This window comes from Apteryx mantelli, chromosome 1 (assembly GCF_036417845.1).
Source record: "Apteryx mantelli isolate bAptMan1 chromosome 1, bAptMan1.hap1, whole genome shotgun sequence".
In the NCBI taxonomy this organism is placed as follows: domain Eukaryota; kingdom Metazoa; phylum Chordata; class Aves; order Apterygiformes; family Apterygidae; genus Apteryx; species Apteryx mantelli.
Genome location: NC_089978.1, coordinates 176,078,811 through 176,222,989, shown reverse-complemented (window position 1 = coordinate 176,222,989; position 144,179 = coordinate 176,078,811). Strand labels below are relative to the sequence as shown.

General features: G+C 36.8%; 2 long non-coding RNA genes across 3 annotated transcripts; both read right to left on the bottom strand.

The window, feature by feature from the left end:
* Nucleotides 1–33,358: 33,358 nt before the first annotated feature.
* On the bottom strand, nt 33,359–35,887 carry LOC106488468 (uncharacterized). Its single transcript, XR_001293185.2, has 4 exons — nt 35,859–35,887; nt 34,671–34,798; nt 34,107–34,297; nt 33,359–33,688 (listed from the first exon to the last, which is right to left on the bottom strand). It is a non-coding gene; the product is annotated as an uncharacterized lncRNA (long non-coding RNA).
* Nucleotides 35,888–53,778: 17,891 nt separating this feature from the next.
* Nucleotides 53,779–121,288, bottom strand: LOC106488467 (uncharacterized). 2 transcript variants are annotated; one of them, XR_001293183.2, is made up of 4 exons: nt 121,180–121,288; nt 119,558–119,642; nt 54,932–55,060; nt 53,779–53,931 (listed from the first exon to the last, which is right to left on the bottom strand). It is a non-coding gene; the product is annotated as an uncharacterized lncRNA (long non-coding RNA). The 2 variants fall into 2 exon arrangements; XR_001293184.2 differs by lacking the exon at nt 119,558–119,642.
* Between the last annotated feature and the right edge of the window lie 22,891 nt (nt 121,289–144,179).

Below are 144,179 nucleotides of genomic sequence, written 5' to 3'. Positions count from 1 at the left end.
TCCAAACTGAGAATGTTCAAAAAGGAGTTCCAGGCACTAGGACTTTGCAGAGTCGTATACCATTTTATCATCATACCATATACCATTGGCTTCATCTTCCAAGATAATATTTCCAGAAGGTGTTGAAGATGTTTTACCTTCATAGTGAAATCAATAGGAGATAGCATACGGAAGACAGTATCTCAAATATATTTTAAGCATGAAAAGATGCATCTAGCTATTTTAAGAGAAGTTTGCTGCTTTTCTTCAAGTTTCAAGATCTTGTTTTGTTCATTGCTCTGAAAAGTCACAGGTGTGCCTAATTCTATGCACAGTTCATGCTGGAGCACTCCTGGGGGCTCTGGACCACTGCCCATAAAGATCTATGAATTAATTATTCAACATGATTTTGTGAAAACAAGCTAACATTGGAGTATTATGTCTCCAGGAAAAAATACTGAGGAAAGTCTGCAAGGAATGACATTGGATAGTTCACTGGGAAGTTAGAAGAGAGAAGGAAGTAGTCTTAGCTTCACACACTGACCTTTGAAACGCAGAAGCCAGAAACACCACATTTCAAGGCTGCTGATCTTAAACTGCGTGGAAGGCAATCTCAGTGTTGGCTAGGTATTGCCATCTACGTGTAGGATTAACAATACTGATTTCTGCTATCTTAAGACCACAGTTACCTCAATGGTTACCTTACAATGACTAGTGGTGTGAAAGCAGCAGTTCTAGAGAAGCCAATCACTGCCTCAACTGGCATCTCTCTGGAGCCCCTGTGAAAGCAGTGATTGCTCCTTTCTCCTTCAGCTGGTTCCAAACCCAAGTCTTAGAGCTGTTATATTATTCCTGGGCTAATGGGAAAACCTTAGCAAGCACCAAAGAGAAAGGAATATTGCTTTATTAGAGTAGGATTTCTTTTTGCACATATCATAGATCAAAACCTTTCTCATAACTAGACCATCTTCAGTCATGAAGGCTAGAAACAACCTTTCACATCTGAATTCAAATTTTTCTCAGGTCCCTAGGTACTTAGTGTAAAACCATAACTTTATAACCTGTGATTCTTAAATTATATATGGCTTCTAATCATGGGCTTCTAAATGGGACTCCTGTGCCAGGACTGTGGCATGTAATTGTCAGCTGGTCTATGTTTGTGCAAGGATCCCTTAGTATATGAGGGGGCTCTAAGGTTTCAGCATGGTTTTGAAGCAAATTTCCTGACCAACTCCATTTACTGTGCTTTGGTTTGCACTGTAAGTGCATGAACTAGATTTGTTTTGGAGACAAACTGGAAGATGTGATCCAATAAGCACAGTTAATGATCTGGCCATCTGCTCCATAGGACCTGACTAGAGCTACTCTAAAGTTAAAAAAAAAAAAAAAAAAACTGAAAAATAATAAACTCCCCTATATCGCTCTACAGATCTTCTGCAATTGTCCTGAATTGCTTGTTAATGTAGAGACAGCCTGAAAGAAGCAGGTGGAGTAAGGACTTCTGAGGTTACTGTCACCAAGCTTTCCCTGAACACTGATGGGGAATCATTCTCTTTTCTGTATTTCTCTTTCCGTTAGCTCTCTGAGATATGGATGTGTGTGTGTGTGTGTGTGTGTATATGCATTGCTGCTTGCAACCACAGATCAAGAAAGATAGCTACCTGCATCTTAGTAATGTATTTCTCATGGAAAAAATAAGCAACCCAGAATTGAATAAAATACCCCTGGGAAATGTATACAGGTGGGATACAGTTTTAAGCTTCTCTGCTCAGTTATAAATATTGATTTTTGCATCTCATGTGTTCTCCATTTCCCTGACATATACTGATATGACATGTACTAAAAGGGGAAATGTTCATTTTCTTTTATTTTTGAAATCATTTTGGTAAAAAATCAAAGCCAGAAATACTAAATGAATTGTGTGTGTGTGTGTGTGTGTGTGTGTGCGCACGCGCGCACGCATATGCACACATTTTTGTGCTTTCATAGATGTGTGTGGTTTATCTAGTATTATAAAATCCCTGCTGTGAAAACTTGATCTCACATAAACAACAAAAATTGTTGAAAACTATTGCATTTCAGGAAATAAAGACACAATAAACCTAAAGGGTTAGGTTATAATTCGTGTTTTAATACCCATTACTTAAACAGATATTTTCCAGTCAGTTCAATGCAAAGCAGACATTTTATGATTTAAAATAGAGGATAGCATCCTCAGAGCTAGTTAATAGATACAAGGTGAAAAAAAATCATTTGTGTGTTCCAATCCTCAGTCCATGGGGAGTGTTACTTATTTTAGACAAAATCTTTGTAATTTTTCCAACTTACAAAGAACTTAACACATTTCCAGTCAAAAAAACCCCCCTAGGAATAAAATATCTGTGAGTGACCAATCTGAGCAAAATCTCAGGTATTTATATTGTGCATCCAGAATATCCTCTGAGATAAATAAATACCTATTATTAAAAAAAAAATGCTTTAAGAAATGATGAAAAAATATATAAGTTAAAGAGCTTCAGTTGTTGACATGCCCAGGATGAAGGCTGAGATATGGTATCATGGCTTTTAATAAACATATCAGGAGGTTAAACAGTAATGGATACAAAGCAGGAAGAGAGCGGATACAAAGCTGTGTTTAAGCCGAGAGATTTTATACCCCTCCACCTCCCCCCAAAAAGACTATAAACTGGATAAATTTTCTAAGTATTGAAGGAACATGGTTCTGGAACTTTTCTGTAGAAATAATACTGTCTAACAATATAGCTAGCTTTGGGATGGTTTATAACAAATTCATAAAGAGAGTTCTGAGATACTACGTTTGCAGACAGCAGGGGATGGCATTCTCTCACCTACAAAGCTGAACCTATACCCGTTTATTCTCATTTAATTAATTCCTTGGATTAGTGATACCCTACAGATTCTATAGTGGCATTCTATACTGTGCTATGGTTTACCACAAGCAGGTCCAGCATATCAGTGTGCATTCAAGGGCATGAATGAACAGTTAAAACTGATAATATGTTATGAGGTAGAATGTTAACATATATGAGAAAGACTTTGGTGGAACCTCAAATAATTCTAGTCTATAATTCCTGCTGACTTTTCAGATTTAATCTTTTCTTGTTTGTGTTGACTGCAAGTGTATCCCGGGTAGGCAACCTGCACTCCATTTCAAAGATGGGTAATAATCTGTGCGGTGATAGATTCCTTGTTACTGATTCATCTTCGGTTGGACATTCCTCCATTGTCTTTGTTTCCTTTTTGCCGGTATTGTTTTCCTTACCTATAAGCCTTGTAAAATTTGTTCAGCTGAACTTAATGCCTGTTTCTGTCAACATGAACTGTTTTTGGATTTAGAGATATTTTCTACTCATTCAGCTTTATCACATTCAAAATGGTAGGGGAAAAAAAAAACACCAACCCTGGATTTCTGCTCATTGGTCCAATTAAAGCAACACAGGGAGGAGAAAAAAAAAAAGAAAAAAAAAAGAAACCCCTAAACTCAAAAAGTAGCAAGGATAAATTCTGTTTTGGGAGAAAAATGGCTGTTTCTCTATTCTTTCTGCATGCACTAGTGCCTTCAAAGTATGTTTTACAAGAGGACATTATGCTGCCATATATATCCCTGGTACTTAAATAAATAACATTGATTAACATAGAATTTTCCACTGAATGGGTGCCAAAGACTACTTGGCACTAAACATATTTGAACTGAATTGCAATAATTTCTTCTTTTCAAAATCCAAATCCTCTTAGCTCTAGGATGGATTCCATTTATACTGGCATCCAAATAAAAGTTAACAATTATGATTAAACTTTGGAAATGAATGAAACTGCAAATATATGGACTGCCTTAAAGCAAAACTGTAATGACACAGAATAAAAGCTACATTTCTGAGCAGTTGTTCATGGGAACCACCTGGAGTTGCACCAGATTTCAAGAACAGCCTTGGTAAATAGAACATAGCAAATCCTTTTTTTTTTTTTGTTTGCCATTTTTCAGTGCTTTAGAAAAAAAAATTTCTGCACAACAAGAAGAAAGTAACTCAGTAGGGAAATGTGAGCCATTGCAGTCACAGGTAAAGGAACTGAACCAAAACAAAGCAATTGAGGTAAGCAAGCAAAGTACTCCAGAGAAGACAGACATAGCAGGAAACCTGCCACAGAAATCACTTAATGCCTTCTTAGCAGGATTGCCAAATAATTACCGGCAAAATGTTGGGTAACAGCAAAAATGCTTGTTGTTTGTTTTGTTCATTTTAAATGGTAGTCTTTTCCAAAATACAAGGAAATACCAAAATCTTCAAGGGGAAGATAATGCAGTCCTAACACATCTTAAAAAGAATGAACTGAAACAGTTTTGGAGAAAATTTTCCCCAAACTGTGCAAGTCCAAGGAGAAGAATCATATATTTCAAATAGACCATGAAAAGGTATCCAAAAATTACCTGAATATTTTTTGAATTAATAGAGCCTTGCACAATGTTATACTAATAGCAATATATTCAGTGAATTAGAGGATACCTCACCTTTAACCTGACTAATCAAATTCCAGCTATTGATAAGGAAGTAGTAAGTAGTTCCTGCTGCTATGGTGGAAAAGACAAACTAGTTCAGCTAAGTGACCCAGCACAGAAATATCTAACGTTGATTTCTTTCTGACAGCAATGAAATGCAGCCTACACAAGTTTGGAAGGAGGCTTGGTGCTGTGAGGTGCTATACAAGGAGATGTTAAATTCTAAAACTATATTGGAAAAAATAGAAGATTTCCTCGCTTCCTAAGTTACTCAGGAAATTAATTGGCTGATTTCCAACTATTTTTTTCATGCATTTAAAACTGTGCTGTGATGGTGTGTTGTTTTGGTTCATTGGCTTAGCCTGCAAGCATTGATTCAGGATCAGGTGGTGGTGTTGATTTAGCTCCTTTCTCAGAATCACCTGTTTTGCAAATGTACAAGCATACAAGAATCATTTACTGACTATTAGGTGTCAAAGCAGGATGCCAGTTATTTAACCAGAGCTTAATATCTAATTTTTGGACACAGTAAACCTGAAACCAATAAATGTAGAATAATGTACATCAGTCTTTGGAGGACACCTTTTCCTTCGATATAGTGGAAAGGGACACTTTCTTGATCTTTCTTGACTAATTCTTGATTGTTTAAGGCATAAGTTGCAGCCATGGCAGTCATAATTAGTTAATTCTTCTTATGAAGTGGAAACTAGCATTATGGACATATTATTGTTATTACACAAAGGGGTAAATGTTTAGGTTTTTCTGTGTAATTTTTCTCCAGAATAAAATATCCTCTGCAGAGGGACTGAGAGAAATTTTCTAGGCAGTGAAGTTCTTGACATGTATATTTAACATTCTTCATGCTCTTTGCTATTCCATCTGAAATATTTTCATCACATATATTTGCTACTTAGACATTATCAATTTTCATGTGTTTTTGAATTTGAATTCTCCCCTTGAACCCATTTGAGTTCTCATCCCTTGACTTTTTTCCTCACCTCATGCAATCTGTGAAAAAATACAAATTGTGAAATTCATTCTTCTAAGCTCAAAGACTGATGACTTTCTGCATATTTCTTTTCTAATCTATTTTACACTTATGTAAAGTTCTTCTGCTCTTTTTATTGAAAAGAGCAGGGAGATTCCTGATGCAGGGTTGCTACTTTAAACAATAGGAGTTTGATCTGGATAGGGAATTTCAGACAGAACAATCTCCATCAGAAAATGCAGATTTGTCAGAACTGAAACTTGTCATACAAACCTAACAGTTTTGACAAGAACAGTTTCCCAGATCAAAATGACAAAATGACAGAGACAGGCAAATTGCATAACCTCCCAGGATAAGTTTAATAGACACAATCACAGAATCACGCAGAATCACAGAATGGTTGAGGTTGGAAGGGACCTCTGGAGATCATCTAGTCCAACCCCCCTGCTCAAGATGGGTCACCTAGAGCACGTTGCACAGGATCATGTCCAGGCGGGTTTTGAATAACTCCAGAGAAGGAGACTCCACCACCTCTCGGGGCAACCTGTTCCAGTGCTCTGTCATCCTCACAGTGAAGAAGTTTTTCCTCATGTTCAGATGGAACTGTCTGTGTTTCAGTCTGTGCCTGTTGCCTCTCGTCCTGTTGCTGGGCACCACTGCAAAGAGTCTGGTCCCATCCTCTTGACACCCTCCCTTCAGATACTTGTACACGTTAATAAGATCTCCTCTCAGCCTTCTCTTCTCCAAACTAAACAGGCCAAGCTCTCTCAGCCTTTCCTCATAAGAGAGATGCTCCAGTCCCCTAATCTTCTTTGTAGCCCTTCGCTGGACTTGCTCCAGTAGTGCCACATCCCTCTTGTACTGGGGAGCCCAGAACTGGACACAGTACTCCAGATGTGGCCTCAGCAGGGCTGAGTAGAGGGGCAGGATCACCTCCCTCGACCTGCTGGCAACACTCTTCCTGATGCACCCCAGGATACCATTGGCCTTCTTGGCCACAAGGGCACATTGCTGCCTCATGCTTAACTTGGTGTCCACCAGCACTCCCAGGTCCTTCTCCGCAGAGCTGCTTTCCAGCAGGTCAGCCCCCAACCTGTACCGGTGCATGGCGTTATTCCTCCCTAGGTGCAGGACCCTGCACTTGCCTTTGTTGAACTTCATGAGGTTCCTCTCCACCCACCTCTCCAGCCTGTCCAGGTCTCTCTGAATGGCAGCACAGCCCTCTGGTGTATCGGCCACTCCTCCCAGTTTTGTATCATCAGCAAACTTGCTGAGTGTGCACTCTGTGCCTTCATCCAGGTCATTGATGAAGAAGTTGAACAAGACTGGACCCAGGACTGACCCCTGGGGGACACCGCTAGCTACAGGCCTCCAACTAGACTCTGTGCCACTGATCACAACTCTCTGAGCTCTGCCATTCAGCCAGGTCTCAATCCACCTCACTGTCCACTCATCTAACCCACACTTCCTGAGCTTGTCTATGAGGATGCTATGGGAGACAGTGTCGAAAGCCTTGCTGAAGTCTAGGTAGACAACATCCACTGCTCTCCCCTCATCTACCCAGCCAGTCATTCCATCCTAGAAGGCTATCAGATTGGTTAGGCATGATTTCCCCTTGGTGAAGCCATGCTGACTACTCCTGATCACCTTCTTTTCCTCCACATGCGTGGAGATGGCTTCCAGGATGATCTGCTCCATCACCTTTCCAGGGATGGAGGTGAGGCTGACTGGCCTGTAGTTCCCTGGGTCCTCCTTCTTGTCTTTTTTGAAGACTGGAGTGACACTGGCTTTCTTCCAGTCTTCAGGCACCTCTCCTGTTCTCCATGAGCTTTCAAAGATGAATGCTCATAGGAGATAGAGGAGACTCAGATTCAAATTTGTGCCTTTTGTGCCTCTTTCAGACTGGGGGCTTAAATATAGTTTTCCTTCTGGACTATATTGCATTTCCTTTGATTTCCCCTGTTAAAATTCCAATTGACATTAAAACATATATATAAATGAAAACATGCATATGCCGTAAACTAAAGATATGTGACACAATCTCTGTGCTATCAAGTCATGCTTTCTTGTTGGATCAATGAATACTAAAGAGCTAGTAAGAATTTTATGCCTGCAATGAAGTAAAGATGATTTAAGATTATAATTTTAACTTCACTGATACAAGTAGAGATGAGTACCTGATGTACGATTTTTACGATGTTTGATGTTCATGTGTTTGACATCCAAATGAGCAGAAACAGCCACTGAGGTTAACAACATAAGCATTTAGGAACAAGTTAATTTTTACTGATGATCCTATGTGATGCTTAGTTTGGTCTATAGAATCATTTTGATTGACATTGGTATACTTTTGGATCAGTTCCATTCTCAGTTTTACCTCTCACAGCTTGAGATTTAAGAAAGGAATAAGTCAGAAATAGGTGTGAGGATGAGAAGGGCTTTGGAAATATCAGGTGACCTGTTAGATTTTAGAAAACGAACTCTCTAAAGTTTCTTGGGAAGGGTGAGGCAAAATCCAAGGAATTTGCCCTTGGTGCAGGGGCAGTCTAAACAAATGAGACAAATCCTGCGACTGCTAGATTAACTCCAGCTACTCTGCAGCATAGTCATATAGTGAGCGATTAATTAGCATAAGCTATTCATTCATTTTCATTCAATCATTTTACCTTTCCATAATCAGGTGCAGCATAAGAGACATTCTTTTATTTTTTTTGTGGATGGAACACACATACTGCACCTGCAGTATGGCAAAGACTGGCAATCCCAGTTTGTAGACAAGGCTGCTTGCGCTCCCCTGCTGTTCACACAGCCCAGATTCCTCACTTGTAAGGAAGGGCTTGATGCAAAGCTGGTGGAAGTCAACAGAATCAATTTGTGTTGGATCGTGCCCTGAGTGATAAGGCCACTTAATGTTCATCTGGCACTGGCATTGCCTCTATGAATTTTGATAATCCTCTTTCCATTTTGTGTCTTATGGAAGAGAGAGGAAGCAAATTGCATCAAGGAGCAGGTGAGGGAATGAAATTTGACAGACTAATATAATCTTGTTACTTTATGGAAAACACTAAAATAGCAAAACAGAGCCTAACCACAGCTGCTTTAATAAGTCATTTCTGATTGCATCCACAGGAAGCCAAACAGCAAGCAACCACACTGCCAGTCTCCAGTTTCAAATTTTCTTTATTACTGTACTTAGAAATTTACAGTAACAGCCAAAAATTGCCAAAACCTCTGGAAGCACTCCCATACCAGCTGTTTCTATGGGAAAGAAACTTCAGGCTTCAGACTAGTCATCAGGATTTGATTTTCTATTTGCGTTATTTGCCATTTTGCCAGAAACATATATTAGAAAGGTATCCAAAATAATACTTACTGAATGGTGTGTGTGGATTGGAAAGAAGGAAAATGGAGGGGTTTATTTACTGCACTCTAGTTCTACACAATGCATAGAAAGTCTTATAAACCTTACTGCACCTTTTGTGATGGGCTGCTATCCAAAAAAGTGGATGTCAGCTGAAGTTAGTAAAGGGAGCTTTTGGCAAACAGAAGTGTAGTGGCATGCCAGAAGCCTCTTTGCCTAGCCTTTGCGTGGGCCAGTGATGATGTCTGTTCCTACGAGCACAGGCTCGCTCCAAGAAACAAATTATCTGAAATGGAGCAGGCAGAAGCAAGGGCAATTGCATCTACTACCTCTACCAATCTTTCAGAATGGAGCAAACTTTCTGTCTGCAGATAGGGAACAATTTTTTTTCTTTTTTTTTAATGACTATTACACAGTTTGGGGAAGATCTGATGCCCTCAGACTACTTCAGGCTTCCTTTAAATTACAGGATCCAGCCCTTAAGAAAAAGAACAGACTATTCCTTCATATGTTTCACTACTTGGGGCAAAATTTGACTTCCATTGCAATACATTTGCATGCATTACTCCATACACTCCTACATGGTAAAGCAATATGTTCTTTCAGTGCTTTTGATTCTCAGACAAAAAAAAAGTTATAGCATAATGAGCTAAAAGTTATTGGGTAATACAAATCTTGCAACTTCCTTTTTATTAAGCACTTGATGAGGTAGAAGATTTATATGTTCCCTCATCTAATATCTCATTTTTTCTTTTCTTTTAAGATTTTGGGACATCCCAGGGTATTGTTGCTACTTTTCTTGTAAAGCTTCATATTATATTAGGTTCATTGTATGAACAGTGTACATAAATTACATCACCTACATTTCATTAAAAATAAACAATCAAAACCACCTTAAATAAGTATATTATTTCCTTGTCTGTTTACTGAAGCGTGAAGTTCACTGCTCTGCCAGCATAAGATCTAACATACTATATTAGACTCACAGGAATACTGTTCTGGATTTTACAAAACATGAGTCAGGCTCCCAAAACACAGGAGAATATCTGAAATATCAAAAACTTTTTAGGTGGGCTTCTTTCTATTTCTTCTCTATTTTTTTTCTTGGGGGTTCTCCACTGACTTTTCTTTTTCCTTCTTTTTTTTAATGAGAGCTGGGATTCTTTTATGATCAATAACTCTTCTGATTTCTTGAGACCTTGAGATTTATAGCCTTAACAAAATTATAAAATTTGGTAAGACTTCAAAAAAAAAATAGAGATTTGGCAACTGATCATCCAGTCCAACCTCCAATCCACTTGAAGTGGGACTATTGTCAACACCAGATCAGGTCAGCAATGCCTGTTTCTAGCCCAGCTTTGAAAGCCTTCAAGGACAGAGGTTCCCTGACCTCCCTGGGCAAAATGTTCCAGCGTTGTGTTACCTTGCTAACAGCACTACCCTCTTAATATATATTCATATTCTTCCCCAACCTAAAACTCCCAAGACATAATTTATGGCCACTTCATCTTGTTATGTTGTTTGGCACAAAAGTAGAGTTCTGTGCTATTCTCTTTGTGGCAGTTCTTCAAACAGCTGTAAACATTTGTTAGATTCCCCCTTGGCCTCCTTTTCTCCAGTTTTGACAAACCCAGCTCCCCCAAACTCTTTTCATAGCACATGTGCTCTGGGCCCCTGGCCGTTTTGGTAACCTTCTGCTGCACTTCCCCAGTTTCTCCACATCCTTCTTGAATTGGGGGGCTCAAAACTGTATGAAATGTTCTGGGTGTAACCTCATCAGTGCCAAACAGAGCGTGATAGTAACCTCTCACTATCTTTTAACCATGTTCCTCTTAACATATTATGTGGTTTGGCTATTTACAATGACAGTGCACTTTTCAACCTGCAGTCCACCAAATACTTCAAACTCTTCAGCAGTGTTACTACTCAGCTGTCAGTAACCAGCCTGAGCAGGGTTTTACATCCTAGGTACGGACCTTTGAACTTTCTCTTACACAATTTCAAAAGGTTTCTGCTGGCCCTGTCCTCAAGTTTTTCAAAGTCCCTCTGGTCTGAAATGCTGCCATTCATTGCTTCAACTGTTCTTCTTAGTTTAGAGTCATCTACAAATTTGCCTGTGGGTACACTCTGTGTCATCACCCAAGTGGTTGATAAGGCTATTGAACACTTATGGGCCAAAGGATTGGCCTCTGGGGTACTCTGCTGATTGACAGCAATGCCAAGCCAATGATTACTGCTGTTTATGCCTGGTGGTCAAGCCAATTTTCAAACCACCTAGCAGTACGTTCTTCCAGTTCGAAGTCTGTCACTTCTAAACTTCCAAATGAAAATGCTGTCAAAGACAGTGTCAAAAGCTTTACTAAAAAAAAAAGGTAAATTATGCTCACCCCTCCCCCCACATAATAAGTCACTTTCTTCAGAAGGTCATCAGGTTGGTCCAAGCCCTTTGTAAATCTTTGCTGACTATTTTAGATTAACTACTTGTCCTTCACATGCTTAGAATAAATCCCAAGAGGACATGGTTCTTGATCTTTCTGGGGACTGAGGTGATGCTAATTAGTTTGTAATTCCCCAAATCCACATGGGCTACCTTGCCTTTTTTTACAGGCAAGATGACCATAATGTTACGTTTTTGCAGTCATCAGGCACATCCCCTCATCACCATAATTTTTTGCAGATGTGTCAATTGAATTCAAATTCACTTCAGCCAGCTCCTTCAGCTGTCTGGAGTGAATCCCATCTGGTTCCAGGGATGTGAATGCCTCCAGCTTGCCTAAGTAGTTCCTAGCCTGTTGTACCCCTGCTGTTTATTGCCATGCTCCTTCCCATCCCTTCTGAGGTCATTATTCTATGAAAGCAGATTTTTGAATAGCTACAATTTTGCAATTTCCCTCTGTGAATCCCTCATGGTACTGGAGACTATTGGATCAAGAAATGTCAGGAAAATGTCTCTAAAAAGGGTGATAAATTGGAACAAAATACCTCAAACACACCACCTCTTGCTACTGGCATATTTACTGCTAGTCTCAGTCAGGAAGGGAAAGTGTAGATCTGCAATGTGGTGTAAGCAAGAGACAGTGGCAAGGGAAGGTGCCAAAATACCTTTCCTTAAAATAACAGTGGCTTTTCACCCAAGGATTTTGCTAATAGTGAAGAGGGGAATGTTATATCTGAGTGCGTGAAAAAAGTAGGTGAACAGTTGTTTTGACAAGAGAAGGACTTTGTTTATCTTCAAAGAGTATGTAAATTTTGAATATATATTTTTTAAATTAGTATATTTATTTTAAACTTGGTACCTATAAAATTTGGCAGACGGCCAAAATAAAACCTGCACAGACTTAATGCTACATTAGTGATAGAAGGACATGGGTGGTAGAGAGAAACAGAGCTAGCCTTTTGCAAAGATGTGATTGTTGCCTTTAGAGAAATATCTGACAGTCATGGCACACTTAAAATACATGACAGATATTTGCTACAAGTGTACAGCAAGCAAGTGGTCTGTTTTTCTACTATAGTTATGTATGTTGGCATATGGAAGGCACTTTCTGTTATAAATTTCAAGCACGAATAATATTTGCTAAATGAATGCGCTGGATTGTATGGAAGGGTGTGCATTATTGGCTTTAGCAATGGTTTTGAATAAACACTGAAAATCATAAGATAACAGTACTGTTGCTCATTATATTTAAAATTAACATTACACCTGTTCATTTTAATTAAGAAAATACATCAGCCAGGGTTTTCAGTAATCAATAAAAATTGATTGTAATTTTTGATTATAAAAAGGATTTTCACTGTATTTACTAGTTGATTGTAAACTTTGTGTATAATATTTAAAATTTAGTAGTTCAGTTCCAGACCAGTCAGCAAATAATTGCTAAGGACACAAGGCACTTTACATAACCAAACTGTTCAAGTCTTGTGAACAAAAAATCCCCCGAATAATAAGATTTGCTAAAATGTAGACAGATGCAGAAATACAAACAATTTTTTTTTATTGTTACTCACCTTCTATTTTGTGATTTCAAATTTCTCATTGCAGTCATAATGTCTATGAATAACCCTATTAAGATGTAAATGAAATATAGATTCTTACAAAATGACAGAACTCCAGGAGCCAGATCTTAAACAAAGACTTGCAAATTTTGTAAGTGTAGTCCTGCAGAAGTCAAAGACAAATCTTCCACTGTCTTGAACAAGGCCATGATTTTACCACATATAGCATAATGTTTGCAGTAACGTAAAATAGACTTGCAGATGTTGCTTTGTTATTGATTCCTGACCAGCTGATAATATCTCTAGCAGAAGACCTTGAAGCAGCTATTATGGCACTGAATATTTTACAGAGTGAAGAACATCGAAGAGAGGTATCAGGTAAACAGAATTAGAAAATTTTATAAACTGCTACAGCTTTTCCTTTCTAGGTCACATAGGCCTTGCCTGAGGCAATGTTCATGTAAAAAAAAATAGGCTTCTGTAAGATTTATTGGCTGGGTACAGAGTTTAAATGTAATGTGTCAGAGTGCTGTGAGGTAATTGTGTGTGCATGCCTGGTTCTATTTGAGAAGGATGCAGTCAGACTCTTGTCTGGCTCGTTTAATTGCCTCTGTGTCAAGAGTCTGAGGGATCTGGAATTCTTACTACCCCAAACATTATCTCATTCCACATAAATTATAACTCTTCTGGTATAAACCATCAAGTGTGCAAGCTTAACATTCACTTTCTGGGAGTAGTTGTGCAACTGCTTACCCAACTCGAGAAATTACTCAGCTCAGAATTTAGTGGTATGGGTTGGGAGTTGCGGGAAGAAAATGCTTTTCAGTTTCTTGGAAAACCAGGGTATTTTGGTTCAAGGATGAATGCTAATACAATAATTTCATTACTGTGCTTCCTACTTTAAATAGTAATTTGTTAGAGGATTAAAAAGGATTTAGCATATTGCATGCCATGTAGCTGTACAAATGTAATGCCAAGAACTGAATCACAGGGTTGTGCAAAGTAAACCTTGTGTGTTAGCAATGAAGTGAGACTAGTTTAAATATAATGATTCATACTGAGGACATATCTGTTTTATAACACATTCATATCCATTGAAAGCAGTAGTTCAGAGGCTTATTTGTCACAAAGGTATTTTATTATTAGTGATCTAGAAGGGCAGGCTATACATGAATCAGGTTTGGTTTAGCTCAAATCAGTGCTTCCACATGCTTCCAAAGTGCTTTTAAAATGTCCCTGTCAGAGGTTCTGATCATACTGGAAAAGTTATGCACTTTGGACTGGGCTAGAGGAATGCTGATGAAATGATAAATTAGCGAGCATGACTTTGCAGTGACTATAGACCAAGAAGAGTTTATGTTGACACAAAGCTTATAAGAACACAGCCATGTTAGGCTATGTTAAATAGTCATCTAGTCCAATATCCCGTTTTGGATAATAACTGATAATAGAAACCTTCAGTGTAATCCTCTAGTGATACTTCCCCGGATAAACCCTTCCAGCTTTCAGCAATCTGCAGTCTTGGTATTTCCTGAGCTACAGGACATATTCCTGTGTTAACTGCACTTGATGGAATTTTCTTCTAAGAATATGCCTAATCCTTTTTTTACATCCATCTGTGGTTTTGGAATTCACAACATCCTATGGCAAAGACTTCTATAGTTTAATCATGTATTGCACTTCCTTTGGTTATTTTAAATCTGGAATTCAGTAATATTTTTGGAACAATTTACATTCACAGAAGATTATGATGAGCATCAAGTCATCTAATCCAAATTACTTCAATCATACTCAAGAACAATGAGTAGAGCTTATATATGTGTGTGTAAATATATATATATGCAAACATACATATTTTTTTTCTGCAGTAACATATCTTGCATGGTAAGTGCCAACTTCCAACAAGATTAATTATCCTGTGTGTTACTGAAAATTGCTATTCATGTAGCTGCCATTTTTGAACATTCAGTTGTAACTCTTGGAAAAGTAAGGGACAAAAATGACAATACCAAAGCACTTTACAATATGGATTTAGAGAATGTTATTATTAAAAATAATAGATATTTTTTCTTTTTTTAATCAAAATATTTTTCTTTGGTTGTTTTGAGAGTTTAATAGATAGATAAAGTGCTTTGGTATTGTCATTGACATTGGAAAAACCTGTTTAGAGCAAGGGAATATGTGGAGGAATGGTTAAGCGAGAGAGGGCATGATCTGATTGGGATGAGCAGTCCCGTCTTCATGGGAAGAGAGGAAAACGAGGCCAAGGCGAGCGCTCCTTGAAGCGGCCTTGAGCACTACAAAAGAAGGTATTCACGAAACTGGTAAACAAGTCTAGACAGAACTAGGTTCCATAAATGTCGACGGACCCCTACGCGTGGACAGCAACCTTGCACCAATCATATATCCGCTTTATGCGCGTGGACAGAAACTGTAAGCCAATCATATAGCTATCGCTAGCACATGCTTATTGCCTGTCTATCTATACTCTGTAAAAGCTTGAATAAAGGGGGAACGATCATACTCATATTGAGACTCCGTCATTACTCCGGGCCCGCCTCCCACTCCGACATCCCTACTCCGACAGGAATATATCATGCCTCTTTGAAATCATTAGGAGTTTGAGGAACACACTAACAGGACTATGTGCAGACTGCTGTAAAGTAAGAATTTAGGTGGGCTACAGGCTTCATTCTCAGACAGCAGTTAACACTACCTACTGCCAAGCATTATTTAATGTTTAAAAACCCATCAAAAGCCCCTCATTTTGAGTTCAATTCAAGATAACGTAGTGCTACCCACTCTTTGGACCACAACTTAGTAACTAGGTATTGAATCATTCATCAGAAAACCTAGACTTCAGGTCGTTTCCAGTCTAAGAGTGACTGAACACTGAGTTTTCATATCCTTCTTTAGAGTCCTGAACACTATGAAGTCTATGGCACAACTATGGTAAGGTATACTCTTCAAAAGGAGAGATATCCTGCCATAGCAGAATTGCTGTGGCAAAACAAAGACAGATTTACAAGACTGGAACATGGTAAATAAAAGGGAACCAAACTTTATAGTCTAGGAGAGAGATTCTCTGAGAAAGAAGTCCTGACGTTTCATGTCTGCTACTCATTCTAATTTATATGTGTTATCCTAAGACTTTTAAATGGAAAACACATAAGCAGTACTTGGAGATAGGTCCTGATTTTTTGGGGGGAGGCAGCTCAGAATTCTTTCTCACTGGGTTACAGTGGGATCTTCCTTCTTGCTTGCTATTTATCTGCCACAAAGTAGAGGTTTTCTATTTAAGGAATCATGGAGCCTAAGTTAATTATGAAAAAAACAGTCTACATTAGGCTTGTAGAAGAGCATGTGAATAGGGCATGTAAATCAGCACTCAGAAGCTGGTACAGAGTGGGACAGAGTGGAGGGGTCCGAGAGGCACTGCACAAGCATGTCTGGGACTGCTGGAGACAGTGCAAAGATGGCAAAGAAATACCAGAGAGCATAGTTCCCAACACAACCTGGAGTGATGACTTCTGGCGTGTTGAGGGCCTTGACCCAGACACAACTCCAAGGAAGCACAAGGTTGCACAGATTCTAGATTGCCAGGAGCACCTGCAGCTTCTCCTGGGTCCAGGGCTGACACCTCTGGGATATGTGCTCTAGCAGAGGCACTGGACTGTTAGGTAGAGGAGCTTTGGGACAAGATGTGCAGATAGTGAAATAGCACAAAGGATGGAAAGGACATTGACGAGAGCTTCACAGATATCCTGCAGGGGCAAAAGCCTCAAATCCACAGAAGGACAAATGGCCTGAGGTTGTGTTTGAATGACTGAATGTAGACTCCCAAGATGATGGAGGTGGGATTTAAGTTGAGGTTCATAGTGAGAGAGTGATTAAAGACCAAAGGAAAGTGGAAGACTAAGGTGGAAAGTAGGAGCCTCCCAGGGCACAGCATGATGGAGGAGGCTGTCACAGTTCCCCAAAGCTGTGCATCTGGGTGCCCATCTCAAGTGCCTTGCATGAGCACATTCAACTTGGGAAACAAACAGGAGGAAGTGGAAGTCCTTGTACAGTCACAGAGCTATAACCTCATTGGGATCACAGAAACATGGTGGCATAGTTCATATGACTGGAGTGTTACAAAGGGTAGGTACAGGCCCTTTGGGAAGGGCAGGCCAGGAAGACAAGATGAGGATTTGCACTTTGCGCAGAATGGCAGCTTGACTGTGTGGAGTTTTGCTCTGGGATGAGAGACAAGCCATCCAAGAACTGCCTGGTCAAATCAGAATGGAAACCAACAAGGTTGGTTTCCCAAGGACACCCTCTGTGGTGGGTGTCCCCCACAGACCACCTTTTCAAGAAAAGGAAACAGATAAAGTCTTCTTTATAGACTACAGAGGAAGAAACCTTATAGTTGCAGGAAATTTGATCTTGGTATCTGCTTGACATGACAGGGCACAAGCAATCCAGATTTACAGAGTCCTTTGGAGACAATATTTTGACACAAGAGTTTGACAAACCGACTAGGGGAGGTATTCTGCAGGATCTGTTATGCATAAATAAGGAAGAACTAGTCAGGGAAGAACTAGTCAGGGATGTGAAGACTGATGACAGCCTCCATTACTGTGACCATGCAACAGTAGAGTTTAAGATCCTGAGAGAAGGGAGGAAGGTACATAGCAGAATTGCAGTCCTGGTCTTCAGGAGAGCTGATTCAGGATTCTCCATGAAAATACTTGGCAAGGTCTCCTGGAAGATAGCCCTGAAGAGCAAAATGGCTCAGCAGAACTGGTTGATCCTCAGGGACCATCTCCTCAGAGCACAAGAATGGTCCATCCTGATGTGCAGGCAGGCCAGAAGTCATGGCAGAAGGCCTGACTGGAGAAATATAGAAATATTGTTTACTTATTCACAGTCAGCAGCACTGGATGGGATACATCCAGTTTTTTGATGACACCAGATTGGGAGCAGTGCATGATACACTGGAGGGCAAGGTAGCCATTCAAAGGGATTGCAAAGGGTGGAAAAAATGGCCTAACAGAGACCTCAAGAAGGTCAACAAAGGAAAATTCAAAGTCCTGCAGCATGGATGAAATACCCCCTTGCAACTGGATGGACTAGGCCCTAACTGGCTGGAAAAAAGTTTTGCAGAAAAGGACCTGGAAGTTCTTTGGTGGACAGCAAGCTGAACACAAGTCAGCAGTGCGCTCTTGCGGTGGTGAATGCTAACTACATATTGAGTAGCATTAGCAAGAGCATAGCCAGTTGGATGACAGAAGTGATTATTCCCATTTATTTGAGACCTGAAAACACACTTGGAGTGCTGTGTCCAATTTTGGGCTCCCCAGCAAAGGAAAGACTTTGGCAAACTGGAGCCAGTCCAGTGCAGGTCAACCAAGGGAACAGGAGTGCAAGCTTTATGAGAAGAGTCTGAAAAAAAAGGGTTTGTTCAGCCTGAAAAAAATAAGAGTAAATGAAGTCTTACTGCTGTCTTTAGATATCTAATGGGTTGTTATAGAGAAGACAGAGCCACACACTTCTCAGAAGTACACAGAGAAAATACAAGAGGCAACAGATACAAGTTGCAGCAACCTGACTGGGCAAGGTCCTGAGCAATCTGATTGAATGTCAAACTTTAGTCCTGCTTTGAGCAGGACATTGGATCAGATGACCTCCAGGGATGTCTTCCAAACTACATTATTCTATGATTCTAAGCTATAGAAAATAATACCTATTGAATAGACACAAAGTTTCAATGATTCCGGATATGATAGTAAGGAGAGAAAAATAATTTTTAAGAACATAAAATACTATAAGAACCTGTTTTTCATCTATTTTTTTTTTCTTCTAGACCTTTCCAACTGGGATTTTATGTGCTGATCTAGAGGTTTCAGTTTTCTTAAAGCATACTATACATAAAATTATGAGACTTAAATTCTTCTTCATGAAGGAAATTTTGTCCCCTGGAGAGTCAGTTCTACTGAATATCACTGAACTCACATAAAATACATTTCTTTTCTGCAAGACAAGGGGAGTTTTATAGCTTCGGGTCTGTACGCATTGTCTAGCTACACTGGGCACAGTTTTCACCTCATTAAGCCATAACACACAACCTTGTTATTTCATTTTTTCCTATACTGTGTGTGTGAACGTGTTCTACTTCTCGGTAAAATTTTATTTTTCCATTCTGCTCCATGGGACATGACTCTGGAACAAATATTAGTTTAAATCTATGATGTAAAGGAGAAAATGATAAAACTAGGCCAGCAATAAGCTATAATAATTGCTGTAAGGTGTTTTATGTTTTCACTCTGCTTCTGGTTTATCAACCGGTGCAGTTATGGATAGATTAATATTGGCCTCTAACTGAGGGTGCTGCCCAGATGAAGAACGTACACTGAAAAACAGACAGGATTAGCAGAATGAGGAGCCACACATAAGAGTATTTCCTGATAACAATAACCAGTTAACTATTCCCAATTAAACAAATAACCATTAACCAATTAACAAATACTCCGAATATCAAGTTAAAATCAATGGTAACCTGAACTCTTCCTTTTTCCACTGAATGAACAGTTAGGCATTTAACAAAGTAGAACTGAGAACATGCAGTAAATATTGTCTGTGAGAGCAGCATATATAATCATGCCAATCAAGAATTCAATTCTCAGGCATGTAATTACCCAAAGACTTCCTTTGAGCAATCTGAACTTGAGAAAGGCACATATGGCTAAGGAGAAGTCTTCGTATCTTTCACATTGTGCTACTATCTCTGTATGCTGCTTCCACACACAGCCCTAGAACTTCAAGGTAACTGGAAGTTCATGGTTTTACATGCTCAACATGAATGGAAGGGTGTTTGTTTGACTTCCTTCACATTTCTCTTCCCTTACACCTGTCCCTTTCCTTTCCTTTTCCTTCCTTCCCTTTTTTCCTGGTAGTGGACTATCTGGCTCAACATTTTTTTTTAGAGGAAAGCATACAGTACAACACATTTTAATTCCATTCATCTCTGTTTGAGTAATGGTGAGAAAAAAACAGTGGTAGATGTGTTAACATTCATTTAGTATCCAGGTCATTACCACTAAATGAGTTTTAATCAGACACAACTCAAGAGACCTATTTAATCATTTAGGAATTAAAATGAAGAAAAAATGCATAATAATATATACAGTTTTCATCTAAACATTTTCTAAATTAAAATGGGTTAGATAGTGTCCTTACTAAAGTGGAACGAGGATTTTACACTACTTTTGCAAACCTAACATATGCAAATGTTAATATATTTGGATCTTGCCAAAAGATAATAGCTATGATTATATAATATAAATTTCACCTTGATTCAGAAAACACTGTAATGAGATACATTTTGCATGGTGCATAGTAACTGTATTCTAAAATCTAAATAGCATCACTGAGCAGTAAAAATGATGTTGGTGCTTAGCAGACGGGAACACAATACTCATTAGGGATTCTGCCAGATGTGTCTGTGATCACTTCATTGTGTATTGTTTGGAATAGAAATCTTCTTATAAGACTATCTGAATTTATTCATCCAGGAAGTTTGATTTCAGGGTTTTTGTTAGGGTTGTTGTAATTATTGGAATGGACCCATGCCAATAGTTCCACAGCCTGGATGTGCTGTAGTTTTTATTATAGCAAACTTTATAAGATTGTGTTGACCAAAACTGTATTTATAAGATTGTGTTGACCAAAACTGTATTTTGCATCTATATCTCCAGCATTAGTGACAGAGTCTTTCTACTTGTTGTAACCTTCTATATAAAGAAAAACAAAGATAGAGACTTTTGCTGGAGATGAGAAAAATGAAATGAAAGAGATAGGACAGAGAAGTACAAAACATCAAAAAAGAGGAAAGGTCAGTGAAAACAAAACAAAACACAACCAATAAAACAGCATTCAGCCAAACTGAAAAGCGACATAATTCTTTATAATGCATAATTAACTTCTGGAATTCATTCCTACAGTGAGGCTGAGAATGTAGCTGGCTTCAAATGAATCAGACATTTATGTGAACCATGGGACCATCTGCAAAATTAACCATAAGCTGTTTTATTCTTTTTATTGTTATTGTGGCAATGACAGTGTTTCATTGATTCTGAGCACAAGCCAGTCACTCAAGAATGAGAGTTTAGAAATGTATTTCTTTAGAGGATAAGTTATTCTTTTTCTTGAATTGTTTTAGACTTCCCCCTAAAGCATCTGGTAGAGGCCACTTGCAGAGAGAGAATATTGGAACTGATGAACTTGCTGGATTGTTCTGTTTTGATAGTTCTTCTAGTTATATGGCATGTTTTCCATAAATCACACAAGAATGAATTGTCTTTGCAACACTGTTCACCTCAGTTACTGTATTTGCAAAATCAGTCTAGCTAAAACGAGTTCTGCACAGCTAATAGCTCACACATCAATACTTTGGGGATATGCTTAGACTTTAGGCTAAAAGTCATATTGTGCAGATAGAAAGGGTAAGTTAGGACTAGAAATGACTGTTTGAATTACTTCATGAGGAGTTTCCTAGCAGGAGAAAAAGGGAGATTCAACAACTTCCCAAAATAAATATGAAACCAATATGAATAATAGCCTACAACTGGAACCGAATGCTGACAGGTGCATATTTTGTTAGAGACTGTCTTGGCTAACAGCTTTTATACAGCACAGTAGTAACAGGAAAAGAAAAGAAAATGCTTTAAAGATTTAAACATACAGTTTTTAAATCCTGCCACTGGAATTTTTTATTTATTAGCCTGGAAAGTGCCCAGTGATGGAGAGAGTTGGAAGCTGAATAGGAGTCTGAAGAGAAGAAATTTAGAATAAAAGTGTGTCAGAACGTCATTATTAGGTCAAAACTCACTTACTGGTCGTGGAAGTGGTCCAGCTAGCTCCTGTTCCCTGCTCTGTCACAGCCAGCGCTGTATGCAGCACATCTGTAGCAGTACGCAACGTCTCCCCAGCCCACCGAACGGGAGTGAGCAGGTCATGAAACAGTGAATGCAAATCCTTCTGTGTGAACCGCCTTTCGGGCTCCAAGGGATGCTTCCATATAGCACTCTGCACAACTTCTGACCCACTGTTTGACACAATGCAGCGGTCCTCTCCCTCCTGTCCCTTCCTCCCACTTTTCTCTGCAACATTTGATCCAATATCGGTGGAGGAAATCTGAGACACAGAGACATCTGTGTAATCAGGTGCAGTGTCTAGCAACAGATTATGAGCAAGGCTTCTGAAATGAAGGTGCTGTGCTAGACGGTCAATGACAGACCTTGACTCTGGGAAACACTTTAGCAGTATACTAACCTGGGTTTTATTTTGGCAAATGAAGCAAATATCCTGAGCCATCGCTCTGCCTGGGCAAATGACACTTGATTGAGGTTTCAGATAACAATATAATAAAATTCTCGTAGTTTCCTACTCTCAGGATTGGCAAGAGGTTGTTAAAAACCTGGTGAACCTGTCAGTGCTGGCATGTTAGTTAAAGCTTTGGCTTGAAAATCCTACACAGGAGAAACGTCTTATTGCTCATGTAGGCTGGGTGAGAGGAAGTTGCCATTGTAGCTTTCAGCATATCCAATGGAAAATGTACCTGAAGCCTTTTTTTTTTTTCTTCTTTCATAGTATGGTGCAATAGGATATTTTAGAGGAATAAAGAAAAAGAAGGTAAGGAAATAGGTGAATCCATATTTAGAGAAATAAAGAAAAAAAGGGTAAGGAAGTAGGTGAATCCATTGCCTGCCATCATCTGATCACCCACTAGCAGGAGGAAAACTGACAGAAAACAAACAGTACCTCCTTCACTCTATAGCATGAGTCTGAATCTCACTTACTGTGATTGATTTATATATATATATATATATAATATATATATATATGTCATGCAGCACTATGTTTATTGCAGTAAGATAGCGACTTAACAGAGTTCAATCGTAAATAAGAATGATTTAACGAGGTTCGATTGGCAAGGTTCACTCAGTTATTTACTGCATGAAGGACAGGGTCAGATGCACGCACAACAGACACCCTTCTGTTGAGTCACGAGGTTCAGAATGGATCCCCTTGCTTTCCAAACTCCTTCTGCGAGGAGTCTGGGTGTGGCTGGATCCAATCTTAGTCCCAGGCTTGGTCAACGGTTCATGTCTAAAGGAGTGTGTGCGAAGGAGACCCTTCTGTGCGAAGGAGACCCTTCTGAGGTTCAGAATGGACCCCCTTGCTTTCCAAACTCCTCCTCAGAGGAACCTAGGTGCAGCTGGATCTGATCCTCATCCCAGACTTGGTCAACGGTTTATGTCTAAGGGATTACGTGCACAATTAATCAGAGACACAACTTAGCAAAGTTTTGCAAACTTTGCAAAGTTTCAGCATGCTATTAATCACTTACCGAGGATCTGTCGTGGGGAAGGAATCTCTCAACCTCGAGGAGTAACCTTGAGAGGCGTCCCTGCTCAAGGGGAGGTTCTGCAGTGCAGCCCGCTGCCATGCAGGAGAGCTCAAGGGGCTCTGGGCTGCCCCCTCTTTACAAGGGGGGGGGGGGGGGATGATTGACTCACAGTCATATTTGCATGCTAGATGGGCCTTAGTTGGTGCATGCTCAATTAGCCCCTGCCTATGTGTGCTGTTTTCAGGGAGGTCAGGTTGAGGGGGAGAGAGCACATCGGGAGGGAAAGCAGCACACTGTCACTATATATTCATACATATACATATACATACATACATACATACATGTGAGTGTGTGTGTGTGTGTGTGTGTGTGTGTATATATGGTAAGTACTCCTTATATAAGAAATATATATGTAATGAGCGAATGGTACCCTGAATACACGACTAAAAATCAGTATCAGATAAATCATTTGAATAATAGAATTTGAATATATCCGGTGCCACAGTGGTTTGTTAAAGTCACTCTGATCCATATTTTTGAGCTACATATTTTCATCTGAGTTAGCCATTTATTCTTTTGTTACGAGTGGAAAGAAATAGTTACTTTTAGAGTGCTATTATTTCAGCCTAATACATAAATCTAAAATAGATCAGATGATTCACAGTCTAGAAATGCCTATTGCTCTCCACTGACTATAAAAGGATTCTAGATGGCTAACTCAGATACAGACTTTCAAAGTGAGTTGAAATCAACCTGCCTTGTATCCATATTTAACTGTATAGTCACATATATATCTGTACAGGTTTTTACAAGTTTGCTTTGCTAGTGCAATCCAGTGCTGACCAACACTTCATGCCTCCACAGTCTGAACATTATATTTCTACATGATATTTATGCAGTGAAAAGTAAATCAATTTTTGGCATATGTCTTTGCCAGTTCTATTGTCAAGAAATTGTCATGTCATTTATGATTTTAAAAGAATTGTTAGGGAAAATAAGAAATGTCATCAAATATCTCTTGTAAATAAATTACAAGAAATTCAGCAGCTGCCAAATTTAAACTCACAGCATGTGTGGAAGTTGGAGGTGACTAAGACAGGAGTCAGGTAAGAAATTGCACTGGACAATGATGAGGAATGATGTTTCTTCTTGTTGAGGATGTAAGCTGCAAGATGCTAGACTGATTACAGTTTGGGTATATTCTTCCTTTAGAGAATAAGTCTTCATGTATATAATGAACCTAAAGTTATTGGCGTCAGAGTTCTACTAATGAGTGACCCAGTGAGACCAGCTCCTTCCATCTGTTGTGTCAGAACGTTTATTCTGAAAGATCTTGTAATATGAAATGGTTTATTTTCTCTAACTAATCTATTAGAAATGATTTCTTTACAAGTTCTATACTAAAGCCTTGTTTTCCTCATAAATAAAAGAGGAATAACACTACATCCTTTCTTAAAACACTTGGATAGCTATTGTGCTATATAGGGAGAGATAGGACCTAATAACATAATTTAGGGATATTCAGCTCAGTGTTTCAAAGAATCAGCAGTATAATCCATCCGTCTCAGGCTCAGTGCTTCACAAGATGTAGTACTTTGTGGATTGAGAACAATTAGTACAAAATCCCAAATCATTATGTCTAGCTCTTGATTACACATTTATTGTAAGTGCTTTAACTAAGCTAATTAAGAACAGGAAAAATCTCTAAAAAAGCTTGAAGGTCCAGCTTGAGGTAATGTACCAATCAGTGCTAGCTCTCTGACAGACACTTAAAGAACAGCACGCTCATCATATAGTTACTTTTCTTACACAAAATTAGTTGATATGCAAATGAATCCAACAATGACAGTAACAGTAGGAACAATGAAACTGGAAAACTCTGTTCTTCCCATCATTCTGGTATTGTCTCCTTATGTTAGCCACCAAGAATCTTTTTGATAACATCCATGAGATATGATCACAGCCACTGTGGAAAAATATAAGAGACTCACCTTACCATTAGCTCATTAGCAAAAGACTATCTTGGACTACATCACCTATTGTCTTCTTCATGGATGCTGACACATTGTTGGAAACAGAATAGCAATGAGCTATTCCACTTTAGAAACTCCATCATCATCATATTCCTTAATAAAAGGAGTGTTTTTCTTTTTAAGGAACGTGATAAAACCTCATAAAAGCCTCATATGGACTCAAAAAAGACATCCTGATTCTTAGCTGATATCTTATGAGTGCTTCAAGCTAACCCGATTCAGATGTGGGGAGGTGAGACTGAGGCCAACAATTTTGGGGGGAATTAAAACACAGCTCCCTGCAACCACATGAAGCTAAGGATGTTGTCTACTTGTTGAATCATCTCATCCTAGTCCTGCTAGGTGAACTTCTTAATTTCCATGCTATGCTGACCCCTTCCAGCTTGAGCAGCTGAAACATGTTCAGAATGGGGCTTCTTGATTTCCCATATCAGCAAAAAGGCAAGGAATAAACTGTTCTCCGTAAGATAAGATTGCTTTTTTGTAGCAAAAGATCTTTTAAACATAAGAATGGCGATGCACTGGAAGAGGTTCTTGAGAACTTGTGAAGTTTCCATCACCAGAAGTATTTGAAAGCAGTTTAGAAAACTATTTGACAGGACTAACACAGATAAAATCGATTTTGTCTTCAGATAAGGGTGGTTACTTCATAGTCTCTTCTAAGAGTATTTTCTGTCATTCTGTGACTGGGGAGTAGCCAGACTGATATCTGGAAAGGTCTCAGTATGAAATATTTTATAACATGGGATCACAGTATCTTACACCTTATTGTATTTTGTGTAAATGTTTGGACCTATGTAAACTCCTGTATCTCCTTTAGAAGAATTTGTCCATATACCTACACTGGCATTGCAGCATATAATCTTTTTTAGTTTGTCAGTTCCAGAGATATCATCTCCATAAATGAGTGAAATTAAACCTTGTATTTTTTCATCACTGAAGAGATAGTATGGTCATTAGAACTGTGATTTACAAACAAAGCCTCTTGGATTTATATTTTATAAAACACTGAGGATTTATGTGTATGTTGGCATGATATATGTGGATTTGAAAAAAAAAATCATTAATGTCCATGGGCACCGATCGATTTAAAACTCATCCCGACCTAATGAAATATGTGACTTCTATGACCTAATATACTGCGTGACTGGAACAACAGCTGTGTGACCCTTAGGCTGTTGTCACATCAGCCATATCATAGACAAAAGCTTCTTCACTCGTATTTGGCTGTGCAGCTAATTTAATGTATCTCTCCACACTTGCTGTTGTTCTGCATTCTCCAAACTTTGATATAATATTAATAATCTCATTTATAAAGTTACTTTCTTCCTCTGTCCTTTCAAAACACTGAAGACAGGACTGGCATGATAAATAGTAACAAAATCAAGATGCTCAGACTTCAGGAGGAAGGAGAAATCTGAGATCGTGTGAGATAAACAGAATGACAATGATAGCCCAGAAGATAGTAGGAGGAAAGATGGAGAGATGAAAAATCATGTAAACTGAAACAGAAACAAAGTAAATTAGAATCTTTATCTTAATTAAGGCAGTGCGAATAACAGAGCAAAAGATCTTGCTCTTCCATTATAGTGTTCATAATGTTGAGCTTATTCATTTATTTTTATAATGAAATTTTAATATACATTATTGAAATGCTTCCATGAAGAAATGCAGGAATATATAGTCAATGAATCAGCATTCTCATTAGTTTTATGTATGTTTGTTGAGATATCAAGAGAAGTCTCTTTCTGTAACACCTTTTGCAGTTTGGAAAATAGGAATAAGTATGTTTTCAGATCTGTTCAGTGTAAGTAACTGTCCAAGAGACCAAGCTGACTGTAATCACAAGCTGTCACTGTTTCTCATACATAAGTATTAGGTAGTGTGGATCAAGATAAGTATTAGGCGGTGTGGATCAAGATGATTTCCCACAGGGACTGTGAAGACTGCCATCATTCCTGTAATCTGTTTGAAGAATTTTTAACAGTTCTAGTGACAACACTGACAGGTAAATGCTTTCACAGATTTTTAATCCTTGAAATTTTGACTGACAGAATTTTTTTTTTTAAGTTTCCTCACTAATGTAAGGGAAAACAAGCAATTTGTTCTTACATGACTGGCTTCCTTCTCACAGTTTCTTGATTGTTATTATTATTATTATTATTTCTACTGCAGTGCCATCTAGAAACACAGACACATTCAAGACACTGTTTTTCAAGGGTCTGTACAATCTCAGGGTGAGGAATTGTCTTTTGCTCTAGAGAGTTAATTGTATAAAGGCTTATCTTTTCATCCATTGTAATGCTTTAATTTAAATGGTTTTAGGTTCTGTGTCTGGACTCTGTCACACTGCTATAAAACTGAGTTATTTTGGTTTAGTTTATGCCTGAAAATTTGTTTCTAAGAATTACACTGTTATATTGTTACAACTTTCTGTGTAAAAAAAGGCCTAAATAATGCCGGATGGTGAAAGAGAGAAGAGTGAGGCAGGAGAGATTGCCTAATTTGCTAGAGATCACTTTTGTGCTATTTAATCTAGCAGGAAAGTGTGGGCTGGGACACGTGAGCACGCGGGAAAGCTGGGCAGTCCTGCGGCTGTTGGTGCTGGGGCCAGCAGCTCACATTGCTCTTTGATGTCTGCTGCTACAGGTTCAAAGGAGCATGAGACCCCGAGATGAAGGTTGTGTTTCAGTGTGGAGACCTTGCTTCTGGCAAAGGCATCTACTGCCCTCTGGCATTTTCATGAAAGAAGTTGCCATCACTTTTGCCTTCTGCTTTCATAGTTGCTCAGTGATTAAGGAGTCAGCCCTGCACCACTCCTGAGTCTACCGTGAACCAATAAGCATTATTTTAAAAATAAATGTGAAGATATGGGAATTTTTAGAATGAATTTTCATATGATTTCTTTTGTCAGTGTATGTCTTAAAGGTTGGTGGTTAATTGGCTGTATTCCCAGTCCTCATAAATATATCACAAGTCTCATGATATTTCATAAAGCCACTGCAGCTGAAATTAAGAGATTGCAGGAGATCTTTATTTTAAAAGATAAGTTTGAAGTTCTAATACTTGTTTGTAAAACCTTGATAAGATGAAACAAGTAATCTGCAATATATCAGTAAGCAAAAGGCTAGTAAAAAGAAACCCAAACTATCTTTTTTTACAGTTCTATTTTTAAGCCAATCCCATGATTATCGGGGGCTTGATTTTTGATTTTGGATGGCTGAAATTGGCAGAGAAGTCACAACAGAAATATTTCCAGTTTCAAAAGTAATGCTCTGGTTTCCAAAGTGTTTTCTCCAAACAACCTGTTTTGATCTTTACTCAAAAAGCTTATTTGTTCATACTTCACTGTAAAGTATAAACAGTAGTGAAAAATGTGACAGATGTTTTCTCATTCCTTTATTTTTGTGTGTGGTCAGATTACTGGATTTTGGTTAAGTGTAATATTACCTATGTCCCTTAACAAACTGTCATTACTGGTATGTGAGAATGGCAGAATTTCAAAAAATCTAGATATTCTGTTGATATGAATGCATTTAACATCTGCACTTTTGGTTATTTAAAAGCTGTTAGAACTTTTCAAAACTTTTCTTTGCTCTAGTTATCCATCCAATAGCTCCTAATTTAACCAAAACTGTCACATTACTTTGGGCCACATTCACATCTATGACACCTAAATGTAAGCGAGCAACAAGATATCTTTCTCTTCCTTTTCCCTCTGCTGTTTCCAAGATCTCAAAAGAGTTGAGGGAGAGGTAAATGTGATATGTAGGTGGAGGGAGGAGCAGCATTCAGCTGAAAGTGATGATTGTCACAGCTGAGATAACATAAGTGTCTCAAGGAGGTAGAAATTTTACAGCAAAATAAAACAGACAAATTCAAATCACTTTCAGGAATGGTCTAGACATCAGGATATTCAGAACATGCATGGAATTAGTTGCATAGACTTAGCTTGTTAGTGGCCATATGCAAAAAATCATATTTTAAGTCAGTCTGAGACAGTTAATAGCCGGCCCAAGCACAGAACTTTGGTCCTGCATTGTGCTTTTCTTTTAGCTTATCCCTTTGTTATTCTGTAACTACAGCAAACAGATTGTCAATTAACCTGCACAGCATAGTTATACCGTGCCTGGGAACAAATGTTTGTTTCTAAATGCCTGTGAAGTGTCTACACTGTTAATTAGAGTCAATTGACAATCAATTTGTTCCTTTTATACCATCATGAAAACTTCTAATGTAGATAAACTTTTCCACTCAGGGATGTGCAGAAAGATATATCTATTCATGGAATATTAAGTCTCCTCAGATGGAAAAACACCATTTAAGATTTTTAATGCTTCATAAAATCTAATTAATATAAATCTTGCTTCGTTCAACAAAAATAGTGAAAATTGCTTTAAAATAAAATTTAAAAAAATTCTAGAAAGTGTGTATACATGAGCAAATAACAAATGATTCAGCTCATTAACTGACTTCTCATGTATTTCCTGTAGTTAATCATTGTCAGCAGATGTTTTGTGCCAGCAGATAGATTAAAGTTAGAAAGCAGAGTTTACATTTAAACAGAACACTGTTCACAGCTATATCTACATTTAGCTTATTACAGAAAATGGGAGTGGGAAGGTGGAAGTGAAGTACAGGAACACTAAGCTGTTTAATCTCACTTGGCTTTCTGGAGCAAGAGATTGCATCAGTTGAAAAGAACATCTCTGTTTATATTTAATTTAATTGAACTATATATAACATTAAGTAGTTTGCACTATATGAAACTTCATGCTTAATGATGTCACTTTCAAAAAATGACCCTTAATCTGCATTCTTGAAAAAAATATCTAGTAAATTTGTAGTCTCTAACAGTTTTACAAAGTCATAGGATCTTGGTTTGGAAATCTGTGATTATCAGTAAATTATAAATAATAACGATGCTATTTAATCTGCTATGAGGTCAACAATAAAATGTCAAATCTAATTCTAATGAACATTGTTAGTTTTAGGTTAAAGTGGTAATATTTTAAAAGGGCATGTCTTGTATCTTCAGTATCATTCTTAAGCTAACAACCTAAAGCGCCTTACGGACATGGTCATAAATGGTGAAGAATTTTCATCTACTTTGTCTAGATTTTACTTCCATATTTTATTGTAAAACAAAAATGCTTTTTAAAAATATAATGCAAGTAAGTTTTGCTGGTGGTAGGCGACCAGGTTGAGATAAAAACAGGCATAGTATTATCAAAAAAAATTACAAGATTTTCACATATTGTGTTATAGTTTGTCACAGAGAGTAGCTTCTATTGCTTGAGCAGAACTAAGCAGCTGGTATACAAAACCTGTCCTCATTAGTATATGGGTGTGTTGTTTTTTTTTTCTTTCCGATTTTACTGGCAATATTCCAGATCTTTTTACAAATATTTTTCTGAAATATGTTTTCTTTTCACACACAAGTTCAAGAAAAGAACACTTTGCAATATATGAATATTCTTTCTGTTAATAACACACTGGTGGTTATCTTTGCATACGATTTTGCTGTTGTAAATGCACTGAATTAGATCCTGATGTTCTGTACAAATACAATTTCTGTGACAATTTCAGTAATCAAAAACTGGTCGATAAAGGCACTGAGTACAATACAATGAAGGTATAATAAAATAAAGAGATAAAACTTAAGAGATTATTTATTAAAAAAGAACTAGGAAGCAACTTCAAGATATGAAAATTCTGTTTAAATGTTCATTCACAGAAAACCAATTTTTCTGGAGACTGTATGTGTCCCTAGTAATTTCTAATAGACAAGGGACTGCCATACAAGATAATACCCATTCTAGAGCAAAGAATGGAAACTTTCCTTCTTTGGAAAGAAGCAATCTGAGCAAGTATCTCAGGGTAAACAAATACACAGTACTACCTAAGAACACAGATGTCAGGGCCCTGATTGCACAAATATGCCTTAGTGGCCCTGACCAGATTCACCTGGGGCCTCCACCCACACCCCTGCCCATGGGTCCAGGGGATCTGTTTAAGCTCAGACCAATGCCAGTAGCCCTTGCCTGAGCCATGGTGTAGATGTAACTGTTTTCAGTCCAGTCTTGGTCCTGAATTATTATTTTGGATTTCCTGTATTGAATTCAGATCTGTCTCATTACCCCAACCTTGCCTGATGGTCACTGGCCTGTCAATGGGACTTGTTGTTATCACTGCCCTGGTCTGCTCACTCTGCTCAGGTGCTGCAGGACTGTGCCTGGTTGGTGAGTCACTGCCTGGTCTGTGCTAGGGTCAGCCTTGGCTCCCAGCTCACCTCATTCTTGCAGCTCCCTGACAAAAGTCTTGGATGTATGGGAGAAATTATGCATTGCAAAAAATCATGCAGAAACTTGCATAGCCTCAGAATACAATAAGAGAGAGACATATAGTTTGAGTATATAAATATGAAAATATCTTAACCTTGTATATTAGCACATCTGTCTTGGCAGAATCCTACATCTTCCTCTGCAGAAACACGTAAGGAAACAGCCATTTCCTATATGATCAAACATTGGGACAGATTTTTACCTTGTGTCAGCCCTTGGAAATGGACCCCAAAGTAAAAACAAAACTATGATTAACCAGCTTGCAATATGGTTCAAAATACAGAATAGTTGAGGTTGAAGATTGTCTAGTCCAACTCTCTGCTCAAAGCAGGGTCAACTAATGCAGTTTGCCCAAGATTATGTTCAGCTGGATTTTGTATACCTCCAAAGACAGAGAAGTCACAACCTCTCTGGACAACCTGCTCCAGTGCTTGAGCACTCTCACCATACATATTTTTTTATGTTTAAATGAAAATTTCTGTGTTGCAATTTGTGCTCATTGCCTCTTGTCACGTCACTGGCCAGCACTGAGAAATGTCTGGATCTGTCTTCTTTATTTCCCGTCATCAGATATTTATGCACATTAATAAGTTCCCCTGAGCCTTTTCTTCTCCACACAAAACAGTCACAGCTCTCTCAGCCTCTCCTTGTATGACAGATGCTTCAGTTCCTTCATCATCTTTGTGGCCCTTTGCTGGACTTGCTCCAGTAAATCCATGTCTGTCTTGTACTGGGAAGCCCAGCACTGGACCCAGCATTCTAGATGTGGCCTCACCAGTGGTGAGTAGAGGGGGAGGATCCCCTCCCTTGACCTGCTGGCAATGCTCTTCCTAATGCAGCCCAGGATAATATTGGCTTTCGCTGTAAGGGTGCATTGCTGGCTCACGGTCAACTTGTTGTCCACCAGAATCCCCAGGGCCTTCTCTGCCAAGCTGCTTTCCAGCTGGTCACAGCTGTTGAGTATTGCTTCTTTTCTGATTACACCTACTGCTACTGACGCTGGATTAATGTGGTGTGCTGAACATGGAGATAGCTCCTGTGGGGAACTGTGGAGTTTTGGTAATGTTCTTTAAAGCATTTATGGCAATTCTTGCAATGTCTTGCTGCACATGTCTCTTTTCCTGCTCTAGGAGAATATTAACTACAGTAGTCAAGTTTGAAGATGCTTCTGATTGTAGCCACACTAAATTGTTTCAGAGAATACATCTTTCTTAGATCCAGGAAGCTGAGATAAAAGTGCATGGAGTGAAAGGGAGTAGTTGCATCATTTTCAAATTTATCATGTCAAGTGTGTCTCATTCACCTGCATATACATGTCTATAGTCTGAGTTAGTTTCCTACGTTCTCTTAATAGCCGACAGAGTTCTAGACACTACGGTCAGTAGAGCCCAATGCATGATTCACCTTGTCCTGAAAAAGATATCTATATGGGGTCAGTTTGCATTCTAGTGCCTATTTCACTTCATTGAGTATAAAGGGAGCCTAGCTTGACTTGATGAAGTAGCTACATGATAGAAAAATAAAACTAGATGAAATGATTCCCATCTGCTTAGTCTCCCTCAAGAACTACTAACAACCTGTGCTCATTTATGCAGTGTTTGACTGTACGTACAGAGCTAAACATATGTGTCAATTCAACAAAATAAGCCCTCCTACAAGACAACAGGGAAAAAAAAAAAGCAAAAAAGAACTTATTTCCATCGTCTGAATGAATTTATTGTTATAAAAACCAATCTTTATTCTGGCCACAGTATCTGAAGGAGTTGCATTCTTAAATGTTCTTGTACATAAAAATAAAACACCTGTTATTATATGCAGGCTAGTTACTTTGCTATTTGGTTGGCTGAGTTATTGAATTTGACAGCCATAAGAATTTCCGTGGGATACTTTCACATTCTTAAGTGGAACACAGGGGAAAAGCTGTCCCATGTCACATTTGCTTTCAACCAGCCTTGGAGGATGTGGCCTGTCTGATGCAAGCACTGACAAGTGTGCTAATCATTCTATATGTAGCTTTACTTCACCTTGTTTGCACTGTACTTCAGAAGTGGAAGAGTAGCCCCTGCAGTAATCACATTCTGAGAAAACAAAGAAAAGTTTTTATTTTTCTGTTTTGTTTCTGTTTATTTCATGTGATGAAATAAGAGTCAGAAATTCAGGAAATTTCAAATAACTGTCTTCTTTCAAAGAGCCAGGTGTTGGTCTTTACAAGGAACTAGCACAATAAGAAAGACTTTGAGAGAGGCTAATTAGCACCAAAAAGAAATAATAAGAGTCAGTTAAACCGGTAAATCTATACAACATTTTAGCACCTAAAACTGCAAAGAAGGAGACCAGAAAATAGCAGTATGTCAGGAATTTAAGAAACAACTCATGGCAAAAAATTTTTGACTTATGGCAAGTGGTCAGTTGAGATGAGTTTTGGGACAGTAATTAACTAAAGCAACCATGCAGAAGGTGGGAAACCAAAATACCGAATGCAGACTGAAAGCTTACCTGAAATGCTTCTTATCAGACAAAACCATTATGACAGGGTTATTATAATTCAGGGTTCAACAGATTGTTCGAACTCTTTGAAACTGCCCAAGTACAGGATAAGGGCAGTTCAAATACAGGAGGAAGCATTCGGTTATCATACGATCATCAGGCAACTACAGGGATGTTTATTCAACCTCAGTTTCAATGCCCTAAGATGAATAAAAAATAATTAAAAAAAAAGAAAACAAAGCAACTTGTCATCGTTTTCTTGAACAGAAAGTTAATTCATTGTTAGATTTCCTCTATTGTTTTCTTCTTTCAGAGGATTTAGGAAATATTCTTGCTGTTTTCTCTCTTAAGAGGTGAAGTAATTTCCTGACTTTTAGAACTACTGTTCTTTCTAACTTGCCACAAGAATACTCCAAAGACGTTTACCTTAGAGCAAAATTTATGCTGTTGTGTGGCCATCAGAAATCTAACCATATGTGTTTAATCACAATTTCCAAGTGATAATGTCTTTGCTGCTTGTGAATTATTTGCTTTCAAATGGTTCCAGAAATATGGCAGAAAATATGTTCATACCTGCATGGAACTGAGTTATCCAGTGGTAAGTCATCTTATGATTTACCACACAATGCTTCTGCAGAAACCCACAACATAACTCTAGTTCTGGAGCTGTTGGAAATATTTTATAGGTGATGTCTGTAACCCTGAATGCAAAAAGAAAATGTATTACTATTCATGACTGTTATGGACTTTGGTGATATTTGATTTTTTTTCATCTTTGAGTACATGATAGCTCATGCTTAAAGTGCCGTGTGAGAAATGAAGTGAATTAATTCATGGAAGAATTAACAGAAAATCAAATAAGAGCAAACTGAAAAACTAAGTCAAAGACTAGACTTTGCTTTAGAATCTTACAGATTAAACATGAAATCCGCTCACTCATAATCAGTTTTACTTTTCCCCTGGTGTATATAGGCTGTGTGTTTGGGTTTATAATGGCAAAGAGTTATCTGTTGAAGAGCATCTATTTTCTCTACTGTCTTAAGATACTACTTATCGCATCTCTAAAGAATTAAAACTCCTGTGTTCCAGGCATGACTGTAAAAGAGAAGTGGCAATAATGAAAAAGAGGGCTAACAAGCCCTTTTACAACCTTCTAACAAGTCTTTCAAATTCTAACAATATCTATATAATTTAACCTGGCTTTTTCTCCTTAGTATAGCAGTCTCTTTCTGTAGACTGAGACTTTATATGTGCATGTAAAATTCACAGCTACTTAGATATGGATTCATATGAATTCATATGGATTCAGGAAAATATCATAAAACTTCAGAAACTGCTAGTCAAAATACTTTTGCAGTGAAGTATAACCAGGAATTATTAATAAATTTTGTTTCTTTAATCACTGGAAGTACAACAAGGGTCCATCCTTTATGATAGATCTAATGATTATGAAAATGACCCTGAGGTATGTAGATATCAAGTTATGTTCTATAAAAAGCTCATAATTCCCAGTAGCAATTCAAAGCCATCCGCAAACCCAGAACTGGAAACTAAATATATGCTATGCAAGGTCAGTCACTAAGATGTTGACTAACATTTGACAGTTTTAAGCAATCAGCAAAGCTAATTTCTTTAAAAGTATCTAATAAAAATGTTCTCTAACCCTAATATTTTCCCTAGGTTTTTAAATATATGTCATAGTAAGGAAATGAAGGCAAAATAGAAGTTTCTTTAAAAATATTTTTGGTCAAGGAAACTTACTTCACATTTAGTCAAATGAAGTAAAAATGGAAAAATGTCGGACAGTCATCACAGTAAGTTGTTCTATAGCATCCAACACTCTAAATGAATCAGAAAATGACAGCATTTTTTAGAGGCATGGATGTAAGAAACACAATAACATCTTCCAGCTGCATATCAGTATTTTAGCAAGAGTTTAGAAGTTATAATGTGCTGGATTCAGCCAAACTCCCTTTACCTAGCAGGAGAGATATGAAAGCAAAACTGAGTCCCTATGTCAAAGTAAAAGAAATGCTGAGACAGAGCACTGCATAAAATCTATAACAGGCTCCCAAGCACATCTGAGAAACTTCAGACTAGCACTTATTTATCAGAATCTGAGCCTCTTAGCTGATTGGAAGAGCAAAATGTAATAGTATTAAATCAACAGTTAAATGCCTTGAATGTTAAATTGCTTCCTTAGTGATGCTTAGTAGTGTTGCTGCAAAACATTAGGATTCTTTGTATTCTAGTGAAACTGATTCTAGGTGTTAAGTTTTGCTTGGACCTGATTTAAATTCCTCTACATCTTAGTCCGAAATATAAACCCAATCTGATCTAAAAATCCTGAGGACAGGAAATTCTATGTCCATTTTTCCACTTCTTTCTTCTCTGTTTATGAACATCATTGTTTCTTGTATCCACTAGATTAAAAAAAAAAAAAAAAGTTACACTGAAAAATTTACATTATTTCATAATGTAAAAAATTACATTATAACTTCATAACATGCTTTGTTACATTATGCAAAGTCATGAAACACTTTTGATTTGATCTGAACAAGAAATATCACAAGGCTGACTTCAGGATTACTATAGATTTTTTTAGATTATATATACTAATATATATATATACACACTATATAATATATATATAATATATATATACTATAGATGTTTTAAGATTGTTTATCTCAGTCGAAGCTCAGAGCTTTTTTACACCTAAACCCCACTTTTACAGAGGTTTTTACACCTATTCATAAAATTCCATTAATCTGGCAATTGATCATTGGTGAGTGTAGAATTCAAGATTTCTATTGTTTCCATTAATCAAGTACAAGGCATGTGGGTCTCATGCTTAAAACTCTCATACTGCTTATATTATCACATACATCCAAAGATCTACCTTTATCTTTCTACAACACTACAGTGTTCTTCAGTCTGTGGCTTCAATTAAAGCCATCCTTAAAATTAGCAATAACAAAGAACATTTCATTAAAATGAAGACCCACAGAGTCCCTATATACGTGTTGTAAGTTCACACACTGATTTGACTGCTAATGTGAAAGATGTATTTCTATAAGAAGGACAATCACATCAACAATCAATAAGTGTTAACTGGTCATCTTGATTAATGAATGTATGAGACCATGCATACTCTAACAATTTCCATACTGTTGGGTTATTCAGTGTTAACATTAAAGTTGGAGAAGCCTGGTCAAAATTGCTTCCACCTGTATCTGAAAATTCATTTAATTTCACTGACTATTACATATTAGTTCTGGTTTTGGACATATCTCAGGTTTTACAGAACCAGTTTCCTTCAAATCTACTAACATTAGGTTCAATGGACCACAGGGGAAAAACTCTGCCTTTCCACTATATTAAAAAAACAAAAACAAAAACAAAAAAAAACACAGCAGAGCCAGAATGAAGGTATTAAAAGCTCTTACAGCCCAGAAGCTGGGCTTTACTGTAATAGGTGAGGAAATGAAGGTTACACCAACGCAAACAGCATAGACCAAAAGGAATAGATGTATAGAGCTAAATGATTGATGCTGAGGGCCTGACCTCCATACTACATGTTTTTGGCAGGGAGTGGGGGAGGTTGTACTAGCTCAGCAGATCCTGTAGACTGAATGCCCATTAGACACTGGAATGCATCTTTTCTTTTAACTTAATCCTAAAGGATTAAGTTTAAGCACCCTGGGACCACTCTGGAGTGTGAGCCAAAGAGTGGCTAAAGGGCTTGTTTCAAACTAAAACACTAATGTGGATGTACCTGATGCGGTTACACAGAAGCAAATAGCTAAGGAAGGACAAACCCATACAGAGCTTTGAAAGCAGTGACAAACATTTTCCATTTAATGCATGGGAAAGACAATAGAAGAATTCAGAGATGAAATGATGTGTTTAGGTCTGTGGCCAGGGAGAAATGGAGTGTCATGAATAAAACAGCTGTTAGCAGGACTTGCGATGACCTGACAAAGGTTACAGGGGTCAAGCCACATGATGAAATCCAGCAAAAAAGCAGGCTTGTCCAAGAGCACCAAGGAAAGCACTGACACAACATCATCTGAAATACCCTATTCCAGACTTTTATTCTGGTCCCTACAATTTAAGGAAAATACCAACAGACATCACAAAAATTACTGCAAGACCTTGCCTGGTTTAGAATAACAGGTAACTGCTAAGAAGATGATTACTCCCTATGCTAATTACATACCCTGGAAGGGTGAAGAACAATTAAAGCTGAAGAGTAAAAGCACATCAGAGTAAGCCCTAATAACAATATTAAAATACTTGTAAATTTGACTTTATTTCTGGTTCGAATTTTTGCTACTGTTTGTTTCAGAAACTAAACTAATCCTTAAACTGAGACTGAGAGGATAGTTCTCCTGAGCTGAAAATAATAACTGAATACCAATGTTGAAGACATTCAGTGAAGTGACAAATGTAAGGGTGTTATAATTAGTAGAGGATCAGAGAATGATAATTTAACATATGATAGGAAACCTTGCAGAAGGTCTCTTGACTATAATTTGCAAAAGCATCTTTGTTCTAAGGATTTTTTTCTTGAAAATGTTTAAAATATCCACTTCTATTCTGCTTCTTCTTCTAGAAGTCCTAATCTTGTGATTATGACAAATCAGATGGCGAGAAGATACTTAAGACACTACAGATTTAGGATCATTTCAGGTACAGAATAAGTAGCAAGTGCATATGAACTCCTAACAAACATCTTGATGGCATCTAAATAGGCTTCAAAAAGACTAAAACATTAAACATATGTAGATTTCTTTCTAGATAAAACTTTTTCCTCTTTTTTTTCTCACAAGAAACCTTCGTGGCCTTTAGAAATATCTAAAGACTTTTATAATAATATAGCTTTATTATAATAAATAGTTTTATTTCATACACTTCCTATCATTCAAGTAAATTATATTCAATAAAGACAGAATTCTGATAAGATAACAAAGTAATTGGAATATGGGGCTAAACACAGTTTACCTGGGCATATACAATACAACTTTTACTATCACGATATGCAAGAGACTAATTTGCAACTACAAATACCAGGGGTGAGCTATGTCAGAGGATTAATAGCTGTCTGGTGCATTATACTGGCATCAGGAAGTACTATAGTACTTGAGAATGGAATCAATTTGGGACTGAGGGAAAGAACTAATGGAATACTGAAAAAAAAGGCTTCTACTAGATAAGGGTAGGCAAACTCATTTTGTTTAATTTTTAACCCACTTGAAAATTGTGGGCTTGAAATGTCAACTCAGGCTTGAGTGATCAGATTTGTGCTCCTCCAAGGGAGGATTGATAAAAGGAGGAATGGCAGATAAAAAGCAAGGGTAAAATATCCAGTGAGAGATGGAAAAAAATAGTAGGCACAATAAAATAATGACGACAAGGGTGATGTTTAGACATTTGTAAAAGTTAGGTAAAAAAAACGTGCAGAAAATAGTATTCATAATGAAAGGATTAGGCTCCTCTCTAACTGAGATTGAAGATAGTTCATTTACATGCTCACCTTTTTCTAACCTTTCCTCCAACTAAATCAAGCCACCTTTCTAGGCATTTCAGAAGGAAAAGAGTGTATTTAATATATAGGACACATATATAGGATATATGGTTAACTGAACTTGCCAGTTATTTTTACCAAGCTTTTTTTAAATTCTGCTTTCCTATGGAAACAATGCTTATCCAGTCATGTTATTGCTATGTGTGTGCATCCAGCAAATTGTAAACCCATTTGCCATTTTCAGTTCACATGCGGCAGAGTTTTGAACCTCAAACATAAAGAAACCCTTGCAAGTTTGGGGAAAATGGATAAGTATATTCAATAAAGAAACCTTATTAAGGCCCTGACAGTGGGAAAAGCTGTAGCATGAGCTGAAGCTGAGGAGCTCAGACAAAATGCAGTGGAAAGACACTTATGTGGGAAAAGTTTCAGCTGAAGTTTATGCTTTATTAAATCTCACAAAGTTAAATAACCCCATGATACAGATCCATAGGAAATTAGTCTTCATTCATTCTAGTGCTGATAGAATGAGCTGTATAAGCAGGATTTAGACTCAAGAAGCATTACTTTGATTTGTTTTACTGATGCCTTGTAACAGTTTATTATTTAAAGATATCTATAATTTTTAATGTTCAAAGATTTTTTTTGTTTCCTTTCATTATTCTCCATTCCTATCACATGTCTTGTGGATATTGCTGAGACAGCTTTATTTGCCCTAGGTATGCAAAATTCCCTTCCCATACTACAAGGAGTTTTCCTTTTCAGGTTCAGTGACTATTCTAACATACCTGAAGCTGCCCTGGCCTCTTCAGTGCCTTTCTGTGGAGAGTCAAAGGACAGGAGGGACGGGAGGAAGCAGGGCAGGAAAAATGACTTATCAAGTTTTTGTTAGGTTACACAAGGTCATCCACATAGGAAGCCTTTTCAGAAGGGCTTAACTTTCCTTTTCTGTCTAGTACAGTGCCCCAGGTATTCCCCCCAACCCTGATGAAATACACACTTGAAAAAATAACATTGTTGAGGTACTTCACACAGGGGTTCAAAGACACGAGATCTATTTCTTATTTCAGTGTATTAGAAGGTCCCTAAGGGCACCAACAGGCCTTACTTGCCTTGACCAGCCTCATCAGGGACCTGCCCACGGGTCTAGAGTCCCATTTAAGCTCAGGCCTGTAAGTACACCTCTGCCTCCTCCTGTCACATACTGTTCTGACCTACTGATTGGATTTGTTGGATGGACCTTGAACAGATATTATTTGTGGCCTTATCGCTAGTCCTGCCTCTGGCTCTGTTTCCTGCTGTTTCTGACTGAACTTCCTGGCTGGACCATGGACCTTACTCATTGCCTTGGACCTGTTGGTATCACCACCTCTGCCCAGGATTGCATCCTGCTGGTGGGTCACTGATCAGTCTGGAGTGCTGAGGTCACCTCTGGCCCCTGGAGCAGTCCTACTCCTGCTGCTCCCTGACAAATAAACTCTGCAAAAGCTATTTTAAAATTAAGCATATATAAATGAAATACATAAATATGCCTTTTTATCTGTTAATACTAGTAGCAGTTTCACTTGAAGTGCTTAACATAAGAAGAGCTTACTTATTAAAAGAACTAATTAGTGGGTATGTGTTGTGAGATTTCGGTTTCTTATTCTATTGAAATATTCTAATTGATGGCAATGGAGAAAAAAACAGCTGTTCTATCTATGAACTTTCTCTGTATTTCTAATGAATCTTTGAAGCAACCAGCCAGATTGCTTGTGTAAGCAATCAAGCGTTTTGAGCAAAATCATCAGTACCTGCTAGGAGAAGCCTTAGGTTAAGTTTCTCATAACATCTGGCCAAGAAACACAGTATAAAATCATTTAGAAAGAAAGCACTAATCTAGTGCAGTGTTTACTTTTATAGGGCATCTGATGCATAGTTCTGTCATCAAGACAAATGGATATTAAAATACAGGAATTTAGATACGACTAAGTTTGGTTTATTTAAACTTCCAGTTGATTAACATGGGGATGTAGAAAGGCGATATCCAAAGTGACTGATAAAGTCAGTTCCATCAAAAGCTCAACAGCCATTCACTCAGCAGCCACAGTATTTTCCTATAGCTAGAATAATGTGATCCTTCATAAGCAAAGTCATTAACATTTCACCATTCTTCTCCTCTTGTACCAGGGACACTGAGGTAGAACTGAGACAGGGTCACATTTCTGTCATGGTTCTGGCATGTTATGGATTACTGAATCGGGCATCCTGTTGTCTGTATCAGAATACAGTGTTTTAATGGGATCTAAAATATGCCACGTGGGTTAGAAATGAATATTATACAACTGCTGTAAGTGAGAAAAGAAAGAAAGTGTGTCGGAGTGGGGGGAACGGGCCCGGAGTAACGATGAGTCTCAATATGAGTATGGTCGTTCTCCTTTACTAGAGTTTACACAAAGTATATATATCGATAAGCAATATGCATGCGCTAGCAATAGTTACATGATTGGTTACAGTTTCTGTCCACGCGCATAAAGCGGATACATGATTGGTGCAAGGTTGCTGTCTACGTTCCGTCGACATTTGTGGAACCTAGTTCCGTCCAGACTTGTTTATCAGTTTTGTGAATACCTTCTTTTGTAGTGCTCAAGGCCGCTATACGGCCACTTTCAGCAGGCTTCAGCAGGCTCACTTGCCTTGGCCTAGATAAGGCTGCCTTCAGCAGGCTCACTTGCCTTGGCCTAGATTCCTTCCTCTACCCCGAAGACGGGATTGCTCATCCCAATCAGAGCATGCCCTCTCTCACTTAACCATTCCCATAACCATTCCTCCATCAAAAGTGTTTTATGATCTGGGGCCAGAGTCCCTGGGATATCCACTTTCAGAACAGATTTTACCAGAATTCCAAATTAACAGTTAAATATTTGAAAATCTAGTTTATATTTAATGTTTGCTATGGTCTTGTTTTCATCTCCCCTCCTCTTTTCAAATTTAAATACCCCTCTTGGCTTGGATGGGAAGCAGAAGTGCTGAAATATCTAATCTTGTAAGACTTCCAGCCCAGCTGTGGAGAATCAAGTGGCCTTAGACAGTTGGAATACAGTTCAAAAGAGCATCCACAGTTTTTGGTGTTTGTCCAAACGTTTAGACTCTTTATGGTTTATCCATCACTCTTTGTAATGTATCAGAAAGTAAACATACTCTGTCAATGAGTAAAAAAGATATGAAAGTAAATCTGTTTCTGACCCTCCTGTCCACTTGCAGACATGAGTCTGACTGAATTCAATGGGAGTTTCACTCAGGGAATGGCTTCATGATTAGACATCTGTACTGCAAACAAGATAATATGTATTATTATATGTATGCTGTCTCTCCAGAATCAATTACAAGTGAGAAAAGAAAACTGTGAATATAATAACTTTCCCATGGACAGAGACTGTATGATTTCTACTGTTTATCTATACAATATGGTTGTAGAATTTAGCATAGAAGAAGGAAAGCAAAAAATAAAAAGTATGGGCAAAGGGAGAAAGTCCATTTTCATATGGCATTTGAAACTAGAGGAAGGAGCAAGCAGTAGAAAAACCTTCTTTTCCTTTGAGTCAGAGAACCTGGTAAAGGGGCTGAGAACAATACTCTACGATTGCCCTAGAAACAGACCATAGAAAATCTATTCAGTTTTTGAAAAGCAGTGAGATAGGCTTTTCTTGACTGGCAGAGTGAAGGATAAATGAATTCTTTCATCCTTGCCCCTTGCATAGAATGAAAACTTGGCACTAGGAAAAGTCATTTGGTATGAACGTTATGGCTCTGTCTATAAAACTGTACTAAAGTGGCCCCAGGACTATCTTAACTTATTTCACAGGAAGTATCTGGAGTGGCCAACTAGTTGGCCACAAATAGGCCAAAGAAGAAACTCTTGATTTGTTGCAGACTTTACAGGTCACTAATTGGCACAGTTCCCTGTAGTGTGTTTCCCCTGTACTCTGTGCAGTCTCTCTCTGTGCCTCAGTGGTTCCCAACATGCTGGAGGTGCCTGCAGAGGTACGTTAAGGATGTGTGCTGGAGGGGGCTGAAAATCGGGGTGGTGACTCCACTGCACCCAGTGCTGTCTTCTCCTTAAAACTCCAGCAATCCTGCTGGCTCCAGTGCAGCAGGGAGAACTGCGGTGGGGACTGGCGGAGATTTTCCCTTGTCTTACCTCTCCCTTTGTAATCTTGGGTTGAACTGAAACCTTTGAGCAGTGGGAGACAGTGAAAGTGGCTAATCAGTCTGTGAAGAGAGGAGAAGTGTGTTGTTCATGATGCTTCAGGTTGCTCCTAGGGCTAACAGGCTTCATCAGGTACAAGATAAAAACTGTCTGTTTTTTCAGCAGTGAATTCCTCATCTAAAGAGGACAACTATGAATAGTAACAGTGAGGTACTCACAAGAGATATAGCCATTTTAACTCATTTAGTATGTTTGAGAAGTCCTGATTTACTCCCTGCTACCCAATAGGGAGTAAAATCCTCATTTTCCATAAATATAGCTAATTCTTTATTTCCAAAATTTCTAAATGTCAGATGTTTCTACAAGCTCTTCTAGAAGAAAAATGATGCAGATATAGGTCTGGAGGTGAGCCAAAAAGCTGAGTTGGATAGCAGAGTCAATAAGACAGTCTAGGTGATGATAACCATTTACACATAGTAGGTGGGAGATGCCCATTTAGAATGAAACATTTTGGTATACACTGGAAATACTGTTATTATACAGAACTAGAAAAAGTGCATTGTAGAAAGGTGAGTTTAAACTCAAGAAGGACAGAAAGGTACTTCAGTTTCTCATGAATATCATCATAAAGTAGGCGTGTGCTGCTATTTCATATCCTTGATAAAAAACTATCCATGTTCCCAGTAAGGAACTTTGTAGAGATACATTTGTGGAGACACCTGTGTAGAGAGGAACACATAGAGATACCTTTTGGAACTGGTCGTCTGAAAGTATTGTGGGAAATCCTGGAGATCTTTCAAAATATATTAAATCTGCCAAGAATGAGATAGGCATAGTCAATCCATTGTTAGGATTTTTTGAATGTTTTTTAAAATTTTCTGTACTCCTTAAACTCCTCCCAGTTCTCATCTTCATGGATTCAGGAAGCTTGTGACCAGTCATAGGCCCTACGCCAGGACAGGTAGTTCATGTGTGGTGGCTTCATGTGATACACATAATATACCTGTCCATACACGTGCATGTCTACTAGTATATAGTAGCTATGAACATTTTTAGAAAGGCATGTGACTGTGTGTGGGGCGGTGGCAGTAGTGGCAGAGGATAGTATTTGGAAGAGCAAGTGGCAAGCGTCTCCTCACGAAGCTGCTGGTGAACACCTGTGGCCTTCAGTGTGTGTGCTTCAGGGAGCTGGAGCTGTGTGGCCACTGCAGTAGTCATACAAAGATCTTCTTCCCTCCTCACACACACAGAGGCACAGTTGCATGCATTCCCTTTACCTTCACATGGACTTTCTCCTGTTAATCATGTCAGCTTGCCCAGGCTAGTATTATGAAAGCAGTAGAACATGGGGGATAAGACTGGATCATCACTATACACCATGATTTACCTGTACGTGGGAACTGAAGAGGGAATTATAAGAAGGTTGTAATGATTCAGAGGTTCTATTCTTTACTGCTTCTCTGCAGAGCTAATTCAAGATTTAATCATCTATATCTTAATGCATATAAAAGTTTGTCAAGTCATAGCAATGAAATTTTAAACAACTTAATAGGTTTTAGTATCAAAAGTAATTAAAATATACCAGTCTAAAAATAAGTTAATCTGCTTGATAAGATATAGCCCAATTCACAGCTGGAAATCGTTTTTCTTTGAAGCACCACTAGCTACACTGCTGGAGAAGGCAAAAGAAAAAATCTGAAGATCTTTTTTTGTTATTAAATTTATTTTTCTTTCTATTCAAGATATTTTCCTAATTAGTAGTTTTCTCATCCCTGAGGAGATTGAAAGAACTTTTCCTTTAATATAACTAAAATGTGATTGAGGTCAGAATTTAAATTCAGATAATATAGCTCTTTGCAGTAGTTTATATTGAAACCAAACTCCAGTGCAGTAACAAAGAACACTTACTTTCACTTTAGAATGAAATCATATGTACACACTAGATCACTGATACTTGGATCAAAGGACAGAAAAATGTTTAATACTGTTCATGAAGTTATTTCAGTTTTATGAATCCAAAGTTAGATGTTATTTCAATTTTTTTTATCCTCAACTTTTTAAATTACAGCTTACTGTTCAAGACATACCAGTAGGTCAAAAATAATAATAATGTTTTACAAAGAGGCTTGGATTGTCAGACTTTCATAATGTATTATTACCGAATTGAAACAAAATCAATAAATGAATCGGGGAACTAAGCCTGGGGGAAGGAAGGCAGGTTGGCAGAGAAAGTTATTCTGCGGGAGTACCTTATAGGATGCAAAAGTCACATTTACAAACAATGACAAATTTACTGACTGAAGGTCTTCTTTTTGAATGTACTGATTATCTTTCATGTGAATATATATGAAGTATTTACAATTCGTACATAATCTGTTAACCTGGAGCATTGGTTGAAATGATGAGACACATCAAAGTGACCCATCTTATTTACACAGTTGAAAGGTTTACAGAAAATTAAGATGTAGTCACAGCTTGAGCAGTCTGTAGCTACTGCTCTGATATAGTTAACCAGCTGTCTGAAGGAGTAAATTACAATATTGTTCTGTGATGACAATTATGATGACCCCTCTTTTTGGCTGTTACAAATTTTATTGTTGTTGTTATTCTATTTCTCATATAAATCATCCTAACATTTCTGCCTTTCATAACCCAAAGCATGTTTGAATCAGAAAGTGTAGTATATTTTCATATTCCATTTTTCATGTGGTGTTCCTTTGATGTGTTATCAGAAAGACAACATTGTAAATGCTGCTTTTTTTCTGCTCTGTTCCCTGTGTGTACTTCTGTGGATGTAATTACTTACCATAGGTTCACTGAAGGAAAAACATCTGAATAGAAGAACTAAATGTATGTCTTGCACATACATCAACAGAATTGTTAACTCAGCTTCAGCCATGGGTTTGTAACCCTCAATTAGATATACTACAGTGATTTGTCAGGAGGAATGGAGAGTCTAGCCTGCATTACCAAACCAGAAGAGAGCTGTATATTGTTCATTTTTTATTTTCCTATTTTCATGTCATGTATCATTTCATAATTTATGTTTATTTCAGGTTTATAATTTCTCTCTCTTTCTCTGTGTGTAAGAATAAGCAAGGTGTGATAGATATTTGTAAACTAATTTCGAAAGAGATCTGGAAACCAAAAAGAGATCTTGGAATCCCATTGTGCTATTTTAAAGATGTTTGTCAGGTCTGAATTGAACTTTTAGGTCCAAACGTATTTAGGTGAAAACTTATATTGCACAGATTAACGGTCACTGCAGAAGCTAAGCAAAAAATCTAATAAAAATTGAGAATATGTTTTTTTTTTAAAAAAATCAGTTTTGCAAAGTACATCATCCATTTTAGTGACTAAAACTGGGTTTTAAAAAGTGTGTGCAATGCATACCAAGAAATACCTGAGAAAGACAGTCTATGAACCTCTCATTAATGTAAGGCCTAACAGCCTTAGAACTTTTATCTCATAATAGCCTATGAAATAGGGTATTATTATTCTTTTTGCATAGAACATGATTAAAGTACATAGATTATGATCTGGCATGAAGTTATAAGAATTCCTCTGATGACAGACTGGAACTTGCACTTGTGTGCTAAGGCCATGCCTTGACAACTGAATCTTCCTTCAGCTAAAATCAAAAGAACATCAAATACCTCTCTATTTGAGTATGATATAGAAATGTCTGAACAGTTCTTCAGAATACCCCTTATGGATTTGGGAGTTAACTCATCGAGGAGCAGAAAAGTTACCAGTCATATATTTTTGAAGAACAAATTGCAAATATGGAACCATGCAAATAGCAGTGGAAGTGGCGAATAGCTTGCAAGTCATTTCCCAAAGGAAATAAATATCACTAATTTAGACTATGAAAAATTCCAGTCCATCAACACTGAATCATTACAAGGAAATACACATCCAAGGTCTTAGGGGAGCAGAAAAACTACAAAATAAAACTAACATAGCTTTTGGTATCATTGGCAATGTCTGCTAGGACAATGCCAGGAACGATTATATTACGAGACTGAGTCAACTGTTCACCACAGGAAAGGCCTAAAGTTTATTGGTATTGCACTATTAGGGAGACACAGCTATAAACTATAGCATCATATCATACTTAGACAAGGAATGAAGTAAAGACTCTTTTAATTGTATCAGTCCATCTTCTTTCATGTGCTTTCATTTAAAGCAAATGTTATTCATTAAAGTTAAATTAATAAATTAAATGGTGGGTTACTGTATGCATACTTTACAGTTCCTAGCTATTTTATAAGAAACAAAAAAAAATCCCAACAATTAGATATGACATTTAAACTCGATAGACACAAGCAAATACTTTCAATTCAAAGCATGACAGGCACCCCTACCTTACTTCTTATCTTTTATATATAGTTTAGTAAAGCTGGTTCTGTATTCCCTCCCAACCAGAGAAGACTCGCTCTCCAGCTTTTTAGAGCCTAATTTTCTTAGAATCACAAATAAATGTAAGAAAGGTCTCTAACTGAGGAAACGCCTGAAAAGATCCATGTATTTTTCTCTGAATTCTATAAAATAGACTGAATAAGCCTTTAAAAGGCCAAAACCAACAATATGATAGTATCATGTCTCTGTAGCACAGGATCTTGACATATCCATTTCACTGTTGATAGTAAGCAACCCACCAGGATCCTGCTTTTCAGTAGTAAATGCTGAGTATTCTCTGATGTGGAGCTAAAACACAGAACTGTTCATGATTTAAAATTTGAAACCATTTCCCTTTGGAAACCTGGGAAATGAGAGGCATATTTTGTCTTTTGTTCCAATCAGAAGCTTCAAAATTCCAGTCTGTGTTAGTGATATTTCTCATTCTTGTATGCAGTAGAATGAGTCGTCTCATAGAACTTTGCCATCATACACACAAATATAATTTTAACCCTGTTTTCTTTTCCTTACTTCATTTCAAGAACTCTGGTTTTTAATGAAATTTATCTATGGAAAAGTTAGAAATATAAAAGAGGGAAAAAAAGGGACAATGACATCATATATTTTGTTACAGTTCCTGACAAGAAAAGTGGCTTTGTAGACGCCAATTCTCTATGACCACAGAATAATATCTGAAGGTCCAGAAATGTTTTGCCCAAATTCAGGAGCCTGGATTTAGACAAATTTACAAATAATTTTGAAAGTTTATTCCTAAATCACTTTCAGAGTTCTTTGCTACTAACTAGCTATCAAGACTAAGAGCAGCAACACAAAAATGCAATTGTGTTTTTGTGATGACAGGAGCCATACACAATAGGTAGTTAGGCAAAACAAACAAAAATAATTCAGCTGAGTAACCAATGAATCAGTCTAATTTAAGGCTTCCCAATTCAGGTAAGTGACACTTTTATGCCTTAAAAAGGCCAGACTTTGAGAAATTAAGGAAACTTTTTTATTAACTCAGCTGAATCAATTGGGCTGAGAAGATTACAGAATTAAATTATGGTGAGAATTTCTTTGAAATTAGTGATAAAAGAATAATTGGAGTTTGTATCTCAAAAAAAAGGGGACAAGTTGTAGGACAGGACTCCAGACTCGGCTCGATAAACAGCCACTTCAGAAAGGATATTAAGAGTCAGCAGAGAAAGCTATGTCTTAGAGGTCAGGAAGTTTAGAGGAAATGAGAACTGCCAGAAGTCAAGCTGAGTCAGACCTTGCAAAGGAAATTAAAACAAAAAGCAAAATTTCTTTAGCCTTAGAAATTAAAAAAGAACAAGGAAAACAAAGTGAACTGTCACAACATTGCAGGAGAGGGTGGATATTGATGATAACCTGTCAATGCCCCAAAACTCAATGAATACTTTGCTTCATTTTTGAATGGATGTGTCAATCATTAATAAGCACAAGAGAGAAGAAATGAAAGCACTACATCTAAGCAGAGGCAAAACTCAAAGACAGTAAGGAACACACATTAGTAAAATCAAGTAACCTCCATCACAAAATTCTTAAGAACTGTGACAGAAAGCTGCAAATATAGATATCCGGAAATAGACCTCTAGTAGATTTAATAAGACCTAAAGCAGATTTAATAAACCTCTCAAAATCAGCGTTGTGTCATCTGACTATAAAAGAGCTAATATAGTACCTCTTCAAGAAAGGAAGAGCAAATAATAGATTTGCCTGATCTCCGTATGATATAATATACCTTAATAATGAAAAAAACAGAAAGTAAATGAATTGAAACAAAATTCAATTTCTATTTACAAAAGCAAATTATTCCAGAAAAAATATTGTTCTTTGAAGATATAGCTAATGTAGTTGATGCTGCTGTTGATGTTGTTATTTTTAAAGAACAGCAAATAAAGTAAATCATATCTAACATCATCTCCCATTTCATCACACTTATTACATTTGATGATGGAAAAAGGACCATAGTAGTAGAATTATGACCAAAGACTTTGCTAATGGGATAACAGGATACAAAAGCAGATTATGTTAAAGAAAGAGGCTACTGTAGTAAATACTTAAGAATCAGTACTGCATTTGACTTTATTTTAGATTTTGTTAATCAAAAAGGTATGCACCTGAAGAGCTGGTTTTGGTAATAACCTTGCACTAGTGAATTTCACTGGTAACACACAGTTGGAAGGCATCATCAGTAACAAAGAGAATCAGAATATTATGTAGGAAAAAATAAATGACATTAAGGCCTAGAGGAAGAGAAATGGGATGAAAAGTAATAGAAACAAAATGGAGAGGCATGTACCTGGAGACTAATCATCTGGTCACTCAGCTTTTTTTTTAATTGTTGAAGAGGACAAGGATCCTTTTAAAACTTAAATGTGATCTTATGACACCATGGTAGAAGGAATTGGTGAGACCTCATAAACAGAAATTAGGAGATCTCCAAACCAGTTAAAGAGTTAATTTACAAATGACATTATTTGAGACAGTTGCTTGTGAGAAAAGAGGTCAGCCCTCTGGTTCTTATATCCCTTTCCAAGCATTTGTGTTGAACAATGTAGCCTTCTGGGGGATGTTTAACATGCAGGTCTGATCAGCTCATGGACTGTCCCATACGAACAGGACTCCATGGCTTATAGACCAGAACTGGATCATGCTTGGCTAACCTGTCACAGGAGCAGAAGATCTTGAGTGTCTCTGCACCCATGTGTACAGATATCTAACTATCCACTGTCTATAGCAATCAAGGTGGTCCTATTTCTTCCCTGTGCCCACAAGATTTCTTTATAGCAATATGCTTGTTAGCTGTAATAACGTGCTTGCAGGTTGTTCTACTTTTCATGAAAATCTTTTGTTAATTTGAGGCAGTGAGCACAGAGGAATTGCAGATAGTAGCACAGTTGGACATATTTTTTAAAACAGCAGCTTCTTTAAAATGATTGCTGGCCATGCATTTGTTTGAGTTATAATAATGAGAGCCAAAATTGATGACATAATGGTTTCATGTTGTCCTTGCCAACAACTTGCACAGCTTTAGTTGCTGAAAAGTTATTCCCCTCAAGGCTTCAGGGATTCCTTTTAAAAATCAGTCTGTTACAATTTCACATATAAAACAAAACTTGGTAACTCTTGACTTCTGCTTTGTATTATCAATGGGATGAAGAAGAAAACTTGTTTCCCACTAATGCATTTTTGATTGTTATAACCTTAGCTGAAAATGCTCTGCTTGGCTATCAAAATCTATTGTTTACTGAAAATAGCACCCACATTGTAACCGAGGTGACAGTATATTTGTAGCAACTGGGGTTTATGTGGAATCTTTTACCCATTTTTCCATATCTCTGAAGTGTACAGAATGTTAGAATTGGCATGTAGCTTTAGTTTGGGGTTTGATTTTTTTCAGCTTGAGCTGGAAACTATTAACCATTATATGTTCCACACTTCTGAACAAGCAATGGTGAAGTAACTCAGAAATGATAAGAATCATTGATCCAACCTGGCAATATCAATATGATGTGTTTTATTTTTTCTTTATTCTTATTTCAGTTGTAGCCTCCTGGCCTTCATTCTGTCTTGTTCTTGTATGTCTGATATTCATATTTCTCACTTATATGTCATCAGGGTTCATTTTGCTGGATTTGGGAAGACTTGTGTCTTTATGAGCCAACAAGATGATTCTATTTTTATATTAGTATCTTTTAGGCAGCTGTTGTAACTTGTCTGGTATGACACCAATGCTGTGATGCTACTACACTGGGTTTTGGGGAGTCGGCATATCAGTTTGTGATTCTCAGAACTGGGGCCTATGAGGACTCATTACAGCAGCTTTGGTCACAGGGGTAGTGGCCCTGGAGGAAAGGCAGTACATGCTTGCTCAGAGCATAAGAAAGTTGAGCTGAGATTGCCCTGCACCTCAAGAATCAGAATCAGTTTTCTATCCAAATTTCCTCTACTGATGTTTTCTGACAGATGCTTTCTTTTGCCAAGATATCCAGGAAGAGTAAGAGAACTTTTCCTTTTCCCTAAATCTAGCTGCAAGTCCCTGTATGAATTTGAAAGAAACAATGGCCTAGAGACAGGGATGCTAGTCTACAGCTTTGAAGACTGAATCTCTCATCCTTTTCTCCATGGCAGGGATCTTAGCCCCTCTGTGACTTACTTCCCTGCTCATGAAACTGGCACCAAAGCATCATTATCCTTCATGGGTACTGTGAGTTGCCATATAGTAATGACAGGACATTCAGCTATTGTAGCAAGAGAGGCTGAATAAGGCCCATGGAAAGGTAAAATAGAATCTATCTTGGATTATGCTATTTTTTTATTATTATTATTATTACTTATTGGCATTTTTAGAGACACAACATCTCAAGAATAGCCCCTGTATTTTATACATTGCATAGTTACATGGACAGGTCAAGACAAGGAAATAAAATCTAGTCCAGTGTTTTGTTGAAGCTAAAGAAAAATGATCTGTGGCACTAACAGAAGCGGGAGTGAAGAACAAAACCTGATTTTGGAATAAAGAGAATTTACTACATTCACCCACTAAAAATGAATGTTTCCTTTGTGTTTTTTTTTTCTTTTTTTGCTATCTATTTCTTTCTTTTTCACTTAAGACATTTCTTTCACTTACAACTCCATATTGCCAAGTTCTCTTCAAATAAATTGCACTGTATTATCCAAGATACTACTGCTTTTCATAGAGATGGTTAGCTCCAGGCATTTCTAAATGCAGCTGACTTGGGGTCCAACTTAGCACTGTAAGATTTGCTGCTTCCTTATTTCACGATTTGACTTCTTCCATCATATCAGAGTCATTCCTCATTAAGCATCCATTTTCTCCTCATGAGTCTGCTTGTCCTAGTTTATAAAAATTCTAGGCATTTTTACAAAACTTTATTAGATACCTCAGTGGGAAGAGTTGAATGGGGGAGCCACAGCTAGATAGTGTTCTCTCAGACATGCTGGATCCAATCTTATCTAAACTACTATATAGCTGATACATGGACTAAAGTGTTTTAAGTTACCTAATCAGTGGCCTGAAAATTTAGAGCTGATATTGAAATTTCATCCTCTATTCCACTGTGGTAAACAGGTATTAATTAACAAGCTTTTCAAGCAGTCCATTTTTTAGTATTGCCATGTCTAAAATACAGTTGTCATAAGGCTGAAGTTCCAGGTCTAAGCAGAAGGTTGATGGAGTTTGGCAGCTGAGGCTTCTGAATTTACTTTATAAAAACCTATGGGATTAGGCTATTTTTGTCTGAGAAGGAACCTTTTTTTGAAGAAAGAATATCATGCCACTTTAAGTTGCACTGGACAAAATACATCTTCTCAACTAATTCATTACTAATTCATTGCAGTTTTCACATGCTTCAGCGGTTGGGACTTGGTATGTACAAAAGAACATGTATGATGCAAAGAAGCATAGTTTATATGTATATGGGAACTATCACTACAAATATTTCTGACTAATTTGTCCATCATGAAGTGAAAAGTTTTATTAACTATAAGACATATAATTGCAATCAATTTTACTACAGAAAACTACAAGTGCTAACTTTTGCAGAGAAAGTTTAATTATTTATTTTCCTTATGTAATACTGAGTGAGGCCTCATCCTGAATCTTCTATGAAGTCCTAGGAAGGTGCATGAGTTATTTTCATGCTCACTTGGCTGCAAACAGAAGTCTGCAAAACAGAAGAGTTTTATATAAAAGCATGCAAGCAATAACTGTCTGTAGCTGGCAGCTTATAACACCACTGTCTTACAAATCATAGCAAAAGTACAAGGTTTAGAAAAATTACTTCTACCAGTATGTGTACTAGACACAAGTCCATCAGTAAATATTTATGAATGTTAATCAGTTAGCATTTAAATGGCATTTTGCAACAAAGTTTGAGCAAGCAAAGATTAAGCATTATATGAGATGAATCGGAAAATATGGAAGAGTAGTACAATGACTTAACTTGGATAGATTTGGTGTCCAGAGCTTTTCCTGCTGCAAGGTAAGAGGTTTTTGGCATACACCTTTGGTTAATTGGCCAACAGAGTACTCTTATCCAGATGTCTGGGGGTTCTTGGGGATATATGAAGCTATTTTAACTTTACATTGAGTTTTAGTAGGATTAGTATAGCAGAAACCTTTAACTTTCTGCCTAATAAACTTTATGAAGTCACCCAGGTAGAAGACACATAACTACTAAAATTCAGTTGGCATTTTGATTAATTCTGTGGCTTTTGCTGATTTTTATGCAATACTGATTTTGCAATTAGCATTTTTAAAGTCAGAATACTCTAAGCAGATATATTTCCTTTACTGCATTTCTGGGATAATTATGTTTGTTGAAATTCACCAGAATATATAAGCCACAATGTGTATATCAAGAGTATTTTGAAGTTATTTTTTCATCTTTTCACTGACTAGAGAAACTGCAGATATGTTTATACTGCTATGCCACAGACTCAGGTGCAAATATAACATATTGTACCGAATAACTACAGAACAGACCTGGTTATAAGTATCACACAAAATCTGGTTTTGACTGAAAGTGCCAGTCTGTCAAAACAAGCACAATTTGAACTGAACTCTTGTCCAGAAACGTTTCTTGTGTGCGTGTTATAATACACAGACAGAGAAGGAGAGATACCTTGCAATGACAAGTCTGTGACTGCATGGCTGAGACTCACCTTAGAGCTGGGAGACTTGCATTGCTGATTCTGAAGCCTCAGAGTCCAACAAAACACAGATCTGGAGATGGATATCATATCTTGATTTTCTTGCCTGCCGGCTATTTTTTTGTGAACAGTTGTCTCCATCTACAATATAAAGAAGAAAAAATAATAAGTAATTATGCAGAAGTCCTGGTCGTAAGTGCTTGAGCTTCTAAAAAGCTTTCATAGAGAGGAAGGTTCTCCCTAGCTCTCCTCCTGAAAATGAGGATCCATTATTATAATGCTGCCTTCCACACCTCTCCTTTCTCTTAGCTCGTATAAGTTTTCTCTCCGAAGACAGAGAAACTCTACCGAAGTGAATGCTCCAAAAGTAATAATCCTAACCTGAAGCTTAGGACTTCACTTTGCTCACAGAAGTTACTGGAACTGATGAGAAAATACTTTGCTGAGTCAGGATCCTATTGTACAATCTGGCCCTTTTAGCAAAGTATCAAAAAGTAAGCAAACAGTTTTCACACAGCAAAAGCTAATAAGCATCATTTTTCACACAGCAAAAGCTGATAAGCATTTGTTATAAATCAAATAGCAGTGGAAGATCAAATGAAGGTGGGAAGCAACCAGTACTTTGAAACTAATGCATACTTTTTGCTGGGTATGGATGTCAGAGATAGTACTCTAGTTCAAAATAAAAAAAAAATAGATGTCCATATGGTGCCTACAAGTGTGACTAACCATACTCCATGAGTGATACCTCACCTTTGGTAAATGGGATCATTTTTCTGAATATCTTTACTGAGTCTGGTACTGTTACAACAGAATTAGAAATGATTATTAAGCTTATGTAATAGATTGACTACAGTTATCTGAATAAACTTATAAGTTAGAAGAATACAGCTAGAATGCTTTATCTACATAGTATCTAACACAAAGACACCTTAAATCTCATTTGGAGTCAGGGCAGTAAAAACAAAAAATCATAATACATACACCTCAAATGCATTGGATGGTCTATCCCCATGCTTCACACTTCAGTGAGGTCTAATACATCTCTGTCTAGGTAAGTTATATCCCAACTAACTGTAACCGGTTACAGGATAGACATGAAGTCCAAATGACCTGCACAATCAATAGAAACCAAAGAGGGAGGAAATCCAGACTGTCAATCATCACATGTGAGCATGGAAAATATTGCTCTCTGGTGCCTCAAGGAAAAGTTACATGAGATTGATTCCACTCTTAATGACCATGATTACTTCCTTCACATATTGTAATAGGTTAAAAGAAAGCAAGGGCAGGACCATTAGTGTATCTGGTTATGATTTTTTTGACATTTTTTTTAAATTGGAAAATGTCAGTTCCAAGAAAGAAAGTCTTCTTATGGAAATGTACTGGGGTGTTTTTTTCCTGAAACTTTCTTTAATCTATGGTGGATTTTTCTGAAAAAAAAAAAAAAAAAGAACAAAACCACAACATATGCCTTAGAAGGTAAATGTTTTAAGTTACTCTACATCTTGATTTGAACTTGGGTTCTTTTACATATCAGGTAAGTGTCCCAACCATGAGGCTGTTGGCTATTGAAGATAATTATGTAGCTCACTCTATGCATAGATATGGGAATTTGGGTGCAAGGAGAAGTCATATAAAAATTAGAAAGCCTTAATGTTGTCCCTGGGCAGAGCAGGAAAGTTTCATCAAGACTGGATTATCAGCCAGCTCTGACTATGACCTTTTCTATTTATCATTTGGTCTCATTAAAGACCATAGTATGGCTCATTTTCCACATTCCCCTTTCAGTGTAAGCTTTCATCCTTCCTGAAGGGTACAATATGGTCTTTAGTTTTCAATTCATACAACATATTTTGAGCAGTACGTCTAATAAAGACATACACTTTCCCAGTCATCTGGTCTATTTAGATAGTGGTAGTTCATTAAATTGATGCTTAGAAAATCTGTGCCATTGGGACTCTCTTCTATTTCTGAACACAGATTTAGTACCTGCTGACAATTTTTCTGTTAATTAAGATACATATCTAAACCTGAATGTATTGTTAACAGAGAATTGCTAACTTAGTATGAGGAGGGAAAAAGGAAGGAAGAGAAAGAAAATGAAAAGACTGTTGCTGCATCAAAGTGAACTGTAAATATAAGAAAAGAAAGATTTAAAACAGTTTTGTCATTGGACGTCCTCATCTAGACTAGAACTGCAATTTTATTTTATTTAAAGTATGAAAAAGGAGATAAGCAAATCAGCTTGTATTAAACATATTCTGACAGAAATATTTGCCTTTCAGCACCCAATTAGGCAACTCTGAATGCTTAAAAACTGACCTCTTTTTCTATGTCTCTTTTATTAGAAATTTGGGACACATAGACCAAAAAATAATGAAAGGACATATATTTATTAACATTTCAGTAGGATGACATGAAACTGACCTATTTGGACCTTTCAATTGTATCAGTGTAAGAATTCTGATACTATCTTCTTTTGAATATCTCTGTGATTAATTTAGATGTGAATAAGTCTAAAACAATACACTGTTGGGCTTTTCAATGGGATTTTAGAAAGTGCCAGGTTTCTTAACTCCTGTTGGAACAAACAGAATCATTTCTGTCTAATGACTTCTAAAAACAGACACTACTAGCAGCGGAAGAATAGTGGGAGCCATCTGACAAAATTTTTTGGTTAGGCCTACACTGTGATACAGCTGTCTTCAAGTTCTGGATCAAGTTTTGGCTCTGTCTGCTACTATCTGTAGTCTCGTGCTTGAGTGTTATAGCTTTGAGATCCAGTTGGCCATCTTGCAGACCAGAGGCAGAGTATGAAGCAACATGTAAACAGGGAGTTTGCATTCAAATACAGGCTTGATCCTCCCAATCCAATGGTACAAATACAGCCAATCTGGCTCCAATCTTTCAGGTATTCTCTCTTGCAAAAAAGGTGAGAGACAAAAAAAGTAATGAAGAAAAGCAAAGAATACAGCCAGTAATTGTTTAGAAAAGGAGAAAAATTATCTCAAACTAGTGAATAATGTTTAATTAGCTAATAAGAAAATGCAGGAGAATTTATTTTTCTCCATGTCCTCAGTGAACAATTTCTCTTTTAAAATATTTCTACTGATATTATTTAGAGACTTTTATTCTTCTTATTTTCATCTTTTAATGACCTTACAGTATTATTTAAGGATCTCATTACAATGAATATCACATTTTGTTTCTCTAGTGCCTGCTCTGATTATTTGTCTGGATATCCCTGCTGTGCATAAAATTCTCAGATTACCTCAGTTCTACACATTGTAATTTTTAAATTGGCTGATGGAAGAATTTCACTGACTACACATGAACTGTTCAGTTTTGGATTTGGTGATTTACTTTTAGCGTAGTCTCATGCTGGACATTTAGAAAATACATTTTCTCATCTGGAGTAAAGCTAATGTGATTATTAACATCTGTACTGGCTCAGGTGAGTACCATGCTTTATTTGATTGTATTATGAAGATGGATCTCTTTTCCAAATATCACAGCAGCCCGAGTCATGTCTTTGGGATCTTTTAAGCAGCTGTTAAGGTACTAATAATGAAAACCTGCTTTCTGTACTGCAAGCTCTGTGCAGATGCTATGGACAACTACTTTGGGAGTAGAAAAAAAAATCCTTCAAACTGTTGAAAATCAAATCTACAGTGTAGTGAGGAGTTAAAGCTTCATGGGATAACTGCTGAAATAGCATATGTAAGCAGTTCATGAAACACAGACAAGTACACTATTATATTACTCGTTTCTATTGACTTCTAAAATCTTTCTTCTGATCCTCTCTCTCTCAAGTATCCCACTGACTAGCAAAATAATCAGATATCTTTAGTAGACAGCAGGCTAAATTCCAAGCTGCAAATCCATGCAAACTCTACATGTACTTGTTTAATTATTCTTTTTTTTTACTCCCAAGTCCATGACCTATTGTACTAAAGAACTATGAATTCAAAATGTAGTCACTGATGTGTACATCTGTCTGCCTCAAAACTTCATTCCGCTCAACTCATTGCTGCTTAAACAAGGGCATTCCCCTCTAGCAGTTAGTTAACCCCTTTGCAGTCAAGAATGACCTACTAGTGTATCACAGTCAAATGTCCAATAGTTGAAGAGAGCAAAGAAACATGAACCACAGAATTGGTTTGAAGCTCGGTGTAACCAGACTTCAATAAATTGCTGAGTGCAATACAAAATTATTCTGTCCTAGCATTCTGCATAGATAGTCCCTTGAAGTTCTGTGGTTTGGTACAGTCTTAACAGAGAAGGAATGAATCTTTGAAGTGAAAAAACTGATTTACTGTGTGAAACAGATCAAGAATTCCGCATAAATGAGGAAGCTATGCAAGGGTTACACTTTCAAAAGAAACAAGACTCTAAAACCTGTTTCATTCCAGTATTATTTTTTATAGAAAAGATTTACTGAAAGTGTGCCTTGCGTATAGATGTGCAATAATCACATAAGCATTTTACTATGCATCACTGGTACTGATATATTATGCCTTTCATAAACTAAAACATAAAACATACATATTGGAAGTGCTTTGGCTAATAAAGTACAAAGTAAAGAAGAATTTCTAAAGAAAGCAGGGAAATTATGTATAAAAAGAAGGAAAAAGGAAAAAGGTGAACTAAAGAAGAGGGAAAAAGAGGCCAGCCCAACTTTTGAAGAATTCAGATTGAATTTCATAAATATCTCTAAATTATTTTTAGAGAAGAAAACAGATGAAAAAGGATTTAAGCTTCTCACTAATACATTAGCAATTTTTTGAGCTCATTACACAAGGATACTAGAAATGCACATTTTATAAACCAGATGTTTATAAAAAAACTGTCAACAGTGACAGTTGACATTTATTACAGATTGTAAGTTATTAAGCTATATTATTCTTTGACTAGTTTTTTTGAGGTGTTAAGGTTTATTTTCTTGAAAAGTAAGTAATGAATTTATATCTTCTGGCAAAAATGAGCTAGAAATAAAAGAAAACAGATTAACCAGCTGAACTGGTCTTCCTGTGAGATGATAGGTGTCAATAATAAAGTTATGCTACTAAGCTTAGAAGAAAGTTACTGGGACTTAATCACCACAAACCAAACAGGTTAATTACCATCATGTTTAGTCTCAGTCAAGACCAGCAATGAGCCAGCCATATTCCAGCTATCTGATATAGAAGATATAGATAGCTATAGATATACTGTATTTAGAAGGGTTCTTCAAAATGCCTATTTGTTTTAACTGAAATGGTAGAACATCAGTACAGCTCTAATGAAACATGTCAAAAGACAGGAAGGAGAGTTTTACCTTTGACTCCCTTGAGGAGTTGTTATTAGCCGCTCAGTTACAAAAGGAAGCACCATTTAGCAGAGACATTTATTCTTTCAAGGTAGTGACAAAAAAATTAAGAGGCCTGGTCAGCCTAACTCCTGCAAAAGGATATTTTACAAGAACTGTCCTTGGGGAGACAGACAATTTGTCTTAAACTCTACAAAGACTTGAAAGGGTATTTTGGCTCTAAGAATTTATGTTATTTGTTGAGAGAGCAGCTGCTCTGTTGCAAGGTCTCCGTGGGAATGGATGCAGCCTCTGATGCAAGGTGTGGATGGGCAGAGAGTTTCTAAAGATGACAGATTTACCTCAACCTAGGTTTGCCTCACTTGAATTAACTGTGACGGAAAAGAACTGTCCAGGGGTGGAATGAATCCATAAGTTGGGGTAAGTGAGCTTTTGAAGAACGGATCATATCTCTATTTCAGCTGTATTGGCTCAAACCTGATATCGCATATGTCTCTCCGATATCAGGGAGGACACATTAAGCAGAGATCAGTGGTAATCTGCAAGGCTCCCTGTCGTATGCTGAGGTGTTGGAAACATGCTTGAACTACAAGGTTCGAAGAGAACATGTTATATTTATTTTTCAGTTTGAATATAAAGCACACTATACATCTTCATTGTTCATAAAAACAAAGAACAGCTTTTAGAAATTCAATAAAAATCCAAGTTGTTTCATCAAGTCAGAATTATGGCATTCTTATGCCAATATTTCAGTTTTATATATCAGTCTTCCTGGTCCCCAGTAGCAAAAATTATGGGCTGAAACATTCAAAAAATGGTGACACTGCAGACTTTAGACTCTATTGCACAATTAAGCCACTGAGCCACAGCCAGATCAATTACCAGGTTCATGGCACTCATGTCTCCTATTAACTGAAAACTGCCATGGGAAAAAGGCAGAAAAAGGGAGGTCAGGACTGATGGTTCTTAAAAAAGTCAGTGATGCCTGTGGTCACACAAAATATTGCTTTACATAACTGTTCAAACAGATTTAACTCGGGTAGATGGAACACCGTTATTCCAAAATAGAGTCCCTTAGCATATTTCTGGTAGCCATCAATGATGGATAGGTTCATCACCTGACAGAAGAAGTTTCAAATTTTCTTTATATTGTTAAAAATTTGTTTAAAGTTTTCAGCTGTTGGTATAATTTCCTGTGAGCACTTCCTGCAGTGCTCTCTGGTATAAGCAGTGCTCTCTGGTATAAGGCTTTTCATGACTGACAGCTGCTTTTGGATTCAAAGATCTATAGCCCAATCCAGAGGGGATATAGCCCTTATGACAGTACCCAATTAGTGGCTGCAGTTCTTCCATATATTGAGTCTGCAACAGGCTTGTGGGCGCTGCCCTGGAGTGGTGTGTATGCCAGGTGTGCACTGGGCTGGAACAGTTTTGTGCATTTGGCCCCTGAGATTGTGCACTTCTTAGTGCAGGAAAAATGTTATGCATAATGGTCCCCCCCTATTACTGATTAGAAAATACTCTATACATCAATATTGTAACCAAGAAGTATTCTTGCTTTTACTGCAAAGATAAAGCAGATGCATCTCATGTATGATATCCTCTACTCAGGACATCTCTCTTGAAACCTCATTAGGAAGAATGTAGGGTACTTGAATGTATTATATGCGGAGCTAGATCAACCTAAGAGTGTGGTAAAGAACACATAATGCAAGTCTAGATAGCCACTGGAGATAACGAATTCCACATTTGAGAGTTTTGTTATGTTTTTAAAGGTAAAGTTTTCAGATCAAGAATGAGAAAAAAACCTAGGAATTTTTGTCCAACTTGAAGCAATCTTATAGGCTTGATTTTCAGAAAAATACCAACTTGAAATACCAACTGAAAATACCAACTCTCAGTATATATTCCATAAAAATGAACACCTAAGATCACTTCAGAAAACTTTAGCATTAGTTCTTACTTTGTAAACTTCTGTTGAACTCAGATGATTCAGTGAAAACAAATATAAGCTCTCAGACTCTAATGACTATCTTAAAATCACAGAATCACAGAATGGCTGAGGTTGGAAGGGACCTCTGGAGATCATCTAGTCCAGCCTCCCTGCTCAAGCAGAGTCACCTAGAGCACATTTCCAAGGATTGTGTCCAGATGGCTTTTGAACATCTCCAAGGATTCCACAGCCTCTCTGGGCAACCTGTTCCAGTGCTCTGTTACCTTCACAGTAAAGGAGTTTTTTCTCATGTTCAGATGGAAGTGTCTGTGTTTCAGTTTGTGCCTGTTGCCTCTTGTCCTGTCTCTGGGCACCACTGAAAAGAGTCTGGTTCCATCCTCTTGACACCCTCCTTTTACATATTTGTATACATTGATAAGATCCCCCCTCAGCATTCTCTTCTCCAGGCTAAATAGCCCCAGCTCTCTCAGTCTTTCTTCATAAGAAAGATGTTCCAGTCCCTTCCTTAATCATCTTATAGCCCTTTGCTGGACTTGCTCCAGTAGCTCTTGTATTGAGGAGCCCAGAACTGGACACAGTACTCCAGATGTGGCCTCAGCAGGGCTGAGTAGAGGGGCAGGATCACCTCCCTCGACCTGCTGGCAACGCTCTTCCTAATGCAACCCGGGATACCATTGGCTTTCTTGGCCACAAGGGCACATTGCTGGCTCATGGTCAGCCTGCAGTCCACCAGGAGCCCGAGGTCCTTCTCTGCAGTGCTGCTTTCCACTGGATCAGCCCCCAACCTGTACTGGTGCATGGGGTTATTCCTCCCCAGGTGAAGGACTCTGCAGTTCTTTTTGTTGAACTTCATGAGGTTCTTGAGGTTGATGATTGTTAGTGGAAAAATATAAATGGTTGTCAGAACAGAACCTTGCAGTACATAACACTGCAGTCATATAACACACAGTACATACTGAAAAGCTGGCAGAATGTAGATTGGCATTTAATAATGTCACACATTCCTGATAATTTAATTTTCATTTTGTTAATTTGAAGAACATTAAAGAATCAGTGTATCCAGCTAATGGAATACATGCACATGGTCACAGTGATTTTTTAGGACCTGCGGGTGACAAAAGTGGCTACAAGGCTAAGACTAGTGTCTCCCAAAAATTCCAAAGAATATGATGATACACTTAGAATGTGATTTATGAGCCTGTGGCACATGAATTGTAAGGACAGTAGATTCATCTGTTGTCCGGAAAGATTTGTTCCCACAGAAGAACAGGTGGCGTCTGAACTCTCATCCTTTAGCAGCCTGTGCCTGAAGAAGGTATTTTTTAAGTGCACCTACATATGGACCCTGATTTAAAAGACATGCTGAGTTGCTGTATTCCTTGATAAACACTGGTCACATTCCCTTCTTTAGTCCTTTTGACGTAACAGCAGTTTGGCACTGCAGGTATTTGCACATGGTTTTTTTCTGGCTATTTTCTTTCCACTTTCAAGTGGAAGTGTCTTTTTTCAATGATCAGGCACTAAGCATGTAATTTCTACTTTGAGCACTGCAGCCTAACTTTATAGTATAAGAATAGGTAATACACACAGGGGAAATAAATGAAGTGATTGCATATTTTATTGAAACTGCAGGAAAAGGAGACTTCCCATTATAACCAATCAGCACTTATACACGAAAAAGAAGCCAAACGTAATGAAGTCCAACTAGTTCCCAAAAAGCTGGGTGGAAAAAGCCCTTCTACTAACCCCAGAGACAATTGACTCAGGAGAGTATTCCAATACATGTGGCCACGGGAAGCAAGCAGTATCACCACGCTGTGTTCCTTCGTGAACAATTTCATTCATAAAAGCTGTAGGACTCATTTGTAACTGCATGAGAGAGATATGTAAAAATGACACTTGGATAAGATGCAAACTACTTTTCTAGTAGGAAAGCACACTGACCATCATGACTATAATGCTAAGGAAGAAAACAGAAGGCAAAAGAAGAATAGGGGAGATTTAAACAAATCTATAAGACAAGATGTTCTACTTAATGTGCTCTCTAATGAATTCTCTTTTCATTTACAGATTAGCTGGGATTACTGTATGATGAACTAGATGCAAAATGCCTTTTGTTATAAATGCAGATTTGGTGTCCAATTCCTTGCCTGTTATGCAGAATTCACAATAAACAGTCTTGTCTTTTTAAAACCATTTATTTTAATGTAAATGGTATTTTGGTGACAGGGAGAAAAAGGTGAATTAATATCCCCCTTTTTCCTTTTTAAAACCAACAAAGAAATCTGGAGATGACCTGACAGTTTTTAAAAACTGTGGGCTTTCCTTGTTGGCCAGTGAAAATCCACAGAGGCCTTGGAATGGGAGCCATACTTTTTGACAGAAAAATGAGTCAATCATCTTGAAAGACAGTGTCTTTGACTCATTTCCTAAAAAAATAGTTGCACACAGTCAGATCGTACATTACGAGTCTTGTAAACCTGTGACAGTCTGAATATACATAACAGGACCAAGTTCTTGTCCACATTTCCTGGTATTTAGATTCTTTCCATGCTTTTTCCTTGATAATTTTATAGCTTTAATAATTAAGGTGTATTTAATTTTATTTTGTAAATACTGTAGTTGCTGTTTACAGAGGTGAAAAAAAGATTCTTTGAAAGAGAGAGAAGGCTCAGTATGTTTACCAAGATGATACACTGTGAAGAGGACGCAGAATGCAATGGTTAAAAATGAAATCCTTCTATTTGATCCAATCTGTTGCACGTAATAGGTGAACAACAGCTTTTAACCAATGAAGACACATCCTGTACACCACTGAGAACAGATGAAAGTGTCTAAAAGGAATGTCACTTTGGACATGAGCCCATGCCTGTACTAAAAGACACCAGGTGAGCCCCGGAATGTCTCTGGCACTAAAGCCAGCTGTCCTGGAATAGCCTGTGGAGATATGAGCAAATTATCTTGGCCTTTAAAACATGGTGAGTGGCCTCAGACAGCCTGCTGGGAATGACCCCTGATATGTTTTCACTGCTGAATTGTATCTGGAAATTGTTGTGAAAATACTAGCTGACATGGGCCAGAAGTCTGCTAAGGACCATTCTATCAATTTAGATTTATAAATGATCAGATTCTAGTGCTGGGCGACATTCCTCATCACTATTTAATTTATTAGTATAAATGTAGCCTCAACTGTGTAACCCAAAATCCATTACCCTTAATAATATAGAAATCTTCCATAAAGCTCACCATGCAAAGGAGACTCTAGCTTCATAAGGCTATTTCTATAAAACAGTGTATTTGTCCTGGAAATGCACAAGAACATGCAGCTGTCAACCATTCAGAACCTAATTTCTGGAAAGAATATATTTGGACACTCCACTATGTCTGAAAAGGTTACTATGTCTTTGTCTTCCCAGTTTCTACTTCTCTTCTTATAATCCAAAATATCTTTTTTTCCAAATATTATTTCAGTACTGAAAAGCAAGTATCTCCATAAAACAGACATACATATAGATATAGATATATGAAAAATCAAAGGCAATCATGCATAAACACTTTCTCTAAGAGAAAAGTACCTCCTATTATTGGCAATAATATATGCAGGTTTTGTTTTGTTTGGTTTTGTTTTTTCTTTTAATTGGAACTCGGACAAAACATTTGTTCCATGGTTCCTTTCTACTCCATGCTTACATACAGCTACAGTCTCAGGAGTTTACTGTGCATTTCAGGAGAACCTTTTCAACAATACTTAAATTTTTTATGCCGAACAACTACTTATAAATATATTGTGCTTTCAGGATCACATAAGTCCAACTGACTCTCAGTATCATGTAGGCACTTTTAAAAATTGTATTCTATTTATTTCTTTAATTGCAAATTTACCTAGGGTAAAAATGACTCCTTCCTTTTAGATTCAACACATTCAACAGTGATTATAGGAAAACTCAAGTAACACACTAGAAATAAAATTATAAACAAAATCTAAAAATTAATTAAATTTTATCAGAAAAATAGGAAGCCATGGATCTATATATATTCTTTTTAGTTAATTATTTTATTTAAAGGTATTACAATAACTTACTCTGTTCATTTAAAAAAAATATTTAGATGCTTAATTACTATCAAAAGTGGTGTTGGCATACCTGGAATGCAAAACCTTAATTTGCATGATATTACTGTAGTTCATGTGAATAGCTGAATGCTTATGTTTCTGTTTGTGTCATGGATTTAATGACAACAAAATTAATCAAGTTACAACAACATAAAATTGTAACAATGCTGTAGATCTTATTTTCTTGTATCTTTCAATAATGTGACAACAGGATTTTGAATGATTAGTACAGCTTTCTGGTTTTCACCTACACAAAAAACGTAATCCAGTGTTTGGTCTACATTAGTATCTGGAATGCTTTCTTAGCAATAAAATGTATCAGACAATTTTGACTCTGTGATGTGCGTTGCATTGGCTAATCAAATAATTCAGAATTCAAGAAATGTTGTACAGAGATTTCAACAGTCTTAAATTAGGTTGTGTGAGAAAAGTAATTATTTTCCAAATTTTAACATATGTTGTTCCTGCAAAATGTCCTAACATGCAAGCTGAAGTGTAGCTGTATCATCCATACAAATTATACAGTACAGTGTAACACTACTAAAAAGTATTAGTATGTGAATGATACATTGCTGTGGATGTACCTAAAATAGTAGTGTGCGGTTCTGACATAAAGCTACTCAAAGTGGGTAGATAATTGTCATAGTGGCGTTTTCAAACATTTTCACGCTTTAGTACTTTAACCTAAAATTAATTACACAACAGGAAGTAATTTACTTCATATTCTTCAAACAATTAAAATACTTTAAAGCAGAAAAAAACAGTATAACTGCTTTAGTGATTATTTACTCTTTTACTCTGTTTGTCATAATTCTATTGTTGGAATTTTACACAACGGAAATATATCAGAATAAGGGAACAGAGGATCAGAGCACACACTGCAATGTAAAATAAGAAACAGAACAAGCTCCAAGCTAAACACCTCTTGATAGTTAATGTAGAAGTTCTTAACCTTCGGAGTCTGAAATTATGACAGTTAACATTTTGGGGGGCTTCTCAGCATATATTTGGCATCAGAAAGGTCTATTTTCATAAAATCCCTTGTGCAAAATTTATGCCTGTATTGTTTTTGGACCAGATCCAGACTTCAGATTTCATGACTCAACTTTCAACACCTCTCACAGTAATAAATCATAAAAGGCAACTAGGAGTTTACTTATAATTCACAAAACCAAGACATGGAGTCATGGAGACACCACAGAAATCTGGAGTTTCCATATCTGAGGAACAAAACAAATGCTTTTGAGATTGCAAATTCATGTTAGCAAATGGTCGGACAGTAACATTAAGACAAAACAGCTCTGTTGTACAATGAGGTCCATTGAGCTCTTTTCATCATGGCTAAATTTGGCAGGTTAATTTGAAACAGTGAAGAGTCAGTATGAAAAATGTCAGGGGACAATGACTACAAATATTCACCACAGGACTGTTTTTGAAACTTAAAAATAACTTTTAAATGTCAGGTTTCCTGGAATATATAAAGTGAAAGAAGAGTTGATTTTAACATACAAGGATTACATGTTGTAAAGGATGTCTTATCCTCATACAGCTGCAATGGGCTTTGAGACACTGCCACATCTTTTGATTTGAAGGTAGATTTGATGACTGAATACAAGATGTCAGAACCATCAAAAAGTGTAATTAAGCTGGAAAATATGCTAGCCTCATAATCTTTATTCAGTTTAATTTATATTTGCCACAGATTTTATATATATAAATATATATATATTTCTTCAGGGGCAGAAAGGCAGGGAAAAGAGCAAATGGAAAAAAAAAAAGGAGACAAAGCAAAATAAAAATCAAAGAAATAACACACTTCCTAAAACAACAGAGGAGAAGGAATAGCATTTTTGTTTGGATTAGATGAAAAGTCTCAAAAGTTAAAATGAAACATCCTTTTTTTGCCTCCAAATCTGCAGGGTGTTTTTTTTTTTCCAAAAAAAAAAAATCATCCAAAGGAGAAAAAAACTAAGGAAGAAATCTATATTTTGCTACAGAAGTTGAGAATCCAGGTAAAGGAAGCAATCAATCAGTAGTATCTTCCTATCCCAACTCACTGGAGTGCTGAAAGTCAGTGAAGGGGGAAGTTATTTTTGCAAAAGTACCTTACAGTGTTTTGACTGCACAAATCATTTGTGTGACTGAGCAGGAACAAGCTGCACCAAAATCTGTCCTCTCCCCATTAAAGATTTACTCTTCAGAGGATATTTTCAGTAGTTGTATAGGGGAAGGAAACTGGTAAGTATAAAATTCCAGGAGAAGGAAGACAGGCAGAATTTTCTTAGCATTAGGAAAATATACTATTCCCACAATATTAGGGCCTTGGAAGTGTGAAAAACACGAGAGAGTTGTAGACATACTGGAGCACATCCAGTGAAGCACCACAAAGATGAAGCGACTTGAGCATCTTCAATACAAGGAGAGGCTGAGAGAGCTGGGACTGCTCAGCCTGGAGAAGAGAAGGCTCTGGGGGATCTTGTCAACGCGTATAAACATCTGATGAGGGGAGTAAAGAAGATGGATCCAGACTCTTCTGAGTGGTATGCACTGACAGGAGTCGTGGCCACAAATTAAAACACAGGAAATTCTGTTTAAACACAAAAAATATTTTTTATGGTGAGGGTGGTCAAGCACTGGAACAGGTTGCCCAGAGAGACTGTGGAGGCTCCATCCTTGGAGATATTTAAAACCTGACCAGACACGGTCCTGGTCAACCCACTGTAGCTGACCTGGTTTGAGTAGAGGGTTGGACTAGATGATTTCCAGGGGTTCCTGCCAACCTCACCTATTCTGTGAGAAATATTTTCCTTTACTAAAAAACAAACAAAAAAACCCAAAAGCTGAAAGCAAAAATATTTCACTTCTGGACTACTTCCTTTGAAATTCTAAGCTTTCATAAAAATCTGGAAAATCAATAGTTTTGGTTTCAAAACCAAAACGTTTTAAAAAAAGGTTTTTTACAGATTTTTTTTTTTACTGAAAGCAAATTTTCTTCAAACCTAGCAGACAAGCAAGCAAAAGACTCTGTAAATATTTTTACCAGATGTATAACTGCATTTCTTCTGCCTTACATCTCTTTTATTGTCAAAGTAATAAAAAGAATCTTTATCATAAACAAGATGTTAGGTCAGAGACTCCTTCCTTTATATTTCCTCTTGAAACCTCTTTAGCTAAATCTTCATTGCTAGGTTAGCGGAGTTCATGACACAAATGCAAGCTATTAAATATTTTAGTAAGAAGATCTTTTTTTTGTGCAAGGTCTGGAAGATACAGTTGAATCAGGAACCTGTAACTTACTATTCTGTATTTGTAGGCAAACTTTTTTTTTTTTTTTTTAAGCCTTAAAGATGTAGTTTACTGGTGCTCTAATGTTAATCTAATCAGATGGAGAATTAGCTGTAAATATTTTTATTTTTATTGCTTTTTGACTCAGTAATACTTAAGCTACAGAAAACACAATTATGCCTTGAAAATAATTATCAAAAGGAGAAAGCTGAATTAAATAAATAAACAACAATATACATTAAGTAGGAAGAGAAAACAAGGGCATATTTGCTATTCTAACAATAAAAGCAAAAACAAAAAGTACAATATTTGGCAAACAGACCTCTCCATTTAATTATTATTTTAAAAAGACCTATGAAAAACTTTTTTACAGGTAGCAACATAGTGTTAATTGTTACTCATAATAATATTTTTCATTTACTTAAGAAACAGTAGGCATACAACATCAGACTGACAAGAGGAAATAAATCCATTTTTAACTGAAAGTTGACCTCCAGAGAGGGACATTTTCCTAAGGGACATCCTTTGAGAAAGAAAACAAGGAGGCACATTTAATTCTACTATATCTGTTGGAGATACTCTGAGGATGATAAGAGAATATACATTCATTTTAAGACACAAGCACGTGCCCTGTTTAACCTTACCCTAGAGTCTGTTTTCTGATGCTGAAGAAGTAGAAATTAGAAAAAGGGGGAAAAGTATTATTAAAGATTTAGTGATAGCACATGGTGAACTCTAAGAGGAAAAAATATATATACTTATCCAGTCAAGGCACTGAACAACCTAATCTAAATTCAAAGGTGGATCTAACTTTTAAGTTTGACCTGCTTTGAGCAGAGGGGCTGGATGAGGTGACCCCAAAGGACCTTTGATTCCACCTATATAACTGGGAGAAAAAAACAAGAAAGAAAACTGAGCATTTGTGTATTCATAGCAAGGGTGCTATTCCTAGAATTTTTATTGTTGCTTTTGTAGTTTGGAAATAGTTGAGACTACTTTTTTTCATTTTACGTGTTCTCTTTTTTATGATTTTCATGAAACTATCATTTCAGTTTAATAAACAACATGGAATGCTGGTCGAATTGAATTTCCTGGCAGCTTTTGATGTGGATATAAGAAGTTATAGACTGTTATTTTTATAGTTCCATAGAAAACAGCTATTTTCTTTATACAAACAAAATGACTGCCATCTTAATAAAAACAAGTAAGATTTTTATATACATTTCCTACAAATTATACAGAGAATTGACAAAAGAGAGGTGAAAGTATAAGAGAGGGCACACATGCCTCTGACATCCTTTATTATCCTTATTATCTTTGGTATATTTATTTCTTAACTACACTTCTGTATTCATGTGGCTTTCCACGGAGTATATTTTTGTTCTTCTAGAAAGTATTGTATTTTCTGACTCGTGTTTGGAAGAAAGAATATCTATTTCTTCAAATGTATATAGAGATATATTTGTAATATGTTAAACTAATATTGCTTCATAGCTCGTAGTTTATATATTTGAACACAAGATGAGGAAAGAAAAAATAATCCACTAGAATAATTGTCAAAATAAATTAAACCCACAAAATCTTACATTTATTTGGGACTTTGATTATCTGTCTTTGATTATTTGATCATGAGTCCATAATAAAATGCAACTATAACAGGAACACGAATCCCAAGCTATTGTGAAAATTCTGTGACTTTGAGGGAAAAGGATGTCTCTATAACAAAGACTGAAGACAAGGCTGAGAGTGGAAAAGGGTATGTTTGAAGAATCATGACCATCCAAATTAAATTTTGTTAAAAAGTTGATCTGGTTGTTTTCCAAAGTAGTGTCAAAGATTAGTATTGCCCAAAGCCAACTTTATAGAAGTACGTTTGCCAAGGAAGACTCCTTTCATGCTTATATGACTCAAGCAAATAAAAATAATGTGGAAAACAATGGAGCTATAGTCAAGCTACTGCAATATAACATGAAGAGAAATCTGCCTGGGTAACTGGAAACTGACTGCAATTTCTGATCTACATGCAGCTGTGAAAGATGGAGATCTAAGACTGACTCTGCCAATATACCCAGACTCTACAGGGTTCAGGAAATTACTCAGCAACTGTAAGCCAGTCCTATTCTAGCATCATCATTACACTCCGGATCTCATTATGGACAAAAAAGAACACAGGTTTTTGCTGGGAGCTCATGGTGGGCATTTCTCCAAGTCTCCAAGACCGAGATGGAAGAAAGCATGAAGAAGCAGGGTGTTGATGTTTTCTTCCACCTCAGACTTGGGGTATGCTTGGGTTTCTTCCACACACAGACTGCTTCCTTCTCATCGGTTCCTACCTGAAGGCTGGAATAGTCTCCCCCAGCTTCAGCTGCTGTGACAAGGTTGGCCCTGGGACACAGCCAGAGGAGAAGGTTTTACAGCAGCGTGTCCATGCTCCAGCTGTTCTTGACTGCTAGAATGGACCACTGCAGTTGAACATGAGTTACCAAAGGGTTTTGCCTGCTCTAAGTTATACTGGGGACTGGCCAGCTTTTGAAGCATCTGGACTTATATTTTACAGCCATGTCTCCTCACTGTTGTGGCATTATATTTCACAGAAAAATAATAGTACAACACAACAGGAGATGAAAAGCAGAAGGTTTATTTAAACTAAGTACAAACATTTAGGATGAACAACTTGCTGATGTAGTGCATTTCTCCAACTTGTCATTGTTAAGTTTCAGCTTCCCAAGAATATACACTTCTGATTTACCGTAAGCTCAAGTATTTGATCTGGCACACAATGGAAATTTAAATGGACAAACACAATAGTATAATATTTAGTCTAATATAAAACACATTTCTCCTCTGCTGTCACAGAAAATTGCGATGCATTTTAGGGAGGGTGGAGTGAGTCAGAGCATTTGGCAGCGAAAAAAGGGGTTCAGCTCGGGCAACTCTAACAAGCAGATTAATTAAATTGTAACAGGGACCCCTATGCACCAGCCAGTGTAAATAAATGTATTTAGAACTTATGGAACATTTTAACCTTTTGATCAAAAGTGCAAAGATAACTATTGTGTAAATTAGGTCCCCTTACGCTCCTCCTTTTTTCTTTCTAATCATGCTATTCAGTACTTGCATATGGATGGCCACTTCCAGATGCTTCTCAGATCTGCCCAAGGTTAGGTAACTTTCTTATTTTCTCACTTAAATATTAAGAACTTGAAATATCCGTGGGAAAAAAAAAATCTCCCTCTCTAAGCAATATTCTCTCATGTTCTTCTGCGGCTTGACTCAGACTTGCACAGTCCAGTCCTTTTGCATCTGTGTGCCTACCTTCTCTCACTTTGGACCTAGAACTCCAAAACTGAAAAGCAAAATGGGGGGTAACGGGGTGTGACTGAGTGTGGCAATGAGCCTTTAGTTATGTTGCTCATGGCTAGACAACTCTGATCAGTGCTTAGAAGAGAACTTCAGAAGGTAGTGGAAACTCTAGCATTAAAAATTAAGGAGTCTAGAGACTTCTGAACTCAAGGGAGAAGACTCCAGGATGTGAATCTAAGTGGAGAAACTTAATTCCATACAGCACAGAGGAAAGCATTTAATTCTAGACAAGAATACAGCAAGACTCAGCACTCTGTTTTGTCCTTTGTGCTATTTCAGGCAATTCCCTGCTGAGAAAGCTGGTTGTAAATCCCTTTCTAAGATCCGAAATGTTTTCATGTATGGAATCTAGGGAAGCAAAATTCAGATACCTAAGCACAGGTTTCTACTGCCATTTTAGATGCCTTGTGGTCTTCAGCTGTTGCTGTAAAAAAAGATTTTTTTTTTTCCCCTGTAGTGCAGCCTCATGCAGAAAACTGAGATACTCTAAGACACCTAATGGCACTAGTGGCATTAGTGACTGCATTCAACTATATGATTTGCTTCCTATGTGTTGCCACAGCTCAGACAGTGAATAAGTCAAATATAACATTCTCTAAAAATATGAGTTTGTTTCCACTGGCTGTAAAAATATCCTAGGGTTGCTAGCTTGGATATAGATGTGCACACTGACTCCTACCTTTATCAGTGATGTCCTTAGGAGATTAAGAACTTAAGTTTTATTTTTTAATATGCAATTTTTAGTGACCATTCGAGAACTCAGGTAGGGTATTGCTGCATATATCTTGTCAGGATGTTGTATTTCTTGGGCTATGAAAAAATCATTGTTCTTTTTGAACCTGTGAAAGCAGAAGAAATTTTTTACCTTCTAATGCTCAAAAATACCTTAGCATTATCACATATCTTCAGTGCTGGCAAAGATGGCTGAAAGAGAGTCTTAGGGGGGGAAAAAAAAGAATAATAGACAGAATGTATGCAAATTTGACTCACTATTTGTGTAAGATCATGGCAACCCACTTTTATAATCAAAATGTAGTTGGCTCAGACTAAATGAAATCTAAAAATTTTGGAAGATCTCACAGGCTAGCAGAACCCTTGTAACAAAGAACATGAAAGGTTACTGCATCTTTTTCTATGTAATTCTGTTGTTAGTGTATCTGAATCAGGGATAGCTTACATCCATAATTTATTAGAAGCTAATTAGTTAAGTCTTTGAAGTATTCAGAGCAAATTTAGAATAGCATTGTGTAAGTCAGTAGCTGGTATAGCAGTGTATAAGTCAGTAGCTGATATACTGTTCGGCATTTAATGTAATAATTAGTTTGTTCTTAGTTGAACTGACAACCAAGAAGCATGTAACAATGGGTTTTCCGTAAAAATGAGGTCTTGAGGTCTTATTATTACAACAAGAATAAACCACTTTATAATCTACACTTAGTACAGAACATACTTGAGGCTTTTTTTTTAGAAATCTTTTCTTTCTTTCTGTAAAACTTTTTTTTTTTTTAACTCAGACTGAGTCAAAGTTAAACAGGATGCAAGTAGCCTTGTCAGTCTGTAGAACAGCTACTGCTGAAACAGCACAAGCAGACAGAATAAGAGAGGCAAGCTTTCAGCAAGCTACCAAGATAATTAGGGAAGGAACTTGCCCAAACAATTATCTGGGGAATTTGCAGTAATATTTGCAACTGTAGCTGGGTGTAAAACATTTTCCAGAGTGTTTGAATGTAGACTCTGAGAGCAGCCAAGAATATTCTTTTATACCAGCTGCTTGAATAACAAGTAGAGAAAAGAGATTTGCAGGAGAAAAACTGTTCTAGCCATGGAGGCAGATATTTGTCCGGGTGCACTAATGTACATGAGTGCACTAATAGGCCATAATTGCCCTGACGAGCCATACCTGGGGCCTCCACCCACCCCCTTTGCCCAAGGGGCCCAGGGACTCCGTTTCATTTCAGGCCTGGGTAATCAAACCTCGCAGGAGGTTTGCCTGTCAGAGGTGTGCCTGTCTTCTGCCCTGTCTCCAGCCCTGTCTGTGGGACGGACCTTGGATCAGTGTTGAGTTTTCTCTATGGCCCCAGCTCCTCCTTCTCCTGATGGGGGTCCCCGGATGGACCCTGAAGGGATCCTGGACTTGATTCATCTCCTCACCTTGTCTGGGGCTGTTGATGGACCCTGTTCTGCCCACCATGCCCAGACCCCGTGGGACTGTGCCCGATTGGTGAGGGCACTGCGTGCTCTGGTCTCACCCTTGGTTGCCAATTCATCCCCTGTCATGAAGCAGACCTGTTCTTCCTGTTTCCTGACAATGTTCAGCTGGGAGAAAACTACAGAAGTAGACTGAGTATCCTAAACTCTTCTTCTTTATTGCCAACACTTTGTATATTTTGTTGTTGTGACAAATTGCCAATAATTATACATTTCCAATAAAATCAAGGGTGTCAGAAGATCTTTGAAAAACCCTTAGCACATTTTGTCCCTTTTCTGCCATGACTCCCAAGAATTTTGTTATGATCTGTGTAAGGAGCAGAAGAGTGACTCTTTCAAGTAATACAACCAGAACCTTAAATGTAAATGTGGTATCACACCAGCTGAAGCATGATGTGTGGACATCTCCCTTTCCCATTTGTGCATAGGATTCATGATCACCAGATCAAGAAAGCTTAAACAATCACCATATTTAGCTTAGCCAATGTAACTGATGGGTTTTTCTTAGATCTGAAGAAAACTTGCCCGCTTGAGTTCTTTCACGGAGGTTTTAGTTAACAAGGAACTGTGGTGAGTTAGATGTATGCCCACTGAACTAATGGAGAGTAAATTGTTAAAATGACATAAATTAGTGATACGGACACAGACTTAGTTTCTGCAAATAAAAATGTACATGAACAATTTAACATTGGCCAGTGAAAATCTATTCACTTTTATCTTGCTTGTTAAGACCTGCTTCACGCATTCTGGTCATATCCAGTTTTCTAAGCTATAAAAAAGTACTAAAGCTCTTATAAAACTTGGTTGTTTTGCTTATGTTTTTTTGATCAGAATAAAGTCCAAATGTACAACAGTGCAATCAGTTGTAGGCATTTAGGAATTAATTAAGAATTAGATCTAGCTGACAACTATTCATTTTTTATGATAAAAGATTCAATTTTAATTATAAAATTTGACAAATCTTATGAGTTGAAGTTAAGATAAGGAGGGCCTCTCCAGGATATCTTACCTGACATAGTAAGAAAGATGCTATTGTGCACATCTCTGCTTACCTTTGTGTGTCACTCCTGTCACAGAGGAATAAAATTAATAGGGTTAAAAACTGCGCTTCCAAATGCCCATTGATCAATCCTATATAGATCATAGAATCATAGGACACTTTAGGCTAAAAGGGATCTCTGGAGGTCATCAGGCCTGAACTCCTCTCCCTCAGCCTTTAAATCTTTAGTCTTCTTTCTGACTTGTCATTCAAAGACAACTTTCACTAATGAGAAGCATCTGCCACAGGATTTGCATCAAAACAGCCTGTTATGAATACAAGTTTGGGGTCCTCTACCCTAGATAAGTTCTATACCTGTTATAAGACTAGTCCAAGCTACATCTGGAGAGGTGCTGAGCTCTGAGGATTCAGCTAAAGCTGTTATCTTTGGAAAATTTTGACTCTAAAACTTGGGACAAAAGAAAAATGTTTGAAGGGGTTTTGGCCCATCTTTGACTTGGATGATTTATACATTACTCCTATTTTGGCAAGTGTTCTGAGTAATAATGGAAAGATTGGGAATAACATGTAAATTTCAAATATCAAGGGACAGGCCTGGGAGATGTTTTGCTTATGATTCCTTAACAATTCCCAAAGATAATATGTTATGGGTTTCTCAAGCCAAAATGAAAAAGGACAGTGGGAAGTGACATGTCCAGAGGAAATTAGCGTGAGAGATGATTTTGCCTGAGTGTTAATTTCAGGACACTGAACTGACTCCCTGAACCTTGGGCACAGCATGAACATGTACAGAAGTGAAACTGTTAAAAAACATTTTAGCAGAATCATTGAACTTTTAAGTATTATACACTGTTTTTATTTAAACTGTGAGTGAATTTAATGTTCTTGAAAATGAGAGACAAAGCCAGCTAGAGCCAGGCATTCTACAGGCGAGCTCTCTATCAATTCCCTTGACAGCTCTGTCAAATGCTAATATGCTTCATCCCTGCCCTGGAGCACCTGGCTCTGGTCTCCCTTGAGCAGCACTTGCCAGTTAGGCGAGATCATGCCAAATTGCTTAGTGATTTTGTAATATGGAAGAACAGGGACAAATGAACAACTGAATAGCCTGGCCTCTCTCACTGGGGTGAATTTAGGCTGCGCTTCAATCCAGGGGTAAGGAGGTGAAAGTTAGCAGGCTATCCAGCTACAAAACTTAACATTTAATGATTTATGACTTCTATATTCCTTTCTCAAAATGGAGATAATGTGAGTTATCTGCGTGGAGGCTCTGTGAACATAATTTCCAGCTCAACAAAAAGCACAGAGTAAAGCAAATGAGCTACCATGGACAAAACCCACCTGGTTACAAAGAAAAAAGATCTCACAGTTTAACTGTTGGGCATCTTGCCTCCCAGTACACACAATATACTAAGCAGGATGCTATTACAGGAGAGAAGCTGACATGTACTTTGTTCTTATCTTAGTGAAAAACAAACAAATGGAAAAAAGCAACAAAAAACCCCCCAAACAACAGGAACATTTCTAGCCTCATATATGTGCAACTAACTGCTTTTGTTTAGACATCTGTCTAAAGTAAAATGATATTTTACACTTTAGCTGTATGTGAGAAATTGTGGCCAATTCTCCATGTTGCTTTCCTGTATGCATGAAAAAAAAGCAGTGTTAGAGCAGGCTGATGATCCAGAAACCTCAAGAGTGGCAACATCCATGAATTGTTTAGGAATTTCTATCCACAGACATCTATATTAACTCTCATTAATGGTGTGCTTACCTATATTGAAGGGCAAATCAGTTTTGGATTGAAAGAACTATGGTAAATATTTATGTAGTCCTGGCAGTAGAAAAGCAGATCAGAACACTGTGTGCTGATTCCACTGTGCATGTCTTTCAATTATGCTGTTTTTATTTCAGGAAGTTTGCAGTATTCATAATAAAACAACGAACAGTTACTTTATTTTTTAATGAGAGCAGATTTTTTTCTCATTTGAAAGTATAAATAATTCTGTTCCAAGGAAGTTTTCATTTACTTTTATGTAGGGGAGTGATTTGGGAGTCTAATCCAAAATTTAGTGTTGTCAGTGAAAGTCTCCCCACCGATATTAATAGTCTTTGGAGCAGATCCCTGTCCTCTTAATCCATACTCTGCAAAATAACTCTTTGAAATGAGTGTAAGAATATTTCTTTTAGTAGAAAATGGACCAAAAAAATAGTTTTTTGAACCATGTTTTAAGTTTTGTTGTTGTTGTTTTTGTTGTTTTTGTTTTTGTTTTCTTCCAGAATTAGGCTGAACCAAAAGTTGGAGCTTCTGGCAACCCTAGATCTTGCAGTTCTTCATTGAAATACCTCCTCCTGGCTGCTTTAGTAGCAAAGGAACCACCAAGAAATGTATTTCAGTGAGCAGATTTGGACAGGGAGGCAGATGCACACCTGGCTTCTGGTCTTTGAGAAGACCTGCTGAAAACTCAGGCATGCTTATGATTCTTTGAATGTGGTGGAAGCTTCCCCTCCCCGCACCCCTGCACTGCCAAAACCAAACAACATCCCCTCCCCCAAAATACCCCAAATGATTCAGAAAACAGACATTTGGGCCCCAAACCAAATGCTGTGCGTGAAAGTTCTTTTGCTACAACATTTCCAAACAGCTCTACTCTGAATCAATTAAATTCTAGCATAAAGGAAATTGTCAGCAAGTGAGAAGTATATCCATGGGTAAATTTAGCTATTCTTTCCCAAAAGACATTAATAACACATAAGATTTTATGTGACTTTTTCTTTATACTTAATTTTAAAAGTCTTTAGAGGCCATTTTTTCAAAACAACAATATAACTGTAATTGTACTAGTAAAGATCACAGAATTAGAACAATCATTATTTTTATCTTGCATTTGCTTTTTAAGACAAAATAATTGGAGACTCTTGGCATCAAGACATCCTAGTCAAAGCATAAGAATACATTATGTAAATACTACATATTACTGATATTTCAAGATCCTTTATTAACCAACAAAAATTGAATTATGTTTCTTATAAAGCTATTAAAGTAAAACAAAGTAAAACTTTCCATTATTTTATTTTTCTAAATCAGAATTTCTGTACCGGAATTCTAACTTCTTTTGTTTTCACTGAAATTGCCTTACTACTTGTTGCTCCATGAGGACTACCTTTCTCATGGTGCTCAGTCCCATGTGATGAAGAATGAAGAACGAAAGACAAATGTTTCCTGGTATTCCATGAGAGATACAGCAAAGCCAGAAAATATAACTAATGTGGAAATTAGGACATTGCATTCCTGACGTCCTGATGCATTGCTGCATCATAGGTGATGTAGTTCCACAATGAACTGATTTCAGTTACTTGAAAACAGAAGTGATTTAGTTTTGGAAAGTTTTGGAATTTCTATTTCCATTTTGAAATATCATAGTATGTTCTTATTTTCAATTTTAAATTTGCTGGGGTTGTTGGTTTTCAAAAAAATATTCCTTTCTTTTAATGCAGAGCAAAAGCAAATGTTGGAACATTTTCAAATTTTGCTTGGGACTAAGGAATTTCACTAGTTTAGAGTGACTAATAACTGAAATTCATTTCTGTCCTCTTGCTTTTACCCCTCTTGCCTGTCTCTCTCACAGCTGAGGCTATGAAGAGGGTCCTGCAATTGAAAGAATTATACATGTGCTTTAAATTAAACTTGAATAAATGCATCCTTCCTCTCATTTATTTTTAATATATTGTGCATGTACTGTGTCTAATTATTGAGCCAACATTTTGCAAAATGATTTTAAAGACATAGAACATTCTGTAATCATTTTAACAAAACAAACTCTCAAAGTAGTAAAAGGCATGAGTATCTGAAGTCCACAAGTACCATTTTATTCTATTTTATCAGTTTATCTTTTACATTGTCTTTAAAGGCTACTTCATTTAAAGTTTTAGTAATAGTAATCTGTTAAAATAGTGACCCTATCAAAAATAATTGTTTTTTTTCTTTCCTTTGTGGGGTAGTGTGTTATAGTGAGCTCCCATTATTACCTGTAGTGCCTAAATTTGACCCTGATGCGAAACTGTAGTTTGAAAAGTTTAGATTTTTATTCAGCCAAAATCTTGACTGAGTTATTAGTAGTGCAAAATGATGAAGAACTGGATTTCTGTTCCAATAATTTAGTTGCATCTACAGATACAGCCAAAAGTGAACACTCAGTGGAATTAACATATCTGTTCTTATATTAGTTGGTGTTTGGGGCTGGACATCTGCTCATTAGACTTTTAATCTGAAGACAGAAAGTACTGAAAATATTTTAAGTGCTCAATCTATTAACTGATTAGTAAAATATGGGAAGCACTTTACAAAATTGGTATATTTCCTCTCTGGAGTGCAGTGCCATAGTAGCTATATCATACCAAATATCTTTATAAAAGATGATGTAAAAAGTATATATCAATATTAATTAGATTGCAGCATACTGACTAGCGGAAGCTTCCAGTTGTTTTTTTTAAACTAGTCCTGATCTCAAATTCAGCAAAACATAGTTCATCTATGGTAATAGCTCTGCAGCATAAACTATTTGTTTTAAACAATCTTTTTTCTTTTAACTTTCATATGACAGATGCTAGCAAGCAGCATGTCACTATCACAGGAGTAATTTACTGTAAGTAAAAAAAAAAAGTCATGGCAAGATAGTGCCCAAGAGCATAGAAGCTGAACAGCTTCATATTTACATGATCACTTTAAAAGCCCTCATATAGGTGAATATCAACATATTTGTTAAACATCTCTGCTTAGGTGAAGAATATAGATAAAACGGTCCTCTTCACTAGTCTTGATTTATTGAGCTGTCCTTCATTTCTAGGAGAACTGCCTTTTACTTTTCCTGTTTTTAGGCAAATCCAGTGGGATATTTTTAAAATTGGCAGTGCAGAACAATAAAGATTTAGGAAAGGAACCCTGCCTGAAGGCAAGTTTCTATATCTGTATGTATCTGATAAGTTGTCATATGTTGCTTGACAGGGGAAGAGAATGGACGCTGAGCACTTCTGGAGGCCATATGAGGCTATATATTTGGTCTCTGTGTGTGTGTATTGCTGGACAAAGACACCTGAGCTGGATCCTACTGCTGAGAACCAGCTAATCAGTACTGCTGTGAGATGGAGCTAATTAACCTGGCCACAAATTACCATGCTAAGACAGTTTTACTACTTCTGGGACCCAAAGTAATACCTATATCCTAGACTTCCCTGGATAAATACACTAGCTCACTAGGGAATTTTTAACATAGTGCTATATTGTGCAGTATAGACATGTCCAGAAGTGTGACTTTAAGAAACAAACCCTATAAACTATGGTTTATAGCTAGAAGTCAATTAAGGAGCCAGTTGAAGATCCTGGGATTAGGGAGCACAAACACTTCCTTTTCAGGGAAGAATTACTAGCATGAGATATCTCATGCCAACAAAGTCTCAAGAGCTGAGTGAGCTCAGGAGAGTGAATTTCTTTAGAAGCTCTAAAGCACTAGTTACGATAACAAACGCTTTGTTTTGTTAAAAAGGAAGTGATAGAACTCAGCTGTGTTTCAGATAGAGTAAATCTGTGCTGAATTCACACTAAAAGTCCCTCCAATGTTCACATAAGATAAGAGAACCAGACACATAATTGAACAGAAAAGGATGACTTTTTAATAATAAAAAGTAGGAATTAGTAGTTTTAGGAACTCTTTATGAGTAACAATCAACTCCTTTGGTATAAGTTCCAGATCTGGCTACATTGACTAATGGAGAATGGCAAAGAAGTGCCCAAACAAGCCTTATATAGTCCTGACCACCCAGACCTGGATTGAGACAACTGCTTATGTCTGAATATTGTGTAACATCAGAAAAATGTCAGGCCTGAGTTAGTAAATCCTTCCTTGCCCCATTACCCAGGAAAAAGGATTTATTATTCAAATTCTACTGATTAGATAGCATTCCCCAAACCTGTCCTCAGGTCTGTACAAAATAAACAGTTTAGCTTAATACAATAGTGCAAAATGACTGACAGTCATTGTAAAGTCTCTTCAAGAGTCACATCTTTGCTGTTTTCTCTGATATGTAAAGTACTATGTTTTCACTGATGTATCCTCCTTCCATGTTAGGGCAATGTTAACATGCCTTCTTTCTGCTTTTTTTTTTTCCTTAGCTGATAATTGTGTATTCATCATGATCTAAATAAATAAATAAATCCTCCAAATCATTACCAAATCCAATTTTTCCAGTTCCTCTAAGTGTCTTAGTTAAAGAGAATTTTTTATCTTGTTTACATGGTGTATATTCTGTGTTTGCATCTGTCTGTAGAGGATAAAGTTCTTTATTTATTTTTCTGTCATTGTAAAACTCATTATGCTAATTTCCAGCTCTTTGAAATGTTTCTGTAAAGTTTCTGATCTCTTTTGTATTAGCAGAGTTTAAAATTTTATGGTTAACACTGTTTTCTTAGATTTCTTAAGGAGCTTTCAGGTAAAACTTAATGCCAGTATATATTTGCAAAAACAGAAGACAAGAATTCCTTGCAGACTATACCCATAAACCGTAACTAACTATTTAGAATATATGTCAACATATGTTATGTGACCAGTTATATTTTAAGCTGAAATCCTATAAGCAATCTTTATGGATCAGTGTTTCTTTTGACAGTGACAACAGTCCTACTCCATCTCCTGGTGCTTCTCAGGATGCTTCTTATGCGGTGCTGCTGTGATCTGTAGCAATCAGCAAAGCACTGGTAGACTGCTCTGCTCTACTGTGGGCTGCTACATTATGAGTTGCAGCCTTTTTTCTGACAATGCAATAATAATTTGCTCTCAACATCTTTAAAGAAAATGATTTACTTCAAATCAGATCTTGTGTTCCTTCCTACTCTTCCACCTGATTCTGAAAATATTTTTTTACTCCTCCCGACCCACCAATTAGCCGACTCATCGTGCAGATCATCTGATACCCTACTTTCTGTTTCAAGTAGTTATGGATTTTTTTTTTTTTAAACTCTTGTCTTCTTCAACAGGTCTAAAATCTCTGATCCCACCTCATGGAAAGCTGCCAAGAAGAGAAAGACCAGAACAAAAAAAAATTCAAAACTTTTCACTAACTGGAAATTCTCATTTCAAACTTGTTTCAGATATAGCAAATTATGAAGTTTCTAAAGTGCAATAAGCTTCTAGCACTATTTCTTACACGTGCCCAGAGTGATGTACTTGACAATTTCAATGAGCAGTTTTGTGTCTAAGAGAAGAGGGGAGAGAAGGGAAAAAGAGCACTACCAGTACATGTACATTGTGGCTCTCAGCCATAATCTGTCCAATCTTCACACAATTTCTGCAACCATAGCAGAGCATAAGGCTGTCTGACAGCTATGAAGCTCAAAATCTCTAAGGCCAGCTCAAAAGCCAAAGCCAGAATCCACAGGTCCAGTCATCAAATGGACCACCTTGACACTTCAGAGTCTGTAGGATTTAACAGACAAGAGAAAAAAAAAAAAAGATCATTCAAGAATCCTGTCTTAGAATCAGTGAGACTTTGTCCAGCTAGGAAAACTGCTGAAGGTACATTTCAGGCTCACCTTTTCAATAGCTTTTACTTTTTGCTTCTCACTTGACTGTCCCTAGGCTGACTAGTTCGCCTGGGGCAAAGCGTGTTTGCAAAGATCCCACTAGTAAGTACTCTGTTAATGGAGGTGCTGTAGTACAATTTACACTGGTTCTAATAAATAAAAATAAGAAAAATGCATGTTTTGGCTCACTTACAAATGCAAAAACATGGTGATGTTGACAAGCTTGACTCCTGTCATAATTATTCTGTAAGAAGATAACCTTCACTCATCCTGTTAGGTAGCAGTGACAATTTAAATATGAGTAGCTCTTTAAAGATTTTGCCATTGTTCAAGCCTAATTTTACTATTTTGTAACTCTCAGTAATAAAATTCTTCCAGGATTTGGCTCAATAAGAACTGAACGCCTCTTGGATAGCTCTAACGTTGCTTTACAGGAGGAGAAACTGAGCTGCAGAAAGACTGATTTGCTCAGGACTTTAGAAGAACTGAAATGAAACTGTGACTTCTTTATTCCTATACCCTCTCTAATTTAACCATGTTTTTCCTACCATCTGTAACCAAAGAGATTCTTTCATTTACTGTGCAATACACTGCAAATATCTCTCATACTATCATCTCAGCTTTGCTCTCAAGCTGATCACTCTGTACTTCCATCTGTTGGGAGGATGTAAATACTACATTACTGTATTTGCTAAAAAAGAACTAAAAAGTGTTCTTCCACAGACACTAAAAGTTTAAAAAATGTGTATTGTTCTGTTTAATTAAATCCTGTCATTCCCCTCGATTCTCCATGGAGTTCTGTGGAGGCAGATCTCAGCTGAAGATGAGGACAAGGTTTCTGGATATTGTAAGTTTTCATTACTGAGGGAATTTAACACTGGATAAATGTTAGGTGTTACTACTCAAAACATTGAAAAATCACCTCAGTGGGCAAAAGTGTCTTTTCTACAGGAAATTGAGAACAGCCGTTAAGCATGTAAAATATAGACAATAGTATCTACTCAGCTGTTAATGTGGAATCTGTTAAATAATGTCTGTCTCAAGCTTTGCTTACAGTAAATATTGCACACAGCTGCAAAGACAATGACAGTCTCTGTGAGAGTAACAGATATTTTTTAAAAAGCAAAGTAGCTACTACTTGTATAATATATTTCAGACTCCTTCTCTGCTTAACTTGGGTTGCACCATAATAAAAGTGTGCATACAGAAGTGTTAGTGAGAAAACTATCTTTACACCTTAGTTCCAGAAATGTACTATGTGTCCAGCTCTTCTGGCTATTGTGACTACTAATATACTTGCCAACATTGATCAAAGCACTTACTCTGCTTCTTTATCAATCAGATTAATAATTAGCATTTTCTGTACCTAAAACCATATAAAACTTCTGAATTCAATGAAACTGAAACATATTGTTCCACATGTTCATGGGTTTATGAAGGAGTTTACCTACTACATAGAAGCTCTGGCCAATTGTATGTACTTCAAATAAATTAAGCGAAATGTGTGGACATAACTAACAACAAAAATAAAAAAAAAAAGTTATATAATTGTTTTGTACAGGCCTTTTCAAAAATAGACATAAACTGTTAATTGCTAATCTATGATGCTCAGTTATATAGTTAGTTTACAGTGAACTGTTGTTTTTTTAAGCACTGATACTTTAATTAGGTCTGTGTGCTGTGCCTAATTATATAGGGACATTAATGATATATATATATGTGTGTGTGTGTGTGTGTGTGTGTGCACGTGCATGAGCGTGTGTGTGCATATGCATGTGCATGAGCATGCATATGTATATACACAAATATATACATATATATAAAATATTTGACCACAGTTTAAAATAACAATTCAGTTCTATTTCATCTTACGAAATCTTTAAAAATTGTATTATAATTCTAAAATAATGCTTGTTTACATGTTTACATGATAATACTGTGTAAAAATATGGAATAACATAAAATACAGTTTCTATACAACCATGATCAGGTCTTACCTTGTCTCATCTCCATTCTCACTCTTACTTTCTCTGTCTTCAATATCAATAGCAATCAATCATTTAAAATACAGTTCTCAATGTTCATTCTATCAGGTCAAAAATGGCCAAAACAAGCCAAATAGAGTTGAACTGAACAGATTCAGGAAAGCATTTAAAGCAAGCTCATTAAACAACAAGTTGTGGGGGATGCCTGATTTATTACTTTTCTGCTTAATTGGCTTCTGCATTATTTTTCAAAGGGAGAGGAGAGGAGAGGAGAGGAGAAAGGAAAAAAGAAAAAAAGGAAAATACATGAAAAATGGGGGAAAAGGAAAAAAGGGGAAAAAAGGGGAAAAAGCTGTGAAGCTGTGTTGGAATTGTGCTACCAAATTCAAGGCAGGGCTCTGCAGTGCAGTCTGTGACCTTGCAAAATCTGCATGCTGTCCCGCTGGGTCTCACCAAGTGCAGTGGAGGCTCATCAGGAACGAATTTGAACTAGTGAATTCTTGAAGGACTAGAAAAATGAATGGTCCCAGTGAGGGATGCAGTTATCCTTCAGGTATAGAAGAGGTGTTTCTACCCCTACTATTCTCTCACTTTCTTCCAAGAATAAAACTTTGTCACCATTCTTGGAGCTTAAGCATTACAGTCTAAACCAACTGTTATTATTTTGTCATTTAAGTCCTTTGTATCACAGGGAGAACTGTACAGCAATCAACTGGTAATCAATAGAATAGATTTTGTCCTTGTGTTTGGTATATTAAGAAAAAGTCTTATTGTGTACCTCCACCTTATCATCCTCCACTGATACATTTCCTGTACTCAGCTAAGAACAGTTTTTCTGCACACAAGAGTAATTGGCAAGCTCAAATTTCTCTTTTGTGTTGGCCGCTGACATACAACAATCTGGGATAAATAAGGAAAAGAAGAAAAGGAACACCCAAGCAGATCTCAGCCACTAAGAAGTTTGTTCAGTTTTTATAGCAGCTTTGTAGAAGCGAGTGATACACAGGATAGCTGTTATGCTCATTTCGATATACTGTGAGAGTTTGATATGTGATTCCTCACTCCATGGATAGTGGTGTCATTGTGTTTTGTATGCTTTTCCCAGTGTGAAAATCTATGTGCAGGGTGGTTTTTTTTCTTTCCTTTTTTTCTTACCATGAAAAGGAGTTCACAGAATGCTTCACGGTGCTCATGTTCTTCCATGTGTTTTACTAATAATGCCACAGTCTGTGAGTTTTTATTTTACTGATTTGTATTAAAAAAGCTTTAATCAAGAGCAAAATAATGTAATTACATCTGTGGTTTAGTAAAGCTACTTATTTATACCCCCTCAATTAACAACTAAGCTCAGAATTTGTGGATTAAAAATCTGGGTAAATCTAAAAATAACATAATTTTAAAACATAACAAAAATAATGAGGATAAACTTGTTACTCCATAGGTCTTAGTTAGCACCACAAGGCTTGATCCACTGTTAAAATGTTCCTGGTTATTCAGTTCATTGTTACCTTTCCAGAGGAAGAAATGTTGCTCACCTAGTCAGTGTTCTTTTTAAATATAGTGTCTTCTTTCAAAAACAAAAACGAACAAACAAAAAAAGTATGAGTAAAATAAAAAATATATAATATTCTCTTGAATGACTCAAGCACACAGCTTTAAAGGCACTTTTTGTGGATGCAGGATGCCACTATTTAGAATCTTAGTTGAACATTGCATGGCATAGATAGGCCTCCCTAGGTGTTCATGGATTGTTCAGCCTCAAGTATGCTATTTTATTTGCATGTACAAATCCAATAAAATGATTTATCCTTTGACAATTAATACAGACTTTATTTTAGATCCCCCCACTCCCTTACTGGTTCCCTTTCTAGGCATTTTTTTAAATTTTATTTTCCCCTCACACACTAACTTTATAATTTTTAGGGGCAATAGAGAAGAATGTACAGATTTATTTATTTATTTATTTATTTATTTTATGGAAGGAGATCACATTAAGAAAAAAAAGGACCCTCCTGAATTTTGCTCTCTAGACATGTCCATAGTCACTAGTTGGCTGTACCTCTGTTATTCTTACAGGGATTCCTTATTTCTGTAATTTTAGATATGTTATTGCTTTACTTTTACTATTGAAACGTTTTCAAAAATTATACAGTATTCTTTCATTAATCTTCAGTCTCTCTTTGGGGAAGTTTTCTGTTGGTGTTGGCTTAACATAGGCCTTTATAAAATTTTCCTCAACAGCTATAAGCGTCTTCACTGCTGACATCCCAGTTGGCCTCCATTTAACTGCAGAGCCTTTTCCTACACCCAGAAAGTTATTCATAATCTTTCAGCACCTGATATATGACACAAGCACCTGTGAATGATCAAAGTTTAAATGGTGATGCACTGTTAATTAGTATAAGAAACAGACTTTCCAGTTCATAAATTCCTGTAAGCCATTTATATTTTTCAAGTGGCAGTTCTCATTCCTTGGCTTGTTGAACTGGCTGATGAGTCTGCTGCACTGTTGGCTGTAGAGCTGCTTCAGGGACTGTCTCGGGGCCAGGTTGTTGTGGGGCTGGCTGGGCTTCCTTATATAATCACAGAATCACAGAATCACTGAGGTTGGAAGGGACCTCTGGAGATCATCTAGTCCAACCCCCCCTGCTCAAGCAGGGTCACCTAGAGCACACTGCACAGGATTGCATCCAGGCGCGTTTTGAATATCTCCAGAGAAGGAGACTCCACAACCTCTCTGGGCAACCTGTTCCAGTGCTCTGTCACCCTCACAGTGAAAAAGTGTTTCCTCATGTTAAGATGGAAGTGTCTGTGTTTCAGTTTGTGCCCACTGCCTCACGTCCTGTCGCTCGGCACCACTGAAAAGAGTCTGGCTCCATCCTCTTGACACCCTCCCTTCAGATACTTGTACACATTGATAAGATCTCCTCTCAGCCTTCTCTTCTCCAGGCTAAACAGGCCCAGCTCTCTCAGCCTTTCCTCATAAGAGAGATGCTCCAGTCCCCTAATCATCTTTGTGGCCCTTCGCTGGACTTGCTCCAGTAGTGCCACATCCCTCTTGTACTGGGGAGCCCAGAACTGGACGCAGTACTCCAGATGTGGCCTCACCAGGGCTGAGTAGAGGGGGAGAATCACCTCCCTCGACCTGCTGGCAACACTCTTCCTGATGCACCCCAGGATACCATTGGCCTTCTTGGCCGCAAGGGCACATTGCTGCCTCATGCTTAACTTGGTGTCCACCAGCACTCCCAGGTCCTTCTCCACAGAGCTGCTTTCCAGCAGGTCAACCCCCAACCTGTCCTGGTGCATGGGGTTATTCCTCCCCAGGTGCAGGACCCTGCACTTGCCTTTGTTGAACTTCATGAGGTTCCTCTCTGCCCACCTCTCCAGCCTGTCCAAGTCTCTTTGAATGGCAGCACAGCCCTCTGGTGTATCGGCCACTCCTCCCAGTTTTGTATCGTCAGCCAACTTGCTGAGGGTGCACTCTGTGCCTTCATCCAGGTCACTGATGAAGAAGTTGAACAAGACTGCACCCAGGACTGACCCCTGGGGGACACCGCTAGCTACAGGCCTCCAACTAGACTCTGTGCCACTGATCACAACTCTCTGAGCTCTGCCATTCAGCCAGTTCTCAATCCACCTCACTGTCCACTCATCTAACCCACACTTCCTGAGCTTGTCTATGAGGATGCTATGGGAGACAGTGTCAAAAGCCTTGCTGAAGTCTAGGTAGACAACATCCACTGCTCTCCCCTCATCTACCCAGCCAGTCATTCCATCCTAGAAGGCTATCAGATTGGTTAGGCATGATTTCCCCTTGGTGAAGCCATGCTGACTACTCCTGATCACCTTCTTGTCCTCCACATGCTTGGAGATGGCCTCCAGGATGAGCTGCTCCATCACCTTTCCAGGGATGGAGGTGAGGCTGACTGGCCTGTAGTTCCCTGGGTCCTCCTTCTTGCCCTTTTTGAAGACTGGGGTGACATTGGCTTTCTTCCAGTCCTCGGGCACCTCTCCTGTTCTCCATGACCTTTCAAAGATGATGGAGAGTGGCTTAGCAATAATGTCCGCCAGCTCCCTCAGCACTCGTGGGTGCATCTCATCAGGGCCCATGGATTTGTGGGTGTCAAGTTTGCTTAAATGATCTCTAACCCACTCCTCCTCCACCAAGGGAAAGTCTTCCTCTCTCCAGACTTTCTCTCTTGCCTCCAGGGTCTGGGGTTCCTGAGGGCTGGCCTGAGCAGTAAAGATTGAAGCAAAGAAGGCATTCAGTAACTCTGCCTTCGCTGCATCCTTTGTCACCAGGGCACCCACCCCATTCAGCAAAGGGCCCGCATTTTCCCTAGTCTTCCTCTTCCTGCTGATGTATTTGAAGAAGCCCTTCTTGCTGTCCTTGACATCTCTTGCCAGATTTAATTCCAAACGGGCCTTAGCCTTCCTCGTTGCATCCCTGCATACTCTGACAACATTCCTATATTCCTCCCAAGTGGCCTGTCCCCCTTTCCACTTTCTGTATACTTCCTTCTTCTGGTTGAGTTTTGCCAGGAGCTCCTTGCTCATCCATGCAGGTCTCCTGCCCCCTTTGCTTGACTTCCTACTCATAGGGATGCACAGCTCTTGAGCCTGGAGGAAGTGATGTTTGAATATTAACCAGCTCTCTTGAACACTCCTTCCTTCTAGGGCCCTCACCCATGGGATTCCTCCAAGTAGGTCCCTGAAGAGGACAAAGTTTGCTCTCCTGAAGTCCAGGGCTGCGATCCTACTTGGTGCCCTGCTGCCTCCTCGCAGGATCCTGAACTCCACCATCTCATGGTCACTGCAGCCAAGGCAGCCCCCAACCTTCACATCTTCCACCAGTCCTTCTTTGTTTGTTAGTACGAGGTCCAGCAGCACACCTCTCCTTGTTGGCTCCTCCACCACCTGTGTCAAGAAGTTGTCACCAATGCTCTGCAGGAACCTCCAGGACTGTTTGTGCCTAGCTGTGTTGTCTCTCCAGCAGATATCGGGGTGGTTGAAGTCCCCCATGAGAACCAGGGCCTGGGATCGTGAGGCTACTTCCAGCTGTCTGTAGAAGGCCTCATATCATTCTGCACAGTTTTTCTTTCAGGTCATATTGGTATCTGAGGAATTTTGATATGGTTTTATATGTGTAAATAAGGCCCTATACAAATTCTGCTGTTGAGATAGCATGCACTTTCTTGTATAGATCTAATTTAAAACATAAAACTATTCCTCATATCTCTATCTCTCTCTTTCTCTTTTTTTTTATTCTGGTACAAGAATTGAATCCATGTAGTCATCAAATAACAACATAGCTGGTAATTTTTCCATAACAGTGCAGCAGGTAAAGTACTCTCTTTTAACGGTTTTCAGTAGACCTGTAGAAGACCTACACAACACACATCTATAAAAACAATATTGGCTTGCTTCCCTCTCCCCCCTCAAAAGAAACCCATTCAGTTGGATCATGAATATGACTGGAAAGAGACATGCCAAACTAACAGAAAACATTTCCAATATCTGACAGGCATCACGTAAAGGTAGGCAATGGCCTATAGAAAGATGGGCTTTTTCTACCTGTAATTTATTACTCCTCTAAACAGCACAGACCTCTTTAATGCATTGAATCATAATTTATTTTTGAATTTGATATCTCTGTGATGTGGAACTTCCCAGTTTATAGAGTTTATTTGCTGTGAATTATTATTATTTTTCTTTTATTTAGACAGTTCATCTTTTCAAATGACCTTTGTTAACAAGGTTAACATGGTATTTCAAGATCACAGTTCACAGTGGAGTGCTAACCCTGTTGCACAGGATTGGAAATTTCCATGGCTAATTATTCAGATTCCTTTATTCCTTACTAACTAATATGTTAGTGTAAATGTTAATATTTTAAGATGCATCTCAGAAACAGTTTAGTTTTTCTGATAAATTAAATATTTACTGAATTGTATTAATATAATAATAGAGAAGACTTTATAATATTTATTCTTATGCAGTCTGACCCATTGATGGTCATGACGGTATCTGAGGAGAAATTCTGTCCCCTGGGCATGAATTTTATATATATATATATATATAGAGAGAGAGAGACTTAAACAGAAGTGTTTTTCCACTCAAATGGGCTGTTTTGGTTTGGTTTATAAAGCATTATGAAACCAAAATACAGCTGGAGTTCCAAAAGCCCGATGCGCCACTTGAGAGGGACTAATGACATAAACATCCTGCGTTTTGTGCTAGCTCAGAAAGCTTTGCTTGATGCAGTAGAGTTTGCCCCAGACATGCCCATATTTGAGCACCTTATTCTCTAGTGTCATTCACCTCACAGTGGCCCATGAGGTAAGCGCTGTTCTCTCTTCTTTGTAAAGGCTCTGCTAAGAGACCAAATAAATGCCAGAGTTGATGAAACACTTACGTGCCTGGTAAGAAAGTGCTTCTATGCCCACTTTTTAGGCACTTTGCCTCTAAGGTTAGGCACTTAATTTCCCTATCAATTGTTTAGGAAGTAACTGAAGAAATCACATACTTTCTAGACAATATTTATTACTAGACAATTGAGAAGATTTTTATGTTCCCACTCTCTTTTGGAAATCTCTCCTCCCTCCCTCTCTCTCGCTCTCTCTCTTTTTTTTTTTTAACTTAGACGCCTAAATTGTGACTTAAGTGTAATGACGATTTACATTCTCTTTTGAGATTCAGCCCTGATCACCTTTTACTGCCTAGCAGAATTAAGGGACTGAACTGGCCTCTGCTAAATGGCTTACTGATTATCTTTATTCTAGGGAATCGAATAACCAAGTGAATAGCACACACACACACAAGGACTACAGAACTTATAAAGTGCAATTTCCCATAGAAAAGGATATAGCTGAACTCTGTGAATTACATGTGATGAATAATTCATTGCTTTTCACATTACTGAACATGACTGAAAGCTGAAAACACATTATGACAAAATTACCTGTTAGGTGTTCCAACCTAAGTATGAACAATTGGACAAAGATGGATTTTCTTTCCTTACATCTGTATAGCAGCTCACTCTAAAATTACACTGAGTTGAAACAGAGTAAAGAGAGAGAGTATTTAATATAAGAAACAAAGAAAAGTAAGTAGAGAGAACTGTATTTTGCATGATTTGCTTTCAGAACTTGGCATTTTTAACGAGCAGTAATTTAACAGGATATAATACTTACAAATAGGTGCATGTTACTATAATCACAAAACATCTTCTAATATGTGTCTAATAGTGGAAATATTTGTATTTACAACATTTTACATTAACAAAATTAGTTGAATTAAACCAACAGTTGAGGCAATTACTAATATCTTGCCCAGAAACAGTGTCTTGGCAATGTATAAGAAGATGCTTTACAGGACACAGTTTCTCTGCTTATCGCACTAATTGCTTCCTATTTTGGCTGGCTATCCTAGAGCTATTTCCCAAATAATGTAGCAAAGAGAGATTACTCTGCTGTATTAGCAAGTCAGTGTACATGTGTAGTAGTGCTCTTTTTTCTCTTATTTTTATTTTATTTTATTTTTTCTTTTTAAGAACTGTGTGAAATCATGGGTCAGGCAAAGTTTAAGGATTCTTTGAAACACCATTAAAAATTAAAATGATCTGATTTTCTAAAGCTTGTTTTGGTTGGCTGCAATTCCTACGTATACTCTGCTCCCTGATGTAGGTTTTTCCCATTTGCATCCTTTCAAGTTGTAAATAAGCAATATATTAAACTATTATTTTTAATGGAAGCTATTATGGCTTTGGAACTTGGGAAATTAAATGTATAACCTCAACTATATGGATAATGCTAGCAAAGCATTCACTTATCTTAAAAAGCAGTTATAAATTATTACCAATGCACAGCAAGTGAGGGAGCTTCTTAACAATGAAGTTGACTTATGCTGGTTGTAAAAGTCAACAAAACATTTCATTTTAGAATCAACTTTACAGGGTGCTATTACAGATCACAGTTGGTAATGGGAAACCAAGTCTTTTATTTTAAATCCCTGGCACAATTCTTCCTCAGTCTGCAGTCTAGCTTTATCTTCACTGGACCAATGTTGGAAACCTCACATCAGCGGCTGAAACAATCCTCAGTACCGCATATGTTAGCTTGGCGTCCACTGACATCTTCTCAAAAAAAGACACTTTTGAAACTGCTCCTAGCAGAAAAAAAAAAATTCTCAGAGGATTTTGTTAAAGATTTTGTTAATTTATTTGTAACAAATTTCCCATGACCAACAAAAAATAACATCTTAAAAACAGAAAGAAATAGTTTGTTTCCTTCTTGACAAAGTCAGAATAAAATCTGAGACATGGAAATCATACTCCAGATATATTCTTAGGTAAATTTGTAGAACCTGATATTTGCTGATTCTTTGAGAATATGTATACTGAACTTGCCAGAAACTCGGCTGAACTGTCTTAATTCTGTCCAGATTAAAAAATGGATCAATATAGACATATCAGGTATCTAGGCAACAGCAGCCTGTGAAATCTTTTCTTGCTTGTATGTTGTCCACCCCAAATGCAGGCCACAAGACCAGCATTTTCTTTGCCTCGGTTATTTGTGACTATACCTATTTGACTTTATACTACAGTGGAAGCCAGGACAAACATTCTCAAAACTGGCACTAATGTTGGCTGGGAGATGCCAGTTAGCAGTACTAGTGTTGTTGCACAGACACTCAAGGAGAGTGTTTGATTAAAAAAAAAAAAATATATATATATATATTTTTTTGGGGGGGGGGGGGATGTCTGGCATAAAGGTGATGCTCATGTAGTAACCGAAGCTCTTGAACAAGATGGTTGGTTGCTGGCAAGAGTCCAAAGGTCATTGCAGTGTTGCCTCTAGCTGGACTGGGCAATTCCCTGAAGCACTGTGCTGCCAAATTCCTATACCCACCTGGCCCATGGTCCTATCTGACCACTCCAGTGCATGAATGATCTACTGCTATCGATTACTTTCACCTACATACAAAACATCTCCTAACTACGTGAAACTATGGTTCTGTGCCTACTTTATCTCTGTGTACAAACTGGTCAGTTCTGCAGTAGGAGCCACCTGGGGATCCTGTGGGATGGCCAGGGTCATCATCCAGGATGTCCTCGATGCCTTGAAAGGGAATCTCTGGAGCAGTCTGAAATTCCCACCTGGAGAGCTGCTGTAGCAGCTAGGCACATACTTTCTTGTGAAGGGAGCTGTCAGTCACCCTGTCTCAGGCCAGTCTGTTGTCTCATTTACTCAGAGACCATCTGGGGAGCTCCTGGACCACCCAAACAATTGGCGGCTCTGAGTCCTGATACCCAGCTATGCCATAGTCACAATTATAGCACAAAGTGAATTTCATCCCTCTGTAACACTTATAAACTTCCATAACTCTTGCCATATTGCTATTACCAGTCCAAACAACATAAACACCCATACTGTTGTCTGAGACAAGCAGACTTTCTGGATACTGCATCAGAAACATTAAAAAGCAGGCTTTAAATCTTAACTGTCTGAATAGGAAAGATGATAGAGTGCAAGCTTTGGCCTAAATATACTGAGTTAATCACACCTGAATGAAAATAAACACAATTTGTTTGATAAACAACTAGTCAGATGTGAAATTAATGCAATCAGAAATTAAGAAATACAAATCTCTTCCCCGTGGTTTGTCTTTTATTTTTGCCTAGATGCCCTCTTTCCGTTATTCATTCAATAACAATAACTGAAAATGAGTGTAGTATGAGCATGTATTTGGATGGGAAAATATTTATTGTCTTGTCCTCAATAACCTTATTAAGGCATCAAATGAAGCTGGCATGCTGCCTGCTTCTTGGTGAGCAGATGCATACAACAAGGGGAACAACGTGTATAAATTAGAATGCTGGATATAAACATTTTTTGTAGCCTAAAACTTTATAAATGTATGCGATGCAAATTCTATTTTTTGTTTGTTTTTGTTTGTTTTTGTTCTAAAAGCCTGGAGAATTCAAATACATCAAGAAGAGGGCAGAAAATATGAATTACAACTAAATAGAGCTTTAAGTAAACACTACTGACTAGAAGCCCAGTAAATCAGACAGGTTATGCAAAACTCCCATCTCAGCCCAGTTCCCTAATTCTTTTCATGCTGAATAATAGAGCATTTGCTACATGTTGTATTGATTTTGATATGTAAAGATGATGAAATTAAACCCTCATTTAAGGCATCTTATGATATTTCAAGTTATAATGTCCTTATCAATGGTAAATTAAATGTATTGACCCCCTCATTTTGATGTTCAAAAGAAAATCAGTTAATTCATGAATTTTGCCTATGCTGAGCCTTACTTACTTTACTATTCCTTGGCTTGAATGTAACATAAGCTTCAGATAACATTACCCATCATTTTTGATTCAGACTGACTATGGAGTTTATGGATATTTTGACACGTATATAAACAAAAATATCATGTAGAGGAGATGTATCCAGCATCAGCCTTTTCAAACAATAAAGAATGATGGACAAGATTCATAAACAATGGTACCTTCCAAATTAGCGATAAAATGCTCTGTTAATATTAAGTTTTCCCTATAATCTAGTTGAATGCATTGCTGTATATATGCATCCATGACAGTTAATAAAAGAGATGTAATTCCTTTAGAAAATACAACACTGTTTAAACACATTTGTGCAAAGAAAGAGTATCAAATTTAAACACTTATAGTGACTCTAGCACCCTCACAAAATTTAGAATTATGTTACCCATAGAAGAAACTTAATAAATGTGCCATCAAATTAATTTCAATATGTAAAGCAAAACAACCATCTTAAGTATTTTCTTGAGTTTGATCAAAACCAATTAGTGTTTGATCAAAACCAATTACACCAGGACAAAGCCAGTCTCCATATGGAACTATTTCTAGTGCATTCCCATTGACATAAATAAGGCTAGAAGTAATAGAAATAGGATGGAATTCAATACTGTAGAGGGCAGGGTCATACACTTGGGAGCTAATAATAGTTTATACTAGAACCTGAGAGCTTATCATTTGGAAACCGAGCAGGAGAAAAACCTGGGAGTATTAGCTGATCACAAGATGACAATGAGCCACCAATGTGCTATGTGTGGAAAAATAGAAATTTGATCTTAAGGCATATCAAACTTTTTGAGCAGAAATAAGGAAATATCCACATCATTGTACAAAACACTGGTGATGTCACTACTCTAGTTATCTGTTAAATTAAAAGATGACCTCAAGCCAGGTTCAGATGCAAAGTTATTTCACTATAAAATATATATTTTTCATGTTATTATGCAGTATGTTATGAAAATCACAAAATCAATGGCCTGTCTATTGACCCTACCCAAGTCAGCTCCTCCAATGCCACTTGAACCAGAACAAGCCCTTAAACAGGGAGCAGTATGATGGGTCTTGGACCACCGAGAAAGCAAAATTCTTAGACTGAAAAGACTTTGAAGCAGTTTACAGGACTAATCATAGGGATAAAGATGAAGTAATAGAGAATGATTTCAAAAAAAAAAAAAGGTCAATTAGCTTTTTACTCTCCTATGGGAATCACCAAAGAACGACAAGACATGAGTTAAAAGTTTTCCCTGACAGCGAGCTTCAGATGTCTGAGCAAATGATAACAGTCTGATCTCAGATGGAAAGAGGCTGTAGGGACAGTACATGTCCGTTACTGTGGTTGTCTTTATTTCTACCCAAAGCTAAGAAGCAGACAAAAGTACAGAGCTGAATAGTGTAGCATACCTACATAACTTAGCTATCATAAAGATTTCTTAATTCATGACAGATTTATATGTGGAATGTATGATTCTCACTGGTCTGAGAGAAACAGTTATAATTCTAAAGATTAGCAAGAGCCACTGGAAACAATCACTTCGTAGATTTATCACTAAGGAACCCAAATGACATTACGTGCAGACTCTCCAAAACTGGAGACTGACCAGAGTACATACCGGTAGTAGCATTTGTCCTGTGGAAAAATATCTGAAAGGCAGAAAAAGAAATTCCCAGGATATGATCAACAGTACAAAATTTATAGGGAGACAAAGGCAAATAGCAATTTTCCCAGACTGAAGTGATGAGCAGCAGTATATGTAATGACTTAAAGCAGGAATTTTCAGTGAGAAAGACATTGCTACATCTTAGCTTCTGGTGACCCAAAGGTTGCCAATGTACAAAGCTGGTAGAAGATGGATTGCTAGTTATTCAGCTGCCCTGTCTGTAACTGTGCAAGAGCAATGAATATTTTGATTCCAACTGCATTTCAGAGCTAGATGCAATTTCCTCTTAGCAGTACTGATGCATAGTAATGTTAAATCTGAGAGACTGTGTATGAAAACAAAACAACTAAAAGGGCAAGTGTGTGCCATCAGCAAAAAATTACACAATCATGCAATCATAGATAAAAAGTTTAAAGTAGGCAGGAAAAACATCTACCAAGAAGCAGATATGTATTTAATAATAATATGATATTAAATATCTTAAGTGTGAAAGAGAATTAACACCATAAACCATAATAAGCATCCATCCCCCCTTCCCCCTCCAAAAAAAAAGCACAGAAATATTTCAGAGAAATGGACATAAAGAGAGGAAGCTGCTGTTTGCATGACTTGTGAAACCATTACAAAATCAGTCTTGATATGTCCTGCTGGAGATACTGATGAAGCCTGCTGAAGAAACCTTCTATTGTGAAAGAAATAAAGCCAGTCAAAAAACAAGTGCAAAAACCTTTTCTTAAAAGAAGGATCTGCGGTGGCCCAAAGCACTGAACAGAACATTGAATATAAATCAATAATCTTGTTCCTCTGAGGTCGAACTTTCCGATTTATCCAATACTGAGGATGGCAAAGTAGATTCTAACATAGTCTCCAGATAACTTTTTCTAGAATTTTTGGTAGGTACCAGCACATATGCAGATGTCCTCCAATTAAAAATAAACCAGTTCCTAGACATTAAGTTTGTAGTCAATCATGTTCTTATTGTAGGAAAAGGACAGGTCAAAGCAGAGTCTGTTCTGGACTGTTCATATGCATACTAAGTAATAACATCAAACAAATACTTACAGGCATCTGGGGAAAAAAAGAAATCTTAACTTTGGAAAGACAGAGCCTGAGAATCACGAGATGAAAGAGTAAAATATAAATGATCCAGCAATATAAAGAATGACCAAAATACATTTTAAGGTTCTACTGCATGTCAAAATCCTGCAACCTCTTTTTGTAGGTTAACAGACAGTGAAGGAAGGAAATAGACAGGATAAAAAACAGACCTGTGTTAGTCTGAATGATTATCATAAAACAGTCACCCGTTATAATGTCCTATAATCTTGAAGAAAGACATTGCTGGAAATTAAGAAGGAATACTTGCTCACAGAGTCTCAGGGGGGAAAAAAAAAGAAAAATTTCCTCATTCCCCACTTAAGCATGTAACTGAGGTGCAGAATTCTTTCTATTATACTTTTGAAAGTATCGTGAACAGACCCTTAAATGCAGCCAGGTCCCCATTGCTAGATGGCTGGTACTCTGAACAAGTTATCTTTCAAAACACAGTGTAGAAGGCTCTCTGCAATAGTAATATTTTAGACATACGTTCAACAGCCTTCACGTATCTCATGAAAAACTCTCAGAAATGCAGCAAAATGTTGACCAAAACAATGAAACAGTGAAACAATTCACATTTCTATGCTAATTATGTCTCCAGATATAAGGGACTGAAATATAATTGGGGATGGCTCAGTTTACTGAAATATAACCAAAAAGAAAAAGGGGTACAGAAAAGATGAAATGGAAAAAATTTATTTATTTTATTTTATTTTTTTCACTGAATACACTTTTTTCCTGTAATCTAATGTATGCGACACATCCAAAATAAGGGAAACAGTTCACTTTCTTTCAGTCAAATAAAATTTGAAACCAACATTGTCCAGTTTCCAGATGAGTGCTCTAAAAATCTTTTGAAGAGCTACCCAGTTTCCATGCAGTACTTTGGAATGCGTAATGACCTATGGATGTGTGTGGTTGGTGTGCTCTGGGATGTGTCCTAATGCAGAAGAGGGAATGCAGCAGCTTTTGTCTCCTCTCCCATTCGTCCCAAATCTTGGGTGGCAGCTGCAGGACTTCACTTGTTTCTTAGGTGAGGGAAATAATTTCAGCTCATCACTCTTTTTGATTTTATTGCAATTTCTCTAAAGATAGAAAATCATGTCAAATAGTGTTTTTTTCTCTCAAAATCAAATTAAACTAGTCCTTTCATTCGAAAAAAAAGGGAAGAGAACAATGGAAACACTTTTATTTTTGTTCATTCGAGGCTGAAATGTACTTTTGACATCTTGGTTTGGTTACCAAAAGATAAACATAGAAACTAAAAATGTCATGAGCTGAGGACAGAGCAATGAAAATGAACAAATAAAGGAATTACTGCCCCGGCTTGAACGCCAAACATAAAACATATTCTGGTAATAGCTACAGAGAGAACATTGAATAGTAGCAGGGAAATTTTGCAGGCTCATGGAGTCTTAATACATTGCTGAAAAAGTATCAGAGTTGATCACTTCTGATGCTCTGATTACTTCTGATGTACACCAGATTACTATATGTATTCAAGAAAGAGAAACTACCAGGAGGCCATACATGAACAAGCTATGACCAAGATGCTGAAATTGTATTTTTCAGGTTATGGTGAATAAACTGAGAAGAACATGTCTTCAGGAAGGCAACCCAGACAGTTCTACAAAATGTTCTTGGCAGTGGCCACAGTACACTAAGGCTGAACTGAAATGATTCAACACCACTTGGGAATTTAAGCACCAGACCTCTATTTTGAAAATCCACAAATGGATGTGAAGGCTGAGTTGACGATACAGATATCTAAATGTCTGACATTTTTTCTGGCAATCTCAGTCTGCCTCAATACAGTGTGAGATGCTGACAGAGTGGAAAGTGAGAGCTGCTTGCCATGGAGGATACTATGCTGTGGTGGAAGACATAAAGGCAGACTTAACGTGCAGGTGAAGTAAACAGTTGTCTGGGGAAAAACAACTGCCTTGAGGAAAAGGCAGGGCTCTGCTGCCTATCCGAGGATGGTTGAGCTCAAGAGGAGAGGACCTGCGCCCCTGCGCCATGGCCCTGCTAGCACCAAACCACCCTTTGTAGAAGCAGAAGTTGCAAAGCTGTCTCCATTTCTTAACTTTCCCGTATGTATAGCAGCACCTGTAGGTCCCATGCTACAGTGAGCAACAGTTGGCAGAGCAGCTGAAAAGTATCTCTCTTCTCTATGCAGTGTCCTATTGTTTCTTGTTAGTTTTTTTCTTTCTTTCTTTCTTTTCTTTCCCTGGGAAGAGGAGTATATGGGTTCAAACTCCCTTAGTTGAGAAGGGATCTTCAGAGGTTCACCTCTAATAAGAAAGGTTAGAATTTATTTTGTTCACCACAGTAAGCTGTTTCCATAATATAGAATACCAGATCAAGCTGTCAAAAACATAAACCCTATAAGATTTTTTTTCTAATTGATATGATTTTTGTTGCTCTGTGATAACGATTTCTTTCTACTCAGACTGTAAACAATCAATATACTTTCCTTATATATACTTTCCTTGTATATACTTTCCCTGTGCTGCAAGATTTGCCTAGTGGAAGGAAAATTTATCAGAAGTGGACACGACCCTTATATAAGGGAGCAAGGGGTAATGACAAGAGAGGCTTTCCAGCTGCATGACTGCAATTATGTCATGATATGTAAGAGTGCATGTTGCAGTGACTAGTGTTAAAACACTATTTCTTTCCCCTGATAAGGTCAGCCTAGTTTATTATGTTAACCTTATGGGTGCATTGCTGCAGTCTGGGCTACTGATAATATTACTTTGAGATTCTCGGGTGAAACAGCCTCTGTAAAGTATTTTACAAATAGATTGATTAAGAGTCAACTAAATCCACATTTCAGATGAATAAATTGACTCAGAAAATTCTGTTATGCTCTGGTTCACTGGTGTGGTTCAGAATGACAAATATAATTCCTGATTTACAAACAAGATTTGGTATCTAGTTCTAACAGCTAAATGGCTTTCTTTCCATAATCTTATACACTGCTTATAATCATTGTTCAAAAGATGATGAAAAAGAATTATCTGAATGCCAGAAATGATTTTTTAGATAGAAATGCTCCCTGTTCTGTCACCAAATGCTGGGAAAGTGTAATAAATATATTAATTCTTTACTCTACTGGAAAAGTGGGTATTGTTATCTTGGATTATAAACTTACCTTAGTCATAAATTTAGACTCTCTGTTCTAAATAAGAGCAAAGTTTAATGGAGAATTTAAAATAAAAATAAATGATCTGACAAGGAAAGAAGAATTTATTGGATGTAACTTGAAAAAATGCTGCAATTTTGGCCTGATATATAGACTGTAAAACAAGGATTCTGTTTGTACAAAGCTTAATAAAATGTAAAATGAGACTAAAATTCTGTATAGCATATACAAATACCCTTTCAAGACTTGGTGATACTTTACATCTACTTGATATCTGCAGGGCATATTTTTAGGCTGATTTGAATCACAGATGAAAGAATTCTATCAGGTTATCTTGCAGTTCCTCTTATTAGGAATGAAAAATTGTTCCCTAAAGCACATTTTGTAACCTTTTTGTCCAGTTTGGTTTTAAGTACTCAAAGACATAGATGTTCCTGCTGTGTTCATTAAGAGGTTATTCTATACACCAGTGGATCTCACTGTCTGTAAATTCTCCCTACCATTCAACTTAATAATTATCTATGAATTATCTATCTTAGTTATTATCTATTTCATCAACCTAAATGTTTCTTTATTTGACTTGCTGTCAGCACATGAAAGCTGGTTAAATATCATTAAGTGTTAGGGTTGTTTCATTATACAATATTTAATCTGAATTATTTAAATAACTTACCCATTATTCATTCAGATTATAGTTAGGAATTAATTTAGAAATTTGTTCATTAATGCAGTGCATATGAGTATTAGGAATATCTTTTATAAAAGCTTTTCAAAAGAAAATTTTCTACTTAAAGTGATGATTAAAGAAAGAAAGAAACAATTGTATGTTTTCATCTTTTTATTTATCAATTCCTCCTACTAGTCTTCTCTTTATTTTACTCTGTGTAACTTATTTATTTTATCTATATCTTTTGGTCATAAAAGAGCCCCAGAAGTGTACAGCAAGCACCAAAGAAAAAAGACTAGATGTATTCCAGCTCTGATCTACTGACTACACGGTCCCCAAATGTGATCTCTTTCCCAGTCCTATTTTTGTTATTTATGCTGTTTGTTCATTTATGAATTCAAGTTGCCAGTGAAACCAAATCCTACCCCCTTGTGCATGAGCTTTAAAATAGGTTTTAATTGCATAATGAGCTCTTGCTTTTTCTTTTGTTCTTTATTTATTTTTTTACACTTGTAATCATTTGTCTTTGGCAACATTGCATCCTACACTATATTCTTTACAATAAACTGAAGTAGTATCCTGATCTTATATAAAAGCTAACTTTCTGCCCACACTAAAGTCTAATGGGTCTTCATCGGAATTTAGAATTTATCCTAAGTGGGAGAATATATAAGACCAATGTCTAAGCAGAAACTCCTTATGACACTAAGGAATATAATAGGGCCCAGTGGTGTGTCTTAAGATAGAATGTATTTCTCAGCATACATGAAATACAATTCAAATATTTTCTGTTTGACAGAGGAACATGTTGTGATAATTCTAAAGACTGACTATGTATCTTAAAAGCTGAAATATATCATCAACACATCAACAGATGTTAGCAGTACTGGCCAGTAAACACTGCCCTGTACTAACGGGCTTTATAGTGATAAGTTTATTTCTATCTTTCTCTTTAAAAAGGCCTAATATTTTTTTTCCAGTGTTTCTGCTGAGCATGGATTTGTACACACAATGGACATGGTCAGCAAGATTGGACTGACATGTAGGACTTGTATTCATAGCTGATGTACAGTTTAGATGTACACTTTTAAGAATATATGTTAGCTATGATTGCCCAACAGATCTCTGAGATGTTTTAATTTCCTGTGCAGTCCTTTCCAGTAATGTTGCTGACCTCTCGTCAGCTTGATGTTTTTACTGGGACAGGTTTGGTTTAAGGCTCCTTCATATTACCCTAAAATAATCTAATCTCATCCATTTTCTTAAAGAACTTATTTCTCAAACATTGAGAAACCATAAGACATGGCCTACAGTATCATATAACATGCTCTCATATAGCTCTTCATGCTTTATATAGCTCATGCTTGAGAGAGTATACACTGTTCTCTTTAATGATATCCATAACAGCAAAAAATGAAGCACAGCTATGTTTATCTCTCTCCCTCTCAAAACTATTTTTTATTAGTTTAATTTTCTATGTCCTCTGACACAGAAACCAAATTAGCTTTTTAAATTACACCAGTTTAACATTGTTCAATTGAGATTAGCTGTTTGAATCATTGGAGTGGGCACTCAAGTAAGTAGTTTTCGGGTAAGCTAGTATGTAGATGTACAGTGTGTTAGAGTAGCAACCATGTAGAAGCATATTCCAACATAGCTTTTCCTTCAGTGGAAACAGGACAGCTGTGATCAGGTGTCCAGATGACAGCTGTTGGTGTTCCTCAAATTCCTCCTCCATAGCCTCACAGAAATGTGGTTTTGTTCCCATAGCCTCAGTGGAAGATCAGGTCCATAGCGCTTAAATTCATCAGGTTACAGTCTGCAGCTAAGCACATAAAGTTCAAAAAACTTGGAAGAAAGAGGAACTGCCCTTTGTCTGTCTTCTGTTTTTTTCTTTTTTTCTTTACCTATTTGTGTGTAGACTGACCACAGGCTCTAGATATGATTAAAACAGTCGGTAGAAAGAAAGGAAAAAGAAATGGTAAAAGTAAAGATCATGTTGAGGTATATAGCAGAATATTTAACGGAGACTTGTTGGGATAATTCACATCTGGGATATTTTTAGAAGTTAATATAATATCTTCAGAAGGACAAGCGGGGGAAAAAGGAGGAATGTTTAAGAAAAAGTTTAGAAAGTATTCAGATAAAAAGAATGTTTTCAAAACAAGTAGTACAGTGAAATACTGTTTGATGTAATTTCTGGGATGCTAGAAGCTACTTTTGCCATCTTGTGGAGGATGGATAAGGTTGTGCGTAGCCCAGTAAATATGATTTTGCCTTTCCAGCAATGATCACTGGCTTTGCACGGACCTGATAGGGCAGAGTCTCTTGTCTGGTCTTGTCCTGGCCTGACCCAGTCTTACCTTATTTTAACTGTTGTCCTGCTGCCAAGTGACTATTGCCTAGCCTGTTTTAGCTGAAGCCCTGTGAATATCTTAAGGTGAAGGTCTGGCAAACCGTTGGCAAAGTCACTGAAGAAGGAACTATATCCCTTTGTGCCAGCTGAGCCTGGGGGAGACTATTCCAGGGTTCAGGTGGGAACCGATGAGAAGGAAGCAGTCTGTGCTAAGTAAATGTGTAAAAAGAAACTCACGTCACGGCCTTGGCCTAGCCCTGTCCAAGAATCCTTCCTGTTGGATGCCATGAGTAGCCTAAATCCAACTAGTGGACTGAAACTATGGGTCCAACCTGTAGGGATCCACACCTCAGGTGCATATATGTGACTTCATGGGGTACTTTCTTACTGGTGCATGAATTACTGGACTGTAGGGAGTGGTGCAGGTGCATGTAAAGTTAGAGCACCCCATCTCCAATGAGAAATGTGTGTAAGTAGGGACCCTGTGCCTGGAAGAGGGGGGTTTGCTTGTGATCCAAATGTCCTATGAGAGAGGCTGTGTGCACACATAACCATGAAAACACAGATATGCGGGGAAGTAGGAGTGAGAACTTTGGGGGATCAGTTATGGAAGGGTGATGACATTAGTAAGTATTTTCCAAATATTTCATCTAGAATTGTGCCACTATCTGTTGCATTGCTCCTATTGATTCTGAATGTATAGTTCACTGATTGTTGGATAATTATGTTTCGTTCATATTAAATCAATAAACCATTTCAATCCTGATATGGTTTAAATCACATCAGTTGAGTATTATTTCCCAGCAACTGCTGCTGCAATAAGAAAGCAATGATCTGTTATGGCTCAAACAGAAAATAACAGGTTTAAATAAAGAAGAGGAGATTTAAGCTGAATATGAGGAAAAATCTTTGAAACAATAAAGATAATGAAATACTGCAATAGGGGCTAGGGGAACAGGGGAATATGGAAAAACAGGGTTTACAGAACTGCCATTATTGGAAGTTTTCAAGAGTACTGGAAAAATTTTAAGATCAGGTTTTGAATAAATCTATCTCAGGAATGACAGAGATAAGTTAAACTGTCTTAGAGAATGGGCAGAAATTCCAAGATCCAAGACAAAATAACCTATCCATTTAGGTGTACTAAATACATTCATTTAGCTTACTTTGGCTTATATATTCAAGTAAATAGGTTAAGTGAAAATAATCAGCCAGAGCTGAGAAGTGGCTAGTACAAGGATGGAAATCAGCAAAAGAAAGCACAGCAAAAGAGGGGGAATTTAGAATATTTAAAGACTTGGCAGTGTCCTTGAGAAAATATTGCGGCTATAAAAGTATTGTTTGGTATTTCATTTGTTTTGGTGTAATTGGCATTGTGATGTCCTATCAGTTCAGTAACTCATTTCACAGTAAACCATGAAAAGAGCAGACCCTATATACTTAGCATTAGTTTGATAGGGTAAATAAAGAAATAGCTGTGAACAACTAGATTCATTAAAATGCAGTTATAGCCTCATGTTTTCAATTGCTGCAAAGTTGCAAAGCTGCAGACTTTTTCTGGTTGCTGTATTGTCACTGTATGCAGGAATGATACTGAAACTAGCCTGTATCTCTAGTACAGCCAGTCATTCTATACTGATAAGATACACAAAAACAAGATCGTGATCTAGGGTACTATCCATTTTGGCTGAAGAAATCTCACTTCTGTGAGATGTTTCCAGCATCAATTTGTATACAGACAGAACAGTTTTGAAGCACAGCAAGGTTAGCACAATGTTTCATGTCATTCCTGTCATGATCAAGAACCCTTAATCTCAAGTACTTTTTAAAGCTGAATTTAGCTGCTATTGTTTTTTTTTTTTTTTTTTTTTTTGTATGACAGTTTAGTACAGAAAAGATTGAAGGATGTTTGTGGCAACCACTAGCATGCAGTTGTATTTTTAAGTATATTGGGCCCTTACAAAATACAAGGACTTTTAAAAGGAAAGAGTGGAATAGACTAATTTTCCATTCTGACTCTTATTTCACTGTAACTAAAATTGGTGGTTTGACTTCTGCTCTCTCCTTTACAGTATGAGGTGAACTTCTCTGAGGATATAATTGGAAACTTCTAGACATTATTACAAAATAAATAATAAAAATAAATTCAAGTAACTAAAGACAATCAATACAGACCAGTAGTAATCAATACACAGGAATTGACTTTAAATTATGGCAAAACTGAAAGTATTCATTTTCTGGTCACTGCACATAACAATTGCTTCCATTTGTGCAATACTTTAAATTACTTCTGAAAGTGTTGTTTTTGCTGCTCTTTATAGGTGTTCATGTTCATAACTTTCTGGTTTCATGCTCATAATTTTCACTTAGAGGATTTGTGGTATACTAGAATTTTGGAGTTTTCTTTGCTAGAAGTTTCTTCACCCTGACTCTTTTTTTTTCCTTCTTTTTCTGTTCTGGAAATTACTCATGTTTGGTCTGAAAAAATGCTGTAATTCATGTCTTGCCACTGACATACAAAATGCAAACTGAGGCATTGATTAAATGGTCTCTTTAATACAATATAAGCCATAATTTGCCTCTGAATAGTTTGGTCTAAAATTCTCCCTACCTGGCCATTTCCACCCCCTACTTATCATTGGCCCAGTGTTCACACAAGCAATATGTGGCTGTGTATGTTAGCTGGATCAGAGAATCAATTTGACTGCAAATTATTTTTTTCGTTTGTTCGTTGTGTATTTTTTATTTTGTTTTTCTTTTTTTTTGGAGGGGGTGGGGAGTGAGGGGGGCATTGATTTCCACTGGATTATGTCCATGGTCTGAGTTACCTTTCATTTAGTTGCCCAGCTAAATGTCTCCATGTCATCCTCCAAACTGACAACTCCTGTTACATTTCAGGTACAATTGTTTAAAATGAAGTAAGAATGATAAAAAGCAACCGCAAAAGTTTTATGAATCCTGTAACACTTAGAAGCCTGGCATGATGTCAAATGTATGTTAACTGTGTTCTGGGTATGGGGCATTTTAGTCACGCTTCAAAAAATACCTGGTGGACCAGAGAAATCCCGAATTTTACTGTGTTGCCTTCTTTGAAATTGTGGATTTTTTCCCTGTTTTCTTGAAAGTGGAGTGGAGAAGTACTGCAGTTTGCACATATAACCTTAAATGCTAGAAGTGTTTGTATGTACTGGAAGTGTTTGTAAATACAGGAAGTCAAAAGATGAGCATTTCAGCCTTGATTCTGTCTTTATATGGTGATTTTTGGCTACACTGCTTGTGCTTTTGAGTCCACATCCCTTCATCATGGTGACTACTGTAGTTAATGTGAAATTCACACAACAGATAGGATCTTGTGGTATACTAGCAGTTTTAAACAGAAATTTTAAGAACTATTATTGAAATACTGCCTTAAAATGGTTTTGTGTCCTCTAGAATACATTAATAAAGTTGCAATTTAAGTCATTTTTTTCTTACTTTGGTAAATTTCCACTGTGTGTAGTTCAGCAAGAGGTTTGCTTAGCAAAAATACTGCAGAACTTGGGCCTTAGATGAGAATCTATTAGTGACGATTGAAGAATCTTGAAATTTTTGTGGAAAAGCTATCTAATAGCTACCTAAATGATTAAAGAAGTACCTAGATCCCTAAGTTAAAAAAAAAAAAAGAAAAAAGACTGCAAAAATTTGTAGGGTAAAAGAATTTTCCATTCAAATTCTGAGCACTAATGAGGCCAATTACAGTTGTGTTCAGTTTCATCTCCTTCAAGTCAACTGGTTAAGTAGCTTCCCAATTATTTCCCTTTTTTCAGTCATAATTTAATTTTTCCCAGGCCAAATAACCTACTCTTCTTTCTGTAAAATGGACTACATTTTAGGAGGCAAGGTCCTCATCCTGAATGATGTGTCTCCATTGTAGCCTAGATCAAACAGTTTCTCAGGCTAAGATCTGCAAGAGGCTTTCATATGAAATCCCCCAAAGCCACCTTCTCGCCTATTGCAATCTCTCTGCACAGTGACCATTTATTTCCTACTAGTTGCTAGAGCTCCCTGGGTTGATGCATTACAGTAGGTGTCTGCTGACCCTGGCATCCCATGAAGTTCAGTGGTGGTGCTGAACAACTTCTACAAAGTTACAAAGAAAAGCAAAGCACATCTTCCAGATGAAGGTCATTCTTTTAATTCAGCTGGTCACCACTCAGCAAGAGATCATCACTGAGATGCAGCCTGGGCATCACAGTTAAGGAGCAGAAGGACAACTGAGATAATCCCAACAAATTGCTATATGAGGTAGAGCTGCATACCCTTCCTGAAATTCTGGACAAAACACTCTCTTGCCTGTCCCTCACTTAGCTCAGTTTACAGCCACCCGTGACTAAAAGCCCAGTGCAGTTTATGGGCTTATAGAATCCGCTCCTTGCACGTTATAGCTGGGGTCTACAGCTGAATGTTACGCCAAATGTAAAAAATTAGCATCTCATTAACTGAGGTTGACTTGCCCCAGCCTCTGAACAAAAAAAAAAAGCAAAAAAAGCAAAAAAAGCTTTTTTTTTTAAGTGATAAATTTCAAAAAGAGGACTTTCTCTGATTTGCCCAAACCCTGTCACACAAGATTAATCTAGCCCTTGGAGAATAACTTTCTGCAGATTATCTGGCTCCGATAGTTCCAGTGTTATTCATGTGCTCACAGAGGTGAAACACAAATCCAAGCTATCTGAATTTTTCAAACAGTAACCTTGATCCCTCTTTTTGATATCATTCTTGATTTTCTTCCACTTGCCTGATCCTTCCCTCTACCTGTAAGGAAGATAATCACAAGATAATTTGCTGGTCATTTTAGAAAAGCTTTTTAAAAAGGCTTCTCTGATGAACATAGATAATTTGTTCAACGAATATGGAAGTGAATTTCTTTCAGCTTTTTGCCTCATTTATAACCTGTTCATGCTGAGTGTTTTGTTGAGTACTCTTAATTCACACACAGCATGAGTGGGATTTAATAATTAAAAAAGATGACATTTCAACACTCATTATTCCACTCACTGTTGCTTTGCAATTTTCTGCACATTATATAGTTGAGACCCAATGACTTGAAAATACAGATTTGTGTATCCAAAAAGCTTTGGTCCAAATCCTGTCATAAATTTATTCCTACAAAAATGCATGACTATCTCAGCATGTAGGCTGAGTATTTGTTTAGTATTATAAATTGGATTCTTAGAAAAGTTTTTTTTTTTTGACAGCTTGTTGTGCAGATGCATTTGTTATGATCTAGTATTCTTATGCTAAATAGATTTAAAAAAAAAAAAACAAACAAATTACATAGTGCAGGATGTAAATATTGTCCAGAATGTATGCTTTTAGGTAAATTGTATTACAGATAGATGCATTTTTCCTGATCACTGCTGGAAATCATTATTTCTGAAGGAGGAGACTCACTAATTTGGGATGCAAACGAGGGTCAGAGAAAGAATCAAACCTTTTAGGAAGTCTTGTATGTGCTTTGATGATGGCAGCCTCTCTCAGGAAGTTCTAGAAGATAATTCCACTTTGCAGAAATTGTTCGGTTTTGTTTTAATTACTCCAGTTTATCACCATTATAAATACTTTCTTAATCTTCGTTGAGTCTTCTGTACCAAGATACACACTTCCTACTTTGTCTTTCTAGAAGTTAGATGTCTAGGCTTAGCTTGCCATGTAGGCTCTGTTTACAGTCTGTAAACTGCAGACAGTTTCTCTTTCCGCTGACTGTCACAGGAATCTCGTGAGTAGAAGTGGAGCCATATCACGTTTCAATGGTATAAGTTAGGAGAGATGAAACCTAACCCTCCTTTGTATATTTCTATTTCTGGAAGCATATATTACTTTTAAGCTAATGAAACATTGATAAAAAAGCTTTGGCTGTTTATACAACCATAATAGAATTCCTTGAAAATTTCCAATGATTTTCAAAAATTGCCTTATTTCTGAGTGAGCTAAATAATGAAATAAAATAAACCTGTTTCAGCAGCTTTTAAATAAAAAAGTCTAATTTTTGACGCATATTTTTATATCTTAACTTGTTTTAAAACTGATGTGCTTTCACTCTATCTCCCTCACTGATTCACTTTTTCAGTATTAATTAGTATTATCTGGAGTTAGGAGCTCAAATTCCTTTAAACAGAGAAAGGATTGGACCTTTGACCATTTGCACAAGGCTCTGTGATCACTACAGGCGTGTTTTGGATGACAGCCATCACACTGGAGAATGAGGCAGAAGAGTAACGCATCGAAGTGTCTTACTAGTTACAGGTGTTAGCTGCTCCTCTCTCTCAAGACACAGCTAGTTCTGGCCATATCTAGAAGCAGAGATTAAACTATCATCTAGATCATTGCAAATATCTTCAGGCACCTTCAGCTTGGCACCTAAGCACAAGTTTGAGGACTAAAAGTTATATTAGGCACTGAACTTACATGTACTCATGATACAGCTAGAATGAATAATCTTGATCTTGCCTGTTCTTGATCTGCTCCTAATCCTCCAGAAGGTTCCTGAGTGCCCTCTGGGTTGCGTGGGGAATTCATGCTATGGGGACCTCTCTGTTTCTGTTTGAAGGTACTTTTTTGGAGAAAAAATGAAAGTTGTAAGACCAGGCACTTCTTACTCATGTGCCTGATTTGGTATGAGTGTGTTTTGTTTGCTGAGGATAATGTAAAGGATGTTTCTGTGATTTGACAATCATTTTCTATATTTGAGACTGATTTTTTCACCCCATGTAGGTGTTAACATCAGTGAGTGAGAGTGTTAGTTAAGAAGTGTGTAAGGGAGTAGGTACCTGCAAAATACTGTAGATAGGCAAAATGATCTCCCTTTCTGATGAGATTCTGGAGCAGCCTGTTGATCTCTGGAAACAGTAACAAGTAACAATTCTAATAGGACTGAAAGCAGAGAACCAGGCCTAAAACTCTCACCAGCCTTTGTCACACCTAGACCCTTGAGGTAGCATTAGGACTCAATCTCAGCATTACTCCTTATAACTGCAAAGGAAGATTAAGCAATTTGCCTGAGGGTCAGTGTGGGCTACTGGATCAGGTACAGAGATATCAATCAGAGGAAAAAATCTTAGAGCTGTTAACTCATTTTTGCCGAAATTGACCAAAAATACCTCTGGATAAAGATGGCCCATGAAAAATTCACTCCATAAGGGATTTATTTAATACAGCTATGAACAACTGAGTGCTAGTAATACACACTGAATTGAACTGTAGCACTGTTTCATGCTCTCTTCATTGTACCTTTATTCTATATCCTTCATTCATTCTGTTTCGAACTAAATAAATAATCTTTTTGAAGGAACCTTATTCTATGGAAACTCTTGCCATGTGCAGTCCTTTCAGTATGCTTTCTCATTTTTCCTTTAATAAAAATGACTAAAAGAACTGATTGTTATTACTGAGCCTCTTAAGTCATCTCGAAATAAAGATCTATTTCTATCACGAGAATTTAAAGACGGATGTAGCATTTTATCTGTTTTAGACAGCAGTATTCAGAATGTGCATGTTCCTGCTGGACAGTACAATGTATGACTTTATTATATGACACACAGTAACTTGTATTTAAATGCATTTTTCTTATTACTCATTTAAGAATATGTTAGTCCACCCACTGTGCCTTCCCTGTTCACCCACTGTGCAGCTAAGGAACTGCAGGATGAGAATGGCAAGAAAATATATAGTTGCTTCTATAAAAGAAAAAATAAAAGGAATTTCAGAGAAAAAAATATTATTACACATTTGTATAATATTATAAGAAAAAATAAGGAAGTGTTCATTTGACATTAAACAAATGACTATCAGGAATATTTTATATGCCTAGAGTGGGTTTTGGATTACTTTAACTGCAAGCTAGGAAACAGGAGAAAAGTACTAGAAGAGAATCAGTAAAAGTATTTGTTTAGCTGTATTTCCAAAGAACCAGTCTTAACATTGTAATAGAAAATGAATTTTTACTTGAAGAAATCATAAGGTTCTGACTACAAAAGCAGTTATTTGTAGCTAAGCTACAAATTTTGAGTAGATAAACACAATTCAAACATTTAAATCTTTTAAAAATGAGTGGGAAGAGGGTGGAGGATTATGGGATGGTTAATAGTGTAAAGCAGGTGTTGAATTATCCTCAGATCTGAAGTGTCCCTGAATAATTTAAAATGCTTGCTTTTGGCAGATGCTCAAACCATGAACATATCTGATGATGTTTTGGATTGTATATTGTCTATGAAAATTTTATAGAATTATTCATACTAAGGGAATATGTTTTGATATTTCTGACATGTTGCTTTATATCCTGGTACTTTACGTCCAAATAAATTATTTTGCACCAGATGACATGCACAAATAGAGCAAGGTGAAGTATTCACTTTGTTATGAGACAGCAGTCATAGTCATCAGAAGCATTATGAGAAGTATTTCTACTTAATCATATAGATTTCTGTGTTTAAAGAAAACAAGATATCCATTTCTTATAAGATGCCTTCATTGGTCTAATTATGTAGAAATAGGATTTATTTGCATTAGATGACATATATGTGTGTGTGAATACTTCCATGTTAGAATAACTGAACATACAATGACAAAGTCAGTAAATATATTCTGTAATAGATTCGTCTCTGTTTTTCAGTCTACATATAGTAAAATGAAATAATCCTGTATCAGTATTTTATAAGTTGATGGATATTAATGAAGGATTTCCAATAATAATTATCCTCTTATTTATTAGTAAGTGCCATCAATTTAATTTAAAGTATAAATTTTACACCCACTTAAATATTAAAGAAAAATAGGTGAATACATTTTTTTTCTGCTTACACAATTTTATTTTGACTTAACTAAATTGGGGAAATGATTTAAGCTAAACAGAAAAGAGTCACTCATAAATTCCTGATTTCATTAAGACGGTCCTGAAAAATGTTTTAAAGTGAATTGATGTAATATAAGAGAGTCTTAAGACTTATCCACTGCAAGCACTTCCACAGAGGGGAGAGAAATCAATGGGATATGTGGAAGCCCACAAAAATCATTAAAAACTGAAAGACTGAGCCTGCTTCATCGCTTCATAGTTCTGCTTCTAAACTGGTAACCTCAAACAAAAAAACACATAATGAAGCAGTCAGTCAGTACAATGGATATTTAACCTTTTTGCTATAGTGTCTTAAAATTCTTTATAAAACCATCTGGAGTAAAAAATGAAAATTGCTTATGGAAAACTCTGGAAAAAACAAGCAGGGACCAATGTCATAGTTTGAGCTTAAAATTTAAATTCTGCATTTACTGACTAATTTGTATAAGTACATTACAATTTCAGTTAAGCATGCTAACTATATATATATATATATATTTCTTTTATGCATCCTTAACTGTTGTTTTATATTTATGCACTTGGATTTAGGTTTGCCTAATACTTTTTGCAGCAAGCTAAGAAACTATCATTACAAATAAACTCTTAAACTGTTTTCTGGGAAGACTGCAACATGATATGTGCTAGAATAGTTATCTAGTGAGGCAGATGTTTGGATATATGAAGGATTAGTATGTTTCTATAAATTGCGATCGTGAGCACCATCCTCTTCAGGTATCTGTCAGTCAAAGGAAAAGTCTTCTGTTACAATTGCTTATAGACAATTTCCAAAGATGTTGACTTCTGTACCTGAAATGACGTTTGCCTTCGCAGAGCAAACTAGCATGTTTCATCAAGAGCTAGAACTGATGATGTGGAAAAGGTTTACATTTTCTTTTAGCTGTCTCCGCTATAGAGCTCATGTGAACTATTTTGAATAGAAAATATTATTAGGTGAATCACCTGTAGGACACGCTTTTTGTTCTCTAATGTTAGAATGACATAAAAAGGTATATGAAGTGGTTAGGAGATGAAAAGATGTACCATCTACTTGCTCTCACCAACTTTTATCATTCCCTTGCACAAAGTCAGTAGAAGGAAGCCTCAGTCCTTCCAACCCCAAAGACACTGCTTACAGCCACCACTAAAGAACACATGCCTTCATCTTTTCTCCTAGGCCCAGCATAACTTTATGAGCTCGTGTGTGCTCATCTGTTAATCTTTTTCTATGGGTCTCATTAGTTATGCTCCTCACAAATAACATCGCTTCAAAACACTGCTACTTGTTCTTCAAACATTTTTGGCTTTCAGCAGCTTGTTCTTGCTTTGACCCTAACGTGCTCTCAAATGGCACCAGCCAGCTGGGAACATAGAGGATACTGAAACCTGGATACTGGCTGCCAGAACTGGTCCAGTTTTTCCTACTGTGTTATTTTCATTTTCTTTTGGTGTCCTTTTCTTTCCTCCCCAAAGTGGAATTTACTATCTTAAAATTCCATTTAGGTTTTCACTAGTCATCAGTTTTAATCATATTTCAGAAAAAAAAGAAAAATCTTACTAACTGCCATTTTCTCTGCCTTTCTTCTGTCATTCCTGCTTCTAATTTTCCTGCTGCTTCTCTGGCTTGTTTGCTGCCAAAGAGACAGATTGTTCTTCCATAATTTAACATTTATCAACTTTTGAATTTGAATCCCTTTGATTTTCCTTAAATAGTTACAAAAGCTAATGACAACTAAAAATAAAAATAGTATCTCTACATTTAAAAGCTCATACATTTCAGACTACACAATTTTTCAAATAAAGAGTGAAGGAATCAATTACTAAGACAAAAAAATAGTCAATTCTAAGATGTATGAAATTGTCAAATGCTCCATATTTTGAAATGCAATTCTTTAATCTCTGAATGAGATTCCACATTTTCAATATCAAACACATTTAGCAATGAATCTTGAAGTGACCACATATAATGATTCATAATCTTGTTGACAAGCTGCTCTCTCCTTTCTGTTGTTCCACTAGCTAGTCAGACAATTTTTTAAAGATTTTTTTTCACTATTTGCATTATTCTTTAATAACAGAGTTGTCAAATACACAGCCTGAAGGCTGAATATAAGCTGTGAATAACTTAATGTGGCCTGCCAATAAATTAAAGATTTGAAGTCTTTCATAGCTTGTTGAGTCTTTATGTAGGAAGCAACTTTTGCCAGTTAGGAAGGAAATAAGGAGCTTTATTTACAGAGAGTAAATAGTGGTAGAAGACCACTATGTAAGTAAGACCGTGTAAAGTTCCATTAGGCAATACTTGTCACAATAACGTTAGACATTTCAGCATAGTACTAGCCAGCTTTCAAACTAATTTACACGCCATCCTTGTCAGTAATGTAAATTTAGTTAAGGCAAATAATTGTGTTGATAATGCTATTAGATGAGATTTTGTATTGTTAGAGATGTTTGTTTATTTTATGACATTTTAGTTTTTTCACTTTTGCAATGTTAATCAATAAATAATTGTAGACACTAATCATACCTGGGCAGTGTGTTGGCAGAGCAGCTAAGGGGGATCTGCTGTGGATATCAGCCCTAGCCATGCTCCCTATTGATCCAGCTGGCACATGGTATTTTGGGTTGAGAAATCAAAATCAGCAGCAGATGACGCAAGTCACCTTTTTCCCTTATATACTACTGGTTATCAGGAACTGGTATTCCTTGAGCTCTTTCTGAGCCGCTTATGCAATCACTGGATACAAACACTCCATTTTAAACTACTGTTTCTTTTTGAAATGCTTAAATGCTTTTTAAATTGTACCCATATTTATTTCATTATATGATAAGAGTTCCATTTTATGTACTTGTGCCTCTTGGAAGTAGGGTAATGAGCTATTTGTGTATATGTGCTGTTCACATAACAAAAGCCAGATAAATGTAATGGAGAAGGAAGTAATAAATCTACCTGAGTTTATGACTTGGCCCTGTTCAAGTAGCAAAGTTAATACAACAGATTTCTTCAAGCATAAAAAATATAAAATGAGATAAAACTAAAACAGCTAAGTAAACCTAGAGGAAAAATGTATTACTGCCTGTTAATTTTAAACAACATATTTTTCCATAAAACACCCTCACTGGGGAATGATACTTATTGTTCTTTTGAAAGCAATTACTCTACTGTGTAGTACATTAAACTCCAAAAAACACACCAATAAACAGCAATAATAGTGATCCTTTAAAGTGTCCCCTGTGTGCTGTGATGTATCTATTACTAACTCGCACAGTAAATCCAAACTGCTCAGCAAATGCTATAGAATGTATCTGCAGGGCTTAATCCAGATTTTCTCATTAAGGAGCCTTAAAAGTACACAATTGGCTATACCAATAAAGTTCTAAAAGCCACACTTCCAAAGTTTATTTAAATTTTCAGAAAGCAATTATAGAAACTAAGCCATTGCTGAATATTAATGAGATACAGAAGTTAATGATAAAGCACTGTAAATTAGAGTTGTAGGCCTTCAGCTCACAAACTGTCCTGTGCTGGTGTTACTGGCTCCACTCTGTACCAGTCAGTCTTCAGGTTTGGGACTCTTGATTCTGGACCATGAGAAATATTACGCTATTTAAGCCTACTATTAAAGGAATAACATTATCTTTAACAATTATATATTTTAAAGCAAACTTCCTGGAACTCATTTTCTTATTTTCCTATTATAAATTATTTTGTCTCCCTGCTTCACTAAGACTTATGCTGTCCCTGATGTCTGAAGCAGAGAGAGGACTGTTTTCTCTTTGATGATTTTGGGTGCTTACTTAACAATGGGAGAAGCATCAACTCTATAGTGGACAGGTTAAAAAATGTTTCCCTCCCAAAAGTTCTGAGTGACCTGTAATAATTTCTATATGGTCACAGGAAGTATGAATTTTGCTTCCACATCATGATTGCTTTGGCAAAACAGGCAGCTACTTGTCATGATGTCATTCTAACATATTTGCATGAAAATTAATTTTGAAAATAAGACTGAAGACACCTCTTTCCATTGACCTCTCACAGAAAAATATAATGAACATGCTAATTAGTAACATGAGCTAAACTAATTTAAGAGTCCCTATCATTCAGTATCAAATATAATTTCCTCTTAACTACCTCCTGTAGTTTTCCAAAGCAGAGGTCCATATATTTCACAAAATTCTTTGATGAAAGCTGAGGTATTTCCATTATAATAGCATCAGTCTAAAGTAGTATTTTGTTTAAAGTAGAAACTTTTAAGACATAGTGCCTACAGTGGAGACATACTGTCAGTCTGAAGTACTGTAAATGATGTAGTAAACCTATTTATAAACGATATTAACTTTAAAGATGTTAGTGTGAGTTCAAAATTGTCTGTTTTCTACTGTATGTCATAATCCAGCATTTTTAATTGAGTATGTCAAGAGCTGAGCACATGCTGAAATTGCCACCTGTCCACAAAAATGAAGAGTCCTCAGGGACTTCATCCAAACAGTTCCACTACTTTTTTTTTTTTAATGTAAATGCACTATAAAAAGCCAACAGCTCTACAAAAATAAATGACCTGTTACAGAGCAAAGAGTTCTTCAATTATCGTTTTCACTGGCAACATAAACTTACTTTTCAATTACTGTTTTGAAATGTTTTTATAACTGCACTACCTGTAGTTACTTAGGTCTTCTTTCCTATCCCTGTTGAAGGTTTCCACCTCTGAGCAGCACCAAACGTTTGTAAGGCTGTGTGTTACTTTAGTGGGCAGAAACTGACAAGAAACAGATTAAAATGCTAACTTTTTTAGTTTATATGATACAATCCATGACTGAAATTGTAAATCTACATCCTTACTACTCTGGCAACTAAGATTTTCTGTAAATATTCTTTTAAACAGTCATTTTCCTATAAGCCTCAAATGGTAAGAGTTCATGCAAAGCTATTTCACATCAGCAAAGAAAAAAAAAAGATGACCGGTGCAACTTTCTTCCTTGGATGCATGGTTCAGGCAATTTAATTTGAATTTAATTTGTCTATTTCTGATCTATTTTTACAGCTCATGACAACCCTGAAGTGATCTCATTAATGACTACATATTATGATATGAAAATTTGTCTAGTCTTTAATCATTCACTAAAGATAGAAGAATATAAATCGTCAAAATTCTCAAAATGCATGGATGCATAGATGGATTCTATTGCAAGTTTAAAGCTATAAATGTGTTACGATAAAATCAAACTGGGTATATGTCATTAAGAAATCTTCAAGTACTCTGACCAAGTCTGTGAATAATACTTTATGATATGTTGTCTTGCTGTGCAAATGCACTACAACAGTAGAAAAAACTAAGAATTTTGCAAATTGATTTCCACTGTGATTTCACACAAAGCAACTTCTGGTTAAGAAAAGCTGACCTCTTGTTAAGAACAATGGTTTTAGATTAAGCTTTAAGTGTTTATTTTAACCTTATGTAGGTTCAGAAATCGATTAATAAGTGTACTCATGAATTATATGAAAGGAAACTTTGACCTGTATTGAAAACATCAGACCCTTTTCAACCAATATTACTTGGAGTTAATTTGCAATGTAGTTATAACACTATGGTTGTGCATCCCACATAAGAATCTATACAAATAGATACCAGTTTCATAATATTTTTAGATATAGCAAGTGGCAATTCAGAAGTTTAGTTTATGTTGCTAATAAATCTAGCTACTCACGTATTTCCACAAAAAAGTTTGATTTTTTGTCTGCACTGCTGTATCCATCATACCGAAATTCTCTCAGGTGATGAAAAACAGCTTTCTGTGATAAGGGATAAAACAGTCATAGAACAAGCTGTATAGGCAAAATTGATTTCTTATTTACAAAGTGGGCTCAAATTGGCAAAGGGGACTGCCCACTGTTAAAGTCTCTTTATGGGCAACAACATCAACAAAATTGAATTTTAATGTTTCTGTGGGCCTTAAGCACTTTATGCAGGATGTGTGTTTTCCTGAGCTCATTTCATTTTCATAATCATCAAAAAATGTGTCAATACTGAAAAATATTGGTATATATAAATGATCCTGGGCACCTCCTGGGAAATATTTCTTTATATGGATGATGTATACAGAAAATGAATTCAAGTTAGGAATCTGAGGAGAAAAGGTCTGACACTTTCACATTTTGTTCTCCTTTCTGTGCTAAAAGGCTTTGAAAATATGAGAAAGAACAATCTGCGCACAGACAGATTTCTGTGATTAAGTGCTTTCTACACACTTTTCAATCTCAATTCCTTAATCCTGTTAAACATTATTTGCACAGCAGGTACTGACTGAAAGTAGCTTTCATTTTAGCTGGAGATTTCTTCTGTGAAAGCTCTGAAAATCTGCAACTGTTAATACCATCTTTTTTTTCATGCATCTCAGCCTATAAAGTAGAAGGAAAAAAGCATCCTTTAAAGTACACATTTTAAATACAAATCTTTTCATCCCTGATGTGAACATTAGTCCTGTTTCACTTGATAGGCCTTTAATCCATTATTCAGAGTTGTTGCAATCAGCAGGCAGCTGTTTTCACAGAAACAAAACACCTCCAGGTTATCTCAAAGGGAAATCTGAATTAAACTTTCTTTACCAATTTGTGTGCACTATGCTGCATTAGGCATGTAGACATTCACCATGTTTGCCAGAAAATAAAAAGAGGGGAAAATCTTAGATTTCTGAAAAACATTTTTTTTACCGATTTCTGAAGTGATCAATTACAATCAGATTTTTGTTTCTCCAGTCTAGTTATCTCCTTGCTTCTACTTTCTATTAATCTCCTCATGAGATGGCAGCACTCTTTGCCACTCCTCACTGCTTTGCTTTATGAAGATGTGCAAAAAAAGTCTCTTATGAAAAGCTGACTCACAAAAAATTTGAAATTTTAAATCATTAGTACGATTGATATTAGGGAAGAGAAGTATCCCCCAGAAAGTGATGTACAGTAAAGAATGTATAGATAGAAAACACTGGACCATTTAGCAAGTCTTTCTTTACTTTCCCTGCTCAGCCCTACTTGGAAGATAAAATGAGTCAAGAGAAACTATTACTTCTTTGGTGTTTTCTTCCCTCCAAACGGACCAAAGTAATTTACATTTGGGTAGCATTTCAAGATGAAGTAGAGTGTTAATGCACTATTTAAGTGAATATGACTGGCAGAAAATGGTAATTAGTTTTACACACACACAGGACCTATGTTTATAGCATGTGGTTTCATCCCAATGTGGAAAGAAGTCAGATTCTTTCAGAAAGCATCATAAAAAATGAAAGAGATCTTGTGCAACAGAGAAGGACACTAGCATTGTAGATAGATTTACCTTAGGTTGCTTAATTTGAACCTGGAACATACGCCTCAGTCACCCCATATTGCAGGTAAGATTTTCCACTGCCAGGTGGTAAGGTTAGACTATATTTCTGATATCAAGAAGACTCCTGTATCAGGAAGAACGGCTTTAAATGTCAGTCCCCTAAATCTAGGGGATACTTACTAGGATACTTATTTGATAAAAATGTCATTAAAATGTAAATATTTCATCATCATTATTATTATTATTATTATTATTATATTTTTTTTTGAAGAAAGTAATGTTTTCTAGTGAAAAAAAAATGTATAGAAATATTCCCAATCCCCTCTGTAAATAAGATTAGTAAGCACTTTAAATATAAATGGCAAATTTGCCTTGTTCTGATGCTTAACAGAAAAATGAATCATGCCCTCAGGGCAATTAGGATTCTGTGGCTATTGCTAATGATTTGAGAGAAGTTGTTAGGAGAACTGTAGACTGTTCCCACAACCCACTGTTTCAAAATATAGCATACAGTATAGAAGACTATGGTCTTTTAAAGTCTCTACCTTTGCCTGAACAACCTTTGGAGGAGTGTTTAGTACCTGTGAACTGCTTCACCTTCTACAAATAACAAGTTGGAGGATACCTGCAGACTCGTACCTGCACATGCATAATGCCTAACTGTCACGCTGTCATGCTATGAAGGTTCGATAGCAACGACTGAGACAGTAATATAATAATAATAAAAAAGATGTTTATTTCCTCACACAAGTTCTTGGATTAGTAACATCCATTAAAATAATGCGATTACTAATTTAGGAAGGATGACACAAAACCATCAGTTACTAATTTAGAAAGGATAACCTGAAACCGTCGATTACTGCGTTATTAATTGGAAGGACTGCTTATCCCTACTTGAAAGCTTTCTTGTTCACTCTCCTAGTGAGAGGGCTCTCAACCTCGAGGAGTTACCTTAACCCAGCGTCCCAGGAAAAGGGGAGGGGGGGGATACTCACGGTCCAGCCGGAGAGGATGATCAGGTCACGTTCCCGTCCCTGCTCAAACTCTCCTAGCTGCCAAGTCTCTTTTTATACGGCTGGGGCTCTGGGCAAACACTGCTTTCGCTGACTTTTAGCAAGTTTCGCAATCGCAGGACTGTCTGTTTGTCTGCTCGGGAGGACCCTGCTGGCGAGGCAAGACCACAGCACCTCCGTATTGCTTCTCCCCTCCCCGGGGGTGCGTGCAGGTTGCAGGTGGCAGGCTTCACTTCTCCAGTCTCGTTAATCATTCCGCAGCCTTGCGCGTATCAGTCCTTGCGCATATCGGGTGGTAGACGACTTTAGTCCTGTTAAGTCCTCTGTTCAGCAGCTTTGCGCACGTCAGCTCTGGTGCTATCAGTTCTTCTGCATATCAATTGACAAACTTCAGTCCTGTTAACTCTTCACTCGCCCGTCACTAACCCAAGCTGAGAACACTGACAAAACCTAGCTGCCTTTACAGCACATGAAATTTGAGCATTTCTAGGAAAGATTTGTCAGCTGACTTGCCTATCTGATCTCGACCACAAAATGGTCCTGGGAGTGCAGATGGGATAAAGGTCAGCAGTCTGGCTCAGGGCTTCAAGTCCTACCTGCCCACTTAAGGGGTCTGCCAGAAGTCAAGAAAAAAGAGTATATAGGCCTTAGTTTTCTCTCAACTTGAGTCTTTCAAGCAGTACAAACAGGAAGAAATTTGGGCCTTGAGCCCACAGAGGTAATTTGGGGTTCAAGCTTATACTCAAAAGGCAGCATATTGTAGCCATCGTCTTCTTCAAAAGGCTCCAAGGAATTTTGCTAGACCAGAAAAATCCTATATTGTCTCCTCCGTGGTGGATGCACAAACTGCTCCTAATATGTTAATAAAAAAAAAAAAAAAGAAGTAGTGTCGAGATTTGGCACTGACTTCATACCATGGAAGCTGGGCCATCTTTGACCTGACTTCACCTTTCCTGTTAATCTCTCGCTACAGTCTTCAAGAGTATTAGGACTGATAAAATTATTTTCCAAATATACAAAAGGCCTCATTTTCTTTTGTCAGAAAAACTGATGCAATATCACTGGAGTAATTTCAGTTGAGTCAGAGGAATTATGTTGAGGTAAGAGCAGGATAACGAGATCAGGACTTTCTTATCATAGTAGTTTCATATGTATTGACTGTGAAAGACAAAATTTAACCATCCAACATAGGTAAAGATTTAGTGGTCATCAGATGCTTTTGAGGCTAATCCTTAGAAACACTGCAAGACAACTCAAATTTTCTAAATGAAAGGCAATAAGTTTAAGGTTTGGTAAGGGAGATTCAGGCTGGCATTAGGAAAAAAAGTAACAGAAAGGACTGAAGAACCCCTAGGGAAATTTAGAATCTCAGTCATTGGAAGTTTTTAAGAACAAGTTGGACTAACATCTGTCAAAGATGGTTTAGGTACTGTCAATCCTGCCTTTGAGCAGAAGTATGAAACAGATGACTTCTTAATGTCCCTTCCAGCTCTTTTTAGTTATTGTGTGATTACATGTCCTTACCATTATATTAACTGGAGTTTATTCTAGACATCTGAGAGTCAACACAGTGTTTTCCATTTGTCAGTCTCAAGAGCACATGGGCTGTACCAAATCTCTCAAGAGTTAAGTTCTGCTCATGTTTCTCCTTAGTATATATATCTCCTTTCTATATCAGATGTTCCTTGCACAATTCCGGATAACCTAGGTGTGTCTAAAATACCTGTGAATAAAGGTCTCTATCCTTTGGGACTATCATATTTTTCAGGCTAATTCCTTTGTGCAGTAAAAGCAGGTGCAACTTTCTTTTAAATTCATGTCCAGACTGGATCGATTTCACAGGTCACAGATGCATGAGACAGACATTTTGATTAGCATGGAGAGCTTGATTTGAATGAGAAAGCTGGACCTTCTATTAAGTGAAAAAGAGAAGTGCTATATTTTTTCTCAGTGATTCTGCTGAGGGCATGCTGAGACTTCGGCGACATGACTGCAATCAGAGCAGTGCCCTAATAGTTGTTGATCAATCAAATGCAGGGGCATATAATAACTATCATTTAGTATAAAATTAGTCGTCTTCTGTTTTCACCAGGAAGTCTATTTTTAGTGTGTATTTTTCCCTTTACCTTATAATCTTTTTAATGTTAGTTCATTCTTTGAAAATTGTAAGCTTTCTGTTACCAGAAACTCATACAGACTATGCGTGTAGAGGCAGTTTTAGCAACTGTAATTGGAGGAATATATTAAAGACAAACTCAGGTGAATAGTGAAGGTGGAGACAAGGTAGGAAAGAGATAGAGAGAAAGAAAGCATGACTAGAAAAAGAAAAAAAGCTAAATGTGCCTTCTTGTATGCCTTCTTAAATAAATTAATATATACAATTTCAATACATTTTTTCTTTCCATCATTTTCTCAGCATTTTCCTTTTTAGTGTAATTTTGATATGACAATACCTGCCTGCTCTCTGAAGTGTAATACTGAAATTACAGAAAGAATACTACTTGGTAGGCAAGGTATTAATTATAGATTCTTTTACATATCTCTCTTTGAGGGTCACTGGGTCAAACCTTTATACCATATAGTATTTTATCAAAACTCTGTCTTTAAGTCAGTAGGAAGTATTCTTACTGCTCCTATCAGTCATTCCAGAATGTTTTTCATTCAGCAAAAAGAAACAATCCTTACAGCTAAAATTCACTAAATTAATTGAATATTTTTTATACTAATTATTCTTGTCCTTAAATTGTTACCTCTCTTTCTTCACTATCAATCCCAGTTGATGCATTTTTTAAGAGAAAATTTTATCAGCCTTTAACCTTTGACCTTTATGTTATTCTGTTAACCAGCTGAACACTTTAAACCCTTTCTAAAGATGCTTAGGGTAGAATGGCTACTTAGCAGTTTATAAATCACAAGTTTGGGTCCAATATCTACAAAAATTATGATAACGAATGTCCTAAATGACACTGGTATTTTAAAATCAGTATCAGAAGTCAGATCAATGGACTTCAGGGGAATTACTAGCCAAAATCGCACAGTTATGCTCACAGTAAGATATAATATTTGCATATTCCATACAAAGAAACCCTCAGTAGCGTGTCACCAAGTTTTCACACTTGAATAACTTGAATAGAATTAATCTCAAATCAACTTTTGCATCTGGATGTCCCCTATGACATGGTGCTGTAACATGTAAAAAGAATATGTGAACAGTTTAGTAGAAGCTAGTATGGCAAGACAACCATTGCTAGAATACAGATTTATCTTAAACAAAAGCCCCTAAGCAATAAAATACTTTCAATTGCTTAATTTCAGTTTTAAGTGATACTATTTCTGGTCCTGAAAAAATGCTCTTAAGTTTTTAAGATGTCAGCTCCTGACATATAAATTAGAAATTGGTTTCTAACTCAATTTTTTTCTTTATAATAGTAGGTATAGTTACATAACTTTCACAGGCATTCACCTGAATATATTGAAAATATCATCGATTTTCACAGAAATATAAAAAATATGTTGCCGTGGTGTAGTCCTTTAAAAAGGTTTGATTGAGGAGGGTCATTGTTTTATCACCTATCTTAGGCCTTGATCTTGCAAATATTTACAAGAGACACCAGAGTGGTCCCACTAACTGTAATAGGTCTATTGATACAAATAATTTTGAAGTGTTTAAATATTTTCAGGATTGGGTCTCAATTACATATCTATATATATTATTTATCTCTCTTTCAAAACTTATCCCTCTACACAGCTAACAGCATATTCTTAGTGATTATCTGCCTATGTGCTTTAAATTTGTGATCTACAGAAATTAATTTAATTTCTGCCCATCCATGGAGGTCAGCAAAACACTATTTATTTTATTATGAAGCTGGTGTAAAAGCAATCCTTTTGTTTTTAGTACATTTAGTTCTTAAATAGTCTTACTGTTCAAGAAAACACTTTTATTGGAAAATGTACAAATATCTGCCTATTACTTTTGCAGTAAACAGACTAACACAATCAGGAGCTACAGCACACTGTGTAATTGCAATAGATCTGTTAGAATAGGTCATCTTGGGGCAAAACTAGAAAAGAAAAAAAAAAGAAAAAAAGAAAAAAGTCTGGCTTTGAGGTACAGGGCATTAATAAGCCTCTGTTTTCAAAAATGTCCAGTTGATTCCCTCTCTGTGAGTAATTCTGTGAATATCACAGTTGTAATGTATATTTGATCATATAAGGAATGTTAAATTCAATTTATAACAACTTGTTCTCATTTCCTGAGTTTGTTCTCATTTCTCCACAGGGAGAAAATTATGACATTATAACCTTATATAACCATATACAATGATCTTTCTGCTTTGACTGTACCTCAGTTCTGGGAGAGAGAATATCAGTGCAAAAAGAAAAGGTTTTAATATTTGCAGGCTGTGGTTTAATAGGACATCAATAAATACAGATAGACAAGTATTCATACAAATTCTGTACTTCAGCTGTGAGACAGGAATTTACTGCTCAAAGAAGATAAATATTTACTTTTTAGTTCATATCTGCTGGTATGAACACTGTTTTTCTGTTCCTTCAGTACTGAAAACCTGTGAAATCTTTTAGGTTGAGTACAGCAGAACATAGCATGGCTTTTTTTTTTTTTTCCCCTAAAGATTCTCTAATGAGATCTAGCACTCCATCCCCTATCTACTTTCAGATGTGTAGCATGCATATGTCAAGGTCATCATCTGGTTTGATGCTAACTTCATGAATTTGAATTTCTATCTGTAAGCATGTTGATAAATTTATGGCTTTCTGGGCATGATATAGACTTGGATAGTAAAGAAAATCAAGATGAAATTTTAGAGTTTCTTTAGCAATGGTTAGGTCTGTATTATAATTACAGGGATGATGCTTATACTGCATTTGAGGTGGTTTGTCCCAAAGCCTTAACAACCTTTCTTCCCTAATTTTCCTTGCAGTGAGTCTGAATTTGGCCTGACAGCAAAACTTGTTTGCTCTTTTAGTTGACTCTAGAGAGGTTTCGTTGGCATATTATCTCAATCATGTGGCATCCCAACATGGCCTAATGGGAGAGACAGAGCTTTGAGTGTGCTCTCACTCACTTTGATCGTGCTAAGAGTAAATTTAGTTTTCTTCCCTTGAGAGAACAACAGAGGTTACTCAGATATCTTCATTGACGGTCCCACGTGGAAGTGTCATTCATGGATGGATATCACACTTAGTCTTCAGACGAGGGGAAAAACTGTCCTAAATCAGAGGGTCTGGCTTTAAACTAACTGGTTGGATACAAGTTGGATGCCAGATAGTAGATGAATAAAAATCAATCAATGGTAATATAGGATAAGCACGAATAAATTGGCTTGTTATGCATAATGATCCTGAAAGTAACTGTAACTGTGACGGGCATGATACTGTTCAGCCAGTGGTCGTATCTTGCTAACAGAGTGCCTAGATTTTATCAGTAATGAATTTTTAGAAGTATCATCTTTAACTGCTCTTCTACTGCTGTAACATCGACAAAGCTTGTAGGAGCAGGACAGATACTAGTTGTTATGGCAATTAACTTTTTGTGGCTTACTGAAGCTTTAAAAATTTATATTTAAACCTTGGCTGAGCTTTATTCTAAACCAGGAGCATGAAAAATTGCACCAACAAAGTTGGTGGTTGGTGATGCAGCAGCAAAATAAAATCCCTCGCCAGTAAGACCACCGTGTTTAAACAATTGAGTATGTGAAGTGAATAATATCACTCACAGAGGTAGGCATCCTTGCTGAGCCCTCAGCAACACAAAGGTTCCACTTTTGCTTTATGCTACAAAATACAGATGAAAGATATCCATCTTGAGGAAAAAGCTTATCAATTGCTTAGGGATTTTGGAAAAATGTGAGTGCAGAGTATTCTGTGACTTCTAAAATCACTGCAGCGGTTAAAAAATCCCTGCCTCAGGCATAACAAATGCAGTCTGCAGAAACTCTAAGAGAAAGAGAGAACTCCCAGGATTACCCAAATCACATGTGCACATATGCACAGTGACAAAAATAAACAACATGCTTTTCTGTTTGAATTTTGCTTTTTTTTTCCCTTTGAACTTCCTGCTCTGCTGCTGTGGAAAAGCATTATTGAAAAGCCTACTAAGCAAAACAAGTGATACTTTTGCCTTGGAAAGAAAAATGTGATTGCCCTTGTTCAACACTCTTGTCCTCGTCGCAATTTCACCCCCCTTTGTGTTTGCTGGAGGTTAGATTTGTGCTCAGCTCTTCTGCTGCCTGCCCACAGGTCCTGTGCAATGCTGACCTCCGAGGCCCCCACTGCACTGACCAGCAGGCAAAACGTGATCCAAAGAGTGCAGAGTGGGGAGACATGACCTGCTCTTAACGCTTGTGGATGGAGCGACCTGGCTATATGAAAAAAGAATATGGAGGGTGGGAGGGTGATTCCCTTTCTACTCCTGAGAGATTGTTCTCTTTACTCACCCTGTGATCAGTTCAGATCGACTAAAAATGTCTTTCTATTAAATAGATGGGAGCTCTGTGTGCAAATCCCTCTGAAATCAATGAAACTAATCCAGCAAGCATATGCTTGCCAGTGTGAGTAAAGAGTTGCAAAAGAGGCACAAAACCTGTAAACTTGTAGTTGAAAAAGGACTTATTATTGGCCAGTGTTCCATATTAGCTCATGAAAAGGCCAGTGTTCTGAAAAGGAAAAAGTCACTTAAAAGCCATATTTTTGGCCTGCTTCTTGTTTGTCTTTTCTCCTTCTTACCTCCCCCCTGCTCTTCTGAAGTGATAGCTTTCTTATGCTCTTTCAGTTTAGAAAATATATAGTTTTGTAGCTTTCCTTTTGGTTTGTCTTGGAAACAGAGTTTTACAGTGTGCTGAGTTAATAGGAAATAAGAAACTGCTGAATTGTGTGATCAGAATTAAATTAAAAGAAATTAAACATTCTGAGTCAACATTAGTGTGCATCATTCACAGCTGCCGAGGTTTAGCAGTGAGCTCCATCTGTCCACAACAAGCAACTAATCTTCCAGAAAGACAAATCATATTTATATTTAAAATGTATTTTGAAAAAAAATCTGCATAAACATAAATAGTTACTCCCTAAGTAGATGCATGAAACAGAATAACTTTTACCAGTAAACATATCCAAGTGTTATACAGACTAGATGTGGAATTGTGTAGAAGACACAGATACTCATAATGTTCATTCATTGCATTACATAGTTTTTCTGAATTACACTAGGGACTGTGTCATCTTGCTCTCACATGCATTCCAGAATAACCTGTAAATCACTTTACACCATTTGTCCTATAGGAAGTTTATTACACATAAGCTGAAACAGGCCAAAACAAAGAGGAAGCACTTTGTAGTAGATAACAGAGAAGACTGAAAATGCCTCATTCTTCTGCAGAGTTTCTTTGTGGCCTTGATGAGTTGAGGAACCTGTCTGAAATTATTTTTACAGCTGTAAAATGGAAATAATTTCTGTCCATGTAAACAGAAAGTTATGAAGCTCATTCTAATAATGTTTGCGAAGAAGCCTGAGATTCTTGTATGCAAGAGACTGGATTACTTACTGAAAAATCTTTTCTATGAAATGAAGCCCGAGACATGAATGGGTACAATTTAGATGACATAGTTACACATAAAATATGTAATGCAAATAAAATTATTGCAAAATCAAAGGTGTTTGATATTTATAATGCTAGTCAGAAATTTTTGGGGGGAATACTTTTCAATAGGAAATGTTCACAAAATCAACATTTTATACATGCAATTTTGAAGTATTTCTTCTTTTGTCATAAAAGTGAAAATAAATTGCATAGAGGTAGTGAAATATTAGGGGACAGAAGTACTTAGTCTCTGCCTGTGAGGCTTTCAACAATTTCACTTGCCACCAGTAAAACTGTCAGGAATTTTGGGCAGGAAGCAAGCCAAAAAATTCTCTTTATGTTATCCCCAAACCAAATATTCCTGGGAATCTCTTTGCTCATAAAAGTTATGTTTTTGACTTTTTATCCCAAACTGGCATGACAAATGTTTCAATAATTTTAGAAGGATATTTTAATTTTCTATTGCTGTTTATATAGGAAGCTGTTAGGCAAGTAATAGACTAAAACCAAAACAAAAGCTTTCTATGAGTGCCATGTTATTGTATAATACATGCCTATGCCATTGAGGAGCCTTAATATAACACCATAAGCCAGTGGACATGTGCATGATATAGGCAAATGCTCTGAAAAGTGAGTTATCTGAAAATCTATACACTTTCTATGTGTCTGACATCTTTGTTACATGAATTTCAGTTGCACTGGGTTACAAATGTAAAAGTATATTTTAATATTTCCAGTCACATTGCAACAAATTCTACTTTCTCTAGTATCTGTTCAGTGTCTTGGGACTTTGTAAAAATAACAGAAAACGTAGCCTAGACTGTGGCAGGATATTATTCAGAGAACTTTTACTAATTCATCTTCTTCCAGTTCACATTACACTGATGTCATTTTTCTAGGAACTGTTGTTGGGGAATTGCTATTGCATATTATATAATTATTCTTTTATCTCACAATACTTCTATTTCCAGGACCGGAGGGAAGCAAGGCGGGGTGGGAAGGGGGAGAAGATGTCATTTACCCATTTGTGAGATAAATTTAAAGTTCTTTTACTAAGACATAAATCTATAAACAAGTTTTTTTGCACTGAAACCTTATGGTAGGGAGCTACATTTACAGGAAATGCATAAAAATAGTGGCCAGTGATGATATTTTATGGACAAACCAAAAGAACATTCAGTTGCAGAAGATTTTAAAATTTCTAATTTATGTAAAAAAAAAAAGATACTGTCAATGATACATGTTTTCCCACAGTTGAACAAGTTACCTTGCTATACTAATGAATTTCAGTTTAGATCTCCAGCGTGCACACATACACGTTCTGCTTTGCAACCTGCAGCACTAAACCTTTTACTCAGTGAGAAATCAGTCCCCATCTGGAAAATACACTTTTGCCACTATAGCCAGGTACTTTGGGCTTCCTTTTCTGTTGATGAGTACTCCAGAAAATTCACTCTCATGAAGTTATTTGACAACAACAAAAGAGAGATTAATTCTTGGGCTGCTCAAATCTGGGAAGGAACAGGAGTTGAGGACAGAAGGACAGTGTTTTTGCCATATGGCACATACTTGGCCCTACATTCTTACATTTACCTTTTGCTGCTGCTCCGAATGAACTTTCTTTTCTTCCTTATCCCCAGTCTTCATCTCAGATGCTTTGAGAAGAATTAACTGCAACTTAAAAATTGAACATTACAGCTGCAAGATCCAGGTGCTCAATTGTGATATACATTTTTCTAGCAGCAGCATCTGGAGACTTGTCTGGCTATACTGTGGAAATCAACTGGCTTCAATATTGTTTGTATTGGCATCCAAGGAATTGCCTAAAAATTGGTCTGCTGTGGGACTGGCTGGGATATGTTGCCCAGCTGGATGCCATAGTCCTTTGTTAGGCCTGTCATTGTCAAGAATTTGTTCAAGTTTATATACCTAAGAATAAAATCCTGTTCAAATTTCTCATGATTTCTTCCATATGTTATGGTACAAAGGAGCTTGTCCAAATTCATGGGAGCTGAGATATAAGGAGCTTTTAAGGACCCACTAGTCTGGCTAACTCTTTCACAAATTATCAGTCCACGTCCTGCAGAATATGTCACAGAATACTGTCTTTTCTGGGTTATACCAAACTTTTGTTCCAAATAAGACTATTGTAAGATAACTGGTTTACAGTACAATTGAAGAGATGGCTTTTAATCTTGAATTTTAAAGGAAATAACCTTAGGTTATTAAAGGTTGGCCAGCTCTCTCAAGCACACTTCTTGTGGTCATACAGCCTTGTGACTGGAAATACTTTCTTTCAGTTAGACATTAAAGAATGTATATAAGAAGTTCAGGAAGCCTCTGGCAGAGAGGTGAAAGGAGTTGAGTAAATTAAGATTAATAATACTGGCTCTGTGCAAATAATAAGACTGGAGAAGGATTTTTTTTTTCTTAAATCAATAATGCATTTTTAAAATTTATTTTTATTGGGTTTCTTTTCCAAATTACAGACATTCAATAACAACCAAAACCAAACAAATAATAGTATTTATTCCAGGGTGAGAACACAGCTCAAGTCTGTTCTTCCACATATAGAGGAAAGGCTGGCAAAGCAGTTGTGCAGATATTATTAATGAGCCTGTGAATGCTATTTTTTCCTCCCTCCAATGACTGTAAATATTTCTGAGTTTCTCCAAGCAAATTCTTCCACCTTATACACCGGGAACTTCTTATGTGTCAGCCAAACTCCAGCATAGAGCAGCACCTCTTATTGTTAGTTCTGAATCACTGGTTTGGAGAGCAGAGAGAGGGCACAGAGGTCATCTGACTACCCTGCTACAGTTTAGCAGCATTCAGATCTCTTTTTGCCTGCAAGGCATCTATCTTGAATCTAATGCCATATTACAAAGTACACAAATATCAAAAAATATGTTTGTGTGCATATATGGAGGCTAATAAAAGTCTTTTTTTTGCTTTCAGAGAAATTTGCAAATTGTTTTTTTTCTGGGAAATGACTGATTATTGGTTAGTCTGACAGAGAGTGAGAAAAATAAATCACTACCTTAGCCTCATTTTTTCACTTCGGTTGTTTGTTGAAATAAACAAAAAGCTCCAAGCGGACTAAACAGAGCACCTATGAGACTTAGTCCAATTAAGTGGCAACAACCTGTACAGGTTCCCAGATCATATTTACGAAAAACTGCAAGTTCTGTTAGATTATCTTAGTAGTAAATAATCTAGAAACAAGGGGGGAGAGTACCTACCATAAAACTCTGCATTAAGGTCATGTGCATGTATTCCTGTGTCTGGAGTTTGGTGTTAGTTGACCTTGGACAATTTTTCACTCAGCTTATGCATCCACAAAATCTCTCCCTCTTCTTCTGCACTTCTGTGCTTACATCATCATAGAAAGAGTCAGGCTCCTTATTGACAGACCTCTGACCTCTGAATATATTTTCAGGGCATATAGATTTCTCCACTGACTACATCTACCTCCTAGACTCCTGCCTGAATGTAGGGAGTGTATGTTCCTAGCTAGACAGTGTGCGATCTTCTTAAATAGTCCAGTACCTAAGATATCTGCTGAGATGAGGTGATCTGAATGAGGCCATAACTACCATTATTTGTATTTCTTCTTAACTTTGAAGAAAGAAATTTCATTTGGTACATCAAAGGCATTCTAAGGACACTGTGCCATGACGTTCTCTGATGAACCTATTAAAAATTTAATGAATGTGTTCATGAAAGGTTATCCTATAGAGACTATAAAGACTCTGTATTGCTTTATTGCTCCTTATTATTTCTCTAACTCTTTTTGAATCTGCTCAGCACTTCTCAGCTAAGGTAAAGAGGAAGGAAGCCTACTCACTATTATTCATAATCTGTTTGATTAGGCAACCATGTGATCTCCAGAAACTCATCAGGTTGTCATCATGTTGACTTAAAACTATGCTGGAAAACATCAATAAACTCAGGAAACAGGAGCAAAGAGCAAAGCTTTTCTTTAATCTATTCATGCACCTGGAATATTAACCTAGTTCTCCACCAATAATACAATAAATGGTTTAATTGTGCACTGTCTTATGCAGAAACAGCTCAGATCTATCCAGGTCCATAGAGGCGCAGAGTAGTGTGTAGACAGCTGTACTGCTTCCAGAGCTTTCAGGCAGCATGAATTATTTAGCGGGGCATAAATTGGCATCATGCAGAGCCACTCCCTTGAACACCAAGACCCTAAACGTGGAACCACTGAGGCAGGGTGATCCAGGATGGACTTAGTCCAAGAGAGCTTAGCTTATTTGTCTTGTCGGGACAAGTCCAGGGAAAATCACTCTTTTACACGGCGATATTAGGGCAGAAGTAGTGCTGTGACGCTTCCCATAGGATGTTCTGGTGCAGTCCTAGATGTCAGCTGAAACTCTGTGCTGGCAAGGCCATGCCCTTGATTTAATGAGTCACTTCATCTGAATGTGGGGAAAGTAGAGTAGAATCCCAAGTGATTCTCTGGAAGCTAAACTGAATCTGGTATGGCTATTGCTGAGATAAAATTAGTAAGCCTGCCTAACCAAAACTGGTTCTTTGAAGCTACACAGGGGACAGAAGTTCTCCATATAGCACTTTCCAGTGTGTCCTGTATAACCCATAGGATATGTATATACCAGTAAATGAAGTATGCCTGGAACCATGCCAGCTGGCACAAAATGGTCTGTATCCATGCTTTTAAATTCTTTCACCAAAAAGGGGTGGCCACATAAAATTTTCTATTAGCAATGGTCTCTGGCCCACAGTTATTGGCCACCTATTCTAGGAATTGTCTGGCAGACTGCAATTTGATATTGACAAGGATGTGCCAGGAGCCATCTGAGCAGCTGAGCAGCTTAAATGATGGAATTTCAGTGCGTGGCAATGTTACCCATTACTGTTTAATTTATCACTATAGATGCTGCATTATTTTCTGGATTTATCCATTAGTACAGCTCCATGTTAGTCAGGTTAATGGAAAGCTGATCGCAGCTTACATCAGGCCAATAACTACTGCTTCCATATGGTATTATCTCATTGTGTTATTTTGTATTTGAATATCTTTTAGTCAATCTTTAGCTTAGGTCAAATATACATTGCAAAATCTTGTCAGTATAGCCAAACTAGTGAGCTGTGTTTAAAAAAAAAAAAAAAAAAAAAAAAGGTGAAGGATCTCTATAGCCTCCTGATGCTATGCTAGAGGTTACCCTTGTTACTGAAGCTGCAGAGACATCACCAGCAAATATATTAAAGTACTTTTATTACTTTACCCTTCCAATGTGGTTTACAGAGATATTTGAAAATGGATTTCAGCAGCATTGCCTAACATGAAATGTTGCAGCTGTCTTTTTCCTTCTTCCACTGTAAAGGGGAGGAAATAATGTAAAAATGCCTTATCTGGTGTTCAACACCTAGTCTTTCACTATTTAGATATACAAATATTTTTTCTGTTATGATAATTCAAAGTGATAATAATAGGGAAGGAATGCAAATTCTGTGTAGTGCTGGTGCTCCACTATCTCACTTCTCATAATTAAAGAAAAAAATGGAGTGCTTTTCTTATCTGATTTGACAGGACTTATGCAAATTCTATGCTCAGTATTCAGTCCATCAGGGATGCATGGCTGCTGCAGTATCTTAGAAGGATTTTGTACAAACTTGTGTCTCCCATTTTGATTCATATCATATTTTAATAAAGAATAATTTTTTGAGCATATACCAATAAGAAGAGCTTCAAAAGCACCCTATCCTTCAAAACATGTTTAAAATACTTATTGGACTAAACTTAAGATAGCAAATGTTGTGTCCAAGCCATTGAAGGTCTACCTCCCATGACAGACTTTTCTCTTAATTCTTCAAAAGTTTATAGGCTTAAAGAACATGAAATTGTATTAGGTTTAACAAATTATTTGTACAAATTATTTGTGCAAATTCTCTAAAATCATGTATTGAATTACAGCAGTTTCGGACCAGTGAAAGAAATTGCAAGCCATTTATTTTTCATAGGGGTTTCTTTTCTGGCCTTTGTCTTGCTTTCCTTGTTCATAGCAGGTTTGAAACTTGGCAGATGCAGATATTTAAAAACTATCTTCAGGAAGATGGAACTATGCATATTTGTTGACTTCCAATGGACAAGCTGTATGTTTAAGTCCTCTTTGATCCTTAGCCAATAAAGTTATCTGGCTAGAGTTCGATACATATGCCTTTTAATGGTGTTGGGTTTTGTTTTTGTTTAAAAGAGACTTGAAATAAGAGAGACACGAATGTAAAAAGTCTACCCAATAAACAAATTATGCAGATCAGTACCAAACATTCTCTGGACACCAAATAATAGTGACAAATGAATTATAGTGTTGTGTCAGCCTAGCGTTTTTTCTCTGACAGTTACAATATGGATCTTTGTGTAATAAATCCACTCCAGATCCCAGTGGGCTAATTCTTCTGCGTGGGTGGAAATTAACACAAAAAAAAAGCATTTGCTATACACATAGATGTTGATATGAGTTTTGTATTTATAGAATACATAGATATACAAAAAACAATTGAAAATCAAAAAAAAATTGCACAAAAACACCTGCAAAAAAGCACAAATACACCTCAATCTAGTGCAGAATGAATTGGGAATCTGTTAATTCCTTTAACAGGTGAGTTTGCAATGTGGTACTTCAAGTTTTCTCTAGACTTAAAATAATTTTAAATAAAAAAATAAATTTAAAATAATTAAAAAAATTGGTTTCCTATAGGCTGAATTGTGAATTTGGAAATTTCCCCAAATCACTGGAAGCTGACCTAGGGGACCTATAAGCTGGTGGTTCAGACTTTAGGAAAGACTTGTGGCTTGCGGCAGATAGAATCAGGAGACCTCTAAGTCTTTCAGTCAAGAGGTCACTTTCTAAATCTAAAAGATATGCTACAGATTCTGGCAGAAATTATGTTTTTTTTTCAAAAATTTGCTTAATGCTGTTCTATGACCTTAAGTGTGCAAGAGATCAGACTACAAGATTCCTTACAGGCCTTCCTTTTCCTTTAATAAGAGTTTAAAATTATTTGCACATATAAGAGTTCAGGACCTAGTCCTGAGCCTTGGATAACAGGATCCTGTCTTTGAAAGTTTTGATAGTGTTTGAACAAAAGGTTTTACAACAAAATTTTTGTAGCTCATAGGCACATGTCTTTTTCATCTGAATTCACTCAATTTTCATCAAGATTATGAGGCTGCAAAGGTGGTATTTTCCTAGAAATGTTTTTAATCATACTCAATACCTTTTAAATGAACTGTCTAAAAGTAATGAAATAAATTGTATTACTTTTCAGAAATACAAATACTGCCAGCTGCAACTGGCTGGAAATCTATTTGTAAACTTCCTTACGCCAGTCATCTCAAAGATTTTATACCCCTTCATTAATTTTGTTGAACATGAAAGATTGGTATATATCTCAATAATTGTGTAGCAAATAATCATTGTATATCTTATACAAAACATTCCATATTAATGGAGCAATGAATTACTTGTTACATGTTGTTCAAAGACTGCCACTACATAAGACTTTCAGTGAGACACAAAAACTTTGCAATTAAACATCTTGTAATACATTTAGGTCACTTATAAGTCTTACAGGAATAAATTTTCCAAGCTATGTATTTTCCTTAAAATTACATAATGACTACAATTTTTTAAGAATACTTTTTCAACAAGAATATTTTTATGATTTTTTTCATGTCTTTGGAATTGAGTATTTCTCATATGACAGAAGGAACAAGGCAGAAAAAAGTTTCATTTTTTGTTTTGCTATAGCCTGGATAATTCTATATACCATTTTTCGCTTTGAGATTAGACCAAAACAAATGTCTCACATTCCTTAATATGAAAGATAGCTCTGATTCTTACATAAACTCCTGTATTCCTACAGATACCTCTCTAACATGTATTTTTATGTTACTTAATTTTCTCAGCTGAGAGAACTCCTTAATTTAAGGAATAAAGAAAGTGATTATACTAATCATGACAAAGATTCTTTCTGTTTATATTCATTTCAGCCTATTGTTAGTATCCAGAAGCACTATTTTATACTCACTGTGCATGTGTATAAATAAAGATCACATATTAAACTAGTAGCATACAGGGACGTATGAAATATCTATATCTGTGACAGGCATCTTGCTCTTCGTAAGTGACAGCTCATATGTGTTCTACCTGAGCTGATTTTAATGAAATAATCTTTTTTTTTCATTAGCTTTTTATGCACAGAAAGATGAGAAAATTTAGTCATGGAATACATTCTTTGCAACAACATGGGGAGACGGTTGGAGGACAGCTGTAAAATAAATCACCTACAGCAGATGACGTTCTTCTGAGGGAAACAACATACAGACTAGAGAATGCACTGGATGAGATTCCACCATATGGATGCAAACTTTAAAGTCTTTCCAAGTATGAAATTCCCATGGATTCAAACCTTAGTTCCATGCATGTAGGAGCTGTCGGGATTGATTCTGTCTCCTAAAACACAGTAGATCCAAATGAAGAATTTACCTGACATTTATATAGGGAAACAGGATGGTGGGTTTTTTACTACTGGTGAGTAAAAAGTAAAACTGACTTCAAAACTTATTTTGACAACAAAAAGAAATCGTTCTGTTCTGATACAGGAACCTCCCTCTGATGGAAGATCCACTTTTGGAACTCATCATTTAACTATCATTTAAGTTGGAAAAGATGAAGTTAGATGGGATTTGAGGGAAGAATTTATCATTATAAAAAGTGTACAGGAAACACTGATCTGTTTCTCTCCTTTCTTAAGCTCTACCACAGTATGAAGAGGAAACTTGCTGGAATTAATACCTGAAAAGGCAGAGCAATTAAAGGAAATGCTTTTTAGTGGAGAGAATGGTCATCCCTTGATAGTCTTGCTGTAAGAGGTCATGTTTTTGTGGGACTGTATAGATAGCACTAGGAAAATTAAATAACATTATCAAGAAAAAAAATTAAGTTACATGAACATTTATGTTTCAGATTAGCAGAAATGATAAAGCTCCCTTTAAACCACAGATTTGCATCTTTTCCTTTTTAATTGTGTGGTTGTACTCTGAAGCTTTTCACTTTTCTCTAAGTTATTAGATATTGACAGAAGCAGTATGGCAAAATTTACAAAAATGAAATATGAACTAGTATGATATACTCTTACACAGTGAAATAATTATAAGGCCTGCACTTGATTTGTAACAACATTCATAAAATATACATGATTATTTCACCTTATATTTAGCTCTAAAAAGCATCTTGGCAATTGTATATTAAATGCATAAAAATAAAATCCCTTTTAAAGAAATACTCAGAACTGTAGTAAGCAGATCTTTTATCACTGCTTTGAAATAACTTTGGGAGAGAGAGCGGAGCTTGTCTAAAATAAAAAGAATATCTTAAGCCTAGAACAGATAATAAACTTCTTATGGACAATGAATTAGGAATAAAGGATCATCAGCTTCCATTACGTGTGGAACAAGATATGAAAATTTGCTTTCGCAGTTAACGAGCTGCATCACTCAGTCTTTCTGGCTGTTGGGAGTTTTCTGCCCTTGATAGCAGTGATTTTCTAATTCTCTGCCTGATTGTCATTTCTAAAGTTTGGATCAAGAATGGGTCTCAGTTATACTGGAGGAAAGAGTACAGTTTCTGGCAGCCCCAGAGGAAGCACAACCTGTTGAAGTTCTGGGATTTTGGACTGTTGATTTTAAGTGCAAGTAAATCACTGGGCTCCTGAAAGCTTTGATTAATAGGTACAGGTTTTGCCAGGATTTTGCCTATTGTTGTTTGTCAGGATCATTTCCTTGCGGTCCTGCCTTTCCATACAACAAAGCAAGAGAAAGAAAGGAATTGTGTCCTCAGGGATGGATGGACTTGGGCAAAGACATCTGAAAGCCTTTGTGTATGTTGTTTCTGGAGGTAGTCCAATGAATTTACAAGGGTATAAAACTCAAGGCCAGCTTCTGTTTTTATCTTCGTGGCTTGGCCACGTACAGTGTTTCTGGTCTTTGTTCCTACTGCTCAAGCTTCCCCTTACAGTTAGTTAACTTGAGGCAAGGACAGGTCTGAAAAGTTAGGTGATATTATTTCTTTTCTTTCCCACTCTCCTAGTGCAATCTCTCTATAAGAATACATGTTCTTTCCCCCTTCTCCATCTGTTTCATGCTTTCTTACAATGAAGAAGTTTGAATTACTGCCTCAAATTATGGCCAAACTGATACAGCTCATGATGGGAGTCCTAGGCAAAGTGGGAGAGATAAAGAAGCATCCTCAAAACTGAAATCCTGAAGAAAATTGACAGGGGAGTAATTCCAGAGTGGCACAGCTTAAATTTATCTGAAATGATACTTTTCATTTGATTTCTGAGCAGAAAACTATTCCTAAATCTGTATTTTCCTGAAGAAAATGCCAGTAACCTTAAAAAAAAAAATCCATTCATTTTGTCTATCAACACTGTGATTTAGGGTGATAATTTTCTTCCTTCCCAACAAAGTAAGCAAGTAAACTGCATATATTTTTTTCTTGCAAAAACAGAGTAATTCTACATACACACACACACACACACACACACACACAAGATATATACATATATATTAAATATGTCTATATATACACATATATGCAAACATATGTATATAAGGATGTATACTCGTGTGTGTATCTATATATATTTATACACACACATACATATATGCATATATTCTTAAAACAAAGATGCTGATTACCTAATAATCTCCTAGGCTTCATCTCATCAGCCCTGTTGTTCACATTTGAAAATCATTCTCAAGGCTGCAGAGTTGGAGTACTCCAAATCTCTGGTATCTTTGGAAAAACTCACAACATTGTGTTGGTAAGAAAAAAGCTCTTTCCTCTCACTCCTGCCCTACTTGTAGAGGTCGGCTCATAACCATATTAAAAGAAGGAAGACAAGTGTGACTACCTTTTCCGGTAACATTATTCCTATGATCATTTCCCAACTCCATAATCTCCGTTTTCCTCCATAGTCTCACCACTGGCAATAGAAATCATTTGATCTATATAACACCAATCAAGAATAAAAATAATCAAATAGTAGAGTTTAACCTTTAATACCTTTTTTTTGAGTTCCTGCTTGAAAGTACCCAATGTCCTGCTGCCAGAAAAGGATCTCCACTCAATCTGTGGTAAGGACCTTTAATGAAAATGCTTCCATTATGGTCGGTTATTTTGGTTCTCTTTTTAGAAAAGTGTTACAGCCTACTTTCATTCCTGAGGGAAAAAATCTATTACAAATGTTATAAATTTATTTTTATTCCTAAGTATTACTGCACAAATCTCAAAATAATTAGGTTAAGTGGTGGCAATAAGCCTGACAGAAATAAACAAATAAATGTCCTGATTTTCCATAAGATATTTCAGTTGCATTTTGCAGCTTAGATTGTTTTATTCATGCCAGCCAGTCTCAAACACTGTTAATTTTATGCAATACATGCATTACAGATTTTCGCTGTTGTTCAAAAAGATGTCAGATCATTAGTGTCATCCTCCCTCCCCATTTTTCCTAAAACAGCTGAGGAGAAAATCTGTCCAACCTCAGCAGCCTCTGAAAATTAAACAGAACAAAAGATGTTGGAATGACTACAAAATTGGAATTAGCCTGGCAGAAGGTGAATCTTTATTAATCAGATAGGTTAATACTAACAGCTAGTGTAAATCATGTAGTGCCACTGGCATATAAAATGTTTGAGAGTCTGGACCATAACCAGAAAAAAGGATATGTTCCTCAGAAGGTAATCCTTCATGTTCCCACCATTTGCTAGTAATGATTCACTCTAAAATGTCTTTTAAATAAATAAATAAATAAAGATAGATAGATAGATAGATAGATAGATAGATAGATAGATATAATATATATATTTACTTAGTAAATACTTTACTTTTAAATGGCATAGCATTTATGGAACATAAACCACAGTAAGGAAGGCTGAAGTTATGCAGTCTACTTTGTTTCTTTGCCAGTTACAATGCATTTGTTCTGGTAAACACAAGCCAGAAGAACATGGGGTAAATGTCTATGAGCACTGGACAGTAATTATTAGGAGATGGGGAGGGAAATAAAATATTTAAATATATAGCTAGATTATGCTATATTGCTAAATAGCTAATTAAATTTGTAGGTTATGCTTCCCTGAAATTAGCTTTCATAATTTGATTGAAACTATCCTTATAAAATAGATATTCAGAAAACATATAGGTAATCCTATACAGGGTACATCTACACATGCACACACACAAATTAAGGTAGCATAATATACAGTATTGGTTCTGTGCTAGTTAACCTTAATCAATGCAGGTACCAATATCAAACAAACTGCTTCAGTCCATGCTATCAAACTTCCTTCAAACATTAAAGAAATTCTAGGAATGACATCTTCCCTAAGGAACCAATCCTGAAATTCCCTCCAAAGATGGACAGAGAAAGGGACGGACACACACAAGTTCCTGCTTTGAACTGAAAAGCTTGACCTTGAGATCAGGGAATTTCTGTTATATGGAAAGAAAGGCTGGTAGAAGGCTTTTTTTACCCTGCCTGACACAGAGCTATGCTTTGTAGGGGCTTTATCTTCTTGGGGGATCAAGCTGGATGATAATATGAGCTCTATGCCAAACCCATTAGCATCAAGGTGAATTTCTCGCTATTAGTGGTAACGGGCTTTGGATCAAGATGCGACAGAGTCTGCTGTCAGTACCCTAAGACACTGCCATTTGGCTTTTCACTCAGAAAACTGTATGAGACTATTTTTCTTCCAAACCGTCCTCAGTATAATTGCATACAACCTACTGCATACAACCTATTACACAGCATTGGTACATTCTTCCTATGTGCTTTTATGGATGATCTATGAACACGAAAAATAGTAATATTTAGCAAGGAAACAGGATGCTGCATACATTTTGATCAATATGGTGCATAATGAGCCTCTCTGTCAGCAAGTTGCATGCAATCATTACTCTTTGCCATGGATTTCTCACTGTTCAGCAGAATTTTTGGTGACTAAAGAGGGGCTAAAAGGAGGAAGGGAAGAAAGGACACTGGGGGAAAATAAGTAAGCAGAAATGGAAAACTGAAATTAGAAGTGGTATATTAAGCTCCGAAACCTGTCTGAAATTTATGTATGTCTTGTGCTTACAGCCCTGGTACTGCAGTGGTAAAACAAGTACATAATATTATCGCATACGCACTGCCCTTGATGCTGTTCATTAGCTGGAAATGCTCACACAGGTAAAGTCTGGCATAAGATTAAGCCTTCTCAAGACTGTGGTTTAAATGCAGCCAGTATTCCACCTGCATCCACCCTGATTCTGTTGAAATAGATGAACTGATTGTTGGACTGATGTTTGTGTGAGGGAAGGGAGGGCGAAGAGCAGAACACCTAGACAGGTGAAATATTTAGAGGTACTAAAGCTAGAGTGGAAGGTAAGACTTGATTTCTTTTCTCCCTGTCATTCAGTTCTGCAAAGAGATCATATAACTACTTTAGATAGAAATCAATAGGTAAGATAACAATAAAATAGCAGGGCAATATTATTATAAGTCCTGGAAATTTCCCATGATTCCTGCATGTTAATTCTAAAAGTAAATAAATATTGAGTTTTTGGAAGATCTTTCTTTACTTTAAAGAAAACATTATACTATTCTTTTTTTTTCTTTTTTTTAAAAAAGCCTATTTGCAAATCAGAACAGATAACATAATTGGAATGATATGAAATAAAAATGTCTGAATAATTTCTTTTTCTAGGTATTTCTCAGAGGTCTGATCTGTCTGACTTCTTCCAGATTTTTGCTTCCTACAGCAGGCTTTTATACTTTTTCTCCTAATCTCTCCATGCCTGTTAGTTCTACTGATCATGAAGCGATTAATTCAACTTGTGAAAACATATCAGAGCAGTAGGACTTTAACAGTTGGAGCTTATATCCTCTGCTCTTGAGACCCACAGGTGTGTGATCTAAAAGTTTGAATTAGAGAAAGTCTCTTTCCCCACTTTCTTTACAATACGTTCCCTACTCACACATAAATTGAAATGCTGTATATTCCTTTTCTTCTGATAAAACTAGCAAAAAAAAAAAAAACCTACAAAAAATATCTTCACTTGCATGGAATTCACTCTGCATTTCTTGTAGTTTTTGAATTTTTGGACATGCCTTCTTATTGGAATTAATCAATAAAACAACATCTTCCTGTAAGTGCTAATTTATCTGGAACACTTTAGGCATACTTGAAAACTTAAAACTTGAAAAATAATACGTACAAATAATTATAGCACTAAGAAGAAATAATGTTTAATCACAGGATAAATTAAAATTTAAACATTTTTCTCACAGTTTTATT